This window comes from Ochotona princeps, chromosome 6, assembly GCF_030435755.1.
Source record: "Ochotona princeps isolate mOchPri1 chromosome 6, mOchPri1.hap1, whole genome shotgun sequence".
NCBI lineage: Eukaryota > Metazoa > Chordata > Mammalia > Lagomorpha > Ochotonidae > Ochotona > Ochotona princeps.
The window spans coordinates 77,058,908-77,197,277 of NC_080837.1; the positions used below are offsets into that span (position 1 = coordinate 77,058,908).

At 39.2% G+C, this 138,370-nt stretch overlaps 1 protein-coding gene across 11 annotated transcripts; it reads left to right on the forward strand.

Moving 5' to 3' along the window:
• The first annotated feature begins 16,685 nt into the window (after positions 1-16,685).
• On the forward strand, positions 16,686-100,997 carry UBE3A (ubiquitin protein ligase E3A). Of its 11 annotated transcripts, none has more exons than XM_058666522.1 (14): positions 16,686-16,922; positions 28,335-28,370; positions 29,026-29,155; positions 44,240-44,303; positions 50,327-50,371; positions 74,563-74,864; positions 76,979-78,234; positions 85,970-86,114; positions 87,476-87,681; positions 88,160-88,324; positions 89,316-89,471; positions 89,576-89,649; positions 98,136-98,279; positions 99,160-100,997. In XM_058666522.1, coding segments are annotated over exons 5-14 (2,571 nt in total). In that variant the 5' UTR covers positions 16,686-16,922; positions 28,335-28,370; positions 29,026-29,155; positions 44,240-44,303; positions 50,327-50,369; the 3' UTR covers positions 99,281-100,997. The 11 variants fall into 11 exon arrangements, with proteins under 11 accessions (XP_058522505.1, XP_058522509.1, XP_058522507.1 ...); XM_058666523.1 differs by lacking the exon at positions 16,686-16,922 and adding an exon at positions 17,030-17,232; XM_058666526.1 differs by lacking the exon at positions 44,240-44,303.
• The last annotated feature ends 37,373 nt before the right edge of the window (positions 100,998-138,370 follow it).

Below are 138,370 nucleotides of genomic sequence, written 5' to 3' on the forward strand. Positions count from 1 at the left end.
GTACATTGGTGAGGTTTTTTTTTCCTTCTGCCTGAAGTTCATAAATACTCTTCTACCATAGATTGATACCTTTTAGCAGTTTGAGGAAATTGGTGAGGTTATATTTTCAAATATTTCCTCTGACCCTCCTCTTTTACCACAATCCACATTAGATAGACACTAGATTTATTTTATTGACTAGATTGCTTATTTCACATACCTCTTAAGCTTTTGCCTTTTTTTTAATTGCAAAGTTAGATATACGGAGAGGAGGAGAGACAGAGAGGATCTTTTGTCCAATGATTCACTCCCCAAGAGACTGCAATGGCTGCTGCTGCGCTGATCCGAAGCCAGGAACCAGAAACTTCTAGGTCTCCCACGTGGGCGCAGGGTCCTAAGGCCTTGGGCAGTTCTTGAATGCCTTCCCAGGCCTCAAGCAGGGAGCTAGCTCAGAAGCAGGACTGCCGGGATTAGAACTGGTGCCCATATGGGATCTCGACATGTTCATGGCGAGGACTTTAGCCCCTAGGCTGCCGAGCTGGGCCCCTAAGCTTTTGTCTTTATATCTATAGGTTTGTTTGTTTTCTTGCTTATTTATACCCCTTCATGTGATTCAGCTTAAGTATTTCAAGTTCATTTTTTTTGCATAGTCTATGTCAAATCTACTTAATTCTTTTTTTAAAGAAAGAGTTTTAAAAAGCGTATTTGAAAGGCAGAAGTACACAGAGAGAGAAACAGAGAAAGATCTTCATCTGCTGGCTCACTCCCCAGATAGTCTGCAGCCAGAACTGGGCAAAGCCAGAGCCAGCAGCCAGGAATTTCTTTCAGGCCTCCCACAGGCATAGAGGAACTCAACAGGGAGCTAGCTTGATGGCAAGTGGAGAATCCAGGACTCAAATGTGTGTGTGTGTGTGTGTGTGTGTGTGTGTGTGTGTGTGGTTTTGTTGTTTGCTTGTTTTTAAAATTTATTTATTTGCTTGAAATGCATAACAATAGAGCAGGGAAAAGGTATCTCCCATATGCTCATTCACTTCCCAAATGGCTGCAATTGTTGGGTTAGAACATACTGAAATAAGGAACCCAGAATTCTACCTCGGTCTTCCACACCACCTAGGTATTCGCTCTTGCCCACCTGTGACTCACCTATCATCTGAGAGGGGATGTTATTGCATTGTCGTGTAACCACTCCCCTCAAACCCCTTTAAAAGGCTCCTTAAGCAGGGGTTCGCTGTGTTTCTGGTCAGGTGCTTCCGTTACTCTGGCACCTGTTAACCCCCTGAGCATGGTCCCTGTGTACTGCTTAGATGGGACAATGGATATAGTAATGTTGTTTCTGGTTTGTGTGCTGTCAGGAGTTCCAGGAGAGGTGAGACCTAGCAGTGATGGAATGTGGGCAGAGAAGCCAGGGAAAGGTGAATGTCCGCAGCCCTGCAAGCGTGTCAAGGTTATTTGTTGCATGCTCTCTATTCCAGAAGCTAATGCAATTCACAAGGAGGCCATCCTCCAGACGTCCTCCACTCTTTTTTTTATTAATTACATTGCATTATGTGACACAGTTTTATAGGTACTGGGATTCCCCCCACCCCTCCCCAAACCCTCCCCTCATGGTGGATTCCTCCACCTTGTTGCATTACCACAGTTCAAGATCAGTTGAGATTCTTTCATTGCAAGCATATACCAAGCATAGATTCCAACATCTTATTGTCCATACAAATTCAACGGCTTGTTGGAGAGACCATCTCTGGTCTGAAGGTAGAGCCGGCTGAGTATCATCCCCATCAATTAAAAGCCCCAACCTAACATTAGCAACACTTTACAATGTTATGGAATTAATTGACATAGAATTGAGTAACCAACATGTTTAAAAACCATGCAAGTTCTTTACCACATCCTGTGACACCTTCGTTGACATTTCAATTTTAGTTTATACACGATCGGGTTCTATATACCTTAAAATGGCTCTAGATTACTGTTCAGCTGTCTCTTGTCTATTTTCATTATAGTATTTAGCATTATATAGCGTTGAAGCATAATTTTACTAAACTTGGCTTTTTTTTTCCAGGAAGTCTAGACTGGCTTATGACTCTAACAAGACATATGTCAACAGTTTAGGTGCAGAACAGTTTTAGGAGGGGCGTGCAAAGAAATCCTCAATACCCTAGTGAGGGGTAACCAATCTTTGTGTCCCACCTAGTGAGGTATAAGTGAATCCCCGCTGACTGTTTCCTGTCTGATTCCAAGCTTTCCTTGTTGTTCTCTATCTATTCTAAAGTTTTGATTGTTTGTTTGCTTTGAGGGGTTTCTGGAGCGATCCTGATGGTCATGGCAAGAGAGGGTGGGAACCCAAAGTTGGAACCAGGCAAGGAACAGAGAAAGCTCCCCTCCCTAGTCCCGAAGGAAGTTTACTGTTCTTCTGTTTCTGCGGACTGCTCAGGGCTCCTGGTTGTTCTGATGCCCTTGGATCCTGCGAGGAAGGATTTGGATTTCTTTCATCCCATGTGGTGAATCCAAGTGGGAGTGGATGACCTCAGAGTTCTTGGTCTCCGAAGGCACTCCAATTCCCCGTGGTCTCCTTGGCAGTTGGGATGCAGTCCTTGGTGCTCGTACTGATAGCCCTTGGTGAGAATTCCTGAGTCTTCAGGGTTGGGGTATAAGCCTCCTCCTGTCCCCCTGCTCCACTCTGGGGTCCCCCCTGCTGTGTGCATATGACCTCCTGTTAAGAGGTTGTCATGACCGCTCTTAATTCCCCTTATATGCCATTGTAGTTTAATTGTTGTCTAATGCTGATTTGAGTCTGTTGTCTATGAGTTACCAGTTATGATTCTGGTAGGTTATATTTCACGTCTTCCTTACACATTCTGGGGTGATGAAAGATTTCTCTGCTCTTCCTCCCGGCTATGGGATAACATACAGTATTAAAAGCATATTAGGTTTAGGGCCCGGCAGCGTGGCCTAGTGGTTAAAGTCCTCGCCCTGAATGCGCCGGGATCCCATATGGGCGCCAGTTCTAATCCCGGCAGCTCCACTTCCCATCCAGCTCCCTGCTTGTGGTCTGGGAAAGCAGTTGAGGACGGCCCAAAACCTTGGGTTCCTGCACCTGAGTGGCAGACGTGGAGGAGGTTCCAGGTTCCTGGCTTTGGATTGGCGCAGCACCGGCCGTTGCGCCTCACTTGGGGAGTGAATCATCGGATGGAAGATCCTCCTCTCTGTCTCTCCTCCTCTATGTATATCTGCCTTTCCAATAAAAATAAATAAAATCTTTTTAAAAAAGCATATTAGGTTTTACAGTTCTTTGATGTAGATCATAAGCAGTCTGACTTACATTGATTGTTGGTTCATTGGTTATTTCACAATATGTAATTGCATGTGAGATAGGCTGAGGTTGATATAATGCTACATTTTACATATACTGTTTCTCATATTGACATCATATCATCTTAAATTAAGGCAAACATGTGGTATCTAACCTTTTGGGATTGGCTCATTTCCCTTAGCATTATGGTTTCAGCCTCTTTGGAAATCAGCATGGAGAACACTCAAACAACTCAAAATCTGCATACCATATGACCCAGCAATTGCACTCCTAGGAATATATCCAAAACACCTGTTGCATGAGAAACCAACATGCACCCCTATGTTCATAGCAGCACAATCAGTAATTGCAAAAACATGGAAGCAACCGAAATGGCCATCAGTGGAAGACTGGATAAGAAAGCTATGGTTCATCTACTCCATGGAATACTACTCAGCTATTAAAAAAACAAAATGCAGTTCTTTGTGGCCAGACGTCCTCCACTCTGAAAGGCCCAGCTCTTAACATGATCATATGAACAACACCTGGCTTTTGAAGGGGATATAGATAAATCACAACACCTTGCATCAGACTTTTTAAAAATTAATTTTATTTTTATTGTAAAGGTAGATACACAGAGAGAAGGAGAGACAGAAAGAAATCTTTCATGTGTTGGTTCTCCAAATGGCTGCAAAGGTCAGAGCTGAACCTATCTGAAGCTAGGAGCCAGGAGTTTCATCTGGGTCTCCCTCATGGGTGCAGTCCCAAGGCTTTGGGCCATCCTAAACTGCTTTCCCAGGGCAGAAGCAGGGAGCTGGATGGGAAGTAGAATAGCTGGGACATGAACTGGTGCCCTTATGCAATCCTGACTTGTGCAAGGTAAGGATTTAGCCACTGAGGCATTGTACCAGACCTGAATCAGACATTTTAATTACGAATTTGGGGGGGACTAGAGTGATTAACAGTTTGTTTTCAACCTAGATGAAAAACTTGAATATAACATATTTTATACAGGATCGGAAGAACCAATCCCACCTTTATATCAATGTAGGGATACAGAGAAAGACAAATATAATTAAAGTTGTTGTAGAGATAAAAGCAAGTGAAAAGAGTCTAATTGGACAAGTGATCATGGGTCCTAGTTGTATTGATTTGAATTGTGCCTCCACCACATTGTATTTGAGGAGATTCAGAGGAGTTGACAAGAATTGTCCAAGTGGAAACAAATAATTTATACTTCTGTTCAGATAAATAATTCCTCCATGTTATAGTTTGAGTTATTTTGAATTACTCCATGGATATGTGACTGATTGATAAACAGAGACTTCCTATTTGACTGAATGACCATAAACTTGACAGATGAAAGTTAGATTGTTGTCATGAGGACTTGGGAGTCAAAGCCATATGGTTTGACTTTTAGGATGGGTCCAAAGTGTAAGAACATTTATAGCTCTGTGAATGCTCATTGAAGAGCACTCACTGCAGAGGTGTTTACAGTTCAGGCTCACAATACATTAGTTTGTGGATGTCAGCTTCTCATTCCACTTACATCAATTTTTCCTTAAAGATTTCATGACCAAAGTGATCAAAGAGATAATGGAAAAATGTATGGGTTCAGCAATATGCACTTGCCCTCACCATGGAGGGTCTGGTTATCTATGACCTTTGCTGAGTAATCAGTGTCCCAGTAGATACCCCACATAGTGAAATATCTAGGTATAGACTGTGGATTGATTAAATTGGACCCCTGTTACGATGGAAGGAAGAGCAATTTGTACTCACTGAAACTGATGCTTATTTTTGAGTGTTTGTTTCCTTTATTCACTATGTCTCTACAAGTATCAGTGTCTTGTTCTTCAATGACAACAGCATCTCCAAGTTATCCTTCCTTTAAATTATCTAAGTTTAAAAATTAACAAGGTCATAAGAGAAAAAAAATGTGTTCTGAGCCTGTTTCAAGGTAAAGACTAAAAGATAACTAAAAGGTAACTAAAGATAAGTGTAATTTTGACTGGGTCCTGGATGAGGAGTAACATCTAAAAGAACATTATTAGAACAATTGAAGAAAACTGAGTATGGTTTACATATCATATAATAATACTGAATGATTATCAAATATCATATGATATTACATAAAACAATGTTATGAGGCCAGCATTGTGGCATAATTGTCAAAGATACCTCCAGTGACTCTGGGATCCCAATGGGCACCAGCTTGTGCCCTTGCTGTAGTATCTATGATTCAGGAAAATCAGTGGAAGATGACCCAAGTGTTTAGGGCCTTGCTGCTTGCTTGGGAGACCTAGAAGAAGCTCCTGGGTTCTAGCTTTGGCCTTGCCCAACCTTGATCATTGCAACCATCTGGGGAGTGAAACAGCAGGTGAAAGGCCTCTGTCTGTCTTCTCCCTCTAAGTTTTTCAAATAAATACACAAATATACATTTTAAAATGTCTTTGTTCTTAGGAAAAACAACGTAAGGTACTTCGGAAAAATATATCTTTAATTTATCTCAAATGGTCATGTACTTATAGATTATATAGATGGATATGGAGAGACAAAAATACAGCAAAACACAAACCACTGGGTTATCTAGGTGAAAAAAAAATTGTGTTCATTGTTCTGTTCTTTAAACTTGTAGGGTTAAAGAATGACTTGGAACTGAGAAGCTACGGACTGTAGCATGTTTCGTGGTAGGAATATTTGACCTAAGAAACAGAAACAGGAGAAAAACTACTAAGATATAATCAGTAGGTTTCAAAGATTTGAGAGGCCTGAAGTTCTGATTATGCATAATAGAAATTTCTGGGTAAGAGGTGATTACAATCATTCAGAGAATGAAGTATATAATACGGCTGGTACTTGGTAACCTACAGTAAGAAGTGCCACAATGCAAAAATAAAGGAAATCTTTATTTTCTTTTGAGCATTCGCATTAGATACATAATGGAGAGCACAGAAGTTGATAAAAGTCACTAAAACAATGGTATTAGTTTCTAATTTTTGAAGATATGATTGGAACCTAACGTTTCCAAAGAGGAGGTCTCTTCATCAATGGAAACATCCCTCCCAGGAGACACTGGATAGGAAGCATCAAATATTCTCATTCTCTGTCAAAATGATCTTGATTGAGAAGTTAGAATGTCAAGTATTTTCTTCACATTGGAAAATTCACCCCTCCAATTCCCTTTATTCAGATTTCAAGCTTTTAAGCAATCTTCTGTTATTTGCAGGTTCTACATTGCAGTCTCTTCCAGTATTTGAGTCCCTGTGAACATTGTTTCTCAATTTAGTCAAGAACCTGAATTCTGAGTTGCATTTTCATCTTCCAAGCCTGAATAATGTTAGTATGTTTGGTGAGCTGGCTAAAACCAAAACAGCTAGCTAAAACAAGTGTCATGTAGCAGATTCCTTTGGGGCCCTCAATCTTAACCAATATCTTATATGTCAGTCCTAATACCAGCTGCTGGCACCTGCATTTCTTGCTCTAACCAGCTGGGGATGCCAGTCCGCATCACAGCAAGCCAGCATGATGAGGATAACTATGTCACACTCTCACACTAAACCATGCAGTGCTCCATACTAGCTCCCAGTCTCCCAATAAAAGCACAAATCCCAATTTCCCCAACTAGATGTTTGATAAAGTGCTGTCTTGGTTGCCTCCCTTTGCTAACTCACATCTTTCTTTTTTTTTTCCTCAGTAAATTGCTTTATTATCATATCTTTATTTCCTCATCAAATAAATTATCTCTCAAATAAATTACTTTTACTCGAATCATCTCATTTGTCAACATTTATTGAGCATTTATTACATGACAGTCACATCGTTAGCATCACCTTGTTTACTGATTAATTGCAATATCATCTCATTTGCAAAGGAATCAAAGCTCAGAAATGTTGAGCAGCTGGCCCAACATGACATAACTAGGAGAGGGTATGCTGGAAAGGGGTAACGGTCTCCATGGTTAAAATGGCTGGCTCTGGTTCCCAGATGCCCAATATTGAACTCAACACTATGGAAAACAGGTTTTCTGTTTAGGGTAACAATTTGAGAATCTTCTTATTATTTAGTATTGCTATTAAGCAATGAAAAAAGGATTATTGAATGACTGAGAAAACACTTCAATTAAATGTCACTTCTGAAGTTTAGAAAAATTCTATTTCCTGGGTAAGCAATGTGCTATAAGAAATGCGTACACACACACACACACACACACACATACACAATTTCATGTTCCACATATCCCTGACTATACTCTAGGTTTTCTAGCTTTCAGCTGTGAGACATGATCTATTTACCTTTTCTAGTTAGAATTAAGACTAAAAATCCACATAACGAAAATCACCCATATTTTGTGGGAGAAGCCATGAAATTTATTTAAGCAGCTGGTACCTAATAAATGCAGAGATTCAATTTGTGGATTTAAACTGTCATTTTAGGAACGTGCGTTAAGTACTGAAAATACAGACACACTCAGTATCATGCTTAGCAAGTACATTAAAAAAGCACATTTAATGCTATGAACAGTAATGGTATCTTTATTACAATTTTACTATCCTTAAAAATCTTGGGTTTTCTATACTATAATGCTTCTTTAATGTTACAAAACTTTTAAGCGTTAAGATTCTAAAATTCTATTTGAAGCAATGTCAGAAAGTTTCCATAATAAAATTTACCCTTATCATAAAACTTTGTAGCTTGTCCATCAGTGTCAGGTAAGACTTTTAAAAGTATTGCTTGTCAATTGCAATTGATAATCACGATTCTTCTCTAGTGAGATATTTTCTTTAGTTGAGAGATCCTGGAAAAAAATACACATGTATATCACCCTGACACTAAAATTTCAGTGAATCAATTCATGTTGTTAGCTTTTTAAAATTGTGTTATAATCCCTACTTGAATCAGTATGATACATATGTAAAACAGTATTACACATTTGGATGTAGTGTGATGTCAAAGAATGTGAAGAGTTGCTTCACTGATTTGAGTGGGTCTGTTTTATTCACAATAGCTCAGCTTAGCAGCAGCAGCCATAGCTGGTAGTCAGTGACATGCTTCCCTTTAGCGCCTTCTCTCCAGTTGAGTTAAGGCAGACACAAAGAGATTGAAATGGGCCAGGTTAAAGCATGATCTGAGAAAATTTTCAGGTTTTCACTGAAATGACTTAATAGGTAGCCTTGGATACTGGAATGATTAGTGCAAATCAGTGTCTGAATAACTCACAAAAAGGACTCCATAGACTGTCTTGTTCAAAGTCTTCATTTTCATTTTACACATCACATGTTAAGCTTCTGAAACTAAAAGACACACTCATTATTACTTACCTCGTTAAGTAGAGTTCATAGGGTAAGATTTCTTATAATAAATTAACATGCTTGGCTTTTCTGTCTCTCCTGGATTTTTATAGGCAGGTACATCTGCATCTTGGTATCCTTGCTTGACATAGCTGGGAAGTGAAACAGCCAAAGGACAAGCTGGTATGCTATTACAGTAAGAGGTCCTCTGCCAGGATCTGTGTTTTTCTTCTATCTTTACACCCCCAAGAGTTGATTCCTTTATGCTTTTAAACATTTTGTAAGACTAAGTCAGGTTTTGGTCATTGGCACAGGTACTGGAAACCCTCCTCTTTCAGGGAACTTAAGGGGAGTCAGAAGTGTAAGTCTGCACACCCAGAGCATGCAGGCCATGCACAACAGGAGGAAGGGCCAGACGGAAGAGCAACAAACAAGCTTGGGTTGACCAGATGCTTCTCAAACGTGGTGCTAGAAAGAACTGCATGCCAAAGGTCTCTAAGGGAAATGTGTATGCACTGCTCCAGCAAAGGGTTTGCACTGGGGTATGGAGCAGATGGGGTTGGGAGGCAGGGACCACACCAAACTGGCTTGTTCTGGAGTTCAGATGTTCACAAGGCCCTGTGACTCGGTTAAGAAAGGGAGCAATGGGCCCGGCACAGTAGCCTAGCGGCTGAAGTCCTTGCCTCGCATGCGCCAGGATCTCATATGGTCACTGGTTCTAATCCCGGCATACCCACTTCCCATCCAGCTCCCTGCTTGTGATCTGGGAAAGCAGTGGAGGACGGCTCGAAGTATTGGGACCCTGCACCTGTGTGGGAGACCTGGAAGAGGTCCTGGCTTTGGATCGGTGCAGTTGTGGCTATTTGGGCAGTGATACAGTGGACAAGAAGATCTCTGTTTTTCCAAGACTCTGTGTATCCTACTTTCCAATTAAAAAAAGAAATCTTGAAAACGTATTGTTGACTGTGTGATGGCTTAATGGCTAAATTCTCCCATATGGCACTGGTTCATGTCCTAGCTGCTCCACTTCCCATCCGGCTCTCTGCTTATGGCCTGGGAAAGCAGCAGAGAATGGCCCAGAGTCTGGTGATCCTGCATCTGTGTGGGATACCCGGAAGAAACTCCTAGCTCTTCTCTTGGATTGGTTCAACTCTGGCTGTTTCAGCCACTTGGGCAGTGAACCAGTGCATGGAAGATCCTTTTCTTCTCTCCATATGTCAGACCTGCCCTTCCAGTAAAAATAAATGTTTTTTTTTAATAAGTCTGGAGGGGGAGGGGACTTGAGGAGGGGCTAAGGGAAATCCCAGGGCCTATAAAAGGGTATCATCCAATGATAATAAAAAAGAAGAGAAAAAAGTAACTTATGATGAGGGTATTCAGTAATGAAGTAATACGTACATGGAGTAGCATTTTGATGGGCATAGGGAATGCTGCAGTGGATGAGACAATCTGGTTCTTTTCTGGGATTTACAGCATAAGAAGGGACAAACCAGTAAGTGTGCAACAAAGACAGTCACAATGGGATTATACAGGTGGAAACGTACACTATAATGACTGTGATAACCCCAGTAAAGCTTATTACCATATAATTCAATATTTGTCATGCACCAGGCACTAAAAACTTTATATATACTATCTGCTCATTTTCACACAGTAGGTAATAGTTATCTTTATAGACCTCTCAAATCTTTTCAAGAGATTTCCCACTGCATTCAGTTTAAATACTCAAGTTCTAAAGCTACGTAATTCTCTGGGCTGTGACCCACCATTTCTCCAAGCTTATGTTCAATTCTCTTTTTCTTCTCTAACTACAGCTGTCCTCCTAGCTTTTCCTTGACAGCTGTAAGCACCTTTTGGGGCGGGGGGCACAGGGCTTTCTATGCCCAGAACCTTCTTTCCTCTATATTCCCACAATTTATTTCTTTAATTCTGCCCAAGCCCTGTGTCGCTGTCCTGCAGTGATGGCCTTGGTGCACGGAGCTGATAATAACACGCATGGATTCTGACTGATGGTCAAAAGCTGAAATTTATTAGTGGCATCAGACTTTATACACTGAGGGCCATACAGGATAAGGGAGGAGGTACTGAGCTTATCAATAAAATCCATCAACTGTTTCTATGCTTTTGTTTGGAACTCCTTTGCTTTGTACACCCAAGTGTTCTCTTTCACATGCTGCCCACTCAGCTGTTCTCATACAAATGATATCCATTTAGCTATATGGATGGTACACACTCAGTTTTCATACAAATATTATCCCTATCAATTGTAATCCTGTGCTCCCTGACTTTCTAGGGTCACAGTGTCCCTTTACAGCCCTGCTTAAATGGGATCTTTTCAATTAACCCTTCTGTGGCCAACCTGCATGATGTAGTCATCTCTATGCCCTTTGCATCTCTGTTTCTCCTTAATACCTGCCACATTCTTGCATAGCATGTATGTTGGTTTTTTTCCTCCACTATATTATAAGCTCCATGAAGGCAGGCTGTTTCATTCACTGCTATATTCTTGGCACCAGAACCTGGCACACTTATCTACTCAATAAATATGTACTAAATAGAATGAAGGTCCTGGGAGTTATTATTAATGCCCTCTCCCCCCGGTTGTGTTTTTGATGAGGAAACACAGGCACCAATTTTAGGTTTAAATCTGGCATGTCACAAATGGGATTTGTGTGTGATTTTAAAAAAAGCCGAGACTGCATGAAGTATTAAAGAACAGCTATTTACTTTATCATAATTCTGAAGTTTGTGAAGGTCAAGCTCAAGATGCTGGCAGGTGCAGCACCTGAGGCGGCCTGTCCTCTGCTTGTACAGCACCTCCCTGCTGCCTGCAATGGAAAAAGGGAATGCTGTCTTCTCCAGAAGCCACAGAAGGACAACAGAGGGCCCAAACGGGTCCAGCATGGTAGCCTAGTGGCTAAAGTCCTAGCCTTGCATGCACTAGGATCTCATATGGGCTCTGGTTTGTGTCTTGGCTTTTCTACTTTCCATCCAGCTCCCTGCTTCTGGGCTGAGTAAGCAGGGGAGGATGGCTCAAAGCCTTGGGAAGCCTGCACCCATGTGAGACCTGGAAGAACTTCCTGGCTCCTGGCTTCAGATTGGCTCAGCTCTGGCTGTTGTGACCATTGGGGAGTGAACCAGGGGATGAAGATCTCTCTCTCTCTGTAGATCTCAGTTTCCAATAATACACACACACACACACACTCCAAAAAACAGAGCCCGACCTAATTTCCTCCACGTACTTGCTAAGGGCACTGACCCCCTGTGAGGGCAGAGCCCTCATGACTAACCTGCTCTCACAAGTCCCACCTGTTTTACCTGCACGACGGGTGTTAAGTTTCTACATGATTTCTGAAGGTGATACCATCATTCAAACCACAGCACCCTCCAACACTGCTCCCCATGTCAAACGCTCTCCAGTCATCAGTAGCAGATAGAGCACCAGCAGCTTTCCGTTCTCTTGGACTAGTAACTGGGAGTTACACACATCACTTCTGTCCACATTCCATTGATCAAACCTAGTGCTACCGTCACATGCAGTTTATCACCTGCAACCACGTGTCCGGCTGCAGATTTTCCTACTCTGAAGAAGGGGACAGGGCTCAGGAGTCAGCATGCAAGAAATCTCACAGGTTTCTGATACACACCTCGAGCCTAACACTGCCAATGCTAAACTCATACTTGATCTGAAACAAAACAAAACAAAAGCCTGTTCCTCTGCAGTTTTCTCTGTCTCAGTGAAAGGCAGGAAATGGAACAAACTTAGTTTGCATTTGACATCCACTTAGGGCTCAGACATACTGTTATCTCTCAGGCTTAGGCATCTTTTATCTTCTGAGGTACATTCGGATATTTAGCAACATTTGTGGACCAAAGTTATCACCTTAGAAATTGGCCTGCCATAGACTTACTGAAGTTTGAGTCTCACCTGAGGCTGCCTTCGCAGGACCAGAGGAAATCACTCTATGGGCTGTGTAAGGCCTGTTGGCCTGGTCCTCATCCCTGGAATGCTGAGTGATATCACATTCAAGATTTAGACTTGAGCTTTGACTGAAATGGTGGAGGAAAAATCTACATAAATGGTACTGGAAGAGAATATTTAACACGGCAGGAAAGGAGAACCAAGTTTTGGACAAGAGGATTCTCTATAGGAGACTTGACAAGCAAGACATTGGGTCAGAGGAGACCAAGTAACAGAACCAAGGGAGCAGTTTCCAGGAGGTGATGGTTAGCAACATGGGACACTGCAGAGAAGTCTGAAACCATAAAAACTGAGAAACAGCCACTGTGGTAGGCAATATATTCATGAAAATGGAAGCAGATGCTAAATTCTGGTAATTACAGAGGAAACTGGAAGGAAATGGTCAAATGTACATTCATCTATTAAACAGGAGGGACAAAACCAACAGAAGGAAAAAGTGAACTAGTAAGACTCTGGGTGTTGCCTCTGTGCACGAACTAGCTACAGAAAAAAGATTGGTTCATTCTTTAAGACAACAGGTTGGGGCTGGTGTGGTGGCAGAGTAGATTAAGCCTATGCCTTTGGGGCTGGGATCCCATATGGGGTACTGCTCTACTTCCAAAGCAGCTCCCCGATAATGCGCCTGGGAAAGTAGCTGATGATGGTTCAAGTCCTTGGGTCCTTGCACCCTTGTGGGAGACCTGCAAAAATTCCAGGTTCCTGGCTTTGGACTGACCCAGCCCTAGTGGTTGTAGCCACTTGCCGAGTGAACCAGCATATTGAAGATCTCTCTTTCTCTGCTTCTCCTTTTTTCTCTGTTCATCTGCCTTTCAAGTAAATCTTAAAACAACAACAAAAACTAGGTCAGGAGCAATACAAATTTAGACAGCACTGTAGGAATAAGGTGGAATTCATGCCTGACACGTATAATGCTAAATAATGATACAGATAATACTATGTTCCTGCCACCATTTATTGCTACTATATTAATATTTAACAAGCACTTGCATGTCAGACAGTGCTCTCTATGGAGCTAATTCTGTTTCAATTTTATTTCTTTTTTTTTCAAAGATTTATTTTTATTGGAGAGGCACATCAAGCTTATGGAGAGAAGAGATGACGATTTTGTCTGCTGGTTCACTCCCCAAATGGCTGTGACAGCTAAAGCTGAGCTGATCTAAAGCCAGGAGACAGGAATTTCTTCTGGATCTCCCACATGGGTGCAGGGTCCCAAGGCTTTGGACTGTTCTTGCCTGCTTTCCCAGGACATACGCAAGCAGATGGGTGAGAAGTGGAGAGCTGGGACATGAACCAGGTGAGGATTGATGCTGCGCCCTCAATGTTATTTCTTAAACACCAGGAGCTCCTGCCATAGTGAAGCCTAAGTCTGTGAACAGTTAAGTGTGTAACACTTTGTTGTAGCTTACAGACAGCATCTGAATATCATCTAATTACATCTGACCATTTTCTCTTCCATGCTGTCAGCTGACTTCTGACCCACCCAGGATATGCTAGATGTAACAGGCTAACTCTCCAATTTCAAGGACTGGCATCCCATACCAATGCTGGTTTGTGTCCAGCTTCTCCGCTTCTGATCCAATTAGCTGCTAATGGCCTGGGAAAGCAGCAGAGGATGGTCCAGGTTGCTGGGCCCCTGCATTCACATGGGAGACTTGATGAAGTTCCTGGCTTCGGATTGGTCCAACTCTAACTTGTGGCCATTTGTTGAGTGAACCAGCAGATTGAAGATCTTTCTTTGTGTCTCCTCTCTGTACATCTGCCTTTCCAATAATAAATAAATCTTAAAAAAGGTGAACTTGATTCATCTGCTGTGGCCCACTTCAACAGTAATTCTTGAGCCAACAAAGCATCCCTGTGAGAACCCAGTCTCATCAGAATTTAAAATGTTTGGTGATAAAAACAAACAAACAAACAAACAAACAAACAAACTATAGTTTCACCAGATTCATAGTAGCAGCTATTCCCGCGGAGTGGCAGGCTATTCTGAATGAATGCCCACAATTCTCCAGGTTCCATTTCCTCTTCAACTCTAGAGCTCTCCAGGACAGGGACTGAGACTGTGAAGCTGTTTTGTTTCCCAAAGCCTGCTACACTTCTGGGTAAATCGTTGCAGTTCAAAGTTTGCTCAAAGCATTAATGCACATGCTTATTAAATCAAATTGCTTCTTTTACAGAAAGAATAATTTTAAGAAATTTATTAGACACTATCGAGGTTCATTGTGACTCAAGGTTTTGCTGCTCACTTAATGAAGTTACTTTCTTGGGAAAACAAAAACATGTGACTAAAACAGAAGAAAAAAAAAGCTTCATCTACCTAATTAAACACTAGCTGTGTTCTAAGAATTCCTGACATTATTCACATTGTAATTTCTACACGAACTTTATACATTTGAAAATGGATAAAGTGGGTTCATGAATGTGTGTCACATACAATAGAAATATTTAATGTTCATGAACTAAACGTGGTATGTGGAAGTCCTCCAGACCCTGGAAGACTTTGGCTACTTTCAGATCTTATGGAAAAATCAGATAGTCATTTGGTTAACAGCCCACTCCCTTGAGTCTTTAAATTTTTCTGTAACATGGAGATTTCTGCCACATTTTTATACACCAGCCTGTTATAATGCCACATTTAATCTAATCAAGTTCTACTTAAGAGCAAGAATAGCTCAAATAATCACCATGCTAGCAACGTTCTGTCGCAATTGTTCTATCAAGTTTTTATATTTTCATTTTTTGGTAGCTTACAAAGATAAACACGAGAGTATAATTTTAACTATTTTCTTCCATGAAATGTCACAGCAGTCTCCAAATGCAGATCTCGAATATGGATGGGGAAAAATAACAACAAAATCAGGCGCAGAATTAAAATATCCTAAAACTTGTCATGGCTTATATTGTACAAATCTTATGTTCTTGACTATATTAAATAAAAAAAAAAAGAGGCTGTAAGAATGACAGTTAAAAACACATGGCTACCGTTTGACATAAAAATTCATTAAAAACTGAGTGTTGGCTGACTATATTTCAGGTTTATCAGCAAGCCTTGAGGTTATGAACTGGGATTCTCTTAAAGCTTTGCTCGCAAGTGCTACAAAGCCATTAATAGTAAAAATACAGAAAACCTCTTACAACAAAATGATGACCTTGTTACCAGACCTGAGGACACGTAGCCTTAAATGCGTTCAGCTGCCACATGAATCAAAATTGTCCGGCTGGGGTCGGCCAGGCTACTCAAAATCAAAGCTGCAGGAGGTGGGCTTCCCGTTCCTGGATACACTAGTGACACAACCTGCATCGCCAAGAGGCCCAAGCAGATGACCTTGGTCTCCCGAAAGCTGGCACGCACCCTCGGGCGGCCGACGTAGTGTTTACAAGGGCAGCTCCGGGTGCAAAGGGGCTGGGGTCGGAGCTGGAGTGCGCCCACTTGTTCAACCAGGTCAGAGCCGTCCCTCTGTGGGGCCAATCCGGGGGCCCCTCCGGCTCCCTCGGGGGGCGGCCCTCCACTACAGCTCCTTTCTTTTTGACGGGCTGCAGACAACACGAGCTAACAGCCGGCTCCTTGTACCCGGTCCCAAGATGGCGATCTGCCCCACGGGGACTCCCGAAGGAGCCGCGGACCACCTCTCCTTCCCAGCCGCCCCTGCGCCGGCCGCGACGGCCCGGCGGGAGGCGGGGGCAGAGCCAGCGCCCGTGGGAGGGGCGGAGCGTGGCGTCCTCCCGCGCGCGCCGCCCGGCCCCGCCCCGCGTCCTCGCGTCCGGGCCCGGAGCCCTCGCCCGTCCGGGAGGCGCGCGCTGCCTGCCGGGATACTCCGCCCGCCCAGCCAGTCCTCCCGTCTTGCGCCGCGGTCGCGAGATCCGTGTTTCTTCCAAGATGGTGGCTCGGGGATCGGGGTGACTCTAGGAGACGACAGGGCCTTCTCTTCCCCTTCGCCGCGACCCCCCCGGACACTTCCCCCTTCGCTCGCTCGCGCATCCCGCCGCCGCGTTAGCCGGCCGCCGGCCCAGGCGCTCGTCCTCTGCCCCGGCTGACGCCTCACCTCCGTCGACCCCGCGCTCACGGCGGCAGCGGGCGGCGGCGCCTCCCCCGGCTCCTCGTCGGAGTAGCTCGCGGCCTGCAGCCCCTGCCAGGAGGGCCCCGCAGCCCCCCACCCCCCAGCGTGGACACACCGCGGCGGCCAGCGACGGACGGCGGGTCTTCGGCGGTCCCGGCCTCGGTTTCCGGAGAAGGCAGCGCGGGTCCCGCATGAGCCCCGGCGGTGGCGGCAGCGAAAGGGAACGAGGCGGTGGCGGGCGGAGGCGGCGGGCGAGGGCGACGACGACCAGTGCGGCGGCCGCAGCTGCGAGGGCCGCAGCCCAGGCGCGGGGGCGACGACAGGTCAGTGTCGCTGCGGACGCGGCCCGGGCGCCGCTCCCTCCCCCTCCGGGGCCCGCGCTGGCGAGGGGAGGCACCCCTGCCCCCACCCCTGGGGGCGCGTGGTCCGGAGGGGCCAGTGCCAGCACAAGGCCCCTGCTGGCCGCGGCTGCCGCAGCCTAAACTGTCAGTGGTGGCTGAGCGCCGGAGGCAGGGTTTTGTCGCCGGGGCTGGGCGGGACGTGCAGGGCGTCGAGAACCGGGCCTGCATGGAGCGAGGGGCCCCGAGCACGATAGGGCCCCCGGTGGAGAAGGGCAGGCCATTTTCGTCAATGGTGAACCCTTTTTTCTCGGCCTTGTGAAATTCTACTTATTCATTTACTTATTTTCTTGGGTGTGTGTGTGGGGGGGTGGTCTCTGAAGGGAAGACATATTTAGATGTGCGCTTGGTCGGCTGGGGTTTTGGGGTGGGTTTGGTGGAGAGAGAGGGCAGATGGAGTGGTGTGTCAAAGCTGAGGCTCTGCTCGCGGGCTGCTCATTTGTTGCTGGTCAGTAGGATTCTGAAGTTGACCGTGAGTTACTGGGTTCGCCAAGAAGGCTGTGTCAAGCGCACACCTGCAAGCAGATGATCTTTTATTTATGTACTTATTTCTACCCCGCCCCCCCCACTTGAGAAAATGGAAAGCAGTGTTTGCTTGTGTTGGTGCGGAGGCTTTTACTGGTAAAGCAGGACTCGAATGTGCCAAGTGCTTTAGTCCGGAAAATTTAAAAAAATTTTTTTTTTAATATTTTGATATGGACACTGGTTGGTTAAGTGTAGGATCCTGTAAAAATGATTTAGCCTCTCGATCTTTTGTGGCTTTTTATGGTCAAGCGAAAATAGAAACAGCTTAAAATCTGTTTGAGGTTGTATTTATTAAGTGGCAAGGATGCTGTTCAGAATGCACTCCAGTACGTGGGATTTACACTGCACGTTTATTCCCAGTCATAAAGGAATATGGGTACGACCAATAATCTGGGGTGATTTCTCCATCTGTGATATTGACAGGTCCAGCAGAATGATTCCAGAGGCTTGTGAAGAGCAAAGGGGCTTAGAGAAATACGGCCCTTAAATCCAGCTGTTAAGTTATGTATCTAAGACAGGTAGGGACCCATTGGATCTTTTAGAATACATTGTGCAAGTGGGGTAAGAACCTTGTTTTTCTTCACGCCTCTGACTCATAGTACTCCATCTAAGAGATTATTTGGTAACTCATGTAAAATTTGTGATTTAGGAGAGATAAAAATATCTCTCTTGGTGTGTATAGAGAAATAATTTTGAAATTACGTCCTGATTTTGAATCTCTACCACTTAGCCCTTTTTAATGAATACAGTATTACTGATGCTGTTGATAAGCCAGAATGCCTGTAAAGAAATATAAGGAAGCATGAACAGCAGGAAAAAGGACTCCAAAAATGGCTTTTAGAAGCTATTTTATGTATGAGGATTTGTAACAAATACAAGATCATGATACAAAGAAATAACTTGTAATCTTTATTTACAAAATTAGAATATAAGCTCTGAAGTCTTTGTCAATATGTAACCCAGGTTCCTTTGCCCAGTCATACGCACACCAGCCTGTGAACATTGCACCTGCCTGTCCCCGATGAGATTATGCAGAGAGAACACTCTGCTGCTTCCTCCTTAGGGTCCTCCTCACTGCGTTTGTAAGCTTTTATCTCTACTAAATTTCACTCTTTTTATGGTTTGAAAAAATAACTAAATAAAAATCCTTATCCTGTCAGAGGTGTGAGGAAAACCTATTCTTGTACCACTTAATTCGGCCCATTTACAAGATTTAGTGGGTGTATTTTTGGCCATGTGTCCTTGGGCATGTAGCATGTTATCTGTCCATCTTATTTCTTAAATCTTCAGTTATTTATGTTTCAGTTGGCCCTCTTCCCTCTTGAAAATTTTTGGTCAGTGGTATATGATCCATAACTTTGAGTTGTGCCTGAATTTTTCAGACTAAATGTTGGAAATGGTGTTTTCAAATGTCTGTTTTCTTAAATGATTACTTATTATGTTTGCTTATCTTGTACACTTTTTAAAATCTGTAAATATGCAGGCCTATGTGTGGAAGCATACTCAGTACATATGCAGTTATTTAAAAAGTTTTTTTCTGATTGTTGTGAGTTAAGACAAAATTTTCAGTAGTGTTGTTTCAGGTAAAATACTTTGATAAGCCTTAGGTGCTGTTTTTAAGATGGTTCCAGACAGCAGAGTTTGGCTAATTTTGACAGCCTTCCCCTCAGGTTAGGTGTAAACATAATAGTCAGAGACACCATGGCGTGTGCAATGGAAATAACTTTGGATTTAGGCCCTGCTTTTATAATTCTGACGTATTCTTGTTTTCTTAGTCTTGATGAGCCACAGGGCTATATGTGAAAGGGCTGGTGAAGGCACGTGACATTTGTGAGGGTTAAAGGATGCAGCGTGGCTGAGACGGGAGCACTCAGTGCTCCTCAGAGGTCTTCCCGCTGGTGTTTCTGAATGGTGGCAGAGCACCTGGATGCGTGCACTGCAGCGTGCTCCCCTTCCTGGTCTGTTTCTAATAGCAGTGCCAACTGAGGGCGAGAACTGGCGTTTACCAAATGTCTTCATCTGATTGAATGACTATTACAATGTACCATAGGTTGGGTGACTTACAGAAAACAAAACTAAGAATTGTTTTAAACAACAGATGCTTATCCCTCACAGTTCTGAAGGCCAGGGTCTCAGATCAGGCTGCTGGCTGGAAGATGAGGGCCCACCTCGTGGTCCATAGTCACCTTCTATCTCTATTGTCTCTGGTGGAAAGGTAGAGGCTTTCTGTGGGGTCTCTTTCATGAGGGCACTAATCCTATTCAAGAGGGCAGAGCCTTTTTTAGACCCCCACTTCCTAATACCTCAGATTGTGGGGTTGAGTGTTCAGCATAGGAATTTGGGGGGAGGGAGCTAAGACTGAAAGCCTACAGTATGTTTGCTTTGGTTATCAGTAAATCTGTAAATGATCAGCTAACAGTTGGCTACCTCCTGTGGCTATTATGGATAGGGCTAGATACAGGGGGTCACAGAGATAAGATGGGAGCTGTGTAGTCAGTTCATCTAGGTAACACCCCCCCTTCTTTTTTGGGGAGAAACTGTTGGAGCTGAATCATCTTCCCTTGACTGAATCCTGAGGACCTCCTACCTACCCAATACCCCTTCACCCCCACACCATCTCCCAAACTGCTCAAGACTTAACTATTTCGTTCTTTGTTCAGGTAACTCTGCACGGACATTAGCTCCTATTTTGATGCCAGCCCACTACCCAAATATCTAGCTCGTACTGTGTTATATGAAGGGACTTAGAAAACTCATGGAAAATTGAATTAAAAGATAGAATTATTTTAATGCAACATTTCTTGAAATTATACTAATGAAAGATCTTCATGAAACTGATAGCTTAAAAGACTTGCAAATATTTCAAAATTTTTGTACTCAAAATAAACCTGTAATTCTATTTTCTGTGGACTGTTTGAAGTATGTGTGTGTGTGCACACACGTGTGCTGAACTAATACGTAAATCACCTGATTTTTGAAGGGTTGCTTATTCTGTCATCTTGTGATAGTCATATTTTTTAAAAAGAGTTTATTAAATAAATAACTTTTTTTTGACCCCCCTCCCCGATTTATTTATTTCGAAGTCAGATTTGGAGAGACAGACAGAATAGTTTGTCTTCCATCTGCTGGTTCACTCTCCAAGTGGCTGCAACAACTGGATCTGGGTCAGGCAGAAGCTAGAAGGCCGAAATTTCATTTGGGTCTCCCATGTGGGTGGCAGGGACCAAGCATCTGGTCTGTTTTCCACTGTTTTTCCAAGGCTGTTAGCAAAGAGCTGGATCAAAAGTAAAGTAGCTGGACAGAAACTGGCGCTCACATGGGATTTCCTTACATGCAAAGACTTAACTTGCCATGCCACAGTTCTAACCCCAGATTCATACATTTTTTAAACCCAGGTAGGACTGTTCTTGAGGTGGACCACTGCAGTCGTTAGAAAGTTTCAAGTACAAAGCTTGGAAATGGTGCCCTCCTTTTTTTCTTTTCAAATCTTTGTTTGTTTGAAGGCTTTGTTGCAGAGTGAGGGGGTGATGGAGATCTTCCATCTGCTGGTTCACTCCTTAAATGGCCACTCCTTTTAAATGGCCACTCCTTAAATGGTCTTCATTAAGCATCTTCCCTGTGGGAGGCAGAGGGCTCCAGTGCTTGGCCCATCTTCCACTGATTTCCCTGGTATATTAGCAGGGAGCTTGATTTAAAGTGGAGAAGCCCAGATACTGAGTCCCATATGGGATGTTGGAATCACAGGTGGCACTTTAACCAGTTATGCCACAATCCTGGCTCCGAGAGTGGTATTCTTAAAAGCGCCAGGTGGCAGGTCCACATAGTCTCAGTGTTAGGGCTGCTGTTGAGGACTCTGCACATTGGTACAAGTTGTGTCCCACCTGTTGGGAAGGAGAGTTACACTGAATGCTGTGATTACTCATCCACCTTGGATATATGGGGGTGTTTTCTACACCTGATAAATGCGACTTTTCACAAGATGCTGCCAGCAGACCTTTTATTTTTTTATTAAAGGAAGCAAAATCGCATTAAATAGAAAATGTTAATCTTCTAGGGCCTTCTATGTTTATACGAAATGTTTGAAGTACTTAGAGATATTGTATGCATGTGTATATATACAATTGATCTTGAAATGACTTGTTAATAAATAAATGAATTTTTTGGTTAGCTTTCACTTTCATTTAATCTCAGAAATATCATTTAAAGTGCTTTAAGTTACATTTAGCAAGTAAATACCAATATTGGTAATAATTTAACAAGAGAATTTTTGTTAGAGATATTGTGAAATAAAATTAACATATATTTTAAGTTTGTGTGTTTATTTTGATTTGAAAGGAGGGTGGGAAGCAGATCTTCATCTGTCAGTTTGTTTCCCAAGGGCCTGGTGTGTTGAGGCTGGGTCTGGCCAATCACTGGCCAGGATCTCCATCCAGATGTCCTTGTGTGGCAGGGACACGCAGGTGAGGAGACATCGTGTGTTGCTTTCTATGGTGAACATGAGTGGGCGGGTGAATCTGAAAGATGCAGGGCTCCATCCCGGGCTCGCTAACGCATGATGCAGGCGATGAAAGAGGCAGCTTAGCGTGTTGCGCCACAATGCTTGCCCGTTTGTATTTTAGGTTTTGCTCTTTGCACTTGATGAATCTTAAAGTCAGTTATTACTCTTTGGTTCTAAGCTTATGACTTCCCTTTCTAAAATCATGCATAAACTTCTTTTTAAAAGGATCTAGCTTATTTGAAATGCAGTTAGAAGCATTCATCTGCTGGGTCACTTGCCAAAAGGGTGCAGTGCGGTAGCTGGGCCAGGCCAGAACCAGGAGCTTCATCCACGTCTCCCATGTAGGCAGAAAGATCCAAGGACTTGGTTCATCTTTCACTGGTTTCCTTGATGCATTAACAGGGAGTTGGATCACACGTGGAGGAGCCGGGACTCAAATTGGCCCCCCTGAGCGTTGTTGGCACTGTAGGCAGAGGCTTAAGCTGTAATGCCACAATGCAGCCTCATAAAAGCTTTTAGGGGCTATTAAGGCTCAGTAGGTTCAGGGAACAAGAACAGCCAGTAATAGAGGAAGAAACACTAACTTTTTGGTAATTTTGAATTGAAAATAGATCTTAATAGTAGTGCATTGTGTAGTATTGTTAATCCAGAATCGAATATCTTGTAATTTGTGTTATTTGACTTGTTGTGTTGATTTGGGAAATGGAGTGTATCCTAAGATTGACTGGAAGGAAAAAGAAATTTTAGAAAATAGAGAACCATTCTGGTGAAGACTTTCTGAAGTTCAGTTGTAGGATATCTGAACAGGAATTTCATAAAGGCATCACACATGGTTGTTAGAAGAGAATCCTTTACGACATTATAAAAGCTAGTACCTGTGCCACAAGTATTCGGGAGTTTCAAAATGTTTATGAAAATAGTTAAAATATAGAAGTTCTTTTATTATTTTTCCACATACGTTCCATCAAGTTCAGTGTACTCTTGTAAGAATGATACCAGCCGTTTCGTACATCGCACAGAGGACCCTGGGAGTTTAACCCTCTCAGTGTAGTCTCTTTACATTATTAACTGAGGAGAAATGGGTGCCTATTAAAAGTTTTTTTTTTTTTTTTTAAGAATTAAGAAACACACAGTTAAGAGCCAGATCAGGACCAGAAAGTGAATAGCTAATGATTTTCCAGCAGAACTGGCACCTTGGGGGCCAGTGGTGGAGCATAGCTGGTAAAGTCATTGCTGGCAGCGTGTATGTGGGCTGGTTCATGTTCATGCTGCTCCACTTCTGGTTCAGCTCCTTGCTGATGACCTGGAAGAAGCAGTGGAGGATGGCCCCTGCCAGGGCAGATCCACCCACATCCTTAGCTGTGTGGGGAGTGAACCAGCAGATGGAAGATCTCTTTCCTTACCTCCTCTCTTTGTAACTTTTTCAAATTAATAAATGCATCTTAAAACAAAAATAAACCATGGCACCTGACCCTTGTTTGCTGAGTTACATGAGCAGGAGGCTTGTGGTAGAGGACTGGCTGTGGAAGAAATGCAGCAGGGAGCCTTATTCCACTGGGGCTGGAATGGACAGTCTGGTGTGGGATGGGGACATTGCACTGCAGAGTTCCACCTCTCCCTTGTACAGTTTTTCAAATTTATTTGGGAGGCAGAGTGAGCAAGCCCACTTGCTGGTGTAAGCAGACTCCCATTGCCTGGGTCACTCTGCAGATGCCTGAAAGGATGGGTTGTGCTGGAATGATCCTGGGAACTCAAGACAGAGCCAGTTGCCTTACTGCTGTCTCCCAGGATCTGCATTAGCAGGAAATGAGGCTGTAGTCAGAGCCAGTTTTAACACTTTTTGGTTATTATGTGTAACTTCGTTATGAACATTTTACCAGCTTTTGTATGGACTGTATGTAATTATCTGGGGATAGACACCTAGAAGTATAAATGCTAGATCATAGGATAACCCTAGCTGTAACATTTTGAGGTTTTGGTGCCCAGCGCCATAGCCTAGAAGTGAAAAGTCCTTGCCTTGTACACACCAGGATCCTACATGGGCACTGGTTCTAATCCTGGCAGCCCTGCTTCCCATCCAGCTCCCTGCCTGTGGCCTGGGAAAGCAGTCAGGGACAGACAGAAGCCTTGGGACCCTGCACCAGCCTGGGAGACCCAGAAGAGGCTTGTGGCTCCTGCCTTTGGTTCGGCTAGGCTCTGGCCGTTGCAGCTGCTTGGGGAGTGAATTAACAGATGGAAGAGCTTTCTCTATGTCTCCTCCTATCTGTATATTTGACTTTCCAATAAAAATTAAATAAATCCTAAAAAAATTTTTTTTTAATAAAAGATACATAAAGAACTCTCAGGCTGACTCCATGGCATAGTAAGCTAAGTGTCTGCCTGCAGCCTGGCATTCCACGTGGGCACCTGTTCATACCCCAGTGGCAAGGACTTTAGCTTCTAGGCTATGGCGCCAAGCCCTCGTGTTTTGTAGACAAGTGACTTGTCATATGTGATTGCCAAGCATTTCTCCCATTCCATGATTTTGTGTGTGTGTGTGTGCTTATGATAATTTCTCCTGAAGCACAGTTATTCTGATGAAGTCTATTTTTCATGTCGTTTTCTAAGAAGTCATTGTCTAATACAGGCTCATAAAGATTCATACTTGCGTTCTTGCCCAAGAGCTTTCTTTAGATTTAGGTCTGTTGCCTGTTTAATTTTTGTGTAGGTGGGTGGTAGGTATCCAGTATTAACCTTTTATATGTGGCTATTTTATCATCCTAGTGCCATTTATTTAAGGGTGGTTTTTCCTCATTGTATGATCTTGGCATCCTTGTTGAAAATTATGTAAGTTCTTTGCTTCATATTTCTGTTTTTAATGCCAATAACACACAAAACTTTTAAATACATTTTGAAAGCAGGAATTATGCATGTTCAACCTGACTTCTATTTTCAAGATTGCTTTTGGCTATCTGAGTTTCCAGATGTGTCTTAGAGTTAGCAGCACTCAAATGCAAACCAAGATTTTCATGAGATTTGAATGTGGGCTGAGGATCTGTTTGGGGAGGATTACTGCCCTTAGTATCATATGTTTTGATCTTGAGCATGAGATGTCTTTTCATTTGCTTAGGTCTCCTTTACTTTTTTTTTTTTTTTTTTTAATATGTTTGTGGGTTTCAGTCTACAGGTCTGCTGTTAAATTTATGCCTAAGAATTGTATTCTTTTTGATGTTTTGGTGAAAGGATTTTTTAAAAAATATATTTCGGATTATTGCTTGCTTTCATAGATTTTTTTCGCATAGTTAACTTGTATTTTGTATAACTTATTTCTAAGTATCTAAATTACTACCTTCATGGCACTTGCATGCTAGAAGTGGAAAGAGGGACAAAAAAAAACCCAGATAAATAAGACTGATAAGGAAAAATGTTGAGAAATGCGGTTTGGGAGTAGGAAGGATGAGCAGAAATTTTTTAGGATGACCAGAGAAAACTTTGCTGGTGTGGTAATTTGAGCAAAGAAATGAGAGCTCACCCGGAGGTTGGATGGGGAGGAGCGTTCTAAGTGAAGGATATAGTGAATTTGGAAATCTTACAGTGGGAAAGTGCTGTATATGAAGAATGAAGAAATGGCCAGGGTAGTTGTAGAGAAGTGTTTTGTTTAGAAAACATGGGAAACATCCAGCTCCCTGCCTGTAGCTTGGGAAAGCAGTAGAGGACGGCCCAAAGCCTTGGGACCCGGCACCGCACATGGGAGACCCAGAAGTTGTTCCTGGCTCCTGGCTTCAGATTGGCTGAGCTCCAGCCATTGGAGTTACTTGGAGAGAGAATCAGTGGATGGAAGGTCTTCCTCTCTGTTTACTTCCCAATTATACACTCCAGCCAGGGCTTATGAGGCTCAGACCAGGAGCCCAAGCTCGTGAGCATCTTCTGCTGTCTTCTCAGGTGTCAGTACCCATGTGGAATGCCCGTTTTCCTAATGGTGGTTTAACCTGATGAGTTACGACACTCATAACTTCAATTATCACTTTAAATTTAAGTGTTTCATTACATGCAGACATAATTACAGACAATTTTTCAGAATAAATTTGGAGGGAAAAAAAGGGATGAAGAAAAGGGAAATAGTGTTCTAAAATGTTAGAAATTAGGCTGTAGTGAATATTTATCCTGGAGTGATTCTAAGCCGGAAAGCTGCGTCTGTGTTCTGTGAATCCTTTTTTTCTTCCCTCTTCAAGGATTGATCTATTTATTTGAAAGGCGAGTTACTAAAAGAGGAGAGGGAGATCTTCCTTCTGCTGATTGGCTCCTCAGATGGCTGCAGCGGCTGGTGCTGGGCCAGGCCTAAGGCAGGAACTTCATTGTGGTCATGTCCTCAGGCCGCTTCTGCTACTTTCCCCAAACGGCGCCCATATGGATGCCAGCTTTGCAGGCAATGGCTTAACTTGCTAAAAATCTCTTAAAAATATCTGAATGTTTACATATGACCTTATAAAATTACCCATTTTTGTCTGTTTTTTTAATCTTTTTTAAGGATTTATTTATTTACTTGAAATCAGAGTTTGAGGGAGAGACAAAAAGAGATTTTACTGTCTGTTGGTTCACTCCATACTTGGCCGCAGTGCTCTGTACTGAGCCAAGGTGGAGCCAGGACTTCAAGCTATTCACGCCATGCGTGGGAGGGGCCAAACGCTTGGGCCATCTTCTGCTTTTTCCAGGCAGTTAGCAGAGCTGGACTGAAAGTAGAGCAGCTGGAATGGGAACCAGTGTGCTCATGGGATGATGGCGTCACGGGCAGCAGCTTCACCTGTTATGCCACATACTGTGTCCTAGTCCCATGTGTTTATTGATAAGTTAAAAGTGTTCTTTATCATTTAATTCTTTTTTTAAGATTTATTTATTTTTATTGGAAAGTCAGATATATACAAATAGGAAAAGAGAGAGAGAGAGAGAAAGATCTTCCATCTGATGGTTCACTCCCCAAATGGCTGCAGTGGCCGAAGCTGAGCCAATCTGAAGCCAGAAGCCAGGAGCTTCTTCCAGGTCTCCCAGGCTGGTGCAGGGTCCCAAAGCTTTGGGCCATGCTTGACTGCTTTCCCAGGCTACAAGCAGGGAGCTGGATGGGAAGCAGGACTGCCAGGATACGAACTGGTACCCATGTGGAATCCTGGTGTGTGTAAGGTGAAGACTTTAGCTGCCAGGCTACCATTCTGGGCTCCTGTCATTTCATTCTTTCTATGATTTGCAGATGTGAATATTGTTTCAACATCTGTGATCTTTTAACTGTACACTATCTAGTTATAAAATTTTAATATTTTTATATAGGTAAATCACAGATGATAGGTAAATAACTTATGGCTTCTGGATTTTTTATGCTTTCAAAGATGATGTAAGAGTTCATCACCTGTATTTAGTCTTTTTATGATTTTATGTTATGACTTACATTTATAGATGTAGATCTGATTTCTGTATATATTTGGACCTAGTATGTTTTAAATCCTGATTGCATTTGGGGTAGATATGGTTTAAGATCAACTACCTCTTGCTGTCTTCTGCTTGTGTAGGTAATTGTTGAGACCACTTAAGGGATATTTTCTTCAGTCGCTTAAAATGCCATAAAGAGTTTTGTAAATTTTGAAGAGAAATAGTTTACTGAAATATAATTTGCATCCTATAAAATACTTTCAAAAAATTTCAAACTATACTTTTTGATGTATTTTGTACTGCATACAAGCATAAAATGTTTAAACTAACTCTGAAAAGTTCTTGCCAAGGACGAGTGTGGCATAGTTGGTAAAGCCACTGACTGTGATGCTGGCATCCCTGTGGGCACCAGTTCAAGACCCTTCTGCTCTGTTTCCAATGCGTTTCTCAGCTCATGCATCTGTGAAAGCTGCGGTGCATGTCTCAAGGGCCCCTGCACCTGTATGGTAGACCCAGAAGGAGATCCTAGCTGCTTTGGCCTGGCCTGGCTCGGCCATAGCGGCCGTTTTGGGAGGAAACCTGCAGGTGGAAGATCTCTATCTAATTCTGCCTTTCAAATAAATTAGTAGATCTCTTAGTAAAGTTCTTTCATGTCTCTTTGTAGTCATTCTTCCCAGTCTGCTTCCTTGATTTGTTCTGGAATTGTACATACATGGAATTGTGTAGTATACCTTTGGCATAGTGTACTATATGTTTCATTTAGTTTTTAAGATTCATACATTTTGTATTGATCACTTATTTGTTTTTAAAGTGATATTGCTATACAGGTTTAATTTTTTTTTGGTGTTTATGTTCATATTTAGGCTGTTTAAAAGTATGCATGCTTGTGTGTGAACATAATGTTTTCATTTTTCTAGGGTGACCATCTTAATTTGGAATTACTGGGTCACTTGGTAAGTTTATATTTAAATGTACAAGGAACTTTAAACTATTTTGCAAATGGTTATACCATTTTATATTTCCACAAGTCTGTGTGAGTTCTGTTTCTTCCAGCTCCTTGTTAGTGTTTGATACTCGTCAGGATTTGATTGCAAACATTCTGATGGTGATAACTACATTGCTTTTTAAAGGATGTTGCATATGTACAAATTTACCATTTCAAGCATTTTCAGATACAGTGTTTGGTGACAAAGTACATTCATATTATGGTACAGCTGTTCCACAACTGAAATGCTGTATCCATTAAACAGTAACCACCCATTACTTCCTCTTTCTGGTCCCTGATAATCAAATTTTATTTTCCATCTCCATGAATTTGACTACTAGATACTTAATGCAACAGGAATCGTGGTACTTTGTGTTCGGCTTATTTCGGTTAGCAGAGCTAGCTAAAGTTCATCAGTGTTTTAGCATGGTTCTTTCAGAGTGGATAATACATCACAGTAGCATATGTTTTATCCATCCATTGGAGGACATTTGAGTTTACACATTTTGGCTGTATGAATAACGCTACTGTGAACACTGGTGTAGAGCTTTCACTTCTTTTGGTTATATGTTTAGGTATAGAATTGTCGGGTTGAATGGTAATTCTCTGTTTAATTTTTTGAGGAACTGCCTGCCATATTTTATACAATGGCTGCACCATTTTGCATCACTACCAACAGTGCATAAGGCTTCCAGTTTCTCCAAGTCAACAATAAAACTTATTTTCTGGAATTAAAAATTAATTCTCATCCCAGTGAGTATGAAGTATCTTTATAGTTCTGATTAACATTTTCTTGATGATTAATGTTATCAAGAATTTTGCTGTTTTTTTGAGTGCTCAAATAATTTGCATATTTTGCTTTTCAGAGTGTAAATTCCTTGCTATTTATTTGCATTTCTTTACTGGCTGCTTATCTTTTTATTTTTGATGTTTACATAGCTGAGAAGGATGTATACCCTTGTAGTTCACTGATTAGGGTATAGATGATTGAAATATAGGGAAAGTGGATGAGACAATTGATTTCATTTTTTGTCCTCTTTCATCCTGTATATGGGCGAAGGGGAGGGGAGGAGGGAGGGGAGAAGGGGAGAGGGCTGCTCCCAGGATCAGTACCTGGAGATGGGGAATGACCATTTGATGTTGTCAAAGGATACCTGATGTGGAGCATGTTCTGAGGGTACTGCTTAAGTGCCTTAGGATAGTTGTCAGATGCTGCTGAGTTCGTTGCGCCAAGGTTGACATAATCCTTCCTAGGTCCATTGGCTGACATAGTCCACCTTAGAGCCTCCATTCTTCCAGATACTGTCAAAGCTTTGCTAGGAAGGTTGTCCAAATTGTTTTGCCCTCCATCCTTTGCTGTGGTATTTAGATGTCCTCTGCAGGCCTCAATGAGCTATCATGTCCTTCATGTGCATCCGGGAGTGTTGTACACAGCACAGGCTTCAGAAATTGAGGAGACCCAGTTCTGATACGTGAAGGAGAGACCACAGATCCTGTTATTTTTCCCTGTGGTTGGAGCTTTGAATCTCCTGATCTAATGTGTGCCTTAATTTGTGCCTTCCAGAGCTGGGTCTGGTTTAGTTTGTTACCGATATCAGCCTGCATGCACACGAGTGGCTATAGTTTCTGGGTCAGTTCTGTCCCCAGCCCCATCTCATACACAAACTAGCAGGTGCTGCAACCCAGCCTAACCCTGCCTACCACAGATGCGGCCCTGATATGGATCAGTGGGATCTGCAGCCCAGTTGGAGCAATTTCCAATAACACCCATCAGGCCTGCCCTCAGCCCTGGTTCCTGTGCATGCTGCTATGCACAGTGGACTGGTCTGGTTCATCCCAAATCGCATTTGGCTTTGGTACACACCAGTAGGTGTTGCAGCCTAGCTGAACCCAACCAACCTCACTATCCAGTTCACGCTTACTGCCAGTGGGTGCTATTGCCTGTCCAGCCAGGCCTGTGCCCTAGTTCTCAAGCTCACAGGTGGGAGCTGCAGCCCATCGGAGTGGGTAGCCACAGTGTCTCTATAAGGCCCATTCCCAGCCCCAGATCTCAGAATTTGCAGATGATACTGCAGTCTAGCCTGACAGGCAGGACTCGCCCTGTTTGTGTTACCGGCCAGCTGATGCTGTTGCAAAACCTGACCAGTCTTTGCTTACTCTAGCGTATGAATGCTCCGGTGGATATGGTTGCTTGCTCCTGCCCCAACCTGGCTGCCTGACTCTCCAGCTCTCCCTCAATCCAGTCTGTTCCGCTCCAAGTCCCAGCTCTCATGCTCACCAGAGGGAGCACTGGCCCAGCAGGGAGGTCCTTGCAGTCCCCTGCGGTCCCTGTGCCAGGCCTCTCCCACCTCTCCTAGCCCCTGCTGTTTTGTGTGTGCTGATGTGTGCAGTCTGACATGGCCCGCCTCACCTTGGCTTTCACTGGCAGGTGCTGCAGCCTGGTTCCTTCCAGTTTCCGCTCATGCTGACAGGAGGCTGCAGCCTAGTCCAGCCTGGACAGACCTGGTCCTGGCCTTAATGTGAACTGGCTGATGTTGAGGCCCAGCACATATCAGCCTGGCTGGCACCCCATTTTAGTTCTCACAACTGCCAGTGGGTGCTAAAACTGACTGAGTCCGGCCTGGTCCCAGACCTGACCTGCACATAAGCTGGTGGGTATTCTAACGTGACCTGGTCTGGGCTGTTCCCAGCCTCAGTTCTTGGGCTTGCTAGCAGGGACTGTGACCTGACAGAGGAGTTTCCCACTCTGCTCTGTCAGGCTACCTCCCAGTTGAGATCTTGCGCACACTGGCAGTTTCTTGGCCAGCCTGACTTTCAGTATTCACTGTCAGGTACAGCGGCCTTGCCTGACCGGCCCACACCTTTTCCAGCTCTTAACTGTTGTTGGGTGCTAAGCCCAGCCCCGCCTGGCCCAACCCCAGAACTGGCTCTCCTGTGGTTCAGCAGATGCTAAGTTTAGCCTAGCCCAGTCTGGCATGCCCCCAGACCCAGTCCACACACATGCCAAGGGCTACTGCAACAGTGTCCGGCCCAGTTTGCTGCCCCCATTCTGGCTCTTGCACTCACCAGCGGGACCCACAATTCCAGCAGGGGTGTTTCCTTATTTCCCTGACTAGGCCTGCTCTCAGCCACAGATCTTGTGTGTGCAGGTGGTTGCTCAACCCAGTCTGACATGGTCCCTTTCCCATCTTGACCTTTGCCATCAGATGCTGTAGCCTAGCCGTGTTCAGTTTGTCCCCCTCCCCAGCTTTCATCCAAACAGGATGAGAATATAAAAGCCTAGTTGGCATGGCCCACACCCAGTTTTGGCTTCCACGCATGCCGGTGTGCTGCTGCTTGGCTCAGTGGTGCCTGGTCTGACCCACACCAGCCTCAACTCTTGCTCATGAGTAGGAGCTACAGAGTAGTAGGGAAGTTACCAACTTCCCCCACTAGGCCTGCTCTCAGACTTGGATCTAATCTGTATCAGCTGGTACTAGGGCCCGGCCTGGTGTAGCTGAGCCTTCTAGTCTTGGCCTTTGTGCATGCTGATAGGTGCTGCATCTCAAGCCGTCCCCACACCCAGTTCTTGGGTGCTCCTCCAGTGCTGCAGCTTGTGCCAACACAGCCTACTCTGAATCCCAGTTCCCATGAGTGTTGGTGGCTTTTTTGGTCATGCCTAGCTTGGCTGTCACCACCAACTCTCACCTTGGCGAGTAGGTATTGCAGTCCCACAGGGATAGGCACATAAACTCCCCTCAGAATCTGTCCCTAGACCAAGTTCTGACATGTGCCCACTAGTGTCATAGCCCAGCCTCACATGACCTACAGATACTGTGACCTGTTCCCACCAGGCAGGCCCCCCAGCCCTAGCTTTTATGTGCGCCAGTGAGTTGTGGTCAATGCCAACTAGCCCAGCTCAGGTCTCCCATATGAGCAGGTGTCCTGGTCTCAGCCTCCTTATTTACCTAATTACAGTGGTCTGTCTGTGGTAGTCCCTTTAATGTACTTTCTAAGCAGTCCCCTCCCATCCACAATCCCCAAACTCCCCTCCTGGGGCAATTCATAGTCACCATGTCCATGGCCAACTCAGAAGTGGGTCTGGACCTGGACTTGGCCTTGGTCTTGGGCCTGGTCTTCTGGCAGTGTAGTGCATGCTGGCCTGGAGTGCTGCCTGCTTGTCCAGGGTCCTCCCTCAAAATTAATTTTTTACCTGAAAGACAACTTGTCTTGCTAATTCCTTCCCCAAATACTTGGAATATCTAGCATTGGTCCAGATGAAAGGCAGGCTCCTGGGATTGGATTTGGGAGATCTGGAAGAAGCTACCGGCCCCTGGCTTCAGATTGAGTCAGCTCCAGCCATTTGGGAAGTGAACTGGTGATTTGAGATCTTTGTTTCCTTCTCTCTGTCAGTCTGCCTTTCCAATAAAAAAATAAATCTGCAAAAAAGAAATTAGAGTTTATTTGTGGAGTTGAGAGAGAACTGGGAGGATGCCCTGCTCCACCCCCAAATTGCCCATAATAATGAGGGCTAGGCTAGCCTAAAGGTAAAACTCAGGAGCTCCATTGGGTTCTCCCAGCCACATCACACAGTTCCAAATGCTTGCTCTGTCACCTGTCTCCCAGCATGTACAGTAGAGGAAGCTGGATTGGCAGGAGAGACGCAAAACAAGTGTCCCACCCCAGCAGCCTAATGTTCTGCCAACACCACAGTCCCTGCTCCATCTTTAAACGGCCAGTGATAAAACCTACCAGTGACATTTTTACATTTACTGTTTTCATTGTTTTGCCTTTTTTTGGTAGATTCCTTCTTCTAGTTTCAAGTTTCTGTTATTTTAAGTTCTACTAACTTTCCTTTTGGTCCTTTAAAAATTTTTTTTAAACATTAGTATTTATTTGAAAGGCAGCGGGAGATAAAGATCTTGCATCTGCTGCTCACTGCCTGAAGTGCCTGCAACAACCAGGATTCCAGAACCGCATCTGAATCTCACGTGACTGACAGGGACCTGAGTACTTGAGCTGTATCAGAGCAGTGTGGACTCGAACCAAGTGTTCTAACTGATATGGGGCTTGGGTGTCCTGAGTATTTACTGCTTGGGCTAAATAGGTGCCCCACTTTAGTACTTCTTTGAAAGGCAGGTTTTTACTGAGAATGGGAAGGAGAAATAGAAGTTTTCCATCCGCTGGTTTGCTCCCCAAATGGCCATTATGGCCAGAGCTGTGCTGATTGGAAAGTTGGAGCTGGGAGCTTCTTCCTGGTTTCCAGGGTGTTGGGTCATCCTGTGGTGCCTTCCTGGGTTGTAAGCAGGTAGTGAGATGGGAAGTGGAGCAGGCAGGACAAGAACTGGCGCCCATATGGGATGCCGGCACTATCGGGCTGAGGATTAGCCTGTTAGGCCACTGTATACTTGTAAACTGTAGTTATATTGGTTGTAAAGATTTTTTAACTTTTATTTGTATGGAAATGCTTTTATTTTACCCTTTACTGTTTTACTACAAGATTTTTCATATGTATCAACTTTAAAAATAGTTAAAATCATCGTAAAGTTACCATGCCACAATTAACATTTTCTTTGCTTTGTCTTGTATCTGTCCAAAATGGCCACCTGCTATGTTTCTAAGTTTGTCTTATTTTTTGATACTCGAGTTTAACTGCAAATGTTACTATAACATACCCTTCAGCATAATGTAACTTATGCATATGTATTAACTGGAATCTAGTAATTTGATATTAAAGACTAGAGGTTAGTATGGTATTTCAGTTAGCACATTGTGTAATGGAATTGTCCCAAATGCAATATGTAAATACAACTTATTTTGCTGATGAATCTCTACTTTGAACATGATTGAGCAGAATTTATTTTGATTTTAGTTAAGCATGCAGCCTTCAAGTTGACTTGAGGACTGGAGGCTAGAATCATCTGAAGACTTTCTTTTCACATATCTAGCAATTAATGGAGATTGTCAGGAATTTCAGCTGCAACTGAGGTCTGGGAGCTGTGTTCTAGAATGCTTCCTTCGTGCCTACATATGGCTGCTTGGCTTCTGTAGCGAATGGCTGCCTTTGAAGCACGGTTACTGGATTCTGAAAGAGAGCAAGGGAGAGGAGTGTGGCATTTTTATTACTTAGCACGAACAGTCACAGAGCATGGAGTACCACTGTACTGTTGCTTGAGATGGTCACAAAGTCCACTTAGTTTCAAGAGCTATCATAGGCTCTATCACTTGATGCAATATTGTGTTGTGTAGAAAAGCGTATGGATATATTATGTTAGAATGATTATCTTTGGGAAATAACAGCCCATTGAATTACCATTCATCAAATGAATTTTGACATACACTTTTGCACCACATTGCAATTAGCTGTAGAACCCATAGCCTGTCCTAACTGCTCCCATATCACTTCTCCCAAATAAACGATTTTTCTGTTTTCCATTGTTGGTTAGCTTGCTGCATAACTTCATGTAAAGAACATCATTCATTACCTAGGATTTATACGGTCCATAAAACATGTGTATAGTGTTGCCTTTACTTTACTTGCATTTTTGAGATTCATCTGTGTTTTTGCAGGTTTCAGTTGGTTTGTAACTTTATTCTGTTAAAAGACACCTGGACTATAACACCAGTTTCTAGGTGTTAGGAATAAAGCTACAATGAAAGGTTGTGAGGGAAAAGTCTTTGTATTACCATATAATAGTTTCCTTTCTCTTGGGTATACAGTTTGGAGTAGAGATATTTTGTTACAGAAATGATTTTAAGTTAATACCAAATATTCCTACTAAGTTGGTTTTATTTATATTCCTACCAATAATTTGTGAGAACTTCAGTTGTGTACAACTTTGTCCCCTATTTTTTTAAGATTTCTTTTATTTTTATTGGTTAAGACAGGTTTACATACAGGAGTGACAGAAAAGAGAAAGGTTTTCCACCCACTGGTTTACTTCCCAAAATGGCCACAACAGCCAGAGCTGAACTGATCTGAAGCCAGCAGCCAGGAGCCTTCTGCCATCTTCCCCAGCTCATGCAGGGCCCCACGGCTTTGGGACATTCTCCCCTGCTTTCCCACATCATAAGCAGGGAGCTAGATGGGAAGTGGAGCAGCTGGGACAGGAACCGGTGCCAAAATGGGATGCTGGTGCTTGAAGGTGAGCATTAGCCAGTTGAGCCTTCACACTAACCTTGTCCACATTCCGAAGTAACATTCTTGTGTATAGAGAGTGATTTTTTTCTTAGTTTGGTGTAATGTATTATTCATTTGATTCTAGCTTGGAATGTTTTTCTTTCAGCATTTATTTCTAATGAAGAGATTGTGGCTATATGTTTTATATGTTTTCTTGTTCTAGATTTAAGTTTTTCCTGTTACTTTTTTTAAGAACTTACCACTATTTTTCTTTGCGCTCATCCAGCTGAAAGTTTTGAGAGTTTTGTTTTTTTCCTCTTTTTTTTTTTTAAATTTTTTTTGCTTGTTTGTTTGGTTGACTTTAGATTTCATTTATAGTTTATCAGATTTAGACATTGTTATCCATTATAACCATTATTTGCTGTTTTTTCTTTTTTTTCTTAGCTAGTTTGTCCTACAATTTCCTTATTATTATTATTATTATTTTTTAAAGATTTTTTATTATTATTGGAAAGCCAGATATACAGAGAGGAGGAGAGACAGAGAGGAAGATCTTCCATCCGATGATTCACTCCCCAAGTGAGCCGCAACGGGCCGATATGCGCCAATCCGATGCCGGGACCAGGAACCTCTTCCGGGTCTCCCATGCAGGTGCAGGGTCCCAAAGCTTTGGGCCGTCCTCGACTGCTTTCCCAGGCCACAAGCAGGGAGCTGGATGGGAAGTGGAGCTGCCGGGATTAGAACCGGCGCCCATATGGGATCCCGGGGCTTTCGAGGCGAGGACTTTTAGCCGCTAGGCCACGCCGCTGGGCCCATTATTATTATTTTTAAATTGATATACATCTCCTGGCATATGATTCCCCTCTTAACTATAATTTTGGGAAGTGCTTCTAGGCACATGGATTACAGTCCCTGTGCTTGTTATATAGCATCTGAATTGTTTTTCAAACATACCCCGCAAGAAGTGACTAGTATATTTGAACATTTTTCTGGACTAATTTTCTGTTCTCATGGTTATCTAGTGTTCTGACTGTAATGCTTTCTTGGTTTTAAACCCTTTTTTGGTTATGATGCTATATAGGAGGGAGGAAGAGAAGGTGGGGGATTGCTATGCCTATAAATTTTTCATGGAAAATAATATAAATTAAAATATATTGTACATGTAAAGATGAGTGCACTTATAAGTGCATATTTTGTTAATTTCACTGACCACTCATTTGGCTAGTTTGCAGAATAGCAGCAAGTCCTGTTACTGTTTTTGGTGCTCTGTTACTACTTATTTGCGCCCTAGTGTGATAGCTTGACTTCTAATATGATTTCCATTGTTTTATACTTTATATAGCTAGAATTGGTCACATTCAGATTGTCCTCAGTGATAGTTTGACTGAAAATATTTTTGGTTTTACTTTGTAGTGCAGAAACCATATGCATTGAATAGAAATTGTATTTGGAAATTTGATCTTTGCAGCATGTCTGATTCAGCAGCAGAAGGTTCAGGTTTTAGTCAGCTAGGCAGTCAAGAACATGGACAACTGATAATCTAGTTTAGTGTCCATGATTTCACTTTCTTTGGTACCAACTGTCAACCACAGTCACAATTTCTAAATTTTTATTCTAACATGATTAGATTTCCTGCCTGAGAAATTCATCAAAGCTGTTCAGAGTATCCATTTTGTATAGTCTGCCTACCCATTAATCGTAGGTTTCTAGATTATCAGATTGACTCATAGTTATCTCAGTATTTTTTATTCAAATAGCTTGCTTGATAATAGCCCCAAAGTGCCAAATTTGTGAGTAGTGGTGCTGGCAGCTTGAGTAAATGAATCTGTGAAGTGCTTCCTTTAGCCACCATCTATAGTCATCACAAGAAGGGTGAGTACATTACAACACAATATTGGAAAGGGCACATTCATGTAACAGTGACACTACTGTACTGCTTGTGTCTTATTGTTAATCTCTTACTGTGCATATTTCAGTAATCCTCATTGACAATATGTAATGGAAAGCAGTGTACTTACAGGCAGATTTCACTACTCTGTACTTTTGTGGGGGGGTTCCATGTGTTATGTGCGTTTTAGACGTATTTCCAACTTGCAGTGGTTTTACTTGCTTTAACCCCTCATTACTGAGTGGCCATGGGTAGTTGTGTTTGGACTCTTTCATTAAGCTTATTTGTGAGAACCATCTACATTGTTGATTGTAGTAACTGATTGTGTCAGTCAGTGGTGTTAGTACTGTGTGTTAGTACTACATTACAGTTTTGCAGATGGATATATTTTATTTTTGGTTTGCGCCTGTTCAAATATTTCTGTTTTAAACATTCCAGTGAATGTTTTCTTGTGAATATACGTATTCATTTTATATGCTATACATTTAGGAGTGAAAATGTTAAGTCATAGGATACACTTAGCTTATACTGACAAAGATGTTTGAAGAGGTGTGTTTTTGTCATGTTATTTAAATTGTTGTGCTCTGTGCTAATGGTAGAGAAGATTTCTTGGGTAGAAAGAATCTTTTTCTATTAGAAACAAGATTTTTTGGTTTTTCTAACATTTAGTCTTTGAAATAAACATCAAGTTGGAATTCAGTTGTGTTTATTCAGAAAGAAATATCTTCAAAATCTGTATATTATATTTGGAACTCTAGCTCAAGATCTTTTGTCAGGTCATGCATGGACCTGATTTCCCCATCCCTCCCCGCATTCTCCCCATTTTTTTATGGGGGGAGAGGTGTGGTATCAAAAAATGATAATCACCATAGCTGTGACAATAAAAATATGGATGAGATGGTCTGTACCATCAACCAGCTTACAACTAGAGGCACTGACAAATGTATATAGATAGCTCTAATGTTGTAACTTTTAAAATGTGTAGAAGTTAACGTTATTTTTGGTATTGGGAATGTATGGTAAGGTGCATAGGAGATAGTGGTTACGCATAAAATAATTTAGAACGCTGTATCTCTGTCAGGATCGATCTTTAGACGAGTCAGATTTGAGGCCCAGGATGATGGCTCAATCGCTAAATCCTCACCTTATATGTGCCAATATCCCATATGAACATTGCTACCTGTCCTGGCTGTTCTACTTACCATCTGGCTTCTTGCTCGAGGCCTGGAAGGCAGTGGAGGATGGCCCAAAGCCTCGGGACTCTGCACCCATATGGGAAACCCAGCAGAAGCCTCTGGCATCTGTCAATTAAGCTCTGGCTGTCGGTGACCATTTGAGGAGTGAACCAGAAGATGGAATATCTGTCTCTCTGTATGTCCTCTCTGTGAATCTGCCTTCCCAGTAAAAATAAATGTTTGGGGTGGGAGGAGAAGAGTGAGATTTTTAGCATTACATGGTAGATGACTGAAGTGTGATTTGGGAAAGACATGGAGGTGTTAGTGTATTGAGAAGCATAAGTATTGAAGTCAGAAATACAGTTAGCCAGTAATCCATGGATAGTACTGGCTTTTCATCTGAATGTTGGTAGAGCATGTAATGTTCCCCAAACTGAGAAGGAATATTGACTTCAAAGAGTTAAGTGGAAGTCGGAGACTCAAGATGGCATCACTCTGATTTGTAGTCGTATAGTCTGGTTCATGGCAGTAGTGTTGTATGAGTAATGCTCGGATGAATAGTGGAGGCCCCATGGCCTGGTATTTAATATGTGAAGGGGTTTGAAATTTAGCATGTTGATGTTGAGAAGCAATAAAGCTTTGAGTAGAATTATATGGCCAAATATGGTTTTTAGGGAGATAATTCTAGTAGTTTAATTATTATGCTAATAGCAGTAGGGGTAAAGACAAAAGAGAAACCAGATAGAGGCACTGGCTGCATAAACATAGGTAAAGAAACAGATACTTTAAAGATAAAATCCTTCAGAGTGGAAGTATGAATTGTGAGGTAAGTATGAGGGATTGAGCGTGGCCTTCAAAATCTTACAAATTTGGATGTTGAATTTGTTTTTTTAATGGAAGGCTTATTTTGTGACAGAGAAGAAGAGGTAGAAATTAAATTCACTGTTTCACTCCATATATGTCTGCCAATTTCAGGACTGGGCAGTCTGAAGCCAGGAGTCTGAAACTCAGGACTGGGCAGTCTGAAGCCAGGAGTCTGAAACTCAGGACTGGGCAGTCTGAAGCCAGGAGTCTGGGAGTCTGAAACTCTATCTGGGTGTCCCACTTGAATGGCATTTACTAGCTGAAAGCCATGAAATATGTTATCTCAAAATTCCCTCCTCTTCTTTTTTTAGTGATTTACTTTATTTATTTGAAAGATAGACAGAGTGACAGACTGAGGGAAGAAGAGATTTTGCATAGATAGTTAACTTCTGTGTGGCTGCAGTGGTTGGGGTGGGACAGGCTCCAGCCTTGGTCTCCTGTGTGTGACATTGCCTTAGCAGGGAGCTGGAATGCAAGTGAAGCAGCTGGGACTTGAACTGGTGCTTTCATGTGGGAAAGCAGCTGTGCAGGCCCACTCTGCCACAGTGCTGGCATCTTAGAATTTTTCTTTGATATGATGTTTATTCTGTAAAATTTTTGAATATTGCAAGTGTAAACAGTTTTCTCAAACTTTGTTCTATTCTGGAAGAAGAGACTATAAATGGGAAGATTTGATGTGATGTGAAGATTTGACTTTATTTTGTAAACAAGTAAAAGAGCCATCAGAAAAAAACACTGGAGATAATGGAGGAATGTGTGTGAATTCCTGAGGTAGAATTGGTAACACTTGGTGAACTGTTTGACATACTGGAAAATAAACTTCTAATTTGGGTAACTTGACTGATAATGCTGTCATTATCTCAAAGGAGTTATTTAGTGTCTTTTCCATTCCTCATGAAGAATATCTTACCTTGTTCCTAGACCTAGTTAGGATTCTTATAAACATATTTACCAATCTTTTTTTTTATTAACAGCATTTAGCTATGTCCTGTTATTACGTAATTGTAGTTTATTATTTGTACCCTCCCAATACAAAGACAAGAATTGTCTAGTTTCTTCACTGCTTCATTTGCATCTACCTAATAAGTATTCAGAATCTAGTTGGCACTTTTTGAATGGATGACTTCTTAGAATTTGAAGTCTGATAAGTAATGGTTAGGCTAAATGAAAATGAGGGGGGAAAGAGAAAGATTCACCCCCCCCTTGTTTTTTAAAGATTTACTTTCAAAATCCGAGAGAGACAGAGATCTTCTAGTCCTTTGGTTCATTCCACAGATGTCTGCAATAGCCAGTGCTTCACCAGGCTGAATCCAGGAACGAAAAGTTTCATTCATTTTCCATAATGGTGGTGAGGGTCCAAATACTTGGACTGCCTGCTTTTCCCAGGCCCTTAGCAGGGAGTTGAATCAGAAGTGGAGCGACCGGGTGTGAAACTGCACCTATATAATATGCTGGCATTGCAGGAGCAACTTTAACTCCATGCCACAATGCCAGCCCAGGCACCAAACTTTTTAATTGCAAACTTGAGAGGACAGTGAAATTAAATGAATGTAAAATGCTTGAGGGTATTTTTTTCTTTTTTTTGCGGGAGGGAGGGGAGAAGGTGGATAATTGGGAATGATTTTGGATGCATTGAATTTAAATACTAACGATGCTTTCAGTAGTTGTATACCATTGTAATTGGGTGTTGCAGACTTACTACTCTAGAGATAAAGGTTTAAAAATGTAGACTTAGAGGTCTGAAGTATGGAGGTTGTTATGGAAAAGGAAGACACTGCACAGATAATTAGTATTTTAGGAAAATAACTATTGATAGAAACTTGGAGAGTGGCCATGAATGAAGGATTTAAAGTTGAACTAGCAAAAGACGCTGTGTTTGGTAGAGGAACAGGAGTAGATACAGTGTTAGGGAAGCCATGGGGAGTAAGTAATGATTGAGAAATGCTACAAATATTAAATAAAATTGAGAAGCTACAGCATGTGGAATATACAGAAAGGATAACTTTTGAAAGAAAATATCTATAGGTAGAAGATTTTATGTATTAGCAGCTAATATGTTGATTTTTAGTTTTTCTTTTTGCTGGTAATTAAAAGAGGGAGAATAAGATAGTGGCATTGAAAGTTAAGGATAAATGGAGTTAATGGAATTATATTACAAGTACTATGTGAAAGCCATTTAAAGTTTTTTTTCTTAGTCTTACCTGCAAAGAATTTCAGTGAGGAGAACCTAAGGGCCTGAACACTTACAAGTCAGATCACTCTTTGGTTGACTTGTGAAATTTGTAAATGGACAAGATTTAATTTTAAGTTGGAGCTGTTCATACATTTAAGACATACAAAACAAAGGAAGACTGAAGTGATGAAAAATACGGTTTGTAAGATTTTTAACCCGAGTTCTGAAGAAACCAGTAAATTGGAGAGGGGATAATGGGCATACAGTTGCATTAACATGTTTTTGTTTTTATATATATTCGTATGTCAGTATATATGCAGAGAGGGAAAGAACTAAGTAATTGTTGTTAGAATATCTAAAGAGTAAAGTAGAATGTGGATTAAATAGAATTGAGTAAAATGAAAATTTTAGTGATAGAAATAGATGAGGATTAAAAAACTTTCAGCATCCTGTTGGCTGCTGGCAGGTTCCAGGCCAGGTTAGTATCCGTGTTCAGAGTTCTGATTCCAGCCACAGCGAACATGTGGTGAGTTGTCCCTGGGCAGCTAGTGTACCATTTGGCCCCAGGCTCCTCCTGCTGGCCACCCTGCTGCGAGCTCTGTGGTTTAGGGGCTATGAATTGCTGCTTAGGTATCTTCATGTTGAGCCCACTGTGCTTCTGGGTTGCGAATCAATCCTGAAGTCTCCCAGTGACAGAGTAACTTTAACTTTGAAGGTAAGCAAGTGTACTGATGCCTGGTAGTTTGGAGGAGAGGAACCAGATGATCTTTATGGGTCAGACTGAGATCCCAGCCTCCCTTGAGTCCTGTGTAGAACTTGTTATCACCTAACAATGCTGACCACCGTACACTGATTCATGCTAAAACTAAATCTGGGGGCTTGTCTAGCAGGACCATATTCTAGTACCTGACATAATGAAAGATCAGGACATGGGTCACATTAGGCAGGGGCATGACATTAACTGGCACAGGAGAGAGTCATTTCCGGGGGTAGATTATGGGAAGATATGTGGGCCAAACCCCGTGGAAGTATTAGTCCCACTGGTTAGCTCAGGAGTTGGGGTTGTGATGGACTAAGCTAGGTGTAATCAAGGAGCCTGCCATCACTCATTGGTAAAGGAACTGACAATAGTCTAGGCAGGCCAACCAAGGCAGCAGCACCCGAATGTGCATCCTAAAACAGGGTATGGGGTGGGCTGGACTGCAACTGGAAGAGGGCTGGCTGGGGCAGGGCTGAGCAAACCTAATTAACTATGTAAAAATGGTAAAAAAAAAAAAAAGGCAAAGAAATAGATGAGCATTTGCATAGGTGTTTGTTAGTAGTTTCTTATTGTATTGAGACCTCTGGAAGAGATGGCAGTTCTCAGCATTGTGTGTTATGTGCTGATAGTTAAATTTGCAGAGTATGACTGAAATTCGTGGTGTTTAGAACTTATTTCTGTATTTTAGATCTGGTGTATTTTCTCTATGATTGTGGGTTCTTAATAGTTATAGGAAGACAAGGTTTCTCAAATTGAGGCCTATACCTCATTAGAAGTATATGTAAAAAGTCCACATTCATAACCCCTCTTGCATTGAATCAGAATTATTGAAAATGGAGCCCAAATCATTTCTCTTTCAGATTTCTCAGGTGGTTTTGAGACTGAGTCCTCTAAAGTCCTAATGGTTAGTTAGTTTTATTAAAATTATATGTGGTGCATTTCTGCCATCAGCCTGTTGAATAGTGGATGATGTTCTTAATGTTTGGGGGTTAGTTTCCTGAGAGGGTAAAATGGACTGTGTGTTAAAAGACTACTTCTGGGCCTTGCGTGGTAGCCTAGTGGCAAATGTCCTTGCCTTGCATGCGCCGCAATCCCAAATGGGCCCCGGTTCTTCTAATCCTGGCCACACCGCTTCCCATCCAGCTCCCTCCTGTGGACTGGGAAAGCTGTAGAGGAGGGTCCAAAGTCTTGGGACTCTGCACCCGTGTGGAAGACCTGGAAGAAGCTCTTGGCTCCTGGCTTTGGATCCGTGCAGTTCTGGCTGTTATGGCTACTTGGGGAGCGAATCAGTGGATGGAAAATCCTCTGTCTGTCCTGCTCTCTGTATATATGACTTTCCAATAGAAATAAAATAAATCTTTAAAAAAAAATTAAGACTGCAGTTCCTATTCTGTAGAGAAATAGCTATACATAAGATTTTATAGTGATTATATGGGAGTTTGCTTTACATTCCAGAATTGATTTAAGAAGTAATACTTTTGTTACCCTGTGTTGAAACACTGGTAAATGCTTTTTTGGGGGGGGCACCAAAATAAGAATTTTAATTGCAATTTTGTATCAACTTTTTGAAATACCATCTGTATTTTTGGCCTATAGAAGGGAGGGCAGAGGAAACAAATGGAAAGCACTAAGCTTTGTGGGTGAAAGTGAGAAAATACGGCTTTGGCAGCTGGAAGCACTCAAGCCACAGGCCTGCTTCAATACCCTTACTCAGCCTGGCAGCAGTAGTAATTTGTCTCTTGATATGTTTTTGTATGTTTATAAATATTACAGGAGAAGCATTTTAACTTATTTTATATTAAATTTTAGTAAAATTTATTCTAAAGCTTTTTCAGTTGTTTATGTAAAAGGAATTGAGTGAGGTGTTTTATATTTTAGGTTAAATATCTGTAAGAGCCTGATTTTAGAATTCACCAGCTCCTCAGAAGTTTGGCGAACTATGGTATGTTTACTTTTTGTTTTGTTTTGTTTTTGTTTGTTAAGAATTCATATTGCATGAATATTTAAATGTCACAGTTAGAATAATAACAAATGCGTTCAGCAAATTTGGACGCTTGCTGTTTTTAAAGCGTGCTAGGTACTGAGTAACTGCACAGGTAGGCCAGATGAAAGACCCAACAGGGGTGCATAAGAAATTTAATAAAGTAAAAGAGATTAGTGTGTGCTATGAGAAGTAAAAATACTATTTATGATAAGGTTGAGGGGACAGGTTTGGCTGTCGGGCTGTGAAAATCAATGAGAGCTTCTATATGTGATCTCATTTGCCAGGCATTGTTAAGATGTTAGTTTGTTCATCTTCATGATGATTCTTAATAGTGTTTTAGTTCTGCCTATAGGGAAACTGAGGTTCAGAGAGGTTAAGTAACTTGCCCAAGATTTCCCAGCTACTAAGTGGCCAAACATGGGACGTGAATCCTTGGTTTGTAGTTTGTGCTCTGTTAAGCACTGGACATCCTAGAAGAGCTGGGAAGAGGTGACACAGTTGAAAGTTACTTTATCTTTCTTGCTTTTATAAATTGGGAAGTTGGGGTCATTCAGATCTTCTAGATAGATATAACATTGGCAGGCTAGTAGTTTAATGAAAACTTAAGTGGGAACTACGTCTTTACTTCATTGTCCATGTTGGGAATGCTGTCGCTTTTTTCCTGCGTGACTTCAGTAATACTTAGGCTCTTAATAAGACATATCATTATGGCAGTCAAATTAAGTTATAAGGATACTTCAAAAATTAGTGGAAAAACTAAATGAAAGGTAAGTTTTGGTGCCAAAGTTTATGAAATCCATGCCTATTTTTTTTTCCCAGTACATGTTTTTCATGGACTTTTTGAAGACTCATCTCATCCTCTTATATGCTTGGATGTCAAAGTGTTTTGTACCAACTTAATCTTACCTTTTAATTTTATTTTTCATCAACTTTTTTTCAATATATAATCTAATCCTTTATGGGGATTGTAAGTCTTAGTTTTTAGAATTTCTTGAAATTCCTTACATATGTCAGACAACCCTTCATCCTTACTTGGAATTAAAGCCCCGTGTTTATAGCTGTGAGTACAGAAGCAGCATGTGTCAGCGTTTTGCTAAGGGTTGTTGAATACCTTCATGTTTTCTATTAGATTCTGAGTCCATGCTGGTAATCACCCTCTATGTTTGTCGTTAATTTTCGTGTTAACTACAAAGGGTCATTCCTGTCTAATTTTCTCATCCTTCAGGTCGATCCTCAGCTTGGGCATGAGTATGCGGTTCAGTAGGGAATTACAAGAGGAAAAGCTAGTTGTGAATGATCTCTTGGTACCAGGTTATACTAGATGTATGTTTATCAGAATCTATAGTATGTTGAAGGATACCTGCTAAATTTGAACCATGACAATTAGGAAAAAAAGAACAGGATAAAAAGATACTTGGTTGAGAGGGGAGGATATGATTTCATATTTTATCATATTCTTTCATGAAATTGAACCTAAGGAGTTTATGATTGGGAGGGACCAGAACATATTTTCATGCAATGTCAAGGAAGTTTGGCTCATGTTTTGTGATTCTGCTTAAATGTGGAATAAGTATCATTTGTTTACATTTTTGTTGACATGCATTTTCTCCATATGTGTAAGAACCTTGCCAATCAATGTCCTAAATTTTTGTTCACTTTATTTACTGAAATAGTGAGTTTATATAATGAAACTAAACCAAAGTAAAAACTTGGCCTACTATATTCAACCCTCTGTAGTTCAGTGTATTAGGCTAACGTCCTAGCTTCAGGAGTAATTCTAAAATCTTGGGCAAGTCAGTTAATCACTCTGAGGCTGCTTAGTTTTTCAGGATTTTTACATGCACTCTGCCTGTATTAGAAAGTAGTCATTTGGTTCAAGGTAACTAATGACCAAAGTGCTCTGTGAACTCTTAGCCTATGCAAAAGAACTAGGGATTTCAAAAATGCTTGAGACCAGAAATGTTACTTTTCTGAATTGTTTAGATATTGAATGATTGTATTGGCCTGAACAACTCTGTAATTTGAAAATCCAAAATGCTCTCAAATCTGAGCTCTCAGAAACTTTGAATTTAGGAGAATTTTGGATTTTCAGGTTAGGGATAGCCCACTTATATCGTATTTTCTCAAATACAATTCAAGAAAATAAAAACTCTGGAAAATAGTTCTCTGTAGTAATAATTCTGATCTATTTTGCATTGACACTTAGTTTCAAATCATTTTTGGACAATGAGTTGGATTTATATGCTTAAGTGTTCTAACTGAAGATTTGTTTAATTTATTAGAGTTACTAAACCTACGCTTAATCAGTGACTCAAAGCTGTGATCACCCTGATGTCACCGAATGGCCACAGCTTGTAAAAGGTAATTTTGAATGTTATTTTAGAAGCTTTTCAGATTTATTTATTTTTTTTTGGAAAGGCAGATTTGCAGAGAAGGAGAGACAGAGACAAAGATCTTCCGTCCCCTGGTTCACTTCCCAAATGGCTGCAATGGCCAGAGCTGAGTTGATCCGAAGCCAGGAGCCAGAACTTTCTTTCAGGTATCCCATGTGGGTGCAGGGGCCCAAGCCTTTGTTCCTTTGTTCCATCCTCTCCTGCTTCCCCAGGCCACAACTGGGGAGCTGGATGGAAGGTGGAGCATCTGGGACAGGAACCAGAAGCTGTATGGGATCCTGGCACATGCAAGGCAAAGATTTAGCCTCTGAAGCATCACACAAGGCCCATTTTAGAATCTTTAAAAGGCTGTCGTAGAGTGAAATGCAGGAACACTACCAAGAATAGTGGACGTGAGTTGATTCATTTCTCTTTTTTCTCATTCAGAATATCAGCAGCCACCACTAATGACTTACCTCTGGATAAGCAGAAAAGCATTTTTCAAATGCAAGTTGTTACATTTACGTGGTGGTTGATTTAATTACACATTTGTCTAGAAATTTATTTAGCTTTAATTGGCATACTTTTTTTCTCCTAAAGAGTTACAGTGAAGGCAGAAAGAGTGGCTTGCAGGAGGAAGAAGCTAAAACTAGCGTTGTGGAAATGAGTCGCTGTTGGAATTTGCTAGCTAGCTAACGCGACCGTATTCAGATTGGCTGGTATTTTGTAATCATTCTGTGCAAATCAAGATTTTATGTTGAGAGTTTTTTAGATGTTTGTCATACAACTGATTGCACTTTTAAAATCTTCCTGATTAGTTATTATATTTTAGGATATTAATATTTTCTAAATTTGGTACAGTTATACACAATCCCCACATCTAAGGATAAAGAGTAAATTAACTTAGAGGAGTTAGTGTGGAGCTCAGGGACTGTTAATATATTGTGCATTGGGGGGGGATTTTAAAAATTCATGTCATGATAAAAGCTTGTGGAGATTTAAAAGTTAAAATTAAACTTTCAGAGCAGAATGTCTAGAAACTTATTCAGAAATGAACCATTAATACTACAAGAAAAAATGTTTCTTTTGTGCATATGTACTTTTCTGTTGACTTAAAAACTTTGCAATTTGTATAGAAATTAACCTGTTTCTACAAGAATAGATATGTTTTAGGGGAATAATTTTTCCAATGCTGCCTTTGATTGTTCTAGACTGGATCATTTTAGACTCTTTAGTTTCACTTACAAATGGTTTTTAACAGCTCAGTTTAATGTATTTAGGTATTAAATAATCAGTATATTTACAACAGTAACATTGTGATATTAGTGTTCACATGCAGTTTAGGGAGCTGATTGGGAAAACATGTAGTTACCATTTGATGATGTACTTCATCTTTTTCCTATTTCAGAATCTTAGAACTTCACAGCAGTTGTGCATTGTACTTCTGAGGCTTGGATTTGTTTTCCTTTTTGCTGTGTCTTTCCTTTTTCTTAGTAGTATTTTTATTTTCTTATTAAGCCACATGCCCCTTTTTGGTCCTGTTTCCCTGTTAATTTTTAAAGGTTTGCCACCTTCATGTTTGAAAAATTCTAACCTGCCTCTTCACTGAGAACCAGCAGGTATATTTTTTGTTTGGCAAGCCAGCTCTGCCACTTTTACAGTATGACATCTGATGCCAGAGGGTTGCACTTTCAACAATGAGTAAGCTGGAACTTGGGGTTATCATTAGTTTTTAGCTCTTCGGTTTGGGAGAAAGAGGTTTGGAAGCTGTTTTGGTGCATTTACTCACAAGGCTGGTGGAAAGCAGGAATGTCACAGAAGTGATTTGCTTGCTTCCTAGGGGAGGGTGGAGTGGAATTTTTGCATTTGTGTCACTTTCAAGTCACTGTCACTTCCAACATGCCCAATTTTAATTCTTAAAACTGTTTTTCTGTGAAATTTAAATACACTACAAAGAAGACTTAAGGTAAATAATATTTCTGCTGGTGGAGTTTGCGTTTGTGGCCCCTCCTCTCCCCCCACCCCTTTTTTTTTTGATATTTGTGTTCTTCGACTATGGATGGATTGCAGTGAGTGTAATTTTGAAAGCCTAATGAAGTGGTTTTTTAATTGCTAAAAAATTTAGGTAACATCTTAGTCAATTGTTTTAAAATTTGTCTGTTGAGAGTTTCTTTTTTTTCCCTTTTAAGTTGGATATTTAAAGTCTGGCAAATTCACAGATCAAGTCCTTATAGTGCCAATTTGAAAAATACAGGTTTAAATAATATAGTTTGAGTTTATATTCAAACTTTGAAGTATGAAAATTGATATTTTGCTTTATTTTGTTTCATTAAAAGATTTATTTTTATTTGAGTCATAAAAAGAGGAGGGACGACAGAGAAATGGAGATATTGAGAGATCTACCACCTGCTGATTTCACTCCACAAGTGGCCACAATTGCCAGAGTTGGGCAACTGAAGCCTGGAGGTTCTCCCAGATCTCTGATGTGGATAGTAACAGCCCAGACACTTGGATCATCTTCTGCTGCTTTTTCCATGCCATTAGCTCGGTAGCTGGGTGGAAAGTAGGGAAGCTGGGGCACAAACTAGCATCCATTTGTGCTGTGGGCATTACATGCTATGGCTTTAATGGCTACTTCACAATGCCAGCCCCTGTTGGTTTGCTTTACAACAGTGATTGGCAGATGCTGTTTATGAAAATGAATAATATAATTAATAGAATAATGGAATTTTTAAAACAATAACTTATTAATAATTAATAAGGAAATGGTTTGTATCAGTGAAAGGGGAATCCATCTTAGTTTATTGAAATTTTCAGTATTTCTGCATAGAATAGTAGCAGTATATTCAATAACTGACAACTATTTAAAACTGAATTCACAGCTAGCTTTAACCTCAATAGTCTAGATGAGACATTTCAGGCAGGTACTAGTACATCCTGTTCATTTGTGTTTAGAGAACTGATTTCATTGTAAAATAATCATCAGAATGGTGCACTTCATTTAATTCAAAATTTATGCAAGTTACAAGATTTTAGTTTGAGGTATCTAGAGTGGAAATGAGAAAACTTTTTTGTTAATGACCAAATAGTATTTTTTGGTTTTGTGGGCCATATGTTCTCTGCCATAAATATTCTGGCTTTTTAAGAGTGAAATCAACCCTAGATAATATATAGTGAAGTTGAAGAGTTCACTTTCTAATGAAACTGTATTTGTAAGACAAACTTCTTCCCAAGCTTTGGCTTGTCAACCTAAGCATTGGTTTGTTGACCATTATGGATATTCTTTTGTTAGTGTGGATAATGAATGCTTATCAAACAAAAGCTTCACATTTGTTTATTTTTAGTATAGATATTTGCGTATTTATGACTTAAGCTGGTCTGTGTGTTGGTATGTAGCTGCAGTTTTTACAGTTTCCTTGTAAGTCTGGTTCTTTCAATGTAATGTATGACAAGCTGATCCTACCACTTCTTTCCCTCATGTTGAAATCTTTAAATTACTGGATTTAGTGCTTAAATGTTGTTGTTCAGTGTGTTTCCAAGTTACGTGTGTATTCTTTTTTAGAAAATGGGCTTTTATTTTACTAACTTTTCCTCAATTACATTTTACAGATCACCAGGAGAAGCTCAGTCTGACGACATTGAAACTAGCCGAATGTAAGTATTGACTTAATTGAATTACCCTAGGCAGCTTTGAATTGTCATATATTGGCATGAAAATAATTTCTGGTTACAAACAATTTGAAGGTAGATTTGGACATTGGAACATTATCTGATTTTTCTTCTACCCAAACTTCTGACCTTGTTAAAAAGTTATTGATTTCTGCAATTATAAGATTGCATTCTCTTGAATTCCTTTGCCTTTTTGTTGTATGGAAGAATAGAGATTGAGAAAATTTAACAATTTATGTGTAAGGCATCAGGTGTTATGTTTTGGGTACAAAGATGCATAAGAATTAGTTCATGTGTTACAGAATTTATAGTATTCTCAGATGGAAATATGAAGAAACAAATAATTTCATTGATTGAAGTGCAATGGAAAGCCAGGTGTGCTGTGGACATATTTCTGAGCTGAGTTGTAGGTAAAGCAGCATGATCAGTGTTGACATTGGGCATGGAGGAATTTAGGTCATACACCAAGAAAGAGAAGATAAGACTTGGTAGAAAAAACTATCATTGTATGGTATCTGAAGTATCTTGTTCCTTACAAAGTCATAGAATTCACTCACTCAGTGGTAGTGATGCTGTTAGACATGGATTTTTAGTGGTTGTGGCAGGGGATAAACATTATTAAAGAGGAACATGGTTCTTGGCGTGACCAGACCTTCAGCAGTTTGGTTAGTGAGATTTTTAACAAGTATGACAATAAAATATAAATTTCGAAATAAATTTTTCTAGTTTAAGATAAATATTTACAAAGTGAAATGAAAGATAATTGTACGATTTGACCTTGAATAAGATTTCCACCTGAAATCAGATGTTAGTTAGCTGATATGTGATGTTAAATGTGCTTCTGCATGAGAGTGAGAAAATCAGAGTTTTCTTGATTGAAAATAGTAAGGAGTCATTTTTCATGCTGTTACATATTATGAATCTCTTAACTATAAATATGTTTAAAATATGTGACTATTTTCCAACTAAAATATATGTAACATCTATCTTCACCATTTTAGATGTACATTTTAATGATTATTAAAAGTACATTAATATTGTGCAACCATCACTACAGCAACTCCAACAGTTCATTTTGCAAAATATATTTAAGCTTGTACAATTGAATGAAATAATTTCCATTTGCTTCTCTGTTCATCATTTACTTTCTGTGTGTAATTTTGACTAGTGAGTACTTATAAGGAAGTACAATCATATACCTTTTATCTTTTGGTAATTGAGTTATTTTACTTAATATAATGACCTGAAGTTTCACCCATGTTGTTAGCATATGTCAAAATTCCCTTTTAGAAAATCTGCTTATAATCCATTTTATCATACCATGTATATATTCATCTGTTAGTGAATGCTTAGGTTGCTGTCATATTTTAATAATAATGAGTAATGTATTCTGTGAGCATAGTTGAACTTAGAAGACCCTATTTTCAGTTGTTTTGGATGTATACCAAATGGTATACACATGATAAGTTATATATACCATATGATAAATGGTTTTTAATTTTGTACTGTTTCCCAATTGGCTGTGCTATTTCACATTCCTTCCCAGGGTGCACAGGGATTCCGATTTTCCTGCCTTTGTTAACATTTGTAGTGTTTGTTATGCTGTGCTTTGTTTTTAGATAATAGCCATCCTAATGGAATTGAGTTGGTAGCTCATTGTAGATTAGTGACTGAGTTTTTATGAAATATGCTTTAGTTATATTTTGTGGGATACTATAACTAGTATGTAGTTAAGGTATTTGAGATTATTGAAAACTTAGGAGGTTACTGAGGAGCATGTGTGAGCTGGTGTATTAGACATTGTTGAAATTTTATGCCATTAAGGTCCAGATTAAATTAGAAGCCTTACCAAACCTACATTTGAAAAAATATCCTCTAATAGCCAGAACATTAAAATATTTCAGGGTTGAGTGTTAGCAGAACTGATGCGATAAAGCCACACCAGTAGTGTGGCATGGGATGTTGGCATTGCAATAAATGTATATATTTTTAATGATAGCAGTGGTCAGCAATATTGTGGTGCCAGTTTAATGAAAAACATGGTTTATTAAGATTTAGATGTTAGCAAAGTGATGGGATAGGTTTTTGTGGTACTTGTTTCTTTGCAGAAATATTACTTTGAAAAACTTACACAAAAAACACAAGAAGTAAAGAGATCAGGTCATAGATTATAGCTTCCGATTGTGGAACAGCTGAGGAAGGACATTGAAGAGGGTAGGGAGGGCAGTTTTACATGCCTCACCCCTCGTTCAACCCTTCATAGCAATGTGTAGGGATAGATAATCTCTTTTTGGGAAAAAGACATTAACTGTTAACTTTGCTTCAGACATCAGCAGAGGTCCTTTTCCAGGAAAGTTGAGGGCCAGAGAAGTTTGCAACACCCAATTCTTATGCCGCCTTGGCTCTCAGTTACGTTCCAAAGTTTTGGACTGCAGCTCAGCCCACTGCTAAGCCAGTCCCTATATCCTTACCCTCCAGATTGGACCCTAGGTTATTTGTTAGGTCTCCAAGTCTCAGTCAATTTAGTAGACCTCAGTTCTGGATTATTCCCTTTAGGCTTTTAGGACCGGCCTCTACAGCTTTAGGATGTATGCCATAGTATTGCATGGATCCTGAGACAAGCTATCATGTGTCAAACTTCCAAGCTGATTTTCCTGTTCTAGCCTGCATACTTGCCTCATCACCAGTAGACCTGAAACTGTGGCCTCAGTTTCTTGTGAACCCAAAGTGCAATCCATCCCAGAAGACCCTGTGCTAAACCTGCCTCCACACACCAAGGTTGCTGTAACTCCCTTGCAGATTAGCTCTTGAATCTAGCCCTCCCGTCTAGGTGCAAGCCACATTTTAGCATCTGACTGATGCCTATAGGTTCAGATGCCCATCCTGTTCTAACGCCACATCAGCTCCTGTGGACTCAGGCTTCAAGCCAGGCTGCATGGACACAGATTCCAGGTCCATATTTCTTGATCCATTCAGTCAGTAGACACTGTAGCGCGCTCAGTGCGTTTAGCCTTTGTGTCAAAACCTGCACACTGATTTCAGACCAGTGTACCCATGGATTTGAGGAGCGATACTGCTTTTGCTCATCTGTGGTCTAACAGAAATCTTTGCAGGCTGACTGGTGAAGAACTTTTCCAAAGTCAGCCTGCAAACAGTGGAATTCCAGACTCACTCAGTTGAACAGGCTTCAGTATATTACCGCAAGGCTGAAGAAGAGTCTTAAAACCACTACCAAAGGAACTAAATCACCAGGTATCAATCATAAGGAAATGACAAATTGTGATCTGCCTAACAAAAAAATCAGAGAACTGTTTTGAATACGCTTAATGATTCTGAACCAACTATAGAGGAACCACTCAAGGAAAACAGTAGACTACCAAATTTTAGCCAGAAGTTTGAACATATTAAAGAAAGGTTCCAAATTCCAAAGCTGAAAAATACGTTGAAAGCAACACTGCAGGCAAGGGTATCAGCAGTGGCAGTGATAGAAGCAGAGGAATCTGAACTTGGCTTTTTTGAAAATACATACTTAGAGATTGTAAAAGAGAACCAGGAAGAAATGGAGAAAGCTTACAGGGTTTATGCAGCAACATCAGAATGATAAAGAACAGAGTTGAAGAATTATAACGAGAGAGGACACCAAACTTATTTTGAGAGAAAATGGTGGGGCAGGAACCAGATTCAGTGAGATTCCCCATAAATATGGTCTGGACATCCAGATAAACCTTCAGAAATCAGAAGGGTCTGAGAGCAAGGAGAAGATGTTTTAGCAAGCGTACTGCTCAGTATAAACCTTACACATCTGAAGGGGGTGGGATGATATACCTAGCCTGCTGAAGTAACCAACTGCCAGACGATAGTTCACCCAGCAAAGCTGTGCGTTAGAAATGAAGGGTTTAAAAAAAAAAACTGCTACAAAATTAAAGTGGAGGGAATTTATCACCTCCAAACCTGTTGCAAGGAATGCTAATGGAAGTTTTTCAGGCTGAAAGAAGCCAAAATTGGACAATGAAAGTAAAAGGGGTGTTATTCCACATTAATTTAAACTTGAACTTTCTGATTAAGTTTTTTTCCTCCAATGTGTAGCTACCATCTCTTATGGGAATTATAAGGATTAAATGACAGTGCATATGAATCTCAAAATGTTGTCGATTGTGTGCTCACACTGTTCAACATTTCAGTTGTGTCACTACTTTGCCCTGTTGCCTGCTTCTGGTTTTGACCACTTTTGCTCCGCAGTTTAGTAAATGCAAGTATTGGAAAGAAAGTTTGATCACTTACCTGCTTTATAGCCTTTGGTGACTAACTGCATCATCTCTTACCTATTGATTTGTGGTTTTTATGAAGTTATTGGCAAGGTAGAAGTGTTATGTCTATGGTTAGGACATTAGTTTTTATTTATTTTTTTTCTAAAGATTTATTTATTTTATTACAAAGTCAGATATACAGAGAGGAGGAGAGACAGATAGGAGGATCCTCCATCCGATGATTCACTCCCCAAGTGAGCCGCAACGGGCCGGTATGCGCCAATCCGACGCTGGGAACCAGGAACCTCCTCCGGGTCTCCCATGCGGGTGCAGGGTCCCAAAGCATTGGGCCGTCCTCGACTGCTCTCCCAGGCCACAAGCAGGGAGCTGGATGGGAAGTGGAGCTGCAGGGATTAGAAATGGCGCCCATATGGGATCCCCGGGGCTTTCAAGGCGAGGACTTTTAGCCGCTAAATTACTTACCTATGAGCTAAAATCAAAATTCTCTGTTCCAGCCTATGAGGTCTTCAATGATCTAGCGTCTCTCTGCCTTTCCATTTCGTATTTCTTTCATTTTTAAGTTTCAAGCTCTTAAACCGCCTGTAGATGTCCCCAAATACTATCTTCTCAGGCTCTGTGTGATTCATCTGCCATATTGTCATATCTATGTTGTCATCCTTGAGATGGAAACATCTCACTGTCTCCTTTAAGCATTAACTTTCTTGAGGAGCTGATGTGACATAGCTTGAGGAGCTGGAATTGCACCAGAGTCTCAAGCAGTTTGATCAGCATGTAGCAAATAGTTTCCTCTGTCTAATGGCAGATCCTTGGGGAGTACAGATAATTCTAGATTTGGAAGAGAATTCTGAAAATGACCAATGAGAAATGAGAAGTCCGGGAAATAGTGTTTTCAGAGCCCAACGTTAGACATTTCCATAAAGTCTTCATACCAAGCTCTGGAAAATTAGCTAGTTAAAAGTGGTTCACTTTTGTTGTTTTTAATCCCTCTCTATTTAAATATTTCATTTTCTGGAGATGAAATCAGTTTATTTATCCATTCTCTTAGAGAAAGAGACCTTGTTGTTTTCTGCAGATTTGGCAGTTAGGATAAAACTTAATGAACATCTAAGTGTAGGTTCATGGATAGACCTAGTTTTTACCTCCCTTGGGTTAATACTGAAGATTGTGATTATTGGGTTTTATAAAAGCAGTTGCATTTAGTTTTGTAAGAAATGGTCAGTCCTGCACCTGTCAACATGAGAGAGAAAGCTGGTGCTGGGGCAAGCCAGGGCAAGGGTATCCTGGGTAACTGTAGACCTCCCTGGGTCAGGCTGCTGTTTTCTCAGGAGTGTACTGGAGATATGCTGGGCTGGAGGCCTAAGGAACTGGCACATGGGGGCCCCTTGAACCAGGACAGGGTACCAGCTATGGCCTCAGACACAGGAGTATTTCTAGTCAAGGGAACAGAACCTGTGGGTGTATGGTCTGGTTTGGGCGCATACCTTGCTTGCTTAGGTTACATTTGTTGCTGGCCTGTGTGAAGAAGACAACTTCTCAGAGTAAGAATGAAGGTGTGGGAACATAGCCCTTGGCATTGAATGGAAATTCAGCAGTCTGAGAAAGGGATCCACAGACATTTGTGAACCTGGGATATGCAAGCCCTGTGTCCCTAGTTAACAGAAAGTAACTACAGAAGATATGGTCAGTCTGCCCTCTTCCACAGGCCTTAAGTTAAGGGTTTCTCTCTGAGTGGACTTAAATGCCACTACCATTTTTCTTTTTTTTTCTTTTTTTTTTTTTTTTTGTTGAGAGTTTTACCAGCACTGATGTCAAGATTCAGAAAACTGACGTCAGATGCTGGTGAGGATGTAAACCAACAGGTCTGAATGTTACGATCATTTTGGGAAATAGAGGTCAGTCTGTCTGCTTTAAAATAATAATAATTTTTTTTTTTTTTGAAAAATCAGAGTTAGAAGAGAGAGAGAGAGACACTGTCTGTTGTTTCACTCCTAGAATGGTCACTGGCCTGGAGCCAGGAGTTGCTTCACAACTCCTTTGTGAGTGCAGGGACCCAGGGATTCCGGCCACCCTGCACTGTTTTCCCAGGCTGCACATAGGGAGCTGGATTGGATGTGTGCGTAAAGTGGAACCCAGACGGGGTGCCAGTGCCACAGGCACTGGCTTGAAGTGCTGCACCACTGTGCTGGCCTCTCTGTGCTTTTGAAATAAACTTTTAAAAGGTTCGACGTTTTATGTAAGAAATTTTGAAATCCTTGTTTAGTTTTTTTTTTCAGTGTGCATTTCCATGAGCCTTTTGAAGGACCCCCCTCAGATGCAGGATTGTCAGAATTTGTTTACATTGATAACTTAATCAAATTTCCATGAACTTTTTGACATACACTCATATCTGTAGGGTATGTTTTGACACTGAAACATGTAAATGTATAATGATTAGACTGAGGTTATCAACATTTGTTCATTGCTTCTTGGTGTTGGGAACTTTTATAATCTTAGAGTAGTTAGTATGAGGCATATAATTACTTCTTGCCAATCATAGTTACTTGTTGTGATATGAAACATTAAAAGTTACTTTTTCTCCTCAGTTGTACCCATTAACCATCCTGGTTTATATTCCTTTTTGCTCCCTCTTATCATTTTATGATGATGTGAAGGTTCCACATAGTGTTTTTCTGTGCTGCAGATTTTTGCCTAATTTAATGTCTGTACTTTTTTCCTGCAAATATGATTTATGGCTAAATCATACTCCATCTTGCATATATACATTTTCTGAATCTGTCTTTTGTATGTTGGCTATTGTGAATGCTACAGTAATGTGACCGTGCAGGCATCTTTTTGAAAGAATGGCCTTATTTCCTTTAATATAGTCGCTATAGTGAGTGGGTTTGCTGCATTGCTGATAGTACGAGGGGTGGAAGGAAGTGCTTCATGCATTGGTTTACTCCCTCTACAGTCACAAAAGCCAGGGTTGGGCCATATCAAAGCCAGGAATCTAGAACTCTGTCAGGCCTCCCTTTTGGGTGACAGGGCTCCAAGTATTTGAGTCATGCTTCACTGCCTCCTGAAGCACATCAGTAGGGAGTTGGATTGGCTTGTTCTAGATTTCATGAAGCAAATTTAGACTTCACTCATTTAGCTATAGTTTGCACAGAAGCCCCTATTTATATTGATATTTATTCACCTGATTCTGATTTTTTGAGGCTTTTTTTTCATGGTGGGATGTTCAACTTTTTTTTAAAGATTTATTTATTTTGATTGGGAAGTCAGATATACAGAGAGGGAAATCTTCCATCTGCTGATTCACTCCCCAAATGGCCACAGTGGCAAAGCTGAGCCAGTCTGGAGCCAGGAGCCTCTTCCGGGTCTCCCATGCAGGTGTGGGGTCCCAAGGCTTTGGGCTGTCCTAGACTTTTTTCCCAGACCACAGTCAGAGAGCTGAATGGGGAGTGAGTCTGCAGGGACACAGACCGGCACCCATAGGGGACTCTGGCGCATGCAAGGTGAAAACTTCAGTCACTAGGCTACCATGCTGGGTCCTGGGATGTTCAACTTTAAAAAAAAATTTTTTTTGATATGTTTGAGCATTTTTATGGGCTATGGTGCCATTTCTACATGTGGAAAGATTGTTAAGAAATCAGGCAGTGACACTCTTCATTTTCTCATTTTTCCTTTCTGTTTTGGAGTCTACCAGCTCTTCTGCATGGTTCTGTAGATGTTGTAGATTATATGTTACTGTGAAATGTAGCCAGTCCACTGTGCTGCGGAGTAATAGACCTTGTTATTTCTGTCTGTTTTGGTAATCTGTTCTTAAATGTCCCTCATGCCCTCATATTTCACACCCTTTGGTAATCACCTTACTTGGATTGTGTTGACTTTTATTTTAAGATGTGGTAGGTGTCATTTTATGTTGGCTGATTTCTCTTAACATAACATAAAGATCTGCGGTTCCATGTATTTCACTGCAAATGTCAGGATTTTATTTTATTTTATTTTATTTTATTTTATTTTTTTAATGGCTGAAATGTATTTTGTGTGCATTTACAGCATTTTCTTTATGCATTCACTGGCATTTGATGGCTAGGTAGATCCCATATGTTGTTTGTAATCACTGATGCTGTAATGAGTATGAAAATGGAGTTTTTTTTTAATGTACTGATTTCATTCCCTCTGTGTATTGATTTAGAAATGGTATAGTAGTCATTTTGTAGAATTTTTTGAACCTGAGAAATCTCCCCATTGTATTCTATAATGACTATATTAAGTTGCGTCACATAATGCATAAAAGCATAGAATGACTATAGATTTAAAAATGATTTACCATTTCTTTATCTTTTTTATAATTAGATAGTAACTCATTGTGGTTTTGATTTGCTTTCTCTAGATTTGTGATATTGAGTGTTTTTTTCTTGTTGACCATTTTTAATTCTTTTAAACTAAGTCTGTTTAGGTCCTTTGCCCGTTAACTGGATTGTTGCATTTTGTTGAGTTTTTTGGGTTCCATATATATTTTGGATGTTATTTGTCACACGAGTAGTTGCAGAGGTTTCTCCCTTTGATTGGCTCTTCCTTGTTTCTATCGCTCTGCAGAAGAGTCTCATTTCCAATCTCATTAGTTTAATTTTGCTGCTTTTAGGTTTTCTCTCAAGATTTTATCCAAACTCCTGATGTCTCAATGTCTTGTGCTTCCGCTATGTTTTCTGCTATTGTTTATATGCTTTGATATCTTAGTGTTAAAGTTTTTGTGTATGCATATATGCATGCATATATTTGAAAAACAGTTATCAGAAAGATGTTTCTTCTTTGGTCTTACTTATTCCCCAGATGGACTCAACCATTGAAGTAGTCTTTGTTGTCATGCCAGTTCCATGGGCTTTGGCTTATTGTAGTTATGTGTTTTGTTTTGAAATCAGGTGTTAGGATTCTTTCAATTTGTTACTTTGTGTTGATTGTTTTCTTTTTGAGCAAGTTCCTTACTGATGTGTAGAACTTTCTCATTTTGCATATTGATTTTGTATTCTGCGGCTTAACAATTTGTTTATCAGTTCTAATAGTTCCTAGTAGAGTTTTTAATTTTTGTTTCTAAAGAGTTATATCATCAACTTGTAGGGATAATTTGACTTTTCTTTTTCCTTTGCTGCTATGCCTTTTTCTTAGCTAAACTGCTTTGGCTAAAACTTCCAATCCTGTGTTAAGAAACATGAGAGTGAGCATCCTTCTGTGTGTCTCCAGATTTTAGAACAGTTGTTGCGGTTTTCCATTAATGAATATGATATTACTGTTGGTTTAGCATACATCACTTTGTGTTAAGGTTTGTCTCTTCCAAGACTCTGTGCTTACAAATTTACTTCTTTTGCTGTTGATTTCTGGTTTTATTATGTTGTGTTCAGGAAGGATACCCAATTTCAATTTTTTTTTTAAGTTTGTTGAGACTTGTTGAGTGTAGGAATATGGTCTGTCTCATATCATGCTTCATGTGTATTTCAAAAGCATATTTTCCAACTATCAGGTGAAGTGTTTTAGTGTTTTGTAATTGTAAAATCCCTTTGGGCTTTAGTTTAATTATGATGTTTGTTTAAAGAGTCTGTACATTAATCAAAGTAGGGTTTCGAAGTCTCCCAGTATTTTGTTGTACTGACTTTTTACTTTTTCCTTCTTTTTTTTTTTTTTTTTTGACATTTCTTTTCCTGAAGAAAGAATAAGAGCTCTCTTATCTGGTGGTACATGTTCCAGATGCCTCCAATGAAGCCAGGATCTGGAAGATTCTTTTAACATGTGTGGCAGGGATCCTATAGCTTGGGCCTTTGCCTTCTGCTTTTCAGTGTATACATTAGCAGGAAGCTGGATCGGGAGTAGAACCTTTACTCAGACCTGAGCACTCAGATGGGAGATGTAGACGTCCAAGTGGCCTCCATTAACTGCTGTGCCAAATACCTGCTTTTACTTTAGATCTCATGTTTGGTTTATAAAATTGGGTGTGGTGATATTAAAATGCCATTGTCTTTTCAAGTTGATCTTGAAATTGATTAGAATTTAGTCAGCTTAATCTCTTTTTAGTCATGTACAGGTAGTAGTCCCTGATTGCTTTGGCTTTTTCCTTTTTGTGAAATGTCTTTTCTATCCTTCAAATCTGTGTGTCATTTACTGGTGAAGTGAGTTTCTTGTAGGCAGCATGTCTTTAGGTTTTGTTTTGTTTTTCCAGTCATCCAATGTATATCCTTTTAAATTTTTTCAAGTTCTTTTTTTCATGAAAATTTTGTTTGACAGGAAAGAGGGAGAATTAGCATCTATTGGTTTGCTCCCCAAGTGCCCCTAACAGCTGGAGTAGGCCGAACCTGTTTGGGTCTCCATTTTGGTAGCAAGGATTTAAGTGCTTGAGCCATTTGCTGTTGCTTCCCAGGAATCCTTCAGCAGAAATTGGGGATGGAGCCCAGCTTTGACCCTGACCCTTCTATATAATCATGGGCACCACAAGTGCCATCTTCACCTTAGGGTGAATTCCCATCCCAATCTGTGTTTTAAGTGAGGAACTAAGTTTGTTCACATTCATAGTTGTTAGTGATATGTAATGACTTAATCCTGTCTTTGTTATGATTAAGATTTCTTCGGTTTTGAAAAATCTTTTTTTTTTTTTTTAAGATTTATTTTTACTGGAAAGTCAGATATACAGAGAGGAGGAGAGATAGAGAGGAAGATCTTCCATCCGATGATTCACTCCCCAGGTGGCCGCAATGGCCAGAGCTGAACTGATCCAAAGCCAGGAGCCAGGAGCCTCTTCCGGTCTCCCATGCAGGTGTGGGGTATCCCATGCAGGTGTGGGGTACCAAGGCTTTGCACTGTACTCGAGTGCCTTCCTAGGCCACAAGCAGGGAGCTGGATGGGGAGTGGGGCTGCAGGGACTCAAACCAGTACCCATATGGGATCCTGGGCACTTGCAAGGTGAGGACTTTAGCTGCTAGGCTGCTGGGCTGGGCCAGAAAAATCTTTCTTTAATGTTTTTTTTTTTTTTTTTTTTTTTTTTCCTTTCACTTCTTGTCATGATAGTAATGTTTTGTTTTTTAAATGCTCGTTTGGTTTTGATGAATTCCTTAAATTTTTTGCATGTTTTGTAGTGTCTTTATTTGTTCTTCATTTATGAATTAGAACTTTCTCTGGTAAAGTATTCTCTTTTTATGTTTATTTTAAGATTACAATGTATCATTCCCTTCTCACTTGGCTTCTAAGGTTTCTGCTGAGAAATCTGTCATTTTCTTGATCCTGGGATTGGCTTTCGTGTTTGTTTTTGCATCTTTCAAGGTTTTCTTTGTGTTGTATGTTTAGTTGTTTGAGTATAATGTGTTGCTGTGAAGCTCTTTCCTGTTCTCAGTGACTGCAGTGGTATAGGCTAATCAAGCAAGTGGTTACAGGGCAGAGTGACTGAACACGTGCTTTCAGTATGTACTCTCCATCTTCTGCAGTGTTGACAGAAAAGCAGCTGACTGGGGAGATGGTAAGTGAGACTACAGCAGTGTCAGCCATCTGCTCTAGGCTCCATCACTGTCAACTGAGAAATGGCTGATGGAGGGAGACAGGTGGATCCACTTGGAGCATGTGCTCTTAGCTCCTGGAAGTGTCAGGTAAAAAGCAGATGAGATAGAAACATTCCTTTTCTATATCCATTCTCAGTTCCCAACAGAATTGTTCAGAAAGTGGCTAGTTGGCAGAGAAGACGTGGGTGAGCTCTTAGCACTTGTTTTCAACACCTAATATCAGCCTCCTGCAGAATTAGCCAAAAGAACAGCCCCTCAAAGAAATGGTGGGTAAGAATGCATCCCTCTGAGTCTCAGTGGTAGGTGGAGTTTCCTGTGATTAGCTACAGTGAAAAGGAAGGTAGATGTTTGCAGCATTTGGCTCCATTGCAGGTCCTGTCTCACAGACTGTTGGTGAGAGGCAGTGTGGTCAGGCAGGAACTGGCATCGTTCTCCTACCCAAGCCCCAGACCCTGAAGGTGTAGGTCTGTGCTTTGACTTGAGGGCAGAGTTCAGTCGTCTGTCAGATAACACTGAGACTAAAGACTGCTGTCTCCTGTGCTATGTGCTCGAGAGTCTGGGGAGGGAGGCAAGGATGGGGATGCGCAGAGGAGTCTCGCCTGTAGGAATCATCAGTGCAAACTGCATTTCCTTTCTCAAGATGGGGTGTAGTTGTAACAACTGAGTTTCGGGATAGACAGTTTTATTCTTCAAGTAAAACTAGATTGCATGAACCCCAGACAGCTTTTACAGTGAGACTGTAATCCTGTGACAACTGGGGTGCACTGGTACCCAGGTTTGCTCACTATCTGCCATGATGGAGTTCATTGAAACTTCCCTGTCAACCTTTCCCTAGCACTGAGGATTCCCCCACTAGGGAACTGAGGTTGTTGCTTTTCATACACCTTATTCCTGTTTGTTACCATTCCTGGTTTCCATATCTGAGAGGCCTCAGGTTTCTCCTTTACTGAATTCTGCCACCTTTCCTTGGCCAGTCATCTCAGAATAATGCTATTAACCTATTGGTTTTTTTTTTTTTTAAGATTTATTTATTTTATTACAAAGTCAGATATACAGAGAGAAGGAGAGAGAGGAAGATCTTCCATCCGATGATTCACTCCCCAAGTGAGCCGCAACGGGCCGATGCGCGCCAATCCGAAGCTGGGAACCAGGAACCTCTTCCGGGTCTCCCACGCGGGTGCAGTGTCCCAATGCATTGGGCGGTCCTCGACTGCTTTCCCAGGCCACAAGCAGGGAGCTGGATGGGAAGTGGAGCTGCCGGGATTAGAACCGGCGCCCATATGGGTTCCCGGGGCATTCAAGGCGAGGACTTTAGCCGCTAGGCCACGCCGCCGGGCCCTAACCTATTGGTTTTGATGCTTGTTTGGGGAAAAGTGAGTTGAGGCACTCCTTAGCCAGTCACCCTGTGGTTCCCAAGGTTGAGGGTGTTCAGTTTGTGTATTTGACATGTGCAGAGAAATCTCCACCTCCTGTTGACTTCATCAGGTAGATCTGGGCTGGGCTGGGCTGCTATGCCAATCTGAAGCCAGGAGCTCATTCTGGATTTCCAACATCCTACCAGTTTTAGCAAGAAATTGAATTTCAGAACTTGTCAGTACTCAAACTCAGGGACTTGAAGATGGAATGCAGGCTTCCCTATTGACATGTTGGACTGGTATGCCTCAGTTGAGAAATTTGACGCTGAAGCCTTGAGCTTTTCTAAAAGGTAGATGTTCAGTTTCATTGATTATATATCATACGATTTTTGTCCTTGATTTTGCTAGTGTGGTTATATCATGTTTACGGACGTTAAACCATCCTTGTATCTCTGGGAATAGTGTGACATGAAGACAGTATTCTTGACATGTTGGATTCAGTTTGCTAATATTTTGTTGAGAACTTAACGCATGTGTGTTATCTGGTATTTTTTATCAGGATAATGTGATCTATAGAATGACTTTAGAAGACTTTTCTCTCTTTTTTAGGGGTTTGTAAAATACTTGTGTTCTTAAATGTAGTATTCAGAATGGAAACAATTCATTCCTGGAGTTTTGTTGGTTAGGAGACTTTGTTTTTGATTCAGTTGTTTTAAATCTGGTTAGGATATTTCCGTTTCTTTTTTTTTTTTTTAAAGATTTATTTATTTTTATTGGAAAGTCAGATATACAGAGAAAAGGAGAGACAGAGAGGAAGTTCTTCCATCCACTGATTGACTCCCCAAGTGGCCACAACGGCCAGAGCTGAGCCAATCCAAAGTCAGGAGCTTCCTCTAGGTCTCCCAACGAGGGTACAGGGTCCCAAGGCCTTGGGGTGTCCTCAACTGCTTTTCCAGGCCCCAGAGAGCTGGATGGGAAGCAGGGCTGCCATGATAGGAACAGTTGCCTAAATGGAATCCCTGTGCGTTCAAGGCGAAGACTTTAGCCGGTAGGCTACTGCACTGGGCCCGGTTTTGTACTTCTTCATGAATCACTCTGGGAAGGTGAAAAGTTACAGGAGTTTATCCATTTCTTTTTTTATATACATTTTTTAAAGATTTATTTATTTATTTTTAATGTAAAGTCAGATATGTGGAGAGGAGAGACAGAGAGGAAGATCCTCCATCCAATGAATCACTCCACAAGCGGCCGCAACTGCTGGTGCTGTGCTGATCTGAAGCCAGGAGCCAGGAACTTCCTCCAGGTCTCCCACGCAGGTGCAGGGTCCCAAGGCTTTGGGCTGTCCTAGACTGCTTTCCCAGGCCACAAGCAGGGAGCTGGATGGGAAGTGGAATTGCCGGGACTAGGACTGGTGCCCATATGGCATCCTGGCACATGCAAGGTGAGGGCTTTAACCACTATGCTATAGTGCTAGGCCCTATCCCATTTCTTTGTGCTTTTCCAATTTGTCGGTACAGTCCATAGTCCCTAATGAGTTTTATAATTTTTATGGGATCAGTTACAATGACTATGTTTTCATCTCTGATTTTCAAGTATTCTTTCATTTCTTAGTCTTGCTAATGTTTATCATTTTTATTCTCTTAAATAACTTTTGACCAATATTGTGTTTTTTTTTTTTTTCATTTTCAATTTTGTTGAATTCTGATCTGATCTTGGTTGTTTGTCGTAATTTGTTAGGTTTGTTAATGTTTTTCTAGTTGAGTGAGCTGTAGTTTTGATTGATTTGAGGACTTTCTATTTGTTTGGTGTTGGGCCTGTGAACTTTGTCCTTGGTACTGCCTTTGCTGTATCACTCGTGTTTTGGTTTACTTTGTTTTAAGCAGTTTTTCTTTTGATTTTCTTGTTTGACTCAGTGCTCATTCACAACCTTGTTTAATTTTCACATATTTGTACAGTATTTCAGTTGAATTTTAGTGTGATTTTTTTTTCTGTTTAAGGCAATGCCCTTGGAATTTTGATACGGTCTGCATTGAACTTGTAAATCACTCCCGATATTACTGCGTTCTTAGCGTTACTTGACTTGTTTGAATTCCTGAAGTTAGAAATTCTTTCTGTTTGTTTCTTTCTGCTGTGCTGCCAGCTAGGTATGCCTTGCCTCCCTAGTTAGCTTTACTGGAAAGTATTTTATTCATTGAGTATATGTTTAACATGTGCTTTCACACTGTTTTTGTTAGTGTTTAGAAATGCAGCTGGGTTTTAAATGTTAATCTCGTTTCCTTCAACTTAACTGATATTCATGAGTTTTAACAGTGTGTGATATCAAGGATTTTCAGCACCTCGTGCTAAGATCGTGTCATTTGCTACCAGAAATAAATTTGGTTTTCCTTTTTTGTATTTACATACCTTGTTTTCCTAATTCTTGCTTCATATCCTTGGCTGTATTTCAGTACTGTGTTTAGAATTGTCCTGTGCATAATCTTAGAAAGGAACCTTTTTTTTTTGATCATATATATGTTGTACTTTTCGTATTTGGCTTTTGTATATCTAAGTAATTTTTGGATCTTTGTAGGTTTTTGTATCATGAATGGTTGTTACAGCTTGTATATATTGAACTATCTTCGTTTGTATTGAATAAGAAGCATCTGGAACTTTAAGAAGTAAATCAGATTTTTATATTTATAGGTACATTGTAATGTTCCAGTATATTTATACATTGTATAATATTCAAATCTTAGTAGCAGTATATACATGTCCAAGACATCATTTCCTTGTGATTTAATCAACACTCTTGTAAATGTTCTTAGATATGAATTTTGCATATTGCTTTCTATGTTCACCATGGTATGCAGTATCAGTTTCTTCTGTGACTTAGTGCCTGTTAATCAGACACTCCCCTTCTCTCAACTCTTCCCACCCTGTGATAGTCACCATTACATTCTCCACTTTATTAGAGTTAGGATATCATATGTCATAGTTAGGACATCATGAATTGCTTGTCTTCCTGTCTTTCTGGTTTTAGTGTATTGCACTTAGCGTAATTTTGTTCTATCCCTGTTATCACAGAGGACAGGATGGCTCAGAAATACCCTGTTCCACACTTTCTTCGTATATTCAGTAAAGACTGTGTAGAATTACTTCCTTTTTTTTGCTATTGTGCTGTAAATAGTTGAGAATGCAGATATATTTTTGACAGACCGTTTTCATTCCCTTCAACAACAGATTCAGTCTTGACTGTTAAGTGTTCTAGTTTTAAGTTTTTGGGGAACCTCCCCACTCTTTTTTACGATTGCTGTGATTAATTTACATTTGTGCAGCAATGTGTAGGTGTTCTGTTTTCTCCATGTTTTTTTTCTCCATAGCAAGCATCCTAAATGGGTAAAGTGGTATCTTTGGTTTTGCTTTTCATTGATGACTAGTGATATTGTTACTTTTTCATATAACTGCTCATTTGCTTGACTTTCTTAGAAAAAATTTTTAGGACTGTTCCCCATTTTCAATTGGATCATTTGGTTTGTTTGCTTTATTGGTTTCTTTCAGTTCTTGCAGTTCAGTAGTACTTCAAAAAACTTTTGGGAAATTGAATTAAAATGTAAGTTGTTTCGTTGTAAAAATCTGAAATCGGCATGTGAGCGGATCTTCAAAAAGTTCTTAAAAATACTAATTAGAAAAGTTTAACAAAGTAAAGTTACCTTTTAATTGTACTTTCATGAGCTTTTTGTAGTATCCCATTGTAATCTGATGACTGCTTGTCAGATGTAGTTTGCACCTATTTCTCCCTTTATGATTGTTGCTTTTTTCATTGTTATTTATTTCTTGCCATGAGCTTTTAAGTTTTTATTTAATACCTGTTACCTGTTTTTACTTTGGTTTCCTGTGCCTTTGGTGACTGATCCAAAACCTCTGTACTTGTGCCCTGAGCCTGAAGTGTTTCTGCTGTTTTCTAGTGAATTCATCGTTTCAGATTTTACATTTAGGTCTTTTTATTTTTATCTTGAAAAGATTTCTTTATTTGAAAGAGGTAAGGATGGAGAGAAATAGCTTCTGTCTGCTGGTTCACTCCACATAAATGGGCCAGACAGAAACAGGAGCCTGGAACTCAACCTGGTTTCCCATAGAGGGAGAAGGGGCCCAAGTATAGGTGCTGTCTTCTGCATTTCTAGGCACTTCGTCGGAGGGAATAGAATCTGTACTCTAGTGTGGCATAGTGTGTGGTGTAGTAAATAACTGCTTATGCCTGTGCACCACACTGTTGGCCTCAGGTCTCGAATATGTTTTGAGTTGGTCTTTGTATATGGTGAATGATAGTGGTCTGGTGTGGTTTTTCTACTTGTAGATAGCCAATTTTCGTAGCATCATTCTTTGTAAAAACAACGGGTACTTAGCAACTGTGTTGATGGTCCACCGATTGTTACTGTGCACCTTTCATACAATATTTTATTCTGTTCTTCTGTTGACCTGTTTGTTTGTATACCAGTACCATGCTGTTTCAATTACTGTAGTTTTACATTATATTTTTGTGTCTCAGGATGTGATACTTCCTGCCTTGTATGTCCAAGTTTGGCTTTTTACTTTTTTTTTCTTTCATATGAATGTTAGGATTTTAAAGTTGTATGAAATGCTCACCTGGGCAGCACATATACTAAAGTTCTATGAAAAATGTCATTGATATTTTGATAGGGATTGATTGTGTAGATCTCTTTGAAGAGTGTGGATGAGGAGAATGTATGATTTTTACAGTCCATGCACACAGGATCTTTCCCCTTCACTGTGTTTCATTTGTGTTTGTTTTCAAGGATCAATCTAGTGATCTTTGGCTTTTTTGGCTAATTGCATTTTCTGTTTTTTATTCTCTCTCTCTCTCTCTCTCTCTCTCTTGGTAGCTATTGTAAATGGGATTGCTGTCTTGGTTTCTCTTTCAGGTAATTCGCTGTTGACATGTAGTAATGCTGTGTTGTTACATTGATTTTTGCAGCTGGAATTTTGTTTGATTTATTTAGCAATTCTACTAGTATTTGGTGGAGTCTGGTTTTAATATGTTAACTGAACAGTTACAATATGACTTTTCTCCTTTCTAATTTGGATGCCCTCTTATTTCTTTATCTACTCTGAATGCCTGTGCTTAGGACTTAGATTTTACATAGGGGAAAATTGGTAAATGTGGGTATCCTTATCACATTTTGGACTGTTTTGGGCAAGGCTTCCATTTTTCTGTGTTGTTGGTGACTTGCCAGGTAGGACCTTTATTATGTTGAGATATGCTCCTTCTCTACCTAATTTGTTCAGAATTTTTTTTTTTTTTTACCTTGAAATGGTGTTGAATATTAACGGATGCATACCTGAATCTATTGAGGTGATCATGAGGTTTTCCCATTTGTTCTGCTCATCTGACATACACATTTATTGGTTTGTGTATGTTGGCTCCCTGTGATGAATCCTTATTCATCCTGATTCATGATCTTTTTAATTTGTTGACGGATTCATTTGTTAGTTTATGCAGATTATTGGGTCTGTGTTCATTAAAAATACTAACTGTAGCTTTTGTTTTGTTATGTTGGTATTGTATTAATGCTAGCCTCATAGAATTGAGTACAGAAAAATTTTCCCCTTCAATTCTTTGAAGTCATTTTAAAAGGGTTAGTGTTAAGTTTTCAGATGCTTGGGAAGGAATTTTGTAAAGCAGTGTCATCCTTGACTTTGTTTTTGGTGCTGATTTAATCTTCCTTTGTTGGAGGTCACTGTCTAATTTTAACATTGCATCTTACTAATGTGTATGTGTCCAAGATCCCTTCCGTTTCATACCATATATGTTGGGATGTATTTGCTTTTACTCTAATCTTTTGTATTTCTGTGGTATCAGTTGCTTGGCTCTGCATCATTGACTTTATAGGGGTCTGTTTAATTTTTGTTTGTTTATTTATTCAAGATGCAGAGAGACAGCTTCCATTCCCTGGTCCACTTCCTGAATGCCTGCAGTGACTGAGGAGCTGAATCATGAGACAGAAACTGGTTTCAGGTCCCACGTATGTGAGCCCTCACCTCTGTCCCCAAGGATCCTAGCATAAAGCAGGAATCAAGACCATAGCTGGGACCAGCATTTTGGTGTAGTCGTTACAGCCATAACTGTATTGTCAGCATTCCATATAGGTGCCAGTCTGAGTCCTGGCTATTCTAGTTTGAGCCAGCTCCCTGCTAATGTAAAAGCAGTTGGAGGATGGCTCACGTGCTTGCGTTTCTGCATTCACGTGGGGGAACCAAGGGAAGCCCCTGGCTTTGGACTGGCCTAGCACTTGCCGTTACAGCCGTTTGCGGAATGAACTGGTGGCTGGAGGACTTCTCTGTTTTCTCCTCTAGCTCTCCTCATTTTTTTGTCTTTCAAATAAATATAAATCTTAAAAACAAAAAAGAAACAACAGACTGGAGGTGGTGATCAGATCTACTTACTGCCGTGTGAGACATGCACATCTTAACACGCGTCCTAACTACTAAATCAAATGGCTACATTGAGTTAATTTTTATTTTAGTAAACTAGTTGGAGTTAGTCATTTTTGGGGGGTGGTCATGTCACAGAACCATCTCTTCATTTTATCGGTTATAGTCTTTTAGAATATTCATTTATTTAAAATATTCATTATTAGAAATCTTGTATCTTCTGATTCACTCATCAAAAGCCTCTGCAGCTGTATCTAATCCAAATTGAAAACAAGGAGTCCAGAACTGCCTGCTTCTACCATCCATCTGCTTTGCAGGGACCTGAGTACCTGATGCTCACTGCCTCTTCCCAGCATTTAAAGATCTCTCTCTCTCTGTTCCTTATTTTCACCCCTGTTTTATCATTACTCTGTAGTTTTTATTCCAGTGAAATTCATTGTCACGTCTTCACTTCCTGATAGCTGCTGATTTCTTAGGCTTCATCATCTTAGTACTTGTTTTAATTGCTTCTATCCCAGATAATTTTATGGTTACTTACGCTGCCATTCTGACTGCATTGTCTGCCATGTGTATGGGAACATTACATGTATGTTTTCCAAATGTGTGTTTGCTTGACACACTGTTAAGTTGCCATTACATATATGGTCAGTCATAACTATTCGTGTTTGTACAGTTTTTTGGAAAGTGTAGGACTCTCCAAAAAGCAATTAAAAATCAGCAAACATTGGTGTCAAGTGTCATTGATTATGCAGACATTTCCCTTTTTCTGCTTTCAATTTACATGCTTTTTACAAAGTTAAAATATGGTAACAGTTTTACCCCCAGCATTTATATTTTGAAGCTTTTTTTTTGATGGTTTACACACCTTTTGTCCTGCCACCTAGATAGATACTGTTGCTTTCTTGTGTATCCTTGTTTCTGTCACTAGTCTACCTTGTGTATCCTTGTTTCTGTCACTAGTCTACCTTGTGTATCCTTGTTTCTGTCACTAGTCTACCTTGTGTATCCTTGTTTCTGTCACTAGTCTACCTTGTGTATCCTTGTTTCTGTCACTAGTCTACCTTGGTTTTTTCAAATGCATTTCAAAATCATACAATGACTCAGTATATTTACCTCTATGGTGAAACTGTTTTATAATAGACAGGTGCTGTTAAGTTTAATTCAGTAAGCCATGCCGTACATGTATGGTTATTCTATAGAACTTTCATTTGTAGGAATATCTCACTAACTAGAAATCAAACGGAAAATATTGTTTGAGTCCAATAGTCTTTAGTAATTTTTTGAACTTTTTTCTAGAAAAATTTCTCTTGACTTTACTGACTAGATAAGCAAGGCATTCTTAATTTAAAAAAATTCAGATGGTACTTTTTTGGCATTAAGAAGAATCTGGATATGATGAAATATGGAAAGCAGGATATATAGAGCTCCTCTTTTGGGCAGGTATGATTGTGGATGACGGGTAAGGTACCACTAACGGAATGCATAAGAGGAATGCCTCCTGTTAATATTTTTTCTTTTTGTTCCCTTTTCTTATTTTTTATTTTCCTTTCTTTGTCTTCCCTCTGCGCATATATATATATATGATAATGAGGAAAGGATATGCATTTTTATTGCATTTATTTGATTAAGAGAAGAAAGAGAAGTGGAATCCAGGTTATTAGATGGAAGGGTCACTGTAAAGTAGAGAGGATTCACTGTAAATTAACAGTTGAACAGTTTTTGGAGAAAGGCCAGCAAATATTTATTTCAGACTTTGTACGCTGAGTAGTGTGTTAAAAGTATGCATTTCTTTTGTTACAACAGAAAACAAAACATCCATAGACACAAAGAAAATGATGCTTCAGTATGTGTTAACTTTATAGGTATCGAAACTTGAATTTCATGTTCTTCCCACATTTGAAACTATTGAAGAAGATATTTCTGAGCTACTAAAATACAGATGATGGATGAGATTTGGCAACTTCCTTACAGGAATTAGTTTTGGACAGGAACGTTACCAAAGCATTATTAGTATTTATTATTACCAGAACATTAGAAGTTTCCAAATTGGAGGCTTGTTATGTGCTCTGAGTTTCATGTTTCTGTATATTTCAATTAAATGGGGTTGTGGTTACAATTAGATAATTCATAATGTCATTGGGATAAGAAAACAGGAATAGGTAATAAGGTTGTTTCTAAGAAGAGCATGAACATTTGTACACGGCCTTTTCATCGTCGGTGCAGATGCTGTTTGTAAACTGGGGACAGAAGCATACTGGTTCGAGCAGCTATTCTTAAATCTCTGTGATAGAATTAAAAGCTCAAATTTGGGAGTAAGCCTGGATTCACATCTGTTAGTAGGTATGCAATTTCCTCTGAGCATCGCCCAAATGAGAGTTAATACCGCCAACCTATCCACTTGTGAGGGTGACGCAACAATAATAGCAGTTAGCACTTGGTACAGTGCTTAGTATATAACAGGCAGTATTCTAAACAGCACATGTGTTTTTCCAAACCATTATTATTCTTATATAGAGTCTATTACCATTTAATTTCATTTTTCAAAATGTTTTTATGAGAAAAGCAGATTTTACAGAGAGAGAAGGAGAGACAGAGAAGTCTTCCCCAAATGGCCATAACCACTGGAGCTGAGCTGTCTGAAAGGAGCCAGTAAATTTTTTTTTCTGGGTCTCCCAAGTGGGTGCAGGGTCCCAAGGTTTTGGACTCCTCTGCTGCTTTCCCAAGCCGTAAGCTTTGGTTGGGCTGGAAACTGCTTCCGGGACTCAATGACATCTATGTCCTCTGGGCCACGGCCTTTTCCCCTTGTTTATATTAGTCTTTGGTACAGTACTAATGTGCAGATCATAGAAAAATACTAAAAAAGGGTTTTTTGAAAATCACAGCTTTGCAGTAAAAAGCTTCTGCTTTGTGACTTTTTGTCAGTGATATGTCAGGAAGACTTTTGTTTGCCAAATGTAGATCTTAATATTTCTTATTGTTCAATGATTAAGGTGATATATATTTTCTGACTATTTTGAAGATTTATTTATTAAAGGCAGAGTTACAGAAATGGAGTAGGAAGAGGTGAAGTTGTGGGGAGACATCACCACTCTTCCTTCCACTGACTGATTTCCCAAATAGCCGCCGTATTCAAGGCTACACCATGCCCAAGCCAGAAGTCTCATCTGGGTCTCCCACATGGGTGCCCGGGCCAAAGGATTTGGGCCATCTTCCTTCCACTGCCTTTCCAGATGTGTTAGCGAGGAGTGGGGTTGCAAGTGGGGTGGGTGGGGCTCAAAATGGCATTCATGGGGGATGCAAGAGATGCAGGTATTGATTAACCTGTCATGGCACAACTCTGGCTTTCATTTTTACGATTTTTGATTTTTCATTTTACTTCCAGAAAAGAAATACTCATTTTATGTGTGATTAGGGAAATATCTTCCCCATTATTTCCTGGATAGCAGAATAGCAATATGTATTTTAAATGCTTTAGATCCTACATTTCACTTCTATCTGTCAATTTCCTCTTTAATATATCTGGAATAATAATTCTTAATACTTGCAAAGATGGAATTCTTTATAGCTGCATACAGTACTGCCTCTTAGGTCCTGTTGATGCAGTTTTTATGTGTGCTTTGTGTTTCTTTTTTCCCCTCTATTTGCATGCATGAGTGGTACATTTGCATGGGATATTTCAAACTAGAAGCACCAGAATGGCTTGAATGTGTTTAAATGATCACTCTTTGTTGTCTACCCTGGTGGTTTAGAGTTGGATTCCTACTTTTGAGGTAAAACTAGACTTATTTTGGTTCATTATCTTCTTATTTACCAGCTTGCTTAGTTTATGATTAAGAAGATGTAAACTCTTGTGGTATTGGCCATTTATTATTACGTTAGTAAGCTAGTTGAAGAAACGTTTAGAGAATTAGGTGAGTTTTTTTGTTTTACAAATTTAATTCTTAGCAGTTTTTATTCCAGTGTTTGTGAATTTTGACCCAAGCAGAAAAGCTATGAATTGTTTTTCTAGATTCAGTAGACTACTTAAAGTGTGGTGATATCATCAGTTAATAGAATTTGATTTGAATAACTTGATGAAATAATCCCCTCATCGGTATTCCCAGTAGATTTTGTGGGGTGGAAAGGGGAATGGAACCTTGATATATGTATATGCCTCAGATTCACAAAGTAAGAATAGTATTAGATTTTGCTCAAAGGAATCTAAAATATTGTATGTTCCTACAAGAAGGAATTAATGAGATTTAGTGACAACTTTGGGTTTATGATCCTATGTTTTACTCTCTCAAGAAAGCACCAACTCTAGACTAAATACTGCATTTGTAGAACTGTTTTGACACTTGCTGTAGGGTTACTGATAGGGAAATTTTTTTATGTATATAAAAACTCTGTTTTAAACAAATCATATTCATGAATCACTGAAAAAATTGTGGTTAGATTGAAAACTGGACTGATGCTTTTAATAGGCCCTTATCTTAATGTTTTTAGTTTTTAGGTGATATGCACATTTATATGTTTTACTAACTTTTTACTTAATGATATGTTGAGCTTTGTGCCTGAGAGCCATACTAACGATTATGCTTACTGTTTAAATGTCGGTACAGGAAGCGAGCAGCTGCAAAGCATCTAATAGAACGCTACTACCATCAGTTAACTGAGGGCTGTGGAAATGAGGCCTGCACGAATGAGTTTTGTGCTTCCTGTCCAACGTTTCATCGTATGGATAACAATGCAGCAGCTATTAAAGCCCTCGAGCTTTATAAGATTAATGCCAAACTCTGTGATCCTCACCCCTCCAAGAAAGGAGCAAGCTCGGCTTACCTTGAGAACTCGAAAGGTGCCCCGAACAACTCTGAGATAAAAATGAACAAGAAGGAAGGAAAAGGACCTCGGATTGATTTTAAAGGTAAGATGCTTAATTTTTAATTTGGAATTATTGACTGAAAAGCACGTTGAGATTTAAATGTGTGAGCTCTGTTTTGCTGCTTATTGGGTGACATTCAGAAATCACAGTGGAGTGAAATCAATTTACTGTGTTAAGAAAGAGAAATAAAATAGTTTTTAGAAAGTTCACAGGAAATGTATATTATGAAAGACTCTTGTATGGATTGCAAAATGTTTAAAGCTGCCCCCTAATCCTAAATTCCAATCTCTTCCCCCTCACAGTGAAAGTAATGAGTATTAACAAGGTAATAAAGGGTTTTTTGTTGTTTTGTTTCATTTTTTGACTTTCGTTTGAAAAGTGGAGTGACAGAGAGTGAGGCAATGGAAAAGTGATATTTCTTCCACTGGTTTACTCTAATGCCTGAATGGTCAAAGCTATGCCAGGCTGAAGACAGGAGCCCAGAAACTCCTCTGGGTCTGCCACGTGGGGAATAGGAGCCCAGATACTTAGGCAATTGTCTGCTGCATTCTGGGTGCTTTAGCAAGAAGCTGGGTTGGAAACAGGTGGGATCCCAGGAACTCCATATAGGTTGTGGACAGCCCAAGCAAAGGCTTAACCAGGTGGGGTCCCATTGCCCTCCCCAGTCTAGATATGTAGTAAACAAAGTATTTCATTCATTTTTTTTCTTCCAACATGAAATACTTTTGCTTTATTAACCAGAAATGGGAAAGCTTTGGCTTCAAAAAACTGGAGAAATTAGGAAATATGCTGCAGCTCTGTGCCCAGGAAGAAGAGGAAACCAACTTCGGTGACAACTAGGCCCTCTTACCTGTTTGCTCCTAAGTTACCTTCTTCCCAGTTTGTTTTTATTTGCTCATAGACTATGATTTATTACGTTGATTTTTTTTCTATCCTTATTTCTATCTTCAGATAACAATTTCAACTTCAGAGATTATGAAAAGTGATATATTCTTCTCATCTACAGAATAGCCTCCCTGGGATGAACTTGGAAAACCCAAAAAGAACCATTTCATTATTATTATTATTATTATTATTATTATTGATTGATTGATTGATTTGAGAGAGAATGAAAGAAAATGAATTTGAATACAGATGGTCCTATTCTCTGGTTCACTTTCAAATACTTGAAATGGACACGGAAGAAAGAACTGGGATTCGAAAACGCAAAGTAGGGCTTTGGCATGGCTGGCGCTGAAGTGTTTAAGCCATCTACCCTGCTGTCTCCCACAGTGGACTCTGGTATGGAGCTGGATTGGGAGCCAAGTCCAGTCTCAAGCCCTGCGAGTCAGATGCAACATTCAGGTGTTGCAACAGCTTGAGACAAACTAGTGGGCCAAACACATGACCAGTACATAGAAAAGGACAAAAGTTTCTAAGAATATGCTGAAGAAAGTCTTTTTTTTTTTCCCTAAAACTTGCATTTGTAGTGTTTTAAGTATAGCAAAAGTGAAAAGTCAGAATTCTCAGGAGACTAGTAGTATATCTGCTTATGGGTGGGTAGAATGCATTATGGTTAGTGAACACATGCATTTTTGTGTTACACTACTACATTTTGACATGTCTTGATTGTGAAGAAATTTTGAACTATTTTGGGCTGTTAAAGTCACATATTGTCTGAGTCTGGCAGGATGGCTCAACTGGCTAATCCTCCACCTTCAAGTGCTTGGCATCCCCCTTGGGCACCAGTTTGTGTCCTTGCTGCTTTACTTCTGACCCAGCTCCCTACTGGCAGCTTGGGACAGCAGCACTGGGCCTCCCGCACATGTAGGTGACCCACTAGTTGTTTCTGGCTGTGGATCGGCTCATCTCTGGCTGTTGTGACCTTTTAGGCAGTGAACCAGAAGAAGAGAAGTTTTTCTCTGTCCTCCTCTGTAAAATCTACCTTTCCAATAAAAATAAAGAAATCTTTTTTTTTAAAGTTACATATTGTTGAAATAATCTTAAAAAAATAGGTTGTTGATATTGTTCGTTTCTGGAAAAAGAAAGACTAAGCATATATTTTTGCTACAATTCTGCTTGAGTTTAAAATATTTGAGTTTTTGCCACAACTTACAGTGACAGAGTAAACAGATGTAATATGAAAATAAGTTGCTTTGTTCCCTTCTGTTTTGTAGATGTGACTTACTTGACTGAAGACTTGGTATATGAAATTCTTGAGTTATGTAGAGAGAGAGAGGATTATTCACCTTTAATCCGTGTTATTGGAAGAGTTTTTTCAAATGCTGAGGCATTGGTCCAGAGCTTTCGTAAAGTCAAACAACACACAAAGGAGGAACTGAAATCTCTTCAAGGAAAAGATGAAGATAAGGATGAAGACGAAAAGGAGAAAGCTGCATGTTCTGCTGCTGCTGCCGCTGCTATGGAAGAAGATTCAGAGGCATCGTCATCGAGGATCAGCGAGGGTTCACAGGGAGACAACAATACGCAGAAGTTAGGCCCCGAGGATGTGTCTGTGGATATTGATGCTGTTAGAAGGGTGTATACCAGGCTGCTCTCTAATGAAAAAATAGAAACTGCCTTTCTCAATGCACTTGTGTATTTGTCACCTAACGTAGAATGTGATTTGACATATCACAATGTATACTCCCGAGATCCTAATTATCTGAATTTGTTTATTATTGTAATGGAGAATAGAAATCTCCACAGTCCTGAATATCTGGAAATGGCTTTGCCATTATTTTGCAAAGCAATGAGCAAGCTACCCCTTGCAGCCCAAGGAAAGCTGATTAGACTTTGGTCTAAATACAGTGCAGACCAGATTCGGAGAATGATGGAAACATTTCAACAACTTATTACTTACAAAGTCATAAGCAATGAATTTAACAGTCGGAATCTGGTGAATGATGATGATGCCATTGTTGCTGCTTCCAAGTGCTTGAAAATGGTTTACTATGCAAATGTAGTTGGAGGAGATGTGGACACAAACCACAATGAAGAAGATGATGAAGAGCCTATCCCTGAGTCTAGTGAGTTGACACTGCAGGAGCTTCTGGGGGAGGAGAGAAGAAACAAGAAAGGTCCTCGAGTGGACCCACTGGAGACTGAGCTTGGTGTTAAAGCTCTGGATTGTCGAAAGCCACTTATTCCTTTTGAAGAGTTTATTAATGAACCACTGAATGATGTTCTAGAAATGGATAAGGATTATACTTTTTTCAAAGTAGAAACGGAGAACAAATTCTCTTTTATGACATGTCCTTTTATATTGAATGCTGTCACAAAGAATTTGGGATTATATTATGACAATAGAATTCGCATGTACAGTGAACGAAGAATTACTGTTCTCTACAGCTTAGTTCAAGGACAGCAGTTGAATCCATATTTGAGACTCAAAGTCAGACGTGACCATATCATAGATGATGCACTTGTCCGGGTAAGTTGGACTAACTGTTCAAAATCAGTACTAATTTTAAAACCCAGTGATAAGGATATTGTGAATATTTAGTGAATTCATTTTATACATAACTTTTTGAAGTGAAAGTGTCATATAACATGCAGGGGCATTTCTGATCTTACATTTAAGTTTTGCACCTTTGAAAGATTATGAATATGTTCTATGCATTGCTTGTCTTATACAATGATTTCCTCCGCTTTTTGAAAAGCAATGAGTTTTCTGAATCTTGACCATTAACTCCAAAAGTGTATCCATTCAAGAGTGTTGGGTAAAACAGTTACAAGGGAAATGTGGAAACACAGTAAGTACCTAAGTTCTCCATCACGTTGCAAATTCTGTTCAAAAACTTCTGTCCTATAAATACACAGTTGCAGTATTTTGAGCTTTCTTTATTCATGAATGATCATGTGCCAGGTAGGTACCTGTTGTCAATAAAAGTCTGTGAAAATAGCACCTCTTCTAGAATTTTAGTGGTGCCAGTTGTCACCAATAAAATCCAGGTAGATTGAGCTAGGAAAGTTTTGTAAACTCAAGTACCTTGCTATTCTGTTTTTTTCCAGTGAGAATGGCTATTGTTCTTTAATTTCTTACGTGGAAGATATGAATTTTAGTACCTTTAGGTAAATGTATAGAACTTGGTAGAAGACAAAAACCGATTGCCAGTCATATTTTGCCAAAATTTGCATTTGTCAAAATGTGCTTAGATTTTTATTGTAATTATAGTGTATGTATCCATGTCATTGTTAGTTTTTCTCATTAACTTCAATTAAATTTCAATTTCATTTAAAAATACAGATAAAGTCTTTATGTTAAGAGCAAGAATATGTAACAACCAGTAAGAAATTTTATTTTAAAGTGTATTTAAGTTTTAGAATGGGTTTTTCTTAATCTGAGAATTTGTGAATCTGTGATCCAATGGAAAAAACTTATATCTCAGAAATTGCTGTTACTGGAATTTTTTGCCTCCTTAAAAATGGGAAATGTGTTTATAGTGTTGAATAAAGATTCAGCATTACTTAAACACTCAGATTTTTAGTGGTGAGAGTATCAAGCCTTTAATTGTGTGAAATAATAATCCTTGCTTCTGGTTAGCTTTTGTTTTATTTCTGTAGTTTGAAGCTCCATGAATAATAAATTAATATAAGGGCAAAACAATGGCCCGATTACAGCTTATTTTACAGTTCAGCAGAAGGGTAATGTATTTTGTAAGAATGTAAGAGAAGGGGCTGGTGTTGCAGCACATTAAGTCACTGCATGCTACATTGGGCATCATAACAGAGTGCTGATTTGGATGCTGGCTAGTCGGCTTCCAATCCAGCTTTGTGTTAATGTGCCTGGAGAGGCAACTGAAGACAGCCCAGTTTGGGTCCCTGCTACCCCTGTGAAGACCAGAGTGGAGTTACTAGCTTCACCCTGGCCCATGCTGGAATATTTGTAGCTATTTGAGATGTGAACCAGTAGATGCAAGATTCTCATATTTCTCTTCCCCTGCCCCACCACCTTGTCTTTTTCCTCTCCCCCCCCCCAAAAAAAATAAGTGAATTAAACAAATAACATTTTCTTTACAAGTAAAGTTTTAGGAAAAGCACTTTGAGTTCTATCTGTACACATCCTCTGCTAGAATAGAATTATGAATTCCAAACTTCATTCTGTTTGGCTTTGAGTTGAATACTCCCCCCTGTGTTCTGCAAAAATCCGTGCCTAGCGTAAAATAAAATAAAAGTGCTCTCTGTAAGATTTATTGCAGGGTGTAGAACATCTGTCCACTTTCTTACCTGCCCTCTGATTTCTCTCCCCAGACTTACTTTGCTTCTTACCCCCCTTTTTGCCCCTACATTCTCAAAACTGAGGATCAACAAAAGTTTAGATACTTTTATCTGTTTCAAATTTTTATTCTGGGGTTGTAAAGAAACAACCAATTAAGATTTTAGTCACCTTCTAAGCAATTGTTAGAGTAAAATTAACAATGTGCTTTTTAATTATGCCAGCAAAATTTTTGGTGAGTTATATATATAGTTATGTCAAAACTGGATGCTATTTTAAAATTAGAATTCTCTGGATAATGTCTGTACTTGCAGTTCATTACTGTGATTTAGTGTGTTAGGTGTTTTGGTAACCAATGGAAATGCAATGAGTTGGTGCTCACTGAGAAGTTTCTTAACTATTCCTAGTTATTTAGGCAGTAAATATTAACATTATACAGATTTTATTCTTAATTTCATCTGTTCCTTTAGGTTAAGGACAAAGTTTGAAAAGTTGAGACGACATATAAATAGGTCTTGTAAGTCAGTTGATAACTTACCTAGATATAATTGAAATACTAAGAGCAGTTGACAGTGACGGTCATCACATTAATTCACATCATATGGTTACTGTGAAAAGTGATTTCAGATCCTTCCCTTCCCTACATAGTAGGTTATTTAGAGAAGACCTTTTTTTTTGGGGGGGGGGGGGCTCATTTGAGTTTTTAGATTGCATTGGACAAATTAGTGGTTATGTTATTGAAACTACATACCATTGATTGTAGGATACACTGTTGCTTTATTACTACTAAGGAAAAATAATTCCACGGAGTAATTATGAGGTACTGTTAGTTTAAAATGCTTATTTCAGAGGTGAGAAAATGTGAAAAAACAAAAATGGATTTTAGAATTAATGGAATTAATAACTTGGCTCCACAGTGAAGTATCAGAATTGCTTAAGAAACATGCCTACCATACTAATGCTTAAGTTGCTTGAATATTTCTCCTGCGGCTTATTTTCTTAAGTTTCACTATATGGTTACCGAATGAATGGCATAGTATTGGTCATGAACTCAGAACTTTGCTTCCATTTGAAGAAAAAGAATCCTAGTGCAATGAGGTTTAAATGTAGATAATCTCTCATTTTTCTTGAACGAAGTATTTGCAAGAATAGTATGAAAATAAAGTGTAAAAATTTACTTTTAAAATTAGTAGGAAATTGAGGTTATGAGTTTCATATCAGGAGACAGTATTGCTGTTTATGAACTACCTTCTTAAGCAAATATAAAACAACTAAGGACATGCCTTCTAGAGCTTCCGAGTCAGAGGTTTGTTTTGGAGTCCATAGCTTTTGTAGGACTTTCCACATGTTCTAGTAGAGCCAGTATTTGGGAAGATGGCTTGTGGTACAGTAATGCACATGAACACAGACAAACATTGAGATCATCTATATGCGAGTAAATGGGAACTGCCACGTCTTAAAGAGGATCATGAGGACAGCAGAGTAAATACCTAAGAACCATGAGCAATGAGTGGATGTAGAATTGGACTTGAACGTCTAAAAGGAGCCAGTGCAGATAGAGGTGGTTGCCACAGATGACAAGCCTCTGTCGAGAAAGTATGCCCAGTTCCTTCTGGATAGTCACTGGCCCATTTTATCTGGGTGCTTAGTACACTTTCTAATATGGCCTCTAACGTTTTCGTTGGCAAACACTCTAACTTATTGAAACACAAACTTGATGTTTTTGTTTGTTTGTTTTTGTCAGTTGACCCATGTACTTTAAGAATAAGATTGCTCTTTAATAGTTTGGCTAAACATAGCTTGTATGTTCATTATTTTATAATTAATGCATTTGCCATTGTTATTGCTTATGAATTATGCTAACTGAAACGAATAACTAACTTCATGCTTGTAGTTTCTTGGGGGTAAGTGGGAAAATGAAGCAGATCTACAGATTCTCAGCATCATTAGAATTACTTGTGAGGAAGCTTTAAGTAGAAGTTAGTGGTGGAATTGGAAATAAAACTCCTTTACAAACAGATGTGATTATGTGATCTGTTCTAAAGCCCTGTTCTAATAGTTTAAAACTAGCCACCAGCAAGGAGTTTTGCAGAGAGTAATATTGAGTAGTTGAAGCTATCTTTCTTAGACATCCTAGAAAATTTTAAAATATTTTTATTGGAGTGCAACTTCTAAGTTATTTTTCTTGAACTATAGGTGAGCATAGTTTTTATGTAATAACACAAGACAGGACAGAGTTCTTAGTGGCAAGGATTTTACCTTTAACTCTTGTAAGTATAACATTGACCAGACTACATTTATTCCACAGTAACCTAAGATATGCTGTGTGGGCAAAGGAAGCTGTGAGCCTCCAATCAGCAATACTAAAGGAGGGAAAATGTAGGTTCCCATACTTTGATTAATACTCATTTTATATATATAGCTTGTATGTACAGTTATTGTTCACAAAAAATATAAAAAAACCCTGATTTTAAAAATTCAATTTTAAGTGATATCTATTACACAAAATAGTAGTACACTTTTATAGTTTAGCCTTTACAGCATTCTTCTAAGGAAGCGCAACCCCTTCCATTATAATAGCCTGTCAAAATTGTTATTATTTTTTTTAAGGACTGGTTACTGATGTATTATTAAAAGATGGAGTATTTTTTTCTAAAGCCCCATGCACATTTGAGTATAGCAGTACAATACAGATAGCACTTTGAAATTTTGACCTGTGGAATTCCACTGCCAACTGCTCTTCAAATCATTCTTTATATGCAAGTGTAATTAAAATCTTGATTCTGAAAATGATAACATATTGGGGTCCTGACAGTGGGGTGGCATTTCAGGTTACTCCTCTTTCTGCATGCTGGCATCCCATATGGGTGTGGTTCATGTCCTGTCTGCTGCACTCCCTCCTGCTCCCTGCTTATGACCTGGGAAAGTAGCAGAGGATGACTCAAGTTCTTGGGCATCTACAGCCATGTTCAGAACCTTTGAAGGAATCTCCTGGCTCAGCCCTGGACATTGTGGCCAGTTAGAGGAGTGAACCAGTGGATGGAAGATCTCTGTTTCTCATTCTCTGTGTAATTCTGCCTTTCAAATAAAAACAAATGTATCTTTGATTTTAAATAATATGTTAATTAAAAATTGAAAAGAAAATAAGTTACACTCAAGTCTAATTATTGCTAATCACTGTGAAGGACAATAAAGCAGCAATAGGAAACTTGCTTGATTTAGGATTTCTGCTTTCTCATTTTTTGTGACGTGAGCAAGTTATTTAACTTTTCATTATCTCAAGGTTGCTGTCAGATAATGGGATTAATAATATTTGTCTGCCTTAATATGGTTGTTGCTGTGTGTGAAGTTTTACATGATGTTGTTACTGTTACTACTGGGATATTTTTATTCTGTAGTGTCATGGTTTTTAGGTTTTCACAAGCCCAGAAAAAAATTTTTAGAACCAGTAACAAAGTAATAGCAACAGCAAACTTACACTTACTTTGTGTGGGGAATTTAGCTAAGCACCTAACATGTATTGATTAATTTATTATGTTTATTTACAGATGCATCTTAAAGAGTTAAAGTTATATGTTTACAGTTACCATTATAGAACATAATGCATTAAATTCTTTTGGCAATCAAGGTGAGCATAGAGTAGAGAATGGTGGAAGTGGACAGATGTGTAATAAATTTTTAAGAGTTAACGATCAATTTGTCTCAGTTTTCTTATGACATGCCTTAGGTAGAGCTAAGACTGGAGTGTAGGACATTTGTTCCCAAGGTTAATTTCAAACGTACATTGACTTGACTCTAAAGTTTTAGAACTAACTAGTTTGTTGGATTCCTTTGAGGACACAAAATTGTGGAGATTTAAATCAAAGAGCTAAGTTGCTTTGAAAGTTAGCAATGCATTGTATTAACAGTGTCTGTTCTGTTGAACTACTTCTCATACTTTTATCAAGCATTCATGATTCTGTAGTGGTAAGACTATTGCTCCTTTTATTTACATTTTTTGGCGGATAAAGAAACACCTTAATTAAATTATTTAACCAAACTGACAGATTAAATGACAGATTAAATGGTGATAATATAATGGCTCAGGAATTCTCTTAAAAACCCTGGCCTAAAAGCCATTTTGTAGATTCTGGAGACAACTATTGAACAAGAGCAGACTTTCTTTAAAACCATTAAAAAATGGCTAAATCATAAAAATCTTAGAACCACATAGTCTGTCCTAGGCAGGTTATAATTTTACCTACTTTTTCAATCTCTTTTTTTTGTTTTATTCCACCCTGTAGGAAGGAGTATTTTACATAGCATTCCAACACACACACACCATTCTGTACATCTAATTGAAACCAAAGTTTAACAAAACACCTTTACTATTTGGAATACATTCTGATTTTTTTTCTCTCCCTGCTGGTTGTAAACCTTAAAATCAATTCTAGACACCGTAATGTGCAAACGAATACTGTTACCCAAGGAACTGATCACTGCAGGACTGTATAAAATACTCTGGTAATATTCTCGTTGGTCAAAAACACTCTCAAAGTTCTGTTTACTCTACATGCATCCTTCAGTGCTCTGATTTGGGAAATACTCATCCTGAGAAGTAACTTTTTTTCAAACAGCTATCATTTGGAGGCACTTTTGCACGTGGATAGTTAGGCATATCAGTAAACAAATTGTACCAGGAGCATTTCACATTCCAGTTTAGTGCTCATTTCATGATTATTCTCATGACTAGGACTAGTCACATTATTCGTTACTCTGTAGATATAAAAAAGTTCTTGGCCTCAGGTTTGCAGTTGAAAGAATGTTAGATATTCAGAGGGTATGTCCTACCTACTTTTAAGAAAATATAAGTTGTACACGTTGAAATTAAAATTGGGCCTCTACTGTAGTAACGGTTAGTAGTGGACCTTAGCATCAAGTAGTGCAGACATGTGTGCATTTGCTTGATTCAGTTTATTGTGACCTTACCTGTTGTGAATTGCACCATTTCATAGGCATAGGAAACTAAGTATATTGCTGCTCTTTTAAATTTTCAAGACACTGCTTGCTTGAAAAATTGCATTTTTTTAACTCACCAAAAGAAAAAAAAATTCTTTGAAAAGGGCATCTAAATGTTTCTGATTTTGTATGTGGGGTTTTGTAACCAATTAAAAGCTCTTATCAAATATGATTGAAAAACAAAATGTGGGTATAAAATGCATTATACTCTTTTAAGCTAAGTCATGTTTTCAGTGGTAATAAGCTGCTTTTCTATTCCATTTATTTTCAAAATAAAAACTTACTGAGAGGCAGAGAAATATAGGTCTTGTGCTGGTTCATTTCCCAGATGCCTGCAGCAGCCATTGCTGGGCCAAACCCTGAGGTAGTGAGGTGCACATTAGCAGAAGTCTTGAATTAGCACAGATCTTGAATTTGGGCACCTTTTGTAAGCACCTTAGTGAGGCTTAGAATATGTAAGCACCCTAGTTGGTGTTTGAATAGCAGGTCCAAATATCTGCTCAGTGCATCTTTTATAACTTTATTATGACCAGAGTCTGTATTTTAATAAACAAGACTACTGGTGGATAGTTTTGAAGTAAAGCTCCTGTACTTGATCATGTTTTGCTGGCGATTTTGTCTTAGGAAATCATGTGGACGTTTTGCTGTCTTTTCCGTGTCTAACACTCAGATTTCAGACACATAAGTAAAGTAATCTCATCCTAATTTTCTGCAGTGTATTAATTTTATAACAAATTGTATCCTTTTTTCCGTCTCCTGCGTTTCCACTTTGTGTGAGACTGAATCTTTGTCCTCACTTGTTTTTAATTATTCGGTATCTACTTCCTTGTGAAAGCAGTATCTTTTCTATGCTACCTTAGTCCTTCTCATTGTTGTTATGCTACTTCTATTTTTTTTTAAGTTTTATCATCATATTGAAAGTCATCTTTTTTTCACACTTTCTAATTATTAGCTAGAGATGATCGCTATGGAAAACCCTGCAGACTTGAAGAAACAGTTGTATGTGGAATTTGAAGGGGAACAAGGAGTGGATGAAGGAGGTGTCTCCAAAGAGTTTTTTCAATTGGTTGTGGAGGAAATTTTCAATCCCGATATTGGTAAGTATTTTAGCTGATTGTGATGTTACTTCCTTTCTAACTGAGAATTTGTTCACGTTGGCATATAAGTATTTGTGCTGTGAAGAGCAACAAAAGGAGAGCTGTCTTAGGTTACCTGTGGGTAAGAACTAAAATTATAAAATTGCAGATTATGGAAAGTGCTTTTATTACTCAAGTATTGGCAGTAGGTATATAAAAAATATTTGAAACTTTTAGGGTGTTTTTCTTATAGGCATTTATAATGTACCTCGTATGAAATCATCTTTGACTTCAAACTTGTAATCTTTCTTATTTGGAGATGAGAATAGTTTACTTATGTAATTTATATTCTGAGGGTAACTATGTCATGGAAAACAAAAATTTTAAAAAGATATATTATTCCTGAAATAATGACATTGATACCTATTGTTTCTGCTTTCATTGTGTATCAGCTGTTCTTGGCCTGGTTAAGTGTGTCTACGATTAAATGATGTTCTTTCTACATAGAGACTGTAATGCAGCCTCAAAAAAAGGGAGGGGAAACTCAAAGTCTGAAAGTGAAAACGAAGAGAAATTTAAAACGTTTCAGAATTCTTACAAATTGGTTTTACAATGCATATTTATTTTTATTAATATTTACATTTTTCTTGATTTTGGATTTTTCAAATTTAATTTAAAATATTCAGTTTTGTAGTAATAACTGAAGAAATAGACTTTTTAAACTGAGAGCGTTGTAAATTCAGTCAAATGAACTATATATTTCAAAGGAAAGACTATAATTCAGTTTTAGTTGAACTCTCATAGCCAAACCAAAAATTGTGTTTGTGCTCTAAATAGTACAAACCAGGTGGAACTGAAAGACTACAGAACTTAGGCTCTGCTGACTCCCAGTTAATAGTGTAGTCAGTAGATTTCCTTAATTAACTCTATCAGGCTTATCTAATTATGAGTTTGAGATCGCTGAACTTTTTGAAATAAAGCTATCAGAAAGATTTCATGGGCCATTATCCAGTTTGGGGGAAAAAAACTATCAATTTTTAAAAAATATTAGTTGTGTCTTCATGAATGAATTTTTTTCCTCTTTTGACTTTGCATGTATTTTTCAGCCGTTGATTGGATAATGTATGATTGTGGGTTAATGTATGTGTTAGAGAATTAGAAAACTTGAGTTTAGTAAGCATATTTCCTAATTTCTAGAAGTGCCGTAAAAATTGCTAATTACCTTTTTTCTTTGGATTCTTGCAATTTGACACATACTAGTTCTGCAAATGCTGATGTATACATACATATTACTTGTAAATTTTACATGAATAATTTCAAGTTTCCATAATGATTATGTTAGTATAATAAAATTCATGTTTTTCCAAAATTATTTTTTGTAGGTATGTTCACATATGATGAGTCTACAAAACTGTTTTGGTTTAACCCATCTTCTTTTGAAACTGAGGGTCAGTTTACTCTGATTGGCATAGTATTGGGCCTGGCTATTTACAATAACTGTATACTGGATGTGCATTTTCCCATGGTTGTCTACAGGAAGTTAATGGGGAAAAAAGGAACTTTCCGTGACTTGGGAGACTCTCATCCAGTAAGTTCTTTGCCATTTTTACTGTGTCTGTTAGATCTTTGTTTTGTTTTTGCTTATATTAATACCTTGTAAAATAAAGTTGTTTTTAATGTGATTGATATACCGTGAATGTTTAAAAGTGTAAATGGGTAGATTTTTATGTAAGTTTTTGTAACTTTCTTAAGTTGCCAAGTACAGTGATGGTTGTCCTGGCTAAGCAACTTGGTGGCTACAGTTAGTGTGTCGTCCTCTGTGCCCTGTCACCTTGAGACACTGTCAGGACTTCAGCGCAGTGTGGAATCCATTGCTAAGGTGATGCTCAGTAGTTTGGGGCAGCAATGGCTAACAGTCATTCTTTCTAGGTTGTAAACCGAGGGGAAAGGGAGAATGTTTATGTCTTAATTCTTATTGAAAGAGATTGTTTTTGAAAGAATGATGCAAACCATTTATTGTTTTGTGTACTTCTTCATAGCCTCAATTTTCTGTTTCTGATTGTTAGGTTTTATATCAGAGTTTAAAAGATTTGTTGGAATATGAAGGAAATGTGGAAGATGATATGATGATCACTTTCCAGATATCACAGACAGATCTTTTTGGCAACCCAATGATGTATGATCTAAAGGAAAACGGTGACAAAATTCCAATTACAAATGAAAACAGGAAGGTAATAAATTATTTATATCATCATCATTGCTTTGTCTCTTCATTAACAATTTCAAAGCATGTATCATTTTGGCTTTTGATGAAGTTTTAATATGATTCAAAGCAAGAACCAAGGAATCTTTATCAAATCCATATAAATGGTAACAGTGGTATGAAAACACACAGTTGAGTACCAGATGCATTTCAGAGAACGAACACATTTGGAGAGAGGGAATAGATAAGTTTAGCTGTAGTATAAAGCAAGAAGGGAACAGCGTTTTTCTGATATTATGGGAGTTGAGTTCATTTCGTAGAAGTAATGGTCATTACATTATTATGTGTATATTTTTGATGTAAATATACTTCTGACATGCATATTTATTTTGCATTAGTGTTTCAAGTGACCTTAAATATCTGTTGTATTTATGAAAGAATCTTGTGTTTATATTAATAGCAATCTTTTTATAGAAATTATATTCTTTTAGAACACTAAGTGCATTTTCATGTTTTAATTCTGTATAATAACCAATATATCAAGTAAGGTACCAGTATTTTTGCTTTGGATACACTAGACGGTTCACTAAATATTTTGTAGTGGAAATCATGAAATTTTTTTGGTGTACTCCAATCAAGTACTTTACATTCTGTGAATGTAGTTGGCTGTTATAAGTAGTTGTGTACATGGTTTAAATCTGTAGCTATTTGCATAACTGAGTTGAGGAAGGTTATAGATTTGTATCAAAACTAACTTTTGTATGCAGTTCTGTTGAGTACGCTTTTGAAATTTACATCTATAAACCAGTTTATTTAGATTGCACAGCTTATTTTTGATTGTCACAGAGAGCTATGAAATACTATTTCCCTATGCCTGTATAAAATTAGGAGTTTTAAAAGTATTGATTTATTTTCTTGGAAAAATAAGGCTAGATTTGTTTTTATGCAGATTAATGGCAATGACTTGTGTTTTGTCTGTCTACCATATTCTGTGATATTCTTGTGGTTGTTTTCTGCAGGAATTTGTTAATCTCTATTCAGACTACATTCTCAATAAGTCTGTAGAGAAACAATTCAAGGCTTTTCGCAGAGGTTTTCATATGGTGACCAATGAATCTCCCTTAAAGTACTTATTCAGACCAGAAGAAATTGAATTGCTTATATGTGGGAGCCGGGTAAGAAAGTAAATCTCTGCAAAAAAGATTCATATGTTGGTTGAGACTTTTTTTGTAATGTTGTAGTTTAAATGATGTTATGACTTATTTTCTTGAATTTGCAGAATCTAGATTTCCAGGCACTAGAAGAAACTACAGAATATGACGGTGGCTATACCAGGGACTCTGTCCTGATTAGGTGAGGTGCTTAATTCTTAAAAACAAAATTTGATTTTCCAAAGGGAAGTGGACTTTATGCTTTAGATCTTTTCTGTAGATATTACTTCCCGAACAGGCAAAGTTAAAAATTCTCATCTATAGAGTTAGGAATGTGTTTTTCATATATTCATGGATTATTATTTATTAAAAGGTGGGAGTCACGATCCACCTCTGGGTCTCTCAACCTGGATTTAAGAGCCCAAGGCCTTGGGGTATCCTCTGCGGGCTTCTCAGGCCATTAGCAGGAAACTAGATCAGAAGTGGAGTAGCCAGCTGTATAAGCAATGCGTGTATGGGATGCCAACTGCTGTAGGCAGATGATTAGCTTGCCTATGCCCTTGCGCTGGCCCCTAATTATAAGTTTTTATAGTCAGTACTAACCCTTGATCCATGGGTTGCTGGAAGGATGTTTTGGTAGCAGGCATGAAAACAACAAAGTGCTTGAGTAGCTATGTTTATTATCTATATGATCAGGAATCTTTGTTTCTAAGCATCTTAGTAGGAAAGCAAACCATGTTGTAAAGAGAAATGGTGTTGTTAAGGGTCTTGGTTGTTCCATTTAGAAAATGCAGAATAGATTTTGTTAAATTCCTAAGGGTCCTATGATTTTCAAAAGAGTACATGAACATTGAAAGTCTCCTGCTGCATTAGTTTGCAGGAACTTGGGAGCTTTGAAACCAGGGATTGACTTGGTTTACAGCTATGAAAGCTGAGGGTGGCGTATCCTATTTAAACCATACAACTTTCTATGTCTAGATAAACAATAAAACTTGCTTTTCTTTTTTTTTTTTTTTTCCTGTTTTCTTTCTTTTTCTTTTAATTAGGTTCTCTGGAGCAGCACTTTTTCTTTAAGAACTTCAGTTACAACTTGACTTTTTCACTCAAAGAACTAGCTTTTGACTTATCTTGACTTTTTATGTACATTTCTTACTAATCCTCGTAATTTCTAGCTTTTGATATACAGTGGGTAATGTATGACTCATTTGAATTCTTAGAGACTGTTTTTTTTTTTTTATATTAATGGGCCTGATTTTAATACTGTATTCTGGAATAAGCTCAAGGAAAAGAAAAAATAGCCTATCCAGTCAGAACACAGGTCATTTATTTGTTCAATATGCTGTTGTATGTATGGGCATGGTTTGTAGCTCCAAAATAACTACGACAGCAAAATCAAAAGTCAGTGTTTGCAGAGTGTAGCAATAGAATAAGAAATTTTTCAAAACTTACCAATGTGACATCAGATATGGAACACATTATTGGAAAAACGGAACTCATCTTTGCCTCTCTCTCTGTAATTCTTTCAAGAGAAATAATTAAATCTTTAAAAAAAAGAAAAGGAAAATAGGATTGGTAGACTTGTTTACTAAACAGTTGCCACAAACCTTCAGTTTGTTTTTTTGAGAATGAAACGCCATAAAAAGAATTCAGTATTTCACTATTAACAGTGATGTTAACTGCAGAGAAAAGATTCCTTTGGGATAAATAAAGAGTACAGTTGTTTTGCTGCTGAGTGTTGAGACTAGTTTTGAGTTTGCACGGTGGCTGGAACACTGGCTGTCATGCCTGTGTCCCAGCTCTGACTTGGGCTTCCCTCTGATGCATCTGGCCGGACAGCTGTGCTCCTGGCACTCAGTGGGAGACCCACATTGAGTTCCAGCTCAGCACGAGCCATTACAAGTATTTGGAGATTGAACTAGTATATACCCATTCTCTCTGCATTTTAAATTGATAATTCTTAAAAGCCAGTTGTTTATATCTGTAATCGTCTGTTTCTGAGATTTTCTGCTCTCTCATTCATTCATTTTGAGGCTCTGTTATTTGGTATATATCCGTTGAAATTGATTAGGTATTCTGGTTGGATTGATCTTTTTATTATTCTGTAATTTTTTTCTTTGTGTTATAATTTTCTTGCTGTGAATCTGATATCGGTATAACCATTTTGATAGGACTATAACCATTCCTGTGTGTTAATTGTATGGTTTTGTCAGATTAACCTAACCTATCTATGTTGCTGAATTTTAAATTACTTTTTTGGAAATAGGATATAAATGGATCATTTTTTAAATGAACCATTCTCAGTCTCTGCCTTACGGTTGTTTTCTGTTCCTTTCTGGTTTCTCTTTTCTGTTTATTATATTTTGTGCCTTTTTCCTCTTTCTATAGGTTACTTCAGCATTGTTAGGGATTTCCTCTCAAGTTGTTATGAGAGATAATTTGGTGTATTTTGTTTTGTAGAGTTCTTCTGCATTCCTTCATACATAATGACTCGTCACTGTTCCTTGGTATCAATACAGCTTTGAGTCAAATGTAGAAACCTTGCTTTTGTTTGGGCCTGTTACTCGAATGTAAATGAAATTCTTTTGAATACTGTGACTTTTACAGTATTGGATCCATTGTCAACTATGCTGTGTTGAGATGTCAGCAGGAATGGCTCAATGTTTTCATCCTGTATTGTAGGATTTCATATTTTATCATTTTCTTGAGTCAGTTGATTCAAAGGCAGGCCTGTTGATAAATTCTTTTAATTTTTATTGGTTTGAAGGTGACTTGATCCTCATTTTATTCCCAAAAAGTTACTATGATTTATGCTATTTGGGGTTTGCTTAAATCGTGGATTTGTGTAATTTGGAGGACTTGAAGCCATCATTCCCTAGCCTGTTTTGGTGCCTCTCATTACCTGTTCCTTTTCTCATCTGTTTCTCCTCCTGTTCAGAATCACTCTACTGAGAGTCAAAGTAATGATTATTTTTCTTTTACTGTATTTTTCAGCTTTGTAGTTTCCATTTGCTTCTTTATTTCTATTTCTTTGCTAACATTCAAAACAGTAGAACTTGTAATTTCTTGTCAAGTTATTTTTGTGATTACTGCATTAAATTCCTAATAAGATAATTTCAACATCTTATTCATCTTGGTGTTGGCATCACTTGCCTTTTTTTAATTAATTAGTTAATTTATTGCATAGCACTCCTTTATTACTCTGTTCTCGAAAAGATTTAGTACAGTTATGCTCAAAATGAGTACTGTGCCCACATGGCAGGGCCAGGCATGATTCGGAATCAGACAGCAAGACACACTTGGACACTGCCACAGGACAAGGCAGGGAGGAATCCCAAGACACACAGGACGCACTCCTACCCCTTGGAGGCAAGGTTCATTCCATACTGATGGAAGCAATGGCTTGTTTTCTGGTGACCACACGGGGGACTATCTGAAACACCACTGGGAACCCCCAAGGGGCTTTTGTACCAGTTTTATGTATGTATATATACACACTCACTTTTTTGTTGTTGATAAAAGAAAATGCATCACATTAATTTATTCCTGGCTTGACCCCAGCCTTCTGAAGCCAGCTCCTCTTAGGTCAGGGAGGAAGTGGTGGGGTTTGTTTTATGATCACCAGATGGGTTTCTTCACCTTCCACTGGAATGACTAAAGCCCCATGCTCCCGAGGTAGCCACCTGCCTGTGGAAGGGCCCAGGGCTGGCTCCTGGGAACACAGCAGCCCCTCCTGCTCTCCTCATCGGCCAGCCCTTAGCATGGCTCCACCCTTTCCCTACTCCAACAGGCTCTTAGGAAATAGAGCACTCACATAGGGGCCTTTAGATTTCTGGACTGCAGGGAAAGAGGGCTCCTCCCTGCGCTTGCACAAGAGCCCCCATAGTTGCTGTCCTGACTAGATACTGTCAGAGGGGGTGGTGCAGGAGACAGAATGACTAAGAGGAAAGCAGGGGCCACCAGTCCCCACCTGCAGCTACAACCTAAAGTGCCTACAGATGTGGTCAGTGTGACATGTGTAGGGGACGGGTGCAGAGGAATGGGTGGGCAGGCAGGCAGGCAGGGAGGTCCCAGGGAGAGTGGTCTGCCTGCTTGCCTTCACTTCGTTGTTAGTTTTGAGCTGATTCGTTTGAATAGGTTCCAAGCATTTTCTCTGAGTCTGATTTGCTTTAGAAGCTGGGTTTGTAGTGATGTAGAAGAGTTTCACGGGCCCAGCACTTATCACTTCATGATCCCTTCGCACTCCCTTGGAGACTGGATCCTGTGTAACTCCCTTTAACAGCTTTCCTCAGATTGGTCTGTGCTGTACAGCAGGTTGGCAATGTTCAGATTCTGTTTTTCTGAGTCTAGTTCCCTCTGCTTTTTTACGTGTTGATACTGAGAGCAACCAGCTCTCCTGTCACTACCTTATTATTGTCCACTTAGGGAACTTAAAAGGTAATAAATAATGACCTTGAAAGATAAGTTTATTTTGCTATAAAAATCTTTGAAATCCATGTTTTTTCAGAAAGTTTGGAGAATACATGTTATTGTGGAAAAAAATGTGGATTTCAGAACAGTATATTATAAGTTAAATTTATTTTTACTCCATTTTCCCCCTGAATATTAAAAGTGCTCAAATCTTATTATTTAGTTTTATTATGAATAATGTCCTGTGGGCATTTGGTTGTCCCATCAACCTGCTGCCCTTGTGGGGAGGGGATATGGCAGGAAGAAGAGCAAAAACAGGTGAACTATCAACGCCATAGTCATCTTCCAAGAATTCTTATCTTTCGGGAGTTTTTTGTTGTTGTTGTTATCAGTACCATTACCTGAGTCTGTTATTTTCATCTTGCTGTCCCACATGTACACCCTTCCATTCTTTTTTTTTGTCAGTTGGTGCTGTTTGATTACCTTAAAGAACAGTTGTTGAAAAGGCATGGTAAATGATATTTAAATATTTTAGAGTAAGAGTAAGATAACTGATATTTAATAGGTTTTACATTCCTTTTGGGGAAATTAAAAATTTATGGTTTAACACAATTAGTGTGTCTCACAAACAGTGCCCCTTAATGACATTCGAATTGCTTGGCATTGGTCTGCTTTTCCTGTGGCCCTGTTAGTTGGTTCTCTCTTGAACATTTTCACCACAGACCTGGTAATTGACATTTGGAGGTCAGTCTGAGATTTGCTGTCGAATGTTGTGAGCCAGAACTAGGAAATATGTTCTAAGGATGTCCTAGAAATTCACACCGTGAAAATGCAGAGATAGATGTCACGTTATATAGATGCAACATAGTTTTACTGTTCAAGTATACTGTGGATTTTTCTAACCTTTTGCTTTTAGTAGTAATGTCACGGTGAATCCTCTGAAGCTCCTAGAATATCATGCATATGGTGTTAGTGATGAAATGCTAAAATGCATATTTCATTGTATCAAATGGTAGATGCATGTCATTTTCCTGGATTATACCAAATTTTTCTTCATATAATTATAAACATTTTGCTTTATCACCGACAGAATAGCACTCCTGGGCCCAGTGCTATGGCTTAACAGCTAACGTGCCGGGATCCCATAAGGGCACCAGTTCTAATCCTGGCAGCCATGCTTCCCATCCAGCTCCCTGCTTGTGGCTTGGGAAAACAGTTGAGGACTGCCCAAAGCTTTGGGACCCTGCGCCTGCATGGGAGACCCGGAAGAGCTCTAGGCTCCTGGCTTCAGATTATCTCAGTTCCAGCCATTGCAGCTTGGGGGATGAATCAGCGGATGGAAGATTTTCCTCTCTGTCTCTCCTCCTCTCCATATATCCACCTTTCAGTAAAAATAAATAAATCTTTTAAAAAACACATAGCACTTCCCCACCAAAAGAATATGAGAGAATCTCTTTACTTAAAACTCTCTAAACAGAAGTAATTAGATGTTTACCAACCAGGAAGTGATATTTCAGTATCATTAATTTTATTTTACCTCATTATCAGTGAAGATGGGCATGTTTTGATGTATTTCAATGCTGTTTTTATTTTTTTTTTTATGTAGTCTTACTCTGTTCAGTTCACCTGATGATCATTTAGTGATCACTTTTAGGAACATTTAGGGAAGCTAGTTTTTCAATTTTGACAAGTTTGCAAATGCTTTTTCCCAGTTTGTCATTTGGCTTTATTTATTTGTTTGTTTGTTTGTTTGTTTGTTGGTGGGGAGGGAAGGTATAAGTTTTCTGTAAGTCTTTACAGCAGATTATGTATTTACCTGTAAGTCTTTTCTGTTATTCTACTTTGATATGTATTGTTTATTTATTTTCATTCTCTTGACTTTTGTTTCTAAACTATGATGCACATTTTTTTGAGCATAAATTAGCATACATTTCTAAAAATATTTTGATTTTTGTTTTAGTGATTTTGAGTATTCTTGCTTGTGTTTCAGACTTGGCTCTCAGAATTTTCTTTTTCTGATTAGTGGTGTTCTTTCCTATTTAATATTGCCTGTTCCCATGTTGTAATGTGATATTAGAAAATTCTAACTTTTTGGATATTGATTTTCTTTCTGGTGTACTTTTTTGTCACACCAGAAACTTTGCCGTCTCAACTTTAGGATAGTTTTTCATTTCTTCATTTGGATTTCAGATTTCTATTTTTCTCATGTTTCTGCGTGTTGTTTTTTTTTTTCTTTGCTAGATCTTACGTAATTAATGCCCATTTCAGGCTCTTTGACCAGCCATTTCTTTTCCTACAAAACCCAAAGCCACTCTGCCCCTTCCTTTTCAGACAGTATGTATTCCTGGTCCCATGTGTTTCTCCAACAGCCCTTAAGTGTTCTGCCTGTAATCTAAGCTGACCTAAGTAGTTGTCTCCTAAGCTGGAGCTCTACCTACACATGAACCCTAGCTGCTGTTTGGTTCTGCACACCTGCTTTTCCCATTGCTCCTGCTGGACTTTGCAGTGTGGCTCAGGTGTGAACTCTCTTGTTTGTAGGTGTTTATTTCCTGATTTTACGGTAGGTTATGGGTGGTCTCCTTTTCCCAGTTTGCTCTAAATAAATTTTCCAGAAGTGTGAGCTGAGATCCATGCAGCCACCACTTTTAGGTAGAAACCTGGAATGAGTCTTTGCCTCTTCAGTTATCTAAGCGGGTACATTCTTATTTAATTCTAGATTGTAATATAGCATGTAACATAATAAAAGTAGAAGATTGTCCTGCAATTCTTTTTACTATATGAAGTTGATAGAAATCTCTTAAGTTCTAATTTTTAAAAATAGAATCTTAATATTATCTCCAAATTTGTTCTTTGTGACTACTACTGATCTGACATTCCCTTCGGGGTCTTTCCTTACCATTGAAACACACCTGTCTGCCTGCTTAGGTATAGCTTGTTCACTCGGGCATCAGGGCATTCCTGTGGTGGAAAGAGGCTTTTTAACCACCATATGCTGAACAGCTTTTCTTTTTCCAGCAGATTTGTTCTCAGTGGGCCCAGAAGGTAGTAATGGTAAAATGAGGTGTGACACCTTTCCTTGTTAGTTGAGAGGTGCTCTTGTAGGTTCCATTTTCTGTTGCTGTGTATTTTTTGTTTGCTCTGGAGCAGCAGTGGGGATTGTTGAGCCCCTGAGCAATATAAGGGCCATGGAAATCATTCGGTCTAGCCACGCCAAGGCAATCAATGCACAAATCCAACAAAAAAAGAAAACAAATCCAATAAATGTGTAACAGGCAAATTTTATAGTTGATAATTTTGAATGGCCTGTGAATAATGTTAGAAATATCCAAATGTTTCTTGGTAAATCGTACCCCACCCTAGATGAATGGTAGGTAAATTTTTAGAAATTGAGGATGTAGTGGCCAGAAACTTGTGAAGTCGTAACAGATTGGAGAAAGCCTGGGAGTCTGGCATTTTGGTAATGAAAATTTAGTGCTGTAATACTATATCAAAAATTACAATAATACAAACTGATTTGGGAAGTATGATATTTCAGGAATCTGGAAAGATTTTCAAATGAATATTATAAATTTATTACAAATACTTTGTTTTCTAAAAACTTCAAATTTTTTAGCTGTGAATTAGTGTGTGTCTATTCCCAGCTTGCACATACGAGCTTGCGTTTTGCTTTATGGTGATCGGAATAATGCTTTCATCCCACAGGTTTTAGGAGTGCTAGAGGTTAAATCATTCTCTTAAAGTGTCTGCATATGACAGGAAAAAAAAAAAACAGGATTTCCTTCACATAGCATGTGCAATTTGATAAAGTTATTCAAGTTAATATGACATTTTATACTTTTGTATTGCTGCTGTTAAGTATATATGGTTCGATTTTGTTTTCTCTCTTACGTTCTTGATCTGTATTACTCTTTCCCTTAAAAAATTCGGTGAGGGATGAGTGGACAAGATAAATAGGAGAGAAAAATAAAATATATACTCAAAGGCATTTGCAGTTTTTCACATGTTGTGTTTTATGACCACATTGACATAATCACCTGCTATTGTAAGGCGCCTATATTCGTCACTACATTATCTACCAGAATGAAAAATTGGGAACACCCAAGTGTTTATGTGTTTAGAACTATTGCCTTAAGGTAAATTTGTGTTAACTGGGATTTCTTTAAAGTTCCTAATGACTTCCAATTTGTTTTCTAATATTTTAAGAAAGATAGTAAATAAGTTTATATTAGTGCCTAGTTATACTTCCTGCACTAAAATCAATGTTGTATCTTCTCTGCATAGGGAGTTTTGGGAGATCGTTCATTCATTTACAGATGAGCAAAAAAGACTCTTCTTGCAGTTTACAACTGGCACAGACAGAGCGCCTGTGGGAGGACTAGGAAAATTAAAGATGATTATAGCCAAAAACGGCCCAGACACAGAAAGGTAATTCGTAATCATCATTACATGCTACTAACAGTCTTACATTCCGTATCACACACTCATCTGAACTCTCCTTGGAGCTTCGAAGTACCTTGTGGTTTTGTATAGAAATTTCCAAATCATCTGAAACTCTGGAAAATATTTTGTTTTTACTGTTTGAAGAAACTTTCTTAAACAGAGGCTCACATTTGTTTAAGTATTTTGAATTTATACAGGTTTCATTTTGGATTCACCATTTGTTGAATAGCTTATTATGTAATAATCTTAAAATGGTTAAATTAAGGTTTAGGGGATTGTTCAGCATTGCATCACGTTAAATTCCTTAGTTTTATAAATACAGGGGTTGGGCAATATGCGTGATCAGTATATTGGTTTAAATGTATAGATATCGCTACTGATTGTGCATTATTTGATGCATCATGGTGCTAATGTAAGTTTCTTCATAAACTGCCAGCAGTAGTTCTAATAAGCATTAAGAAACATAGACTTTGAAACATTGAAAAACAATTTTGAATATTTTGTGTACCTTACAGTAAGTTAACTTCTCAGTGATTTCCTCAACTCTGAAATGGGTGTACTGCTAGCAGTTCTCTGTAAGTTTGTTTTGAGACGCTATAGATGAACTATAAAGGTAAATACCTAAAATAGCTAGTATGCACTAATAACTCAGTGAATGCAATATGTTCTCATCTCCATCCTCATGATCATGATGGCCCTGAATGATGTATAGGATGACAGCCTGATTCTTCATAGTTGCACAGTAAGGTCTAAGCATTGCAAACCGTCTCAGCTGTATATACCATCTAAGAATAGGAGCATTTAATATTGAGCATATTTCCCATGACTTATTATTTTCCTGTTTTTCCCTTTTCTCTCTATTTAGGTTACCTACATCTCATACTTGCTTTAATGTCCTTTTACTTCCGGAATATTCAAGCAAAGAAAAGCTTAAAGAGAGATTGTTGAAGGCCATCACATATGCCAAAGGATTTGGCATGCTGTAAATCAAAACAAAAACAAAACAAGGAAGAAAAAAGGAAAAAAATTAAAATTTTAATGAATATGAAAAGAGGGATAAATTTGGTTGTGGTAGTGTCCCAGTATCAAATGGCTGTAAGATAGCGAACCACAGTAGCCACCTCTGTCTGTGCCTCCCTTCTTCATCTGGGGACATGTGGGCTGGAACAGCAGATTTCAGCTACATATATGAACAAATCCTTTATTATTATTATAATTATTTTTTTGCGTGAAAGTGTTACATATTCTTTCACTTGTATGTACAGAGAGGTTTTTCTGAATATTTATTTTAAGGGTTAAATCACTTTTGCTTGTGTTTATTACTGCTTGAGGTTGAGCCTTTTTAAGTATTTAAAGTATATATACACCAACAAAACTACTCTCCCAAGGAAAACATTTCCACCATTTGTAGACCATGTAACCTTCAAGTACGTACTATTTTTGTCCCTGTATCTAACAAAAATCAGGAACTTTTTTTTTTTTAAAGATTTGCTTTTGAAACTTGAAGTCTTGGAAACGGTGTGATGCAATTACTGCTGTTCTAGTCCCCCAAAGAATTTTCTGTGCAAAATCTTAATAAAGATGGAAGGGAGAACTTGGAACTTCTGCAGCCCTCAGAACCTTTACTTTAGTAACAGCACAACAAATTAAAAACAACTCATGCCACAGTATGTTGTCTTCATGTGTCTTGCAATGAACTTTCAGTAGTCAATCTTTAGTATTTGAAAGGTCAAGGGTTTTTTTGCTTGTTTTTGTTTGTTTTTTCTGTTGTTGTTGTTGGTTAAGTTTATTGGGAAAAGTGCATTTGGCCAAATGAAATGATTGTCAAGCCTATTGCGATACTTATAAAGTTTATTATAAAGAAAATGCATGTGAAAGTGCACTTATCCTTTTATTAATTATTACCTAGCTTTTAAATAGACAATCTGAAGTCTCGCCTTTATGTTGTCATTATTTTGTTTGATCAGCTTTTCAGCAAGGCAGATGATCAGGGTTGTGACATAGTAGAAAGAGTGGCTGCTGTGCCTTGTATCACCTAGACAGTAGACAGACCTGGAAAGGAATGCAACTTTTACTCATAACAATTATATTGTTATCCCCAAAGATTAAAATTACTTCAGAAAGTTTTAAAAAAGATCTTTCAAATGTTAAGGGTGGAAAAAGTCCAAATAGGCCTAAATTACTTGCTGTTAAGAAGTAAGTAGTTTTCCCTTTCCTAGTCTTCTGTTTTGGTGATGTTAATTTCTTTTTTACATTATTCAATAAAAGGATTGTGTATTTTTAGCTAAGGAGAGACATTAATATATCCTTCTACGAGCTGCAGCTGATGTGCTGAGCTCGGGCCTTGATTGTTTTTAACTGATTACTGCAGATCAACTTGATGATTTGTTTCAAATTGATAGGGAAAATACAGCTGTCAAATCATTGGAGGGAAAAAAGGATGTCTTTCAGGATTATTTTAATTCTTTAATAATTGAGAGAGAACTGTGTTGTACTTTAACAATAAAGCAGTGGCATTTTCACAACTTAGTGATTAAGATGATTATGCTTTCCATATTGTGATAAGGTAACATGGGTTTTTTGGCTTTCTTCTGGGCCAACTGTTAGAGTATTGTAAAGGTATGTACATTACTTGATGCAAGGGACCCTCAAATGACTATCTTAAAGTCAAAGGACCTCTCATCCACTGTGCTTCTTATGTAATGTAAGAAGAGGGAAAATGGAGTATTATGGGGAAATTTTATATAATAAATTCATGAAGAAATTTATGCTCTTCAGTTCTCAAGTTTTATCACTACAGTATTGGAGTTCTACATTTACAATAACATCTATGAAGTTGTTAAATAATTGAATATAGTTGGTTTCATACCAATACTTTTAACAAAAAGACAACTTATCCTTAAAATTTTATTAAATGTAATTGCTGGTTTAAACTAGTTGTTCCTCCCCTTGCTTAGTTAATAATTATCCCAAGCATTTTATGACTCTCTTATAACTGCCTTTTTACTTGTGTTCACCAGAATGTCACTAAATATCCTAAGAGGATAGTAAGAGGAATTTCACTGTAGTGTAGTATCCTGGCTACACCCTCTACTCCAGATACTGCTATAAACATGCTTTTTTCCTTAGATAGTCTCTTACATATTACGATATTTTTATTGTTCTACAGTCTGCAGGAAGCCCTTAGGAATAGAATGAACCATAAACTGTCTTTATAAACAAAATGTAAAATTCTTTTGCCTTTTCTTATTATAGGATAATTCAGATGTATAAAATCACAGCATGTGGCTATACTTTCTCTGGAGCCTAGCAACTCCAGTGTCCCTTAATTTATATATTGCTTTACTGGGCTGTTGTTAAATGTATGGTAAAATCTGAATACAGTATCTAGCTTTATTTTGGGATACATGCCTTTCTACAGAGATATATATCAAAAAGAACATGAATCTTCAAATAGATAACCTGTGATGTTACTCATCCCTCGCCACAGCTAACATATTACAAGAGACAGAAGTACCTGGGTAACGTCACTACTGTTGCCATAAAAATATGGCAGTATGAGAATTTCCTGCCCCTTTTAGGGATTTTTCTAAGAATTCACATGATTTGTCAGAGGCAAAAGTATCTTCTAAAGGCTACTCTCTATGATCTTGGTCTCGTGTCTGTTTACCTTAATATTATCTTTTCTGACCTACCAGCCTAAGGATCTTCTGCAGCCTATCCACCCTCTCTGTACCACCAAAGAATCACCAAACACAGTTTCCACTTGTGCTCTTTTGTGTTACTTCTTTTTATCAGTGTGTGAAGAATTTTCTGAATGGGTGAGAGAGGGTTCCTCCCCTCACTGTTCAGAGGATTTGCATTTGCTCACACAGATTTTTATGTACAAGTGGGATGGATTTCACTACGAAAGGCTGTGCATTCGTGCTGTTTCTCTGAAGACCATTGATTCCTCAAGCATACTCACAGCCGCCTCTGTCCTTAACATCCAAGAATACTCTGAACATGGGCTGCTGCTTCTCAAACTGTTCCCCCTTTCTGTACACATCTTATGTGGATCCTCCTCCAATTAATTTTTTGTCTGAACTTATCTCGATGTTTCTTGTCGTCATCAATTGGTCCCAAAGACTCCCACTCCTCTCTCGTCCAGAGTTCTGTCTGTAGTTTGCCCTTCTAGCACCTCAATGAAAACGAAGCCTTTATCTTGCATCTCTGTTGTGATTTACTTCTTCCTTAAAAATGTCACTTCCCGCAGTCTCTTGTTCTTTGTCACAGATATCAGTCCTTTTACCTCAGATCTCTTCTGTTCCTCCTTTATCATACTTTAGATCAAGGCCCTCCCACATCTGGATATCCTTCATTGCTTGATCATATAAGGCCTGACTGATCACCTCCTGATTCTTTCCATTTGCTGAAGTGTAGTTTTGCTGCTGTTGATACCCTCTGCCCTGAGGCTCACTTCCCAGTTTGGCATCCAGTGCCTTGCACTGACAGCCTGCCTGCCTTTCCACGTCTCACTTCTGTTCCAAAGCTTTCCATGAATCCCTACCTATGTGTACTTGTGCTACATTTGTATTTCTTAAATACCCTTCAAAGCCAAATTATAAAAGCACTCTGCCAATGTCTTTTGACCCTCAAAGTGCCTCCAAAACCTCAGAACACCCCACAAATCCATAGTACCACAGCACGGTGGGGGCATACTTTTGAATGGTATGGAGTCACTCAGATTCTTACTGTTTAGGCTGCTTTTGCTGAGGTCCTTTCCACACTTTAGGTTTGACTATGAAGAGGTTTTTTTTTTTTTATGTATAATTACTGCTTGGAGTACATTCATATAGTCAAGATTGTTTTTTGTCTCTCATTCCTATAGTAGGTGTGTAAATGATTTTTTGTTAAAGGTTTGGCTAAATCCCTTGTGCGTAGTCCCTCCTGTACGTACCTTACCAGTATCACTACGCAATGGTTGAAAATAACCTAGCCTACATTAAAATGTTCAGTGAAACTGATGATTTTTTGCTGAAGTTAGACTCTTATTTCCCTTCTTCCCATAGAAGTCCTCTTATATTTTGGAGTGTTTGAATATTTAGTAATTCAAGATTAGCTCCCTGAATAGGCTTTCCAGAATTCTTGCCCGTGTCATTCCAACCTGTGGGAAAAACGATTGCCACAAAGGATGAAGGGGAATGAGTGCATAAGAGCAAGATTTTGGCACGATTTTCCCCATCCTTCCCTCTTGGTGAGCTCTCTGGCAATACATCTCTGATCACCCACCATCCCTGGGTGTTCTCAGTCCTGTATTTCCCAATGGACGGGGCGGGGGTGGGGTCTGTCATCTTGTATTGTTCCCAGCTACTCATACCTGTCAAGGAGCAATCCTTAGCCACAATACTGCATTCCGTACTAAATGAAACACCATGATGAATACATTTTATGTGAGAGCCACATGTTGACATGTTTCCATACTCCCTTTCAAGTACCTTGTATACATGATGTTTCATATTTATGGAATAATTCCTACAGCCCAAGAGGTTGTGCATCTTACCCAAAGTCACACAGCAAGTAAATAGGTGGAGCTGAACCATTTACCATATGTTAGTTTCACATTGTCAAAAGCTCGAATCAGGATTCCTAGACTCAGCCAAACAACACCTAGAATAATTATCTTAGCTTTATCATCCAGTCCACTGGAAACATAAGGGGTTTATCTGATAAGTGGCACATGGTATTTGAGGGTGAAGCCTCCAGAGTCAGTATCTTTGAATTTGAGTCCTGGCCCTGCCATTCCTGTGGCTTAGATTATATACCCTGTCCTACCTTATCACTGGTTGTCAGGATTCAATGAAATTAAAATACAGATGCTACATAACATCTTGCAAGACATCCTGGCGAGACAGATGGGTTATCCCAATATTTGCATGAAGGGAGAAACTAAGAGTTTGTGGAATTGACACTCTTCATCCACCTTAAAATGGAAGAGGAGTGTTTTTTCCTCACCTTTTGTTAAGATGTAATTAGCATACCGTAAAGATCATCCTTTTTAAGCGTACAATTAGTAGTTCCTGGTAGAGTCAATGGTATTGTGCAGTCATTGCTATGTAATTCCAGAGCGTTTTCATCACTGCAAAAACAACTTGTGTCCACATTTGGAGTGACTGCTTATCCTTAGACCCTGGTAAACCACTAATCTACATTCTGTATATGGATTTACATGTCTTGGACATTTCTTATCAGTGGAATCACGCAGTTTGTGGCCTTTTGTGTCTTTTTGCCCCCCACTTAGAATATTACTTTCAGGACCCATCATCTTGTAGCATGTGTTAGTGGTTTATTTCTTTTTTGTGGCTTAATGATGTCTTTGTATTGGTAATAACTTTTTTGTTGATGGATTCAGTGATGGATGCTTGTGTTTCTATTTTTTGGCTGTTACGAAAACTGCAACTAGGAACATTTGTGTGTGTTTTATGTGGACCTAAGTTTTTTATTTCTTTCGGTTATATATCTGGAAGTTGAATGGCTGGATCATACTGTGACTTTTTTCTAGCCCTTTGAGGAACTGCCAAACATTTCCCAAATGGCTACACTATTTTGCATTCCAACCAGCTGTGTGTGAGTGTTCCAACTTCTCCCCATCCTGGACAACTCATTTATCCAGTTTTGATTCTTAGTGGGGGTAAAGCAGTATGTCGTAGTTTTAATTTATGTTTCCCTGAGGTCAGTGATGTGCTTTTTGGTCGTTTGTATATTGTTAGTGAAATGACTGTTCAGATCTGTCAGCCATTTTTTAAAATGTAGTTTTGGGTTGTTTTGAATATTTTTAATTATTACTGATTTTTAAAATAACATTCTGGATTACAAATCCAGATAAATAATTTGTAGTAACCTTTTTCCCCATTCTGTGGGGGGTCTTTTCATTTTCTTGATGGTGTCCCTTGAAGCACAAAACTTTTTTTTTTTTTTAATTTGTCTAAACTGCCTATTTTCCCTATTGTTGGTTGGTGCATTTGTGCCATTTCTAAGGAACCAATGCCTATTCCAAGTCAAAGATCTGTGTCTGTTTTCTTTTAGGCATATAGTACTTTCAGCTTTTATATTTTGGTGTTTGATCCATTTTTGTATATGGTGTGTATAGGGTCCTACTTCATTCTTTGGTATGTGAATGAATATCCAGTTGTCTAAACACCAGCTGTCAAAAAGACATTTCTCCCATGAATAGTCTTGGCATCCATGACTACAAGTGATTTACTGTAAATATATAAAAACTATTTTTGAAATACCAATTTTATTCCATTGTTCTATATGTGTATCTTAATCCAGTACTGCATTGTCTTGATTATTGTAGCTTTTAATGGGATTTGGGAATGTATCTTCCAACTTTGTTCTTTTTCAAAATCATTTTGTCTATTCTGGATCTCTTGCTTTCCATATGACTTTCAGAGTTAGCTTTTCAATTTCTGTAACACAGGCAGCTGGAATTTTAATAGTGATTGTGTTGAATCTGTATGCCAATTTGAGGAATGTTGGTATTTTGACAGTATTAAGTTTTCAATCCAAGCAACATGGGATGTCTTTCCATTTGTTTTGGTTTTTAGTTTCCTTCAGTGATACTGTATGTATTTCAGTGTACAAATCCTGACCTCTTTGGTTAAAATTTTTTTCTAATTATTTTATTATTTTTAATGCTATTACAGTTGTTTACTAATTTTCATTTTTGAATAATTGAAAATGTCTAGAAATATAAATGGTTTTTGTGCATTGATCTTGTATATTATAGTTTTTCTTAAGTCATTTATCCTAATTTTTTTTATTTGAATTCCTTAGATTCTGTATACAAGATCATGTATCTGTGAATAGAAATTATTTCTTTCCAGTCTAGATTCTTTTTATTTTTCTTGCCCAAGTGCCCTGGCTAGCACCTCCAATACAATATTGAATAGAAGTGGCAAGAGCAGAAATATTTTACTTATTCCTAATGGTAGCAGGGAAGCATTCAGTCTTTCACCATTAAGTATGATGTTAGCTGTGGGGTTATCATAGATGCTTCAAGTTGAGGAAATTCCCATCTGTTTCTAGTTTGTTGAGTGTTTTATCAAACAAGGATATTGGATTTTGTCAAATGCTTCTTCTGTATCTATTAAGGCTGTCATGTAGTTTTGTCCTTTATTGATATGTTGTATAACGTTGATGGATTTTTGTATATTGAACCAACCTTGCATTCCTGGAATAATCTCATTTGTCCATGCTATAAACCATTTTCTATGCTGCTGGATTTGGTTTGCTAGTATTTTGTTTAGAATATTTGCATCTATATTCATAAAGGATATTGGTCTGTGATTTTCTTGTTTTATCTTTGTCTGGTTTTTATATCAGGATAATATTGGTCCTCATACAGTGAGTTGGAAACTTCCCCTGTCCTCAGAACCAGTGAGGTATATTTCAGATGGAGTACTTCGAGACCATGGCCAATTATTTTTAGAACTTGGAGTATTCAGGAATGGTATTTTGTGGAAAAGGTCCCAAGGTAAGATACTTGTGAAGTAGCCTGTGTAAACTGAATAAAGGGAACTTCCAGCATTGAAGGGGTTATGGAATATCTTTCCTCTGACTCTCAGATGGTCCTGTAAAAGTTGAACCCTGAGCCATCTTAAAGCTTAGCTTGTCTGCATGGGCGTAACAAAGGCAGCAAGCAGCAACTGAGAGCAGTCCAGGGTCAAGGCTGTTGGTATCTTGGAGAGGCTGGAAATTACCACACATACCAGAGAATTTTTTGCTGTGGTCAGCAGGGAATATTCCATGGAAGAAAGTTACTAACACCCTGTGCACATCACCAAGAAACTAGAGCAGATAGGGTAAGATCTTTTTTTTTAAAATTCTGTTCCCTCCAGAGGGTTGGACCAGCTTTAAATAGAATGGGAAAGAAGGTAACAAAGAAGCAGGTTATGTACACTTTGATCTTCAGGCTTCCTACTTACAGGAAGGCCTAAGCATTCAACAATCTTAGGCTTTAAGATTGTTTGGTATTTTGCTGTTTCACTTTTATTATTTCTTTAACATCCAGAAAATTAGATCTCTTATTACCTGAAAGTAACCAGGAAAGCTACATGGGCTGATTTCATCTCTTGAAAAACTCACGGAACAGGCTAACACATGAAAGTAATTTGTGTTCTACACACCACACAGTTTTTGTGATTCAGTAACTGAACAATGGAAAGGACTTAATACAGGATGATTATACTTATGTTCCTATTGCAAATATGAAATGCTTTTATAAACATTCCCTGGTCAAAATGCCTATGGAGTTTTCAGTTTTTCAAGGTTTTGAAGTTATTCAGAACCACTTCATTAAACTAGTCTGTTTCAAGGGGATTAAGCCAGAACATCAATGCAAGATAACAAGTGTTATAAAGCAATGTAGAAGTACAATTTCAGAAATTTTGCAGATAGGTGATGAAAGCTGAAACTTATCACATGATGAGGTTTTGTATCAGATAAGTAAACAGTTCCTTGAACTTTAAGGTAAAGGGATCAGGATAATGGGAGGGCCTTGAAATCTGGAAACTTTAATATGCAAAGATGTAATTGGATTTGTGTTTGTTTCTTTTATAATATGAATTGAAAAAGCAAAAGTGACCATGCATTTTGTAGGTAGAATATGATGTAATTCCAGAAAGGCAGATTAGCTAAAGTGTTGAAGGAAGGAAGACAGTCAAGACATGCTTGGGACTGGGACTTAGTCAGAGTGTTGATTTGGAAAAAGTCAAAGATTGGATGACTGGATGGGTAGTAGTAAGGTTGAATTTACCAGAACAGAAGTGGGTTTGGGGAAAAAATAGTACTGTTAGATCATGATTTAGTTGAAGTGCCAAAAATAGGCAGATAGTGAACTGTCAGGCAGTTCAAGATATGTCAAGAACAAATCCTACAGAAAAAGACTTTTAAAAAAATCCTGTTAACAGAAGCATTATCACTAGAGTAAGGGATTATAGGGAGGAGAGAAGATCAAGGACAGAATACTTGGAAATGTTAGCATGTGAGAGACAAATCACACAGAAGGAAGATGAGGAAAACCATTTGTTGACTTATTTTTGCCTTATCTGTGCTAGACAGATCAAGATACATTGAAGCGAGGGCCTGTCTTCATGGGCTTGCACCACCGTGCCTAAAGTCAAAAACAGCTATGCCTTATGCAGCCACGCAGTTACCAGAGTGTCTGAAAACCTTCCCACAGGCTCCCTGCTGTCTTGAATACTAACTTGCCCTCTTCCTCCGTGTCACCTTTAATTGTAACTTTTTAGGACATAAAAGGGGTTTTCAGAAAGTTGGTGGAAACTGGTCTTTACCAATGTTCATACTGGGAAGCTCTGTTCTACTTCCCAGTATGAATGGGTAAAGACCTGTTTCTTCAGGCAGATGAGGATCCCAGCCCCACAAAAGTGTATGATGTGCACCTAGACCCTGGAAAATGTGAATTATTCCGGTAGCTAACAATCAATTTCAGAAATTATCTCCAGTGTATTTGCTTCCAGCGCCCGAACCCATGAAATGGCCATTCACCTTTATGCACCATTTTGAGTTTCTCAGATGTCATTATCATTTATCATTGCATAGTGTCTGAATTTCCCATGAGAGGAAGCAATTTTAGTTTTCTTTTCATGATACATTTGTTAAATGTGTGAATAAAATTATGATAGTAAAGACAAATGGGCTGATTTGTTTAGTGTTTGAGGTTTTCAGAGAAATTGCCAATAAAAACTGCATATTATTCGTGATATTGGATAGATTTTTCTGGCATTCAGATGCTCTTTTGCTTTCTTCCCACTGTGCAGTGACAACCACCACTCTCATTTTGCACTTAGTAACATAGTTGGTTTCAGAAAAGCAATAAAAGCAAAACCAGCTCTCTTTCAAGTATTCCTAAGGAGGTGGTGAGTAAATTGGTCATTTTCCCAGCTTTGCCTTATTGAGGACTTCTTTCATCCCACTGACTTTTTACTCTCTCTGCAGGTCCACCCTCATAGCCTACTTTTCGTTGCATTGTTCATGTTAGCATGGCTCCCTTGTTTTTCATCACAACCATCTGTATGCTCTGAATGTACCCATGTAAAGAACTCATGAGGAAATCAGCGAAGTGAAGATGCACTCACATGAAGTGCAGGCAGTTGTGTGGGAAGGACTTATGCCTCACCTGAGTCATCTGTTTTCATAAGTGGCACTGTGATCTTGTTACACAGTCCTGTGCTCTGTGACATCAGTTCTTGCTTTGGTTACTTTAACTGTCATTTGGAACCCGAGAGTCCCAGTGTTAATTCATTTTAATACATAAGTCCACTTCACATTATAGTCTTAGCTCATGTCCACCTAATTGATAATAAAAATTATAACTGCCTTATATATCTCAAAAAAGTTGTTGTTCTCTCCCCCTTCCCAGAAAAAGATTCTGAAATGTGAACTGACAGAGCAAAAAGTGGTGTTGTTTCTTTGCTCTCAAGGGCAATAATCCAGTCTTCGTTTTTGTGGCAAAGTAATAGGGTTGTGTAAATTTAGCAGTAAAAATAACCTAACTGCTCATCTCGCCCAGATTTCATTTACAGATGAGAAAACAGAGTTCTCAGACTGAGGTATTTTACCCAAAATCACTGTGGCAGGGATTGTTGTAAGTAAAGCAAGAAACCATATCCTCTGCTCCTGTGTAGCACTCATCTCCCAGTAGCAGTGGGCTTTATCTTTGCTTAGCTAAATGTGAGGAGGATTCTGGATCCACTCTCCATGGATAAGGCATGACTGGTGGCAGGAAATGCCTCCTTGCTTCTGTAGTCAATTCATTTTCATTTGTTATATTTGTTGGTATTGTATGAAGGTCAGGAATTAGAGCCAGCCTCACCTCACCTTGCATTGCTTTTCCCTCTCCAAACCCTGAAAAAACCAAGTTGCTAATGGTCCCTAAATTACTGTCTTTTACTCTCTTCCAGTAAGCAATGCTGCCAAAACGTTCCCCAGAGTTGTGATCCTCTTAGATAGTTCTCTGAAAATTGTTGTTTGGTGTGAAGATTCAGAAGCCTGGTGTGAAAAGTTAAGATGCCTTAGTCCCTGTCCAGCTTGGCTTCGCTTTGCTGCCCGTTCTCACTGCTTGTCTCCATGTCTCCATTCAAAGGGCTGCAAGGCCAGCTGTGACCTGCATCCATATCTTACTTTTCAATCCTGCCTTGGTGCTGTGTTTTTATACAAGAGGAAAGAAATTTCTTCCTGAGTACAGGAACAGTGTTTAGATCATGGGTAAGGTTATTCGTGAGTAAGTATTTAGTAGTTGCTAATGGGTGAAAAAGTAAAGGACTGCATTAGAAAAGAAAGTTTCTGTTCTTTGTGGTGCTGGAAATCCTTTCAGTTTGTTTTCCATTCTCCTCAAAAACTGTTTCCTGTCTTCTTCCTGCACTGTGTGTTCTGATTTTGTGGGCTTGCAGTGCTGCCTCTCTTCCTTTCTCCAAGGAGCTGTTGAAAAGGGAGCCTTGAAAATGGGTGGGCTGTGGGAGACCTTTGATTGTCTCTCCCAGACACTGAGCCGTTTCTTTCATGAGTAACTTGCGTGAGGATGGAGTGATTTGGATTCGGTAATGCTGGATCTGCAGGTACGTATTCTAAGCTGTGGAGATTGTTTCTGGGACTTAATCTTTTCTTCTTTGGGTGTTCCACACTTACATCTCCTTGGACTATGTATCTGAGAAGCTTGCCTTTGGATTCCCTGCCAGTGGCTGCATCTTGGAGATGACTCTGCTTGATGCTTGGATGTGTGCTGGAGGAGTCCATGGTTCCCTGCTCCTCCTGTGGTTCTGGCGCTCTGTCCTCAGGAAGTTTCTTTGTATGTTCTGCTCCCTGCTTTGGACTTAATGGAGACTCTTGAGATAAAACCAGAGCTCGCTTGGTCTCCACTTTAGATGGCAGTCTGCTTATTTTCAGAGGTGTGCTCCTACCCTCTTCCTTAGTGCTTGTCTTGAGGATTGGAGTGGAAATTGCCTGACGATCTTTAAGCACCGCTCTCCGGAGAGCTGGGTGTGGTGTGTTTTTGTGCAGATTGAAGAGCATCTTGTTCCTTTCCCCCTCTGCCCTTTTCTCAACTATCGTCTTCACTGCTGCCTCACTGTCATCCACTAAAGTGGCACCGTAGGTAGAAAATGAACTCTTGGATGTGAGCCATTTGACCAGCTCCTTGTGGCCTAGCAGCCGGGCATGGGCCAGCTCTGATCTTTGAAACTTCAAATAGCATCGCTTATAAAAGGCTTTCTGCTCCATTAGCCAAGCATTGGCTTCATATTTTTTCATGGATTCCAGGAAATTGAGTTTCTTTTTCAGCAGATTCTCTTCTTTCCAGTTAAAGGATAGAATTGAGTAGGACTTCTCTGTTTGCATGAGCTTCATGTTCTCTACGAATGTGGGATAATGCTTTTTGCCCTGGTTGCTGAAACTGTCTGACAGCCTCTGACGATGGCTGTGCTGGTGGCTCCTCCATGGGATGCCCAGTTGGGTCAGGGGATCTGACATTTCTCTGCCCACCTGGGGATCTGGCAGCCAGTGTTGTGTCATCAGAGGGCCTGTTTGTGTGGTTTAGGAACCGCTGTGCATTATGACCACAGCGTTCTATTTTTGGCCCTGGTGTGTGTTGTTAAGAATTGTGTCAGATGCCAGGGCCTCCATACTGGCAGCAGAGGCTTCCCTCGAGGTGGGAAGCCCTGGGACACTTGTTTCCTGGTCTCCTGACTGCAGAGATGCCTTCCTGGGGAGAACTGTCCCTTCCTCAGGGGAGGCAGTCTTGAAGGCCGTCCATTATGTCTACTTTCAGACACTTACAGTGGGAGATTTCTTAAGTTTGGCTCCCTCTGATTCCCTCATAGGTGAGAACAGAAGTTTTTAATCAGTTTATCAGATATACTGGATTTTAGAGTTATAATCTAATAGAGAAACTTTTCAGTAGCTGTTTGAAAGTGATTCTTTATGTAAGGAATCACCAAAAAGTTTATGGAAAATGTATATTAAAAGACTGCATGAATTCAGTAGATTTTCACTGGAATAAGTATTTAAATTCCATTTTTCCATGAACTCATCTAAGCCTCCTCTTTCGCCTTTACAGTGTGAACCTCATAAGGACAAAACTGATCAGGTTGATAACAGATTCCTTCTGTAAGAAAACTTTTTGAAAGTTAAAAACAAAAATAGAAGGTGAAGGAAGACGCAGGTGAGGACTCCTCACTAGAAACATGGCTGCCGCAGAGTCTCAGAAACCACAGTGAGAAACTGGGATTGCATGGTAAAGCCTAGTCCTACCTAAGCAGCCTCCGATAGCAGAGTAGAACGGCTGGCCCAGAGCCCACAGATGGTGCTGGCGTGCTGCACATGTCCTGACCTCCCTCCCCTGCCATTTCATCCCGTAAACCATTGCTCATTTGCATGCATACCCTCACATGAGCTGCCACATTTGTTCTACCAGGTTTACTGGGTTGAGATTGCAGCTAGTTTGTAATTTAAGGTGGTTATCTAGTAGAATTTTTGGTAAATTAGGAATGATGCAGACCATCTGACCACTTTCTGTCCTAGTATTCCTGCTATCTCACTGGTCATATTTCTCAGGCATCCCTATCCCATCAAAACTAGAAGTTTCTAATTTTACCTAAACACTGTATTCCTGAAGTAGTTCTGCACCTTCTTTTAACTTACTAAAAACTTATAGAAAGCTTATTTTTTTCCTGCATTTGACAACAGATGGGCTACCTATGTTTGTTCTCCCTCTTTAAAGCCCATTTTGTAAAAACAAAACAAAAACAGACACAAAGTTTTGATTTCTTCTTTACCAATGGAACTGTTAGCTGGGATTATTACATTTAGGACAAAAGCGCTATCTATTGATAAAAATACGCATCATTTAAAAGTGATTTCTGCATTAGAAAGTGTTATATAAATCTGAAGGAATTTTCGTGAGTTCCTGTTACACTCACCCCCCCCACCCCAGTCAGATCCCCACTCTTCCCACTGAGTGGCTGTCATGCAGTTTGAAAGATTGAATCCCAGTACACTCCCCAGCTCTGGGTGGAGACAGATCACACTAAGCCAGTTGGGCTTGCACTATCCATCTTGCCACAGGCCACCTTTACCACTTTTGTCTTTGTAAGTTATGACAAGGTGTTTACATGGAGCTTGGGGCAGTGGGAGAGAGCGTGCTTGCTCACCTGTGTGTGTTTTGATATGCAGCACTGCCTGAGCAAGGAAGCAGATGGCTTCAGTTGCTACCCAGGCTTCGTCCACTAAGCACATCCAGCCTGGAGAAGATTCTGACCCATGGAAAGCTGTGTGGCGATGCAGCTGTACAGAAACATGTAGTTTTGAAATCATATGTTGAGTTATTAAGTCAACCCAGCAATCTTCAGCTGAAAAACTTCTGTTGTTGATAACAGAAAAATTTGCCTACTTTTGCAAGTACCACTTTTCTTTTGTGCAGGGAGACACTTTGTGAAAATTGTATTGGGGCCCAATGCAGTAGCCTAGTGGCTAACATCTTCACCTTGCATGCGCCGGGATCCCATATGGGCACTGGTTAAAATCCTGGTGACCCCGCTTTCCATCCAGGTCCTGCTGTGGCCTGAGAAAGCAGTCAAGGATAACCCAAGGCCTTGGAACCCAGCACCCACCTGGGAGACCCAGAAGAGGCTCTGGGCTCCTGGCTTGGGATCGGCTCGGCTCTAGCCCTTGCAGCCACTTGGGGAGTGAACCATTGGATGGAAGGTTTTTCTCTTTCTTCTCTGTATATCTGATTTTCCAATTTTTAAAAATGAAAAAATCTTAAAAAACCAAATTTTATTGGCCTAATGCACACTACACAGGAAAGCCCTGTTTTGACATCACTGTCTTTAAATAGTAGGAAGGTAATTGCAGTGTGTTGGATATTTTAGATTGTTTTATTGCAGCTGGTGAAAGGAGTTCAATTAATCAAGTTGTGCCTTTTTTAACTATCTTTGCCTTCCCCTCCCTCTAGACATCAAAAATGCTGGCTTAGTTTGCAGTCAGTGAAGCACTGTGCTTTAAAAGATACCCAGGAATAATCTTCCAATATTAAGGAGAACACATCCTGGCAGCTGATATTTGTCTGCACCTGAAGCAGTGTTGTCACTTAGAAGTGTGCCCTGTATGCTTGAGCAGTACAGAGATCATGGTCATGCTACTTGCACAGTACCAGTTTGTGATTTGCTGCAGGGTCACAGGGCTGTTAGCTCAGATAATCACAGTACCATATTCCTGAAGTATGTGCACTGTGAACTTTGAGATTCATTCAGTTCTATGGCTACTGACTACATCTTAATCCCATGGTTGTGCCTTCATGCACACTGCTCCATGCCACACTAAGTTTCTAGAATATCTTTAGCTCTGTGTTCCTGACTTACCCTATCCACCCACTGCACTAGACACCTCCTGCTGCAACTGCTTCAGCAGATTCTCACTTGCTGGAGGAGAGCTTCAAAGGCTTCGGATCTCCCCAGAGCCAGCACAGTATCTGCAGAGAAGGATATGGAGCAGGTAATGAACAAAGATCATGTGGGTCACATGCTAGATTTGCATGAGGAGTCTGAATTATGAAGGAAGCTTAAAGAACCCAGAGCCCAGTGCACCTGCTTGCTATGACAATGATAAGACCTTAGATTTCAAGTGTGAAATTTGATTCCACACACACTTGAACATGTACAGCTTTAAAGGGAAGAGAATACAATGATTTATGAATTGATTCCCTAAGTTTTAGCAGGAGACATAAACACAAAAATACATTTTGTGTAAAGAATACAGTGATCAAGAGACAAAACTCTAAGGAACAGATGGTCTGTAAGAGGCAGTGAGTAGTTTTTTTTTTTTTTTTTAATCTTACATTAAATTTAATTTACTGCACAGGACATGTATGTTGATATTAAGAGAGTTTATTTAGTATTGTGGTATCTCCTATACCTTTTAAAAGAGACTCTAAAAAGAATCTTTGTTTAAATAGTAGTTTTGATACTATTTCTCAAATTAGCTGCAAGATTTTACAGTAATAGTGTGAGAGGGTTCCAATTCCTTCATATCCTCACCCTTTCCTTTCCTGTTGGAGGTAAAGAAGTATCACTGTGACTCTTACGAGCATTCCCTTATGCATAATTCCTAACTTCCTTTCATGTATTTATTGATAATCTAATTTTTAAATGTTAGTACACAAAAAGCTGATTATATTCCATGTGTTTAGAAGTTAAAACTTGACAGGTATAAAAGGACTTAAGCTTCTAGAGATTAAGAAGCTGCGTCTAAGAGAAAAAAAATTCACTAAATTTCATTTAAAAAACGTAGCAGTAGCAAAGAAAATTTTCCTGAAGAAAATGCCAAGAGAAAAAGTTTTGGAACAACTTTAGCCAGATTAATAAATATGTAAAATGGAGCAACAAAAATATATATATATATATAGGAATATTTTCAGAGTTGAAAAAACTCTTTAAGCCCACAGAATTTGGATCAAAGAACCCAAAGTACAGAAGAAGAAAACAATTGAGACAAAAATCTCACAGTTCTCAGGCAGACATTGAGAAAAATACTTAAGTCTACACAAATTCTGTATGTGTAACCTTAGCCACATAATTTTCATTTTTATAGTGTAAAGTTAACTGAATTTTCTAAAAGCAAAACACAAAAAACCAAAAAAACTACTTAACATAATTAAGGACAAAATGATCATATAAATAGCATTCAGTAAAATAGCATTTATTGTTCATTAAATACCTTTACAGTTCAGTGATAGAAGAAACATACCTCATTGTAAGGACAATGTGTACTAAACAATATAATGAATTAGCAAAAGTGAGAGCACTTTCTATATGGAGGCAAATGAGTGTTAGTTTTCACATGTTTGTGCAATTTTGGATGTTTTAATGAGTAATTAGGCAAGGAAAAAGGCATACAAATAGGAAAGAAGACAAGAAAGATGTCCTTGTTCTCAGATGATTTCTGTAGAGAGGAAAGACTGCATCAAAAGACCCTTAAAAGTGATCAGTGTATTTAGCAAAGCCTTAGTGTATAAAGTCAGCATTATATATCAGCAATACTTTTATACACCAAAACAAGCATGGTGAGGAAATTTATTAGCCTACTTGAAACAGCTACAGAAAATTACTTTGGATTAAATTTATTCAAGAATCTGGAATTCCTCTACAGTAGAAGTTATAGAACACTGAAATCAGTTGAGGAAGATACAAAAAGCCCTGCCATGTTCTGGGATTGGAAGAATTGATATAGTAAAATGTCCAGAGTCTGAATTGATTTACAGCCTCAATACAGTATTCATAAATATATCTATGGCAGTATTTACAGAGCTAGAAAAAAAATCCTAGGTTTCATACAGAGGCACAAAGCATCTGACTAGCCAAAACAATCTTGGACAAATATAACAAAGCTAGAGACAAAATTATCTGACTTAAAGGCATACTGCAGAGTCACAGTAATCCAAGTAATATGTTACTACTGGATGAGAAATAGACAGATGGACCAATAGAACATAATGCAGATTCAAGCAATGAATTTATACAGCTACAGCTAAGTGTTTGGGAAAAGGGAGATCTAAATGTCCCTATGTACAAGACAAACTTGACACATCCAGTGAGTCTACAAGAAGATTCAAAATGGATCAAAGACCTAAACATAACCAACTATGAGACTACTGGAAGAACATGGGAGGACTTTTAAGTCGTCAGTATGTCTGGAAAATACTTTAAAAAGATAAGAGTTTAAGTGCCTAAAGTAGAAAGATACGGGGAATTATATCAGGTTGTTTTGCTTAGTAAAAGAAACAAACTGAACAGATAGCTGTTGCAGTGGCAAATGAGATTTCTAAGTTACTCACCTGACAGAGTATTATGAACATATGAGTACATCAAAAACAACCATAATATAATCCACTGAAGGAATATGTAAATGATTAGTGCCTTCTCAAAAGAAAAAATAAATTGCTAATAAGTATATGAAAAAATACTAGCATTAGGCATCAGGAAAATGCACTCACAATGAAATGTCATTGTAGTTAGGATGTATATTCTCAAAACAATAGAAACATTCAGGTAAGAATATGGAGAAAGGAAACCATTATAAATAATATGTGTGTATGCAAATTAGTACAATCATGAGGATCTTCACATAGATCCCCCAGAAAACTTAAAAATGGATTTACCATGTGACTCTATCCTATATTGGGATGTATAACCAGAAGAAATGCCTTCACACCCGTATTGGTTTTAGAACTCTTTACAAAAGCCATGATACAGAATCAATCCTGGCTAGGTTTTTATGAGTGAATGGTTTAAAGAAAACAGGCTAAGTATTTAGAATGGAATTTTCATCTATGAAGCAACATCTGCATCACGATGGAGTCTGAGGTTGTTGCGTCAAGTAAAATAGGCTAGATACAGGAAAACAAGCACGACACTTGTCATGCTGATGTCCTTAAGATGCAGGAATGTTCATATTTGGAGATTAAGCAGAGAAACTGAGTAATAGGTATGCAGCCACAGTAAGATGGAAGTAACAAGTCTTAGTGTTCATAGTACAGTGGACGGATTATAATTCACAGTGGTGTGTTATGTGAAATTGTTCAAGAACTGAAAGGATGAAGATTCCAAACAAGCTGTGTTAGGAAATAGAAACGTTAGTCCCTTGATTTCAGCAGCTGATATATTATCTGTATTGAAATATACTGTGTCCAGTAAAAAATATGCAAGTATTAATCTGTTAACCAAAACTAAAATGATATATTATACAGTATATGGCATGGTGGTAAACCATACGATTTCCAGTAGACTAAAAGCCAGAGAAAAGTTATAAAAACATGTTCATAATGTTTGAATACTATATGCAAAGAGATTGTATTACTTGAAGGTATAACAAGAAAGTTACAAGGAATCTCCCAAAAAAACCCTAAGTTAAAACTATGGTTAACAAAGGTAAAATGGAATCATGAATTCTGTCCTCCAAAAGGATATATTGAAGGTTTAAGACAAGTGCTTATCACTAAGACCTTATTTGAAAATAGACCTTTGCAAATCACTTTGGGATGAGGTTATCAGCATAGAAATTTATTGGGTATAGACAATTCTCATAAAAGAGAAGACTTGCAGCGAGAAGACACCCATTTGGTGATGGAAACAGAGTTTGGAACAGTGCATGTGTCAGTTGAGTGGCATGGATTGCTGTGAAACACCAAGACCTAAAATATGCCAGGAAGGATTCCCTCAACTTACGCAAGAACATGAATGTGATGCCATGTTTTGGATGAGTGGACATCCAGACTGCAAGACAGTGTGTTGTTTTAAGCTGTTCAGATTGTAACCGGTAGCAGCATCCTAGGAAGTGAACACTAATGCTCAACCCAAAACAAAGCAAATTTACCAGAGTTTAGATTTAGTCGTAACTAATTCTAGTGGATGTGAATCATAAAAATTGCATTAAAGGAGAAAGCTTGAATTACAAAACATGCAAATGTGCTAAGAAATGCAGCTTTATACAAAGTTAAAAGTAGAAGGATAGAAACAGACATGCTAATGCAGAAAAAGCTGGAAATACTTAGCAAGATGTACTCAAGAACAAGGAGTATTTTAAGGGGTGAAGAAGCTTAACATATAGTAATCATAACTATATTACTTGAAGCACAACTTCATAAGACTCAAAGGTAAAATAGATGAATTCAAAATTAAAATGAGATCCTAATGCTAATGTGTTTCATCACTAATAAAATAAATGATGGGAAACTTGCAAGGTTATAAAAGGCTAACCAGAGTAGACGCCATTCAGAGAACACCAGCAGTGCAATCCATGTTCCTGTGATACACTCAAAACAGCAAGATGGTATTGGGCCAAAATCCAAGTACCAGCAGGAGTGTGAGGTGGACAACAGCTTTTCCAAGATTTTTATTGGAAAAGCACATCTACAAAGAGAAAGATGTTTCATCCGCTGGTTCACTCCCCAAGTAGCCAGAGTGGAGCCATTCTGAAACCAGGGCCCCGCATGTGCAGGGTCCTAAGTCTTTCAGCTATCCTCCACTGCTTTCCCAGACCACACTTAGGGAGCTGGATGGGAAATGGAAAAGCTGGGATGCAAACCAGCAATCTCATAGGATTCTAGCCCTGAAGGGAGAGTATCAGCCAATCAAGCCATCGTGCTGGGCTGAGTGCCAACTTTTTCATTCATTCATTTATTTATGATGTAGGTATAATTGACCAAGGCATAGTGTAATACCATTGTTTACACATTTTCTTTTTCTTCTTACTGTATATGGGGGAGAGGGGAATACAAGAGGAGAAGCCATGCCGAGCTTCCTGACTGCTGCATCACCTGAAAGATGAGAAACTGCCACCTGATGTCATCTCAGACTTCCCATTGTGGAGCATTTTCTGAGGGTTCTGTACATGTCTTTTCTATAGTTCTGAGACTGCTGATAGCGCTGCTCCAAGGATGAGGAAAACCTTCCGAGGTCGATTGGCTGTCATCGTCCACCTCTGAATCTCCTTTTGCCCAGAAATTTGCAGTCAAGCTTCACTGGGGTTGTTGATCAATTGTTTCTGCCTTCTGTCCTCAGCAAACCAGTGAGTGCTGCGACCCTTCCCAGCCCTGCCCAACACACACTTGGCCCTCACATGCCACAGAGGGATCTGCAGCCCAGTCAGAGTGACCCCCAATAACTCCAACTGGACTGACCCCAGCACTGGTTCTTGCGCCCACCAGCATATGCAGTGGAGTGGCCCAGTCTGCCCCCCATCCCATTAAGATCTTGTATACATCATTGGGCAATAAAGCCTAACCCAGTTGACTCCAGCCTTCAGCACACACTCATGCCAGCAAGTGTCACCACCTTGTCCAGTTTGGCCTGCCCTCAGTCCTGATTTCTGCTGTCTCCAGTAGGAATTGCAAGCTATCAGAGAGGAACCCACAACTTCCCCACTGGGCCCATTCCTAACCCCATATTTCATACTCTCCAGGTGGTTCCACGGTCTAGCTTGTCAGGATGTTGCCTCCAGTTCTGGCACTTTCCAGCTTATGGTCCGGCAAAGCCCAACCCACCTGCCTTTATTCTGGCTCATGTCTGCACCAGCAGAGACAATCTGCTACCCCAGCCTGGCTCTCCCCCATACCAGTTCACATGGAAACCAACAGGTGTTGGAACTCTGCCCAGCCTGGTCTGCCCCCAGTTCTTGCCTCACACTTGCCAGCATGAGCAGTGGTGTAACAGTGGAGTACCTACTACTACCCTACCAGGCTTACTCCATCCCCTGTTCTGGTTTCACATGTCCTGATGGGTGCTAAAGTCCAGACCAGCATGGCCTGTCTCACCTCAGCATTTGCTAATGGGTGCTGTCACCTGGCCTGCCCCAGTCTGTCCCCATTCCAGCTCATGCTGGTTGCAGCTGCCACCCAGCCTGCCAGAGTCAGCCCCGAGTTACAGCCCTAATGTGAACTTTCTGGTGATGTGACCAGACCGAGCCTGTCCTGCACCTCTCCTGGTTCTCACATCTGCTGATTGGTGTTATAAGCTGGTCCAGCCTGGCCAACCACCATGCCTGGCCCACATGTAAGCTAGCAGGTACTGTAACTGGGCTGATCTGGGCTGCTCCTTGCTTTAGTTCTTGTGCTCACCTGCAGGGACTGTGCCCTAACAAAGGAGTTCCACAAGTTCCTGTATCAGGTCTCTCAGTGGTAAATCATGTGTATGCTGGTGGATCCTTGGTCCAGGCTGACTTAGTCCACTTGCTATCCTTGCAGGAACAGTTCAGCTCTAACCTTTTTTATCCCATGGGTTTATCAGGAAAAATACATAACCTTGAAGTGACTTTTGGATATATAAGTGTACAACAGGGCATGGCGTGATAGCCTGGTGGCTAAATCCTCTCCTTGAAACTGCTGGGATCCTACATGGGCACTGGTTCATGTCCTGGCTGCTCCATGTCCAATCAGCTTCCTGCTTTTGTGGCCTCGGAAGGTGGCAGAGGATAGCCCAAAGCTCTGCATTCACCTGGGAGACCTGGAAGAAGCTCCTGGCTGCTGACTTTGGGTCAGCTTGTCTGCTGACATTGTGGCCACTTGGGGAGTGAACCACCAGATGGAAGCTTCTCTCTGTGTGCCTGCTTTATCAATTAGAACCAATAAGTCTTAAAAAAAAACTGAAGAAAAAGCTACATGTGAAATGGTGGGAAACACTTTTGTTACTTACAGTTGTCTCATTGCCTCCTTGGCATGACATCATGTTTGCTGTTGGTGGAAATCCTTTCCCTTAATTTAGAGATGGAGAGAGACTGCTCTAGAGATATTACAAACTGTCTAAAGGAATTGTCTGTGTCTTAACTAACAAAGTCAGATGTGTATAGTAGCCACTGGTGGTGAAGGCTACAGTAAAACTACACAACTACAGAAGCCTAGAGAAAGAAATTATAAATGGAGACATATCAACCATCAAAGACCTGAGGAGGAACAGTTGAGATTGGAAAAAGCAGACTTTGAAACGTGGTCATATTTATAGGGAAAATGCGAAAGTCCCACACAGGCGTAGGAATGATTCATACTCAGACCAGTAAGAACAGCTGATTCCTAGGCTTGGATGCAATCAACCTATTTGTTAAAGACTGCTCTGGCATGGAGTGAGGATACAGAAACTAAAAATGCTGTCTATATATTTACCAAATTTTAAGCCTAAAATCACTATGTATAAAACAGCAGGACATTCCCATCGAAAACAAGAAACTTTCTGAGGAAGCACAGTTACTAAGCTTAAATAAAGACTTCAGTAGATTTGTTATTCTCAAGGTAAACAGACAAAACATCTACAGTGAATTGGGAAAATATATATGAACAAAGATTTGGATTAGGAATAGATTTATAAGAATTATGCTGATGGAGAAGAGCCAAGTAGAAATCCTTGTGTAGGTACATATCATCAATTTTAAAAAATGAATAAAGGGGTTGAATGGAAGATTTGAGCTGACATTAAAAAGAATTCACAAAGTTGGTATCAGCCTTGAAATTGTTGAATCAGGAGCACAAAGAACATGAAGATAAATAGAATTTAAGGAAGCCGTGAAACCCCATCAGTTGCATTGATGTAGGTATAATGGGATTGCTAGAAGACAGGATTATTTAAAGTATTGGCACATTCCCAAATCAAAGCTGAGAGATTCAGTACTATACCTTCCCTAAAAGAAATGCTAAAGGGAAGTCATTTGTGACTTTATGACATACTGTTAACATCTGGGACATTGATGTGAGTCAGTTTATGATATCAATAGTATAAATGGTGGGAGAGGTACATAGAAGTGGAGGCTTTGTGTGCAATTACTGTTATCAGTCCAACTTAATTTATAAAAATATGTGATATAACTTCAAAAGGAATCAGATGAATAGGAAATATGTTGGTAATTCAATCGGGACAAAAAACATTCAAAAATACTATAAAAGAAAATCATCTCATTTCTTCCATAGTACAGACACATAGCTTTATATTATTACATTGCATACAACTATTAGAAATCACAAATTAGGAAAAACCCTAAGGGTACAAGATTAGTTGAAGCATTATTTCATATTGATTCATATCACTTTCATACATAATACATGAGAAAGAATGGAAATCATATAATGCTTGCTTTAAAACCACAATGAGATAAGATTAGACATCTTTAACATATTTGTGGTGTGGTAGAAAGGTACAAGATACACAGGAAACCTATATGTCATCTTCATAAACCTGGAATTTCAAAAGTTGATTAAAATCACTATCAGAGACATCAGCTGCCAACATATCCAAATCCTTGAAAGGTTAAAAAAATACATGTACAAATAACACATAATTTAAGGAAGGGATCTCAAGAAATTAAAATCTCTGGCAACAGTGAAAATGTAACAAGTTGACAACACTTGTGTGACACAGTAAAAGAAGTACTGAGGGAAATTTACAACATTGGTAGTAATAAACCAAAATCATGACCTAAGCTACCGTCTTAGAAAACCAGAATAGTAAGTTAAATACAACATAAGCAGTCAAAAATAGATAAGGCACTGAAGTTAACAAATGGAAATTAAGAGAAAGTAAGTCAAAATGTGATTCTTTGAAATGATAAACTTTCAGGCAAGCTTCAAAAATAAAAAAGCAAATTTAGAATATACCTTCACAGGTCTCAGGCACATTAAAAGGAGGGTAAAGAAATACCATAGAGAAATCAGTCCATTACATCTGTTAAACAAAAGTAACAAAGACTGTCTAAAACAATAGACTTATCATTGTCATTGTATAACATGAAAACCCCAAGGTCAGTGTGCTGCCAGAGTTAATATCTAGTGAGGAGCAAGGATCCTGGTTCTTGGACTAAAGCCTTTCACTGTTTCTTCCATGGCACAAGGTACAGTGTGCTATTAGACTTTAATAGTGGTGCCAATCCCAGTCATGATGGCGGAGCCTTTGTGACATGGTAGTTGCCGAAAAGCTCCTCACTCCACACCTACTACTTCTTTTAGTAGTTATAATTATAACATGAATTTTGGGAGAAACATAGGCTAACAATCTTTGCCCCCAGTTTTGATGATTTATTTCCAAGAACTAGTCTGATCGAACTAATCTGTCAAATCTAAAAGAAAAAAAAATAGGTAATCTGAATAGTCTTATTTCAAATTAATCAATGATTAGCATGCTTACAAAAGCAGACCCAAATGACACCATTGGTGAAATTTAACAAACATTTAAAAAATAGATCTCACCAATTAGAGGTAATGCTTATCATTACCCTATCAACAAAAGGCTGCAAAAAGAAACAAATCAATACACCAGTGTCACCCATGAATACAGATGCCAAATCTCCCAACATAGCAAGAAAGTGAATCCGATAGTGTATTTAAAATATATAGCATGACATAGTGGGATAAATATGGATGGACAAGGCTGATTCAACATGTGAAAACCATTCGCTTCAGTACGCCAAACAGCAAAACACACAAACCTAGCAGAGTTTCAGATTCATGTGATGGAATTCAGCATTCCTTCATGATACAAACACTTTGTACCTAGGGATGAAGAGGAATTCCCTAAAGTTAATAGAGAACTTTTCAAGCCTTTGGCTAGCACCATAATTAATGGTTAGGAGCTACAAGCTTTCTTGCTAAGATCAAGGAGAAGATAAGGATGTCTCATTGGCACTCCTTTTCCGCATTGTACCGGAAATTCTAGTTGATGAAATATTGACAGTTAATAAAATGTACACAGTTTGGAAAAGAATAAAACTGTCTCATGATTATGTGTGTAGGGCACCTGATTGGATGATAGTAAAACAGAGCACTGATAGTCCTTGGTGAGGATCTGGGAGTCTCCAGGGTTGGGATACAAGCCTCATCCTGTCTGTCTGCTCCACTCTGGGATCCCCTACCCTCTCTGCTCTGTGCACTTATTTGTTGAGAGGAAACAATATGTTTGAGGGTACTTAACAGTTATTTGGATCCAAACATTAAGAAAGCCCAGCAATAATCCACATACTCTTATTTTTGGAATACCCCAGTTAGAAAAACAACATGAGAAAATTTATAATGTCTTTAATTAAATTGGGGACTAAATAAAGAAGAAATAATTCAAATTCATGGGTAGGAAAACTCAGTTTTGTCAATATTTGGTTTGTTTACAACCAATTACCTATCAGTTCAGAACAATACCAATCAAAATCCCTGAAACTTCTTGGTGTTGTTATTGGCAAGCTCATTTCATAGTTTTTATAGAGTTAAGACTCAAAATAGCAAACGCAATATAGTGTTGGCTTGACACTAGCCAGTTCAAAAACTTACTGTGGATGGAGCGTGCCGGCGACCCAAGGCCGGGAGCCTAGCTCTGTGGCCAAACCTATGCCTGGGTAGCATTTGTGAGCTGCGCTCAACGCCAGGATGGTGGGTACCCACGTGTGTCTGGAGAAGCTCGATAGGCTCTCTCACGCCTTCTCCAGGGCTCCAAATTTGTGCAGGAGCAGTCTTGTTACTCCCGTGTGGAGCTGATTGAAGGTTTGCACAACTGTTCCTCAGTTTTAAGCCACCACCCAAGTCCTTTAATTATCGTTATCTCCATGTCATATTTGAAGAGTAACAAAACCAGACAAATGCAAAAGCCAAATACTCCTTTTTTTTTTGCCCCCTTCCTTCTCTGAATGTAACTTAATAGCCCACCTTCTTGTGAGGTGAATTCAGGATGGCAGGAATTTGGTTTTGGCTTGTGGAATCTCGATCTTGGCCATAGCATCTGGCACAAACTTGGACTTTGGAAGACTATGTAAATGTTGACAGTCTGAACATGTTGCTTATTTGCTACAACACTGAAGTCTCTGGGTGACACACTCAATCCCAGTGGGCATATCTGGTGTTGGGAGTTGCCAGCACTGGAATGCCAGCCAGCAGAGTGGAAGACATGGAAGAGATTTAAATGTAGGCCCTGACTTTCTAAAAAAACCACCAAAAGCAATAGCAATCAAGTCCAAAACAAACAAATGGGATTACATCAAACTAAGAAGCTTCTGTACAGCAAGGGAAACAATCACCAAAGCAAAAAGCAACCCACAGAATGGGAGATCTTTGCACACTACATAGGTGATAGTGGGCTAATCTCCAGAATATACAAAGATCTTCAGAACAACCAAAACACAAAAAACAAACAAATCACTCAAGAAATGGGCATGGGAAATGGGCAGACATTTCACAAAGGAACAAACTCAACTGGCAAACAAACATATGAAAAAAATGCTCAAGTTCCCTGGCAATAAGGGAAAACCAAATTAAGACATCAATGAGGTACCACCTAATGCCAGTAACAATGGCTTACATACAGAAACCACCAACAACACTTGCTGGTGAGGATGTGGGGAAAAGGGAACCCTTCTCCACTGCTGGTGGGACTGCAGGTTGGTACAGCCTCTATGGAAATCAGTATGGAGAACAACTGAAACAACTGAAACTCAAACAACTGAAAATCTGCATACCATATGATCCAGCAATAGCACTCCTAGGAATATATCCAAAACACCTGTTACACAAGAAACCTACATGTACCCCTATGTTCATAGCAGCACAATCAATAATTGCAAAAACTTGGAAGCAACCGAAATGCCCATCAACAGAAGACTATGGTTCATCTACTCCATGGAATACTACTCAGCTATTAAAAAAAAAATGCAGTTCGTTGTGGCCAAATGGACCCAACTAGAAACCATTATGCTAAGGGAAATGAGCCAATCCCAAAAGATTAGATACCACATGTTTGCCTTAATATAAAATGAAATGATGTCAATCTGAAAAATAGTACCTGTAAATTGTAATATTATTTCAAGTTCTAACAGCGTGTAACACATGCAGTAAGATATTGTGATGCTGACCAGGGATAATCACCCCAAGAAACCGTTGAATGTATCTGGACAATTAGATACTGGATTCTTTGCTGGGTATATGCTTGCAATGAAAGACTCCCAACTGAATTTGATTTTTAATACTGCAACAGGGTGGAGGAGTCCACAATGGGCAGAGGACATGGAAGGGGTCGGGGGAATCCCAGAGCCTATGAAACTGTGTCCCAAAATACAATGTAATTAATAAAAAAAAGAAATAAAAAAACTTAAAAAAAAGATTGTGATGTAATCAATGAACCAACAACCAATGAGAGTCAGGCTGCTTATAATCTACATCAAAGAATTATAAAACCTAATATACTTTTAAGACCGTATGTTATTCTGTAATGGGGCGGGAGAGCAGAGAAATCTTCCATATCCTTAGAATGTGTGAGGAAGATGTTAAGTATAACCTATCAAGAATATAACATGTAACTTATAGATTACAGACTCGAATCAGCATTAGACATTAGCAAAAGTAGAGATATACAAGGATCCAAGAGCAATTCTGACAACCTCTTAACAGGAGGTCATATGCACAGAGCAGAGAGGGTGGGGGATCCCAGAGTAGAGCAGACAGACAGGATGAGGCTTGTATCCCAACCCTGGAAGCTCCCGGATCCTCACCAAGGACTATCAGTACGGGCACCAAGGAATATATCCCAACTAACAAGGAGACCACGGGGAACTGGACTGCCCTTGTAGCCAAGAACTCTGAGGTCATCCACTCCCTTTCAGATCTCCCGCATGGAATGGAAGACACCCAGATCCTTCCTCACAGGATCTAAGTCATTGGAACAATAGCCAGGAGCCTTGAGCAGACCTCAGAAACAGAACAGTAAACTTTCTTCGGGACTTGGGAGAAGAGCTTTCTCTGGTCCTTACTTAGTTCCAACTTTGGATCCCCACCCTCTCCTGCAATGACCATCACGGTCGCTCTGGAGGCCCCCTTCCTCCCCCAAATAGATTAGAGACCAATAAGGAAAGCTTAGAATCAGACAGGAAATGGTCAGCATGGACTCCCTTATACCTTATTAGACAGGATGCAAAGATTAGTTACTCCTCACTAAGGTATTGAAGATTTCTCTGCACACCCCTCCTAAAACTGTTCTGCGCCTCAACTGCTGACATATGCTTTGTTAGAGTTATAAGCCAGTTTGGACTATCTTAAAATTCACCAAATTCATAAAAATTATGCTTCAACACTATAAACTGCTAAATACAAAAATGATAATAGACACAAGACAGCTGAATAATTCCCTATAGCCATTTTAAGGTGTATAGCAGCCAGTTATGTATAAACCAAAATAGAAATATCAATGAGGTAGTCACACGATGTGGTTAAGAACTTGTATTTTTTTAGCATATTGGTTACCCAATACCATATCAAATAATTCCATAATTTTGTAAATTGTTGTTAATGTTATGTTGTGGCTTTTAATTGGATGGGATCATATTCTGCCAGCTGTGCTTTCAGGCCAGAGATGGTCACCCCAAGAAACTGTTGAATTTATCTGGACAATAAGATGCTGGACTCTATGCATGGTACATGCTTGCAATGAAAGAATCTTGACTAAATTTGATTTGTGATACTGCAACAAGGTGGAGGAATCCACCATGGGGGGAGGACAGGGGAGGGGTTGGGGGAATCCCAGAGCCTATGAAGCTGTGTCATAAAATGAAATGAAATTAAAAATAAGAAGAAAAAAAAGAGTCACACACATGAAGGTATCTGAGAGAATTTTGGAATGCTGGACAAATTTTTCAAGTCTTAAAATTGAAATTTGGACAGCTTTAAGCAAAATATTTTTGTCCTTGTGTGTCCTCTGTGTGAATCTGCTTTCCCAATAAGAATAATGTTTTAAAGACCAGAAAAAAAAAAAAGAAGGAAAAAAGAATTAGTTTTTCTGTAAATGCTATATGGTTGGTTAATGGTTTTGATTTTTATCTCTATTCTGTAGTATCTTCCTTTCGATAGGAGTACTTACATTCAATTAAATTTGCTTATATTTAACTAAATCTTTGATGTACTTGCTTGTTAGGTGAAATTGGTCCTGATCAACTTACTAATTATTTTATATATATGTTTGATATTGATTCAGGGTACCATTTAAATATCATGATTGTTTATTTCAGTTCTTTTCAGTGTTTTTCATGGGGATTAAAATTAAATTAAGAAATTCAAATAACCTAGTTTACACTAATATCAATTCAAGAGGAAACAAAACTTTGCATCAAAATCCACTCATTCTCACTCTTCCAGTGTGCTGTTATTGTCAAGTGGAATTTATACCTGGTGTGCAGTAAATCAATAAACATGGTATATTACATTAATAAGTGAAGAATAGAAACCATGTGACTAAGTAGAAGTAGAGAAAGTATTTGGCAAAATACAGCATCATTTCATGATATAAAAATAATCCTTAGGCAAATTGGATATAGAAAATAATCCCTCAACATAATCAAGGGAATATATGAAAGCCTTTAAGCAGGATCATATTGAATGGGGAAAAGTTGGAAATACTTCTGCTGAGGTCTGCAGCCCAACAAAGATGCCCACTCTTACCACTGCCATTCATTGTAGTCCTGGAAATTACAGTGAGAATAATTAGGCAAAATAAACAAAGAAACAAAAGGGATAAATTGAAATTATCCCTGTTTGCAGTTGACATGATTTTCTATGTAGGAGAACCAAAAGACTCCACAAAGAGCTTATTGAAATTTATAAGAGCTTGGCAAATTGCAATACATAAAATCAGTGTATAAAAGATCAATTGCATTTGAATACACAATCCCATTGCTAATAATGTATAAGATCAGCTACATTAATGAAAGCTGCAAAAATGTAAATATCTTGGCCTAAATGAAGAATCCTTATGATTAGAATTACAAAACATTAAAGAGATATATAGACGATATCAAAATATATAAACTTTTTCTATATTTGTGGGTTGGTAGAATTAATTTCATCAGTTTCCACTGATTGACCACAGAGACATATTTCAAAGATCAAAGCTATCAGTGGAGAAAATCCACAAGTTGCTAAGCAAATGCCTAAAAATAATAATGGAAGCAAGGGAAACATGAAGGTGACAATATGACTTCCCACCCAAAGGAACACATCATCACATTATTATATAATATGACGATGAAGAGAATGATGAAATTTTTGAAAATAAAACTTTCAAGATCATAAGGTTGTTCAAAACTGATAAGTATATGCTTATAAAAATCCATACATGACATTGATGAAAAGCTTTCCCACAAGTTGGACATACTGAGTATTATGCAATCTGAAATGTTAGAAATGAAGAGTTCAATATCCCAAGCAAAAAATTTAATGGAAAGCCATAATAGCCACAAAGACACACCTTTGCAAATATCTCACATATATCCAAAATACAAGAGGAAAAAACTTAAAATAGTTCCTAAGGTTTATGGGATAATAAGAAATGACATAATATATGTGTCTTAGGAGTTGCTAAAACCATGGAAAGAGATTGGAATCAGGAGGCCTATTCAGTGACACAATAGCAGAAAAGTTTTCTAATTTGCAGAAAGGGATATTCAAGCGTAGAGAGTATGCTGCATTCATAACAAAAGTTACCAGAAAAAAGATACAACCAAGATGGCTGATCATGGAGAGCTGGTATAGTGTGGAGTGCAGAAAGTGAGGGACCGATCCAGCAGAAGAACAAACAAGGAAGCATAGAATTGCAGGGAGAGGAGTGGGAAGGAACCTGGACATCACTGAAGTAAGAAGATCCACACAGCTTGGAGGGACAGCCAGAAAAAGACAGAAAGGAAAGGCAGCGCCCCACACGAAACTCAGTGAGTTACGATCCCAGGCAGGGGGAAGGCCAGCGGGAGTCTCAGCTGATCCAGAGAAGACAAAGGCAGCTAGAAGAATCGTTTACAAGTATCCATACCAGCGGGGGCCACAGACCACTGGAGTGCTGGAGACCCCAGAGGTGGCTGCTTGCTTGAGCATAGAGGACACCAACCTGGATAGAGGTAGAGGACAAGCGGGGGAGGGGTCCCAGCAGTGCACTTCCCAACAAAGGAGCACCTTTGAGAGAGTGTAGTGGGGAGTGGAAATGCACACACTGGGGCGGCAGAGTGCCCTGACCCTGCAAGGAGCAGCGGATGGCTGGAGGCTCTAGCAGAATACCCTGCTGCTCAGCACAGGCCCCAGGGGTGGTGGCGTGACTGAACAGAGAGGCTACTGACCTGGGCAGAGGCACAGGCAAGTGGGGCCACAGCAGCGCACTTCCCAACAGGAGAGAACCTTTTTGAGAGTGTAGTGTGGAGTGGAACCGCACGCAGTAAATCTACACAGAGCAAAGACCAGAAGCCCCAAGGCTACAAAGTCTCTCACCTACTCTCTGTCTCCATGGGCACACGCAAGACAGCACCTAACCAACAAGCTGCAGGGGAACCGGGTTTCACAGATACAAACCCAAGGGCAAACAAAATGACCCAACACCCCCACCGTCGCCTACTGTCCAAGTAGAGCAAGGAGAATTACACTTCTGCCTATACTCCATGCAGCAGTAACTGGACCACAACCACTCTAGGCTACATCACTGAGATCAGCGGCTGTGGACAAGCAAGTCAGAGGCTAAAATCCCAAAACGACAAGAAACCACAACACAATGGGGGAGAAGTATCAGAAAAAGTAATGGTTCAGATGAAAGATCAATCACTTCCCCCTCAAAACAATGAAAAACTAATCTTAATCTCCGAGATGCGAGATGAAGACAAGGAGGAATTACCAGATAAGGAATTTAAGAAAATAATGATAAAATTCATCAGAGGCAGCGAGAAGCACTGGCAAGAGTTCAAGGAATTAAAAAATCATGTCATTGCAGAAATAAAACAAGTGAAAAATTGAATCCTCGACTTAGAGCACAAAGTTGAGAGCCTAACCAACAGAATGAATACAGCAGAGGAGAGAATATCAGAAATGGAAGACAATCAGAATGAAAGTAAGCAGCTCATCAAACAGCTGGAGACAAACCTGAACAAAGCCAACAGGTCCATACAGGAAATGAAAGATAACCTCAAAAAGTCAAATATGAAAGTAATAGGCCTTCCTGAAGGAGTGGAAAAAGAGATAGGTTTGCAACGGGTGCTCGATGAAATAATACAGGCGAACTTCCAAAACACTAGAAACATAAATCCAGCACAAATCCAGGAAGGACAGAGAACCCCCAACAGATTCAACCCAAAGAGATCCTCACCCAGACATGTGGTTCTCAAGCTCCCCTCCAGCAAAAGCAAGGAAACTATTCTGAGACAAGTAGGAAAAGACAAGATTACTTTCAGAGGAAGGCAAATCAGAACCATGGCCAATCTCTCAGAAGAAACACTCCAAGCAAGGATAGAATGGGGTAAAATCTTTCAAATCGTGAAACAAAACAACTGCCAACCAAGAATAATGTACCCAGCGAAGATTTCATTTGTATTTGAGAATGAAATTAAATTCTTCCACAGTAAAGAAATCTCGAAGAATACACCAGCAGGAAACCAGCTCTAGAAGATCTCCTTAGGAAGATGCTAAACCCAGAAAGAAAAAATGGAAACCAAAATCAAAGATGGCAAATCGAAGACCTCCTCACTAAAGTCCACATGAGGAAAGACAATTAATCAGAGATACTCACAGAAGCAAATACACACCGAAATGCCCATCAACAGAAGACTGGATAAGAAAGCCATGGTTCATCTACTTCATGGAATACTACTCAGCTATTAAAAAAAAACAAAATGCAGTTCTTTGTGGCCAAATGGACCCAACTAGAAATCATTATGCTAAGGGAAATGAGCCAATCCCAAAAGATTAGATATCACATGTTTGCCTTAATATAAAATGAAATGATGTTAATCTCAAAAATATACCTGTAAATTGTAATATTATTTCAAGCTCTAACAGCGTGTAACACATGCAATAAGATATTTTGATGTAATCAATGAACTAACAATCAATGTAAGTCAGACTGCTCATGATCTACATCAAAGAACTGTCACATAATACAATGTAATTAATGAAGTTAAATAATAAAAAAAAAAAAAGAACTGTAAAACCTAAAGCACTTTTAAGACCCTATGCTTCTTGGTAACAGGGCGGGAGAGCAGAGAAATCTTCCATATCCTTAGAATGTGTGAGGAAGATGTTAAGTATAACCTATCAAGAACATAACAGGTAGCTTATAGATTACAGACTCGAATCAGCATTAGACAATAGTAAAACTACAAAGATATGCAGGGGGGATTAAGAGCAATTCTGACAACCTCTTAACAGGAGGTCATATGCACAGAGCAGTGGGGGATCCCAGAGTGGAGCAGATGGACAAGATGAGGCTTGTATCCCAACCCTGAAGACTCCCGGATCCTCACCAAGGACTATCAGTACGGGCACCACGGACTACATCCCGACTACCAAGGAGACCACGAGGAATTGGACTGCCCTTTGGAGGCCTAGAACTCTGAGGTCACCCACTCACATTTGAATCTCCTACATGGGATTGAAGATGCCCAAATCCTTCCTTGCAGGGTCCAATGTCAGTGGAACAATAGCCAGGAACCCTGAGCCGTCCGCAGAAACAGAAGAACAGTAAACTTTCTTCAGGACTTGGGAGAGGAGCTTTCTCTGGTCTTTGCTTAGTTCCAACTTTGGATCCCCACCCTCTCCTGCAATGACTATTAGGGTCACTCCAGAGGCCCCCCTAAAAACAAAACTAAACAAAACAAACAAACAACAACCAAAAAATTAGAATAGATGGAGAACAACAAGGAAAGCTTAGAACCAGGCAGGAAATGGTCAGCGGGGACTCACGTATACCTTACTAGGTAGGACACAAAAATAAGTTACTCCTAACTGGTGTACTGAAGATTTCTCTGCACACTCCTCCTAAAACTGTTCTGTGCCTCAACTGTTGACATATGCCTTGTTAAAATTATAAGCCAGTTTGGACTATCCTAAAATCTGCCAAGTTCAATAAAAATTATGCCTCAATACAATAAACAGCTAAATACAAAAATGAAAATAGACACAAGACAGCTGAATAGCATCCCATAGCCATTTGAAGGTGGATAGAAGCCGTTTGTTATATACTAACTAAAGTTGAAATGTCAATGAAGTAGTCACAGGATGTGGTTCATTTTCTAACATATCAGTCATTCAATACCATGTCAACTAACCCCGTAATTTTGTAAACTGTTGTTGGTTTTATGTTATGGCTTTTAACTGGTCGGAATGATATTCTGCCAGCTGTGCTTTTAGACCAGAGATGGTCTCCCCAAGAAACTGTTGAATTAATCTGGACAATAAGATGCTGGACTCTATGCATGGTATGTGCTTGCAATGAAAGAAACAAGACTGGATTTAAACTGTAATACTGCAATAAGGTGGAGGAATCCACTATGGGCAGAGGGTACAGGGAAGGGTTGGGGGAACCTCAGAGCCTATGAAATGATGTCATAAAATGAAATGCAATAAAAAAAGAAAAAAAAGTTACTAGAAAAGATATTCATTACGATGTAATCAAATCTGTCATAGTAAAACAAGAAGAAAATATTCTAAATTGTGTATGAGAGAAATGACAAATTACCTTCTGAGGGTCGACAATTAGACTCTAACCTAATTTCTCATCAGAATACTTGCACACTAGAGAATGGAGAGACATAGTCTGCATTCTAACAGAAAAAAATTGTCAACCCAGAATTCTACCTTGCAAAGCTCTCCTTTATAAATTAAATGGAAGTAAAGAATTTCCAATACCAACAAGAAATTTGAACAATGTCTCACAACCCATATGATCTTAAAAAGTACGCTTAAAGTTGTTGTACAAACAGAAATAGATTGGTATTCAGCATTTTGAAAGCCGAGAATATCCTAGTACAAGCACCAAAAAAAAAAAAAAAAATTGAAAAAAACAATAGATACATGTGAAAACAGCAGTCAGGTCATTGCTTATCAGTAATATCCTTGAATGTAAATGATCTAAATCTCCAATTAAAAGGCACAGATGGACACAATGAACTTAAAAAAGAAGCAGGACTCATGTATTTGTTGCTTCCAAGAAACATAACCTCACCAACAGAGACACAAGACTGAAATTGAAAGGATGGGAAATGAAATTGCATGCTAATGGAAAGTAAAAAAGAGTGGAAGCAACCATCCTAATATCAGACAAGGCAGACTTTACATAAAAACTGTCAAAAGACAAAGATGGGTATTATGTATTGATTAAGGTATCAATTCAACAGAAGATCTGATAATAGTAAATGTAATAGTCACTCTTCCAACCAAGGAAGGTACAGCTTCAATTTTTGAATGTTTTCACAGACTTTTTCCAATTCTTCTCAAACTATTATAGGCAAATGAAAGGAAATGGATTCTCCCAGACTACTTCCATGAGGCCAACATCGCATTAATTACAAAATCAGACAGTGCAAGAACTAGAGACCAATATTCTGATGAACATGGCTGCAAAAAATATCAACTAAATATCAATTAATCGAATCCAACACATCAGGAAAATCATTCAAGTTGGCAAACCAGTGTATATCCCTGATATGGAAACATGGTTGAACTCATGCAAATCAACACATGTGACACATCAAGCTGACAAGCTGAAGACTGAAAAGCATATGATTAACCCATTAGATTCACAGAAAACACTTTATAAAAGGCAAAATCCTTTCATGATAAAAACTTGAAGTAAATTGGGTATGGAAGGAACATTGCTCAACACAAGAAAGAAAGGTTAAAAATTGCAGACATTTCCATTAAGACCTGATACCAGAGAAGGATTTTCACTTTCATCAGTGTTATTGAATATAGTCCTGGAGGTTTTAGTTAAATCATTAGGCAAGAAAAAGAAATCAAAGGGATATAAATTGGAAAGGATGAATTAAAATTGTCCCTATACATAGGGCAACTAAAAGATTCCACAAAAAGACTAATGGAAATCTTGAGAGTTTGTCAAAGTTGCAGGATATCAAGTCTGCATATACAAATAATGCCATGGTGAGAAAGAGCTTGTACAGTAAGTCCTTTTACTACAGCTTCACAAAATTAAATATCTTAGAATAAATTTAACATTAGGATAGAAGGGATCTTTATGATGAAAATTACAAAATAATTGAAGAGATATAAGATACCAAAAAAAAAAAGGAAAAATCTTCCATGTTTGTGGATTGGTTGAATTAATATCATCAAAATGTTCATACTACTTACAGCAACACACAGATTCAATGCAATCTCAGGATCCATAAAGAGCTCAAGAAACTCAACAGTCCAGTTAAGAAATACGTAAAGGAGGGCCTGGTGTAATGACCTAGTGACTAAATCCTTGCCCTATATGTGCTAAGATCCCATATGGCCACCAGTTTGTGTTCCAGCTGCTCCATTTCCCATCCAGCTCACTGCTTGTGGTCTGGGAAAGCAGTAGAGGATGGCCCAAAGCTTTGGGACCCTGCACCTATGTGGAAGACCTGGAAGAAGCTCCTGGTTCCTGGGTTTGGATCAGCTCGGCTGCTGCCATTGTGGCCACTTTGGGAGTGAACCAGTAGATAGAAGATCTTTCTCGCTGTATCTCCTTCTCTTTGTATATCTGCCTTTCCAATAAAAATAAATAAATCTTTAACAAAAAAGTGAAATGTGCAAAGGAAATGAACAGAAATTTCTCAAAGGAAGAAAATTCTAATAGCCTACAGAAATGAGAATGCCCAGGTTATCTTTCATCAGGGAAATGCAAATAAAATCTACAGTGCTGTTTCACCTCATCCCCGTTAAGAATAGTTATCATCCAAAAATCAGAAAACAATCAATTCTGACAAGGATATGTGGGAAAGGTACACTAACCCACTGTTGGTAGGTATATAAACTAGAGCAGCCACTACAGAAGACAATACAGATTCTTCAGAGATCTGAAAATAGATCTGCCATAAGACCCTGCCATTTCACTCTTGGGGATTTATCAAAATAAAACTAATTCAGAGTGTGTGTGAGAGTTATCTCTACCCCGTGTTTACTAGCTTAATTTTAATTCACAACGAGTAAGATACTGAATCAACCTAAGTCCCCATCAATGGATGGCTGGATAAAGAAAATATGGAATGTATCTGCTTTGAAATTCCACTCACTCAAAAAAAATCTTGCCTTTTTACAATAAAATGGATCCAATTGAAACTTTTATGCTCAATGAAATAAACCAGTCCCCAAAAGACATATATCATGTTTTCCCTTATCTGTCATAACTAGTACACAAAGTACACAAAAGTGCAATCTATAGTTGTGAGAGCGATGCTCTGCGATTTGACTATCATGTACAATCTTGGTTTATACTCCCCAACGGTGTCGTTTTCTTTGTTCTTTGTTATTATTGTGTTGTACTTGTCATGTGCTGATATCTTTACCTTTTTGAATGTTAAACCTGTGATTGTGAAATGCAATGAAACGTTGCTATTTTACAAACTAGGAAAAAAAAAAGAAGAAATAAGGGAGGACAGGGTGGAGCAGGAAGTATCAGTAAACTCCTAAATCTGTTGAAATGCAGGTGAAATCTGTCCACTTTATTATAAACTTAAAAAGTATTTATTTTAATGTCAGAGCAACAGAGACAAAGAGACAGAAAGATATATCTTTCTTCCACTTTTTCATTCCCCACATGGCCACAACATCCAGACCTGAGCCAAGCTGAAGCCAGGAGCCAAGAACTCCATTCCTGGCCTTCCCCAAGGATGAAAAGGGCCCAAATGGTTAGCTTTCTCTGCATTCCTAGGTGTGTTAGGAGGAAGCCACACTGGAATCAAGGCTAGGCAGCACTTGAACAGATCCTCAGATATGTGATACTAGCTTCTCAAGTAGTGGTTTAACCTGCTATGCCATATTCTGGCCTCTAATTTGTAATTTTTATAGCTATTATATGTGCTAGAAGATTTGCCAGAAAACAATTCAATGAAGAAGACACATAAATATTAATTACACAAAATACCACTTTGGCTCCATTGTTATTCTGTATCATGTGTCCTATATTCAGTTAGAATTTCCAACATTACTAATAATCAACTTAATAGTCAAATGATCACTTGCTGACATATTTCTGGGTGTTTCCATAATAAATTTGATGTTCAAAAAACTAAAAAAAATATAGTTCAAAACAAATTGAACATCACATCTCTCCATAATGTCAAATTCTAAGAGTAATGCATCCTAATGAAGCTATGTGTCAATGCAATTTGTTGGAAAGAAATGGATCATGAGTTAACTAAGAAGGCCACCACACTGAACAAATTTTTAAAGTGATCTCTGCCTGTTATAACCAAGCCCCACTGCAAATAGCCTTCTTGTAGATCTGTCAGCTCCCAGTAGCTCCTCCTTAGATGTCAATTTTCAGTGCCAATCCTTCTGAAAAACTCAACTGATTAAGTCAAAGAAGCAGCACATTATCCTTTTCATTAACATAACTAACCTCTCAATGATGACTTTTGTTCTGAGAGCTCTCTTAAGAATGGTGGCTTTTCATTTAAGGGGATGTATAATAGCTGTGTAATGGAGACTGTCATATCTACTCATGTTATTCAACTTCACAGCATTGTAAATTTCTATTTTTATTCCTATTGTTGATTTTGTATTGTACCTT

Coding starts and splice junctions, on each gene's coding strand:
- UBE3A (XM_004597600.3), top strand. CDS start 46,687: ATGGCCACAGCTTGTAAAAG. Junction 78,235..85,969: donor TAGATGATGCACTTGTCCGG/GTAAGTTGGACT, acceptor TCTAATTATTAG/CTAGAGATGATCGCTATGGA. Junction 89,650..98,135: donor AGGGACTCTGTCCTGATTAG/GTGAGGTGCTTA, acceptor TTCTCTGCATAG/GGAGTTTTGGGAGATCGTTC.